Consider the following 144,179-nt stretch of genomic DNA (forward strand, 5'->3'; position numbering starts at 1 on the left):
TTTCACATTATGGGATGATTGTAATCACACCATAAAAAACATAATAATGAACTGCAACACTGTTGCAAATAAGTTGACAGCTAATACTGTGAACTACACTACAAGATTAACAACACTAATCAGCCCTTTAAAATAAGGAACAGTTACAGTAAAAATTTACATTATTTGGAAATGAAGCCAAAAGTAGCAACTGACTGCCAGCACAAGCCACAGAATTAGACTGATCGTAACGGTAGGCGGTGGTTTATCAGCAGTTTCCTCAGTATTTGTGCTAAGAGGCCACTCAGAGATGATACTGATGTTTAGATTTCCTGGAGCAGAGGCTGCCAACAAATGTTAAGCTCAGTCTGTTTGTTGAAGCCTTTAAAGTCTGTAAAATGTGTGACTTATATAAGAGTCTTGCTATTTGTCTCTCAGGGATGTTTTAACAAAATGTTGGTCATTTATTTTCCAGAACAGCAAATTGTTCGTCTGTCACTTTGGTAATCTAGTACAGTGCCTCGCATTCATTTATTTCAATTTGGTGATAAATTCTAAGAATCACTACTGAAACCTTATTTTCCAAACATTTTGGGGCTTCCAGGGAACCATTATTAACTTTATTTAGGTATATAATTATGTTATTCTTTGACTTTATATTTTTAGACTTGAATATTGCACACACTAATCTTAGATGTTAGGATTATGGTATCTAACATTACCTTGGCCTCCAGTAACACTGTGAGGAACCTTGGAGTCATTTTTGACCAGGATATGTCCTTCAACGCACATATTAAACAATTATGTAAGACTGCGTTCTTCCATTTGCGCAACATCTCTAAAGTTAGAAATATCCTGTCTCAGAGTGACGCTGAAAAACTAGTTCATGCATTTATTACTTCCAGGCTGGACGACTGTAATTCATTATTATCAGGAAGTCCTAAAAACTCACTGAAAAGACTTCAGCTAATCCAAAATGCTGCAGCAAGAGTCCTGACAGGGACTAGAAAGAGAGAGCAGATTTCTCCTGTTTTGGCTTCCTGTTAAATCCAGAATTCAAAATCCTGCTCCTCACATACAAGGTCTTAAATAATCAGGCCCCATCTTATCTTAATGACCTTGTAGTACCATATCACCCTATTAGAGCACTTCGCTCTCGCTCTGCAGGCCTACTTGTTGTTCCTAGAGTATTTAAAAGTAGAATGGGAGGCAGAGCCTTCAGTTTTCAGGCCCCTCTTCTGTGGAACCAGCTTCCAGTTTGGATTCAGGAGACAGACACTATCTCTACTTTTAAGATTAGGCTTAAAACTTTCCTTTTTGCTAAAGCATATAGTTAGGGCTGGACCAGGTGACCCTGAATCCTCCCTTAGTTATGCTGCAATAGATGTAGGCTGCCGAGTTGAGTTTTTCCTTTCCAGTCACCTTTCTCACTCACTATGTATTAACAGACCTCTCTGTATTGAATCATATCTGTTATTAATCTCTGTCTCTCTTCCACAGCATGTCTTTTATCCTGTCTTCCTTCTCTCACTCCAACCAATCACAGCAGATGGCCCCGCCCCTCCCTGAGCCTGGTTCTGCCGGAGGTTTCTTCCTGTTAAAAGGGAGTTTTTCCTTCCCACTGTCGCCAAAGTGCTGCTCATAGGGGGTCATATGATTGTTGGGTTTTTCTCTGTGTGTATTATTGTAGGGTCGACCTTACAATGTAAAGCGCCTTGAGGTGACTGTTGGCGCTATGTAAATAAAGCTGAATTGAATTAAATTGAATTGAACTAATCACTACCAAATTTATACATCTTTTGATCATTGACAAGTAAAAGTCTCTTTTCGTACCAGGAAAGGCAGCTGGTATGCAATTCCTAATCCTGGGACCAGGAGGAAGCAGTACAGTGAGCAGCTGGGAATGCCGCTGGCCCAACACTGGGCAACAATGGCAAAGTTACAACATACAGTGAGTAATAATAAAAGAAACATGCAAGCATGCATATGGAAAAGATATAAATCTTATAAAGTTTGTATCTGTCTTGTGTGAAACTTGTATGAAAAGCATACAAGAGGTAAAACAGATATAAGATCCCTTGAAAAATCATATAAATGAAACTTGCATGTTTTGGATACTTATATAAAACTAAAACAATATATGAAAGTGATGAGAAAGTGGCCACTTCATGAGTAAATCATATAAGCCTTCTATGATTCACTATATGAAGTAGGCCACATCTGATGCAAGTCTTTTATAAGTTTTTTCTATTTCTTTTCCATGTGGGTACGGTGTGACAACATGTGTATCTTGGGATATTCTTGTGGCCCATTGTGCTATGTTGACACCCAACACGGCCAACGTGGGTGCTACAGTAAGAACAGGCAGTAGTTAACCGGCAACGACTGGAGGCCCTGCAGGCTCAGTCCAAGTGCCACATGCACACAGATATTGGAAAACTTACTGTGCTGGTTTGATCCCGCAGCTGGCCTGGTGTTTCATCCTTGCTTCCCATTGCTCCGACGATCACGCTGCATAAAATGAAACGGATGATCCCTAGTCATTTGTGGACATGTTTGAAGCCACGGCAGAAGCCTGTAAGTGGGCGACGTGGGACTGTGCCATGCACCTGCTGCTCCTGTTGTTAAGAGAACGCCAGACGGTGGCGTTTGGCGGTGATTAAAGGGAGCTTTAAAGATGTCCAGCCCTTTGCCAACATAGCAACCTGGTGGCTGTAGCCAGGGACAGCCACGTTGGATGTTGGATTTACTTAAGTAAACTAGGTGGAAGGCCAAACTTTACTCACTGGGAAGGTTGTCACGGAAGAATCAACATGCTAACATCAGCAGTACAACAAGGGCGGGCTGGTTACTACCATAGGTTCATCCCAAACTTCACAGCTGACCAGCTCCCTGACTGGCCTCAAATGACAACATGATGTGTGGTCAGACCTGAAGCTTAAATTTAAGAGGAGCGAAAGTGGTTACAAAACTTTGTCATGTATAAATAAACTCTAGGGCTGCACAATTAAGAGTATTTTAATCTTTGAACATGAATTTATTTTTTCACAATTAAAAGAGAATCATAAAGCAATATTTAAAATACTTGCTCCGCCCATTAAAACAAAAAGCAAAAGGAAATCACCGCCTGCATTTGCCAATCACAGCTTTCCCTGCACTGCACAGCTTGAGGCTTCCTGGACAGCTTAAACTACACTGAGAGACAGATACACAACAAAATTCAAATGTCTGGCACAGCAGAAGGTGAAGAGCTTGACCTTCGGAGCACATCATCCTTCCCTGCTGCAGAATACTTAGATATAAAAGTAAGCCTCTGTGGTGTATCCACCGTATCGATCCAGCTTACAAAGATGATCTGAAGCCATCAGCACAGTTGCTTTCCATGTGGCCAAAGAAATGTTCAATAAACACAGTAAGTAATGAATGTTTTGGAAAAATGGTGACAATACCTACACTTTATGCAAAAACAACACTGATGAAGTTGTATTCACATATATCTCACAAGTACAATAAATGATGTGAAATACTTTTGACCCCTAAGCTTAAAGGCTGATTGCCGTCACCCCACTGGGCAGGCCGGTGAGCAGCCTGGAATAGTCTAATCAGGTGAGTTTCAATCCTGGTGACCTTGATCTTAATGTCAAGAAGTCCGATTTTCTGACTATGTTGTGAATGCAACTACTGGAAAACAATGTGATGTAGGATTTTCAAAATAATACTGCAGGTGCATCTAATAAAAATCTCAGGCAAGGTTGAATCTCAGTGACCTCAACCTCAAGGTCAGAGGTCAAGGTTTCTGAAAATCTTGTGAATGCAGTAACTCAAGTCGGAAGCTCGCCGACCTCTGACCTTGTGAATACGATAACTTGAGAAAGTGCAGTTACATTGTAACCTTGGTTCTCTGATTGAGGCGCTATCTCTCCACTCCTTTAGTCAGGGCATGTCGGTACTTCTTTAACTCACTCCAGCTTGCCCGGCCACGCCCCACAGGAAGTCACTGCAATGTGCAATGTGTCTTCGAGCGACCTTAAAGGTGGAGAGAGCTCAGTGTCTCACTCTGAGAACCAAGGTTACAATGTAACCGTTTTGAGGGAAAGCCATTCCAAATCATCATCCTTAAGAGGCTCAACGGGAGGATGCTGAAGGGATCAGTCCAAGTCTGGTGCTGTCTGTCCTGACAGTGATGTAATAGCCTCTCAGTCTTCACAGATACTGTTGGAGCACAGCTCTCAGCTCCAACAAATTTATGTGCTGAGTTGCACAGTGGCCACGTCAACAGCCGTTGACCCTCCAGCCCTCATGGCCCCAACTGATGGAGGACAGGTCTGTGAGGACCAGCTGACGGTTAATCGCTGGTCCCACTGCATGACCCTGCTTTAACCCTCTGGGGTCAATGGATGCACCAGGTCTTTCAAATCACATCCCCAGTTTAAGATCACATAGCAACAAGAACCAACCACAAGAAGTCTCCATTTCAACCTGTGTTAAAAGTGAGGACTTCAAACATCTGACCAGGTTTTAGAATGTGTTGATAGGTCACGTTAAACTAGAGTTATCATCATCAACTTTATTTATAAAGCACTTTAAAACAACCACAGCTGACACAAAGTGCTGTACATTTGAACTGTAAAATAAAATTACATGAGATATAAATAAAAACCAAATAAAAGAAGAGTGAAATCATTAATTAAATAACTACTTCAATTAAAAGAGAAACTAAGTCTCACTGAGGTTAAAAGCCAAGGAATAAAAGTGGGTTTTAAGATGTGATTTAAAAGTGGACAGTGAAGGGGCCTCTCTAACGTGCACGGGCAAATTATTCAATAATTTTGGAGCCACAATAGAGAAGGCCCCGCCCCCTCTGAGCTTCCTCCTGGATCTCGGTACCTCCAGGAGCAGCTGGTCAGCTGACCTGAGAGGCCGACAGGGTGTGTGGGGATGAAGAAGCTCAGAGAGGTAAGGCGGGGCAAGACTGTGGAGGCATTTAAAAACAAACATAAGAATTTTAAAATGAACTCTAAAAGACACAGGCAGCCAGTGCAGAGAGGCGAGCACGGGGGTTATATGCTCTCTTTTTCGAGCTCCTGTTAGGAGTCGTGCAGCCGCATTTTGAACCAGCTGCAGACGTGAGAGCAACGACTGACTGACCCCCACATGAAGTGCGTTACAGTCGTCCAGGCGGGAAGAAACAAAAGCATGGATCACTGTTTCAAGATGCTGCCTCGAAAGAAAAGATTTTATGTTATGATCATGTCAAAGAAATGCCTTTTTTTTCCTGAATGCTATTGTCATGTTTACCATAGGAGGAAATGGAAAAAACTTTTCTAAGGACAGCGCTTGATAAAAAAACAAAACAAAAAACAAGAAAAACCACCCTTTCTTATTGGTGGAAAAATGTACCATGTCGACCAATCAAAAAATGATATAGCAACATATGGCTTTTGAATAGGAAGACGGAGTAATCATTACTGTAATGATACTAACCAAAGTCTGATGAAGTGCATGTGTGCTTGAAATGCACCTGCTCTGTGCTGCACTCTGCAAGCATGTGTTTGTATTTCTGTTGTTTTTTAAAGATACTACCGATATTAATTTCTCCCCACATTCTCCACATTTCATGCCACAAACTTTTTTCCTAAAAGAAAAAACAATAATCTGCAAGGAGACTCTTCCAGTTTTTAGTTTTACTACTAACAAGCTCGACAGTTTGTCTGTGGTTACAGAAAACCAGATGAGTTTGTATGTGATCTGGAACTGAGCCACTCTTCTCGTGTATGTTTGAGAACGCTGGTGTATGTTGACAGGACACGCCCACTTTGTGTGTATTAAGAGGAGAAAAGCAGAAGCTGAAACATTGTTGCTACACTATCAGTCAGTCAGCAGAACAGGCCGGCAGTGTGTTTCTGCTCTCAACGATCCTTCTCACCTCTTCAGTCAGATTCTCTGCAACAGCTTGACATGATGCTCGAGCATGAGGAGTTCACCAAAGCAGGCAAGAAAGCCGGCTTGCAGATTTGGAGGATTGAGAATATGGAGTTGGTCCCTGTGCCCGACAACTTACATGGGAGCTTCTACACTGGGGATGCTTATGTGATTCTCTACACTGTCAAAAAGAAAGAGAGCTCGTTTTACCATCTGCACTACTGGCTGGGTAAGTGACTGAAGCTCTGGACCGAATTCATGGTGTCAGTTTATTGTTCCACTCAGAATGAGGGAAATGAGTTATAATTGGATGTAATAAGCTATCATTGGAAGAAGTCCTATTTCAGAGTCCTCCAGGGTAACAGATAAATCTCAAATTAAATTCCAAGGAACCACTCAAGAGCTTCTTAGAAGTTACCAACGGCAGGATGTGACACGATCTTTATAACAGCCGTGAAGTTGATTCTGCTCTATTCCTTCAGAAATCACAAAGTCATTCAAAATCATACAATATTGCTTTATATACAGGTCAGACATATGTTTTAACATCGTTTTTGCTCTGACCAGCTGATTTTGTTTAGATTTTTTTTTTATTCACAACATAAACAATAATTTTTGTTACTTTTCATTTTTCATCTTTAATTTTAATAACTTTTGTGTTTTCTTATCATGTGCAACAGGTTAAAGAACCCTTCTTAATTTTTATTCAAACAAATGTCTTATGTAAGTAAGTAAGTAAAGTAAGTAAACTTTATTTATTAAGCGCTTTTCACAGACAGACAATCACAAAGCGCTGTACACAAATATTAAAATAAACAATAAAATCAATAAACATTATATACAATGTAAAAGATCAAATGTAAATAATGTAAAAAATATAAAATATGTAGATCAACAAAAGGTTTGTTTGAACAGAAGAGTTTTTAACTGTTTTTTAAAAGAATCCACAGAGTCAAGCAAACGTAATTGTAGTGGTAAACTGTTCCACAGCCTTGGTGCAACAGACTGAAAGGCTCCGCCCCCTTTTGTCTTCAGTCATGTACGGGGAACAACTAAGAGACTCTGAGTCTGTGAGCGCTTGGTAGAGCGAGTTAGTAGTCTGGCTGCTGTGTTTTGTATAGCTTGGAGGCGAGAAAGAGATGATTTATCCAAGCTAGTAAACAGGGAATTACAGTAATCTAAGCGTGATGACACAAATGCATGAATGAGTTTTTCCAATTCAGCTGAGGAAACCATATGTCGCAGTTTAGAGATGTTTCTTAAATGATAGAAACAGGAACGAGACAAAGATTTTACATGAGAGTCAAGGCCCAGAGAAGAGTCAAATATTACACCAAGATTTCGAATATTTGACTTGACAGATGGACAGAAAGAGGCAAGAACCTGACTGATTTTAGAATGTAGCTCAGGAGGAGCTATGATCATGGTCTCGGTCTTGTTAGTATTTAGAACGAGGTAGTTGCTTGAAAGCCAATCAGAAACCTGGGTTAAGCACTGGACTAGAGTGGACAGCCTATCCAGCTGATGAGGCTTAAAGGACACATGGAGCAGAATGTCATCAGCATAAAAATGATAAGACAGGTCGCTAAAAGATTGAATGATACCAGCTAAAGGAAGCATATAAAAAGAAAATAGTAATGGACCTAAAACTGAGCCCTGTGTCATGTCTAGTTGGTGATCTAACTGCGTTGCTGTATTAGGAAGCTGTGCAGCAAAAGCATTTACAGAGAAAATCATTTTCCTCACAGCTTTCTGAATGATCCACATTCAGCTATAACACAAACTTCACTCTACACTGTTCCAGAAAATAGTCATGTCAAAGTATCTTACTGTATATTTTACAGTTTTGTCTTTCTAGAATATCATGAAATTTACATAAGTAGACTGTGATTTTACATGTTTTTTACATGTTATTTACTTGTTTTTTTAAATATATATTTTTGTACATATGCATATTCAGATTGTAAAAATACATTCAGAAATGTATCATAATTTCACAAATATCTGTCTGTTATGTGAGAGAATGATCTGTTAAATTCAAATGTAATACTATGGAAAAGAAATATATAAAATGATCAAAAATTAATGAGAATAATCAATAATTAATAAGTATTTGAATTATAATTTTGCTGAAAATTTCATGTCATCTAGGTCTGATTCAATAATTCAGAGGTAACAAGTGAAAATATAATTAATAGGAATAAAAACTAAAAAAAAAACATATAAAACATTGCACGGTCACGCTGTGCTAATTATATATTTTAAAAAAATAAATGTAGAGGTAGGAATTGCAATTAATATAAATCTCAAAGAATTCACAACATTCCTGAACAGAAATAGGCCTCTGCACCTGGGGTGAGGGTGTGGCCATGAAAACAATGTGACATCCCATTGGATGTTGGGACACATAATAACACGACGTTAAGCATCGGCCAATGAATGTGAACTAACAACCACAAGGTCGCGGGTATGGCTGCACTGTAGGAAAACATCCTAATATAAAAGTATTTTACTGCATTTTACAGTTTTGTTCTTCTAGAACATCATTAAAGTTACGTAAATAGACTGATTTCACGTTTCAAATGTAAATGAACGTTAACTCACTGTAATGTAATAAAACATAATTGTCATGATTATTAAATGTATCTCTCTGTACTTATGCATATTTAGATACAGATTCACAAATGTATCATGATCTCACAAATATCTGTCCGTTATTTGAAAGATTGAACTGTTGAATTCAAATGTAATGCTACGGAAAAGTATATAACAAGATTCCTATAAGCTTGTGTAACATCACATAAGTATTATTATCATTGCTATTTAGGGCGATCGTGGCTCAAGAGTTGGGAGTTATAATCAGAAGGTTGCTGGTTCGAGCCCCGGCTCGGACGCTCTCGGTCGTTGTGTCTGTGGTCAAGACTCTTCACCTACTGGTGATGGCCAGAGGGGCCGATGGTGCAATATGGCAGCTTCGCCTCTGTCCCAGGGCATGCAATCCATTATTATTTAAACCAGCTGTTAACTGTATATTTCTGTACATTTACGTATTATGATTCATATTGCCACATCCATTGACCTTGTTTATAGGTAATTTCATTGTGGCTGTAACTCAGGTGGTAGAGCAGGTCATCTACTGATCGGACGGTTGGTGATTCGATCCCTGGCTTCCCCAGTCTGCATGCCAAATATCCTTGGACAAGATACTAACCCGAAATTGCTCTCCGATGCATCGGAGTATGAATGTGTGTGAATGTTACTTAGAAAGCACTTAGAAAAATGTGCTTGTGTGAATGCGTGAATGTACAAGTTGTGTACAGCGCTTTGAGTGCTCAGAAAGAGTAGAAAAGCGCTATATAAGAACCAGTCCATTTACCATTGTTTGATCACGTTAAAATGTTCCTAATTTAATGGCTAAAAGCACTTGTAAAATTAGTGCAACAAACTGCATTGTCATTACTGGAAATAACCGTATTTTTATGAGGAAGTTATTTTCTGTTATTTTACGGTAGTATTTTGGCCCCAGCTGCTGGAATATTACTGTTTTTTAAGATGTTTTTTTAACAGTGTATCTAAATGCTTGAACTTTATAAAAATATTGTAGTGTCCTATCAGAACACCTGCCAACAATGCTGTCTTTGTCAGGTTTGTCATATAGACCATCCCCTGCTCTGCTCCTCCTCCTCCTGCAGTTTACTTCACTGTTGGGACTAATTCATGAAAAGTGCTGCGTATTAAATATACACATGAGTACTACAGTATATATAGTATCTGTCATCATAAATTGGTATCATCATAAACCCACTTAATGGATTGCACTCGCATATGATGCTGGTCTGACTGCTTCTGGACCAAGCAGAAGCTTATTGTTAGTTTTTGTTGTTTGTTGTTTTTGTTGTTCATTTTCAAGGACGCTTTGTTGGCTACGTGACTCAATAGCTCAGTGAGTGAAATGTTGTAAAATCACAATGAGAAGGTGCTGCAAAGTCACCAACTCCATCAAGCTTGATTTGCATGGTTAAAAAAATATTGCAACAGTAAAATATGAAGTTTGTTGTTAATTTGCTGTGGATACATGACTAAGGTACCAGTTTGCTTTCTTCAGCAACATGTCACCACTACTTCACCTCAGGAAAGTTTAGCCAGAAAATCGGTCCTCGCTTGTTCCATACAATCACTACACATCATGCTAACAATAAGTGTGTGTATGAAGCTTGATATACTTTAATGCTGTGTGCCATAAAGTTTCCAAAACCTGAATAAGGTTTAACCACACCTCATTATTCACACCTGGCGTTACCTGATCCCCCTGATAATCACACATTTACTGACAACAGCTGATTATCTTTTTAACATTGAGCTGTGGCGTTGCTCTTACTGCTTTTATTTATTTGCAGCAGAGAAGAAGAAAAGCCTAAAACACTCTTGGTTTTGACTTGTCATTCTGCGCCACAGAAGTTATCAGTAGCAGCATGTCATAGATGTCATAAGAAATCTGTAATGGGTGTAACAAACAGTACATGAGTTCACACTTCAACACTAAGTTTTGGTGCCGTATCTCTTCGTGCCTCCTTTTGTGTCTTTTGCACACTTCACTTGCAACAACTTTGCAAAAAGTAGGCATCGCACAAAAGCGTGTGTTGAGCTCGCTAACCCACACCAACCTACAGTTTTTGATTGGAACCATTTTAACAACAATTCAAAATGTGAAAGTAGTACCAAATGTGTACTGAGTGACTCTACTCTACTCTACTCTACTCTACTCTCAACATTCTGTCTGGTGCTTGTCCATTAAGAACAATGGATTTAAACCTACAAAACTATATAGTAGTTTTCTTTTTTCTATGCTGATATGTAGATGAGCTGTGTGTATGTTTGGCAGCATGTCAACATGACTGGACTTGCTTGAGTATATATATATATATATATATATATATATATATATATATATATATACATATATACATATATATATATATATATATATATATATGTATATATTTGGAATACTCAGGGTGTTTATAACAGTGAGGGATATTTGTGTGCTTTGATTTTCTGATTGAATAAAACATAAAAATCAAGTGATCAACATTAATTGTGCTTCGGGGTTCACTTCACCCAATTTTCACTGTTTCCTAAAAAGTTCCATTTAAACAAAGTTGTTATATCTAGATGGCACTAAATGCTGCTCAGGTTTTCTAAGCGTCTTTTTTGTGACTTTAAGAAAACAAACAAGCTGAACAAACATTCACACACACATTGGCACTGTGATGGGTGAGTCAGAGAGCAGCGTGAGTTAATATAACGCCCAAGCATAGTTAGTGGGACAAGACTGGAGCAGCCAGTCAACAGTAGATAACCTGCTCTGCCTCTTTAGCTGCAGTCACCCCTTTTTTCTGTTATGTAAAGGCCAAACCAAAATCAGACTGACTGCTATTTTTCAATAAATTGTTCTTGTACAATTATCACAATGCTAGTAGTAGTTTTACCACTATTGTGTTAAGACTTCTGTTTACGCTCTACAAGTAATTCTTCCTCTAACGGTTCCATGTTATTTTCTAGCACTGGGCTAACAGCATTATTCTTTTGACTTTGTCAAAGAGAAAAGCTACTGGATATTTCTTTGTGTTTAAGTTTGTATTGGTAGTGTGCAGCTTTAACCAGCAACTTGTCATGCTTGTCTCATTCTGACGGTTCACTCTTTGTTGACATTTCCTTCTTATGTTGATTCAGCTGCTGTCTCAGCTTTGTCTGGGATGTTTCTTTTCTATCCGGGCAAAAATGATTAGGGAGAAACTTAAGCCAGTAAAAATCATATCAGCATCAGTCTGGAGAGAACGTCAGCATTATTCATAACTTCACCAAGTTCATAATGTCAACATGAAGTCTCCCTAACCCACCAGGGGCAGATAGCAGTTAGTTTGGGGGCTTGTCCGTTGAGACAAGGACCCGAGTTGCAGGGTGAGAGTCCATTTATTTATAATATCAACAACAATAAATCACACTCTTGTGATACTTTGACTTTTTAGTCACTGTATCTCTAGCTCAGTTTATTCACTCCAACACTGCTCTTTTCCTCCTATCCCAGTTTACCACTAAAATAGAGAGCGTGTGATTAAATAATCAGTCCCAGCTGCCCCGCGAGTCTCCAGGGCACTGCCTGCTGAACCCACTGCACCACCGCTCCTCTGCATCGGCGCCTCAGAGGTCACATACCTCCACCATTTGAACGACGCCAGGGAGCCACTCGGCCAAGTCTACTCCCCTCTATGTGAGCAGGAGAGGAAATCAGCCACCACCTCGAACTTAAATGGCTGGAGGGCGAGATGCCACTGGGTGATCTAGGCATTGGCATCTTTCAGTGGAGCCATTATGCATGGTCTGAACAGACAGTTTCTGCCTGATGTACACAACAGAGCCATCGACCCCCCCTTACCTGCTAGGACAAAACAGTGATGTGTTCAAAACGTCCTTATGCAGAATAAAAGGAAAGGAAAATTAGGTGTGTGGAGCAGGCGTTCCCCACAGAGAGCCTCTTTTACTGGGTCAGACGGTGGAGTGGCCAACATTGAGGTGATAAGTCAGTGATAAGTCATCATGTGACCATCAATTGTTATCACAAAGGGTGATAACAATTAGAGTGTCGTCACAAGACTGTTAGTGGAAAATCTTCCAATCTTCCAGTTGCTGAAGCCAGCAGAGTCTCCTGTGAAGCTGCTCTAGCAATTATTGCATCTGGCACTTGGTCTGAGCCACCACCACTTAGTCCCTGTGCATCACGGTGAGCTCCACCACCATCTGGGCCAGCAGCTGGTCTGGCAGGACCCGAAGCACAAACAGGCAGAGTTGCAGGATGAGTGTCCAGTTATGTACAATATCAAAAACCCCAGATCACACTCTTGTGAATTTCAGGATGGCCCTGATTGCATCGCGTTGGCAGGCATTTAGGTTCACACGTTTTAACAAACAACAATGTGTTTTTCAGGTAACTGTCAAGAGTTGAATCACCATGTAAGAAAGGTTTCAACTGTTTTCATTTTACCATAATGGTGATGCGTATCAGGCCCTTCAGGTAGCCGTGATTCAGTAACAATGTGGAGACCTATGCTGACAGAACCATCATCTTCCCAGGATCTGCAGTGGGAAGCTAATATCACCTCCCTCATCAAAACAGCACATTAAAGGACATTTTTCTTGTAGCAGCCGAAGAAATTCAAGCTGTCAGTGATGGTGCACTTCTGCTTCTTCATTACTGAAGCCATCCTCACCTCCTCCACAACAATTCGGCTGCTGCCACTGCCGAAGACAATGGCAGAACACAGCACATCACCTGCTCTGCTCACAAGTTGATTGGTAGCAATGTGCTTTCAAAACCTAAATGTCTCCCTGGCCCCGGGGCAGGCACAAGAGATCACCGTTGACACCATCCACCCCAGAAATAAACTTTTTGAGTCACTCCATGCCTGATGGACCAGATGGAGGCAGGAGGCTCTGGTCCATCCGGAATAACACCCAATGACATTCGGCAGTTTACTTCAACATACTTAACTTTGCTTAACTACTTTCTCACTGTCTTTATTTATTATCGACAGGAAAAGAGTGCAGCCAGGATGAGAGCACTGCTGCAGCCATCTTTACCGTGCAGTTGGATGATTACTTGGGTGGAAAGCCAGTCCAGTACCGAGAACTACAGGGGGTTGAGTCAACTGCCTTCACCAGCTACTTCAAAGGAGGGCTCACTTACAAAGTATGTTCATTCATGAGCTCTGCTGAACATGCTGATCTTTTAATTACAATTCTAGATGTCTAAAGCTCCCGAACCACAAGTGCCAACGCCATCATTGCATTCAGTTCATGGAGGAACAGGATTTAAACTATCATCTTGCAGGAAGACTGTTCTCTGCTGTGCCCACAGTAGAAAAACAAATATTCTCAAACAGAATTAAACATATAATAGTGTAACTTTAGTGGTTCAGTCGTTGTCCATGACCTGTTAATCATGTGAGGCGTCACATGAGCCATGGTGGGGAAAAGGGTGTACGTCAAAACCACTGTGAGACCCCACCCCATCATGTGGCCCATTGAAGTCACCTAAGGGCATGTATGAGTGGGCATTGAAGCCCCTGGCTCTCAAGACTGTGTGGGTGGTGGCTGATGGTGTTGTCAGCCACTATCTCTGTACAGTGAAGGTTTTTGACTTTTTCCTTTTTAAACCATCTGTTTTCTTAGTCCGAGATGTGGCATCCTCAAAAGAGTGTCGTTTGTGCTTTGAGTGCATTTAAAGGACACTTCAACCCTCACTTACACCTTGCCTTAGGTAACCAAAGTAGTATACAACTTATACCATGCATACCATTTAGAAATTGTCACTAGCTGGCTTTTGCCATTTAAAGTTTATTGTTATTGTAGGCTCAAAAATATGACTTTACAGACCACTTGAATTTTTTTGTCCTTTATCAACTAGCCAGATATTTTTTTACGTTGACTTTATACCATAACATCGTACTCTGCAAACCCTGCTACGTTATATTTGGGAACAGTGACTGGAAAGAAAGAGCAGGAGAGAGTAAGAAAGAGAAGTGACAGTGCAGTGTGAACAGAGAAGGTCGACAGCATGATATGTTCTCTGTCCACAGACAGGAGGTGTGGCCTCAGGTTTCAACCATGTGGTCACCAATGATCTTACAGCACAGAGACTTCTACATGTCAAGGGTCGGCGTGTTGTCAGAGCCACCCAAGTCCCCTTCAGTTGGTCCAGCTTCAACAGTGGAGACTGCTTCATCGTTGACCTTGGTGATGTAAGGACAAACGGTTATATACTATACTGCCAAAGGTATTTCATTATCACTCATTGTACCTCATAGTACTGTCACCCCATCAGAGCACTTTGTTCTAAAACTGCTGGTTGACTTGTAATTCCTAGTGTGTCTAAAAACAGAACGGGAGCCTTCAGCTTCCAGGCCCCACTTCTGTAGAACGAGCACCCAAATCTGGATTTGGGACAAAGCCACCCTCTCTACCTTTAAGTATTAAAAAAATGGGTTTTTTGTTTTAAAAAAAGGGTCAATTTCAGGAGCTCAGGACGTTGTATTATGGTACAGGATGCCACTTATGCAACAAGTCCCGTCATGAAATTTCTTCACTACTAGATATTCCCAAGTTAGCTATTAGTGGTGTACTGACCCACAAAGTGGAAGGCCACCCAAAGTCATAGAGCTGGGTCAGCCACATTCAAGCGTTACATCACAAAGAGCAGCGAAGATATGTTCTCTGGATCGATGAATCCCATTTCTCAATCTGGTAATCTCACTGGCAAGTCTGGGTTTGGCATTCCCAGGAACATGGGACTGACTGCATTTTGCCAAATGCAGGAAGGCTGATGGTGTAATTAGAGGGGAGACTGTGAGCCAAGCCTTTCTCGTCCAACATCAGTATTTGACCTCACAAATGTGCTTCTGGATGAATGGTCAAAAATATAAAAACACTCTTAAAACCTGTGGAGCTATATTAAACCCTAAAGATAAAGAATGGGATGTTACTCAAGTTCACATGCGTGTGAAGGCAGATATAGTATATGTAGACACTATGTATCTGCAGGGAGAGTGTAAATTAAATAGGGCCCAAAGCCGAGCTTGTATTGCCTTGTCTAACTGTTGTTGTGTCAGCAGAAGATCTACCAGTGGTGTGGATCCAAGTGTAACAAGTATGAGCGACTGAAGGCAACACAAGTGGGCAGGGGTATCCGTGACAACGAGAGGAATGCTCGTGCAGAAGTGATAGTCGTGGAAGAAGGAAGTGAGCCATCAAAGTTAACAGATGTAAGTCCTATTTTATGGGTGTTGAGTTATTTTGCATTTGGGTTTCCTGTTCTAAACATATACACTACCAGTCCAAAGTCTGGACACACCTTCTCATTCAATGTTTTGGTTTGTTTTTTATTATTTTAACTGCTTTGTACATTGTAGATACATACTGAAGACTACTTTGTTTGTTTATAATTCACAGTTTGATGATTTAAAGTCTCACACAACCTGTCGAAAGGGGAGGGGGGCTGCTTCCAGATAGAGCACATTTCAATCATAATGTTGTAAATCCAAGCCCATCATGGATTCATGATTTGAATCCTGGGTTGTGTGAAATCTCAGAAATACACCTTAGACAAAGTGAATCTGTGAACTAAGGTGTAGGTCTGTTAGGTTATGTTGTGGTGATCCTCGGGTTGGGGGATCTGTGTTCATACTGGAGTGCAAAATTAAAACCAATGGAAGATGGACAAGAAAAGTTCAAAGCCATCAGGTCCTCAGTTTAGAAAAAAGAGAAAAGAAGAGGAGAAACGAGCAAAAGATACAGATGTGTGTGTGTGTGTGTGTGTGTTTCTCTGGCAAAATTCAGTATGGTTCCGACAACAGTTTTATGTTAATGTATAATCCTTAATATGTTTTATGTGAGTGTGTGTGTGTGTGTGGGGGGGGGGGGGGGGGGGCAGAGGGAGTGTTTGCCCAGGGCGCCAAACAGGCTAGGACCGCCACTGTACATGTACATGTTCTATATACACTATATGTCCATATAGAGTATACCACTACCTGGTAGTGGTATACTCTATATGTCCATATAGAGTATACCACTACCAGGTAGTATACATAGGTAGTGGTATACGCTACCTGTCAAAAGTTTGGACACAACTTCTCATTTAATGGTTTCTCTTTATTTTCATGACCATTTGAGTGCATGGACCTCATTGGGCTGTTTCCCAACAAGCTGAGCAAGGAGATCAGCTTTAGCTTTTCTTAGAGGAGCTAAAGAAAGCTAAAGACAACGAACAGCTTCTCAGCCAGTGACCCAGAATCCGTTTGGGGAGGCCTGCAGCACATCACCAAATACAGGAGTCCCTCCCCTGGTTGCTCATGACCTTAACACCTTCTACTGCAGATTTTAAAGACAACCCCCCAAAAATCCCATCTGCTCACCCTCAACTCACACCTACACAAAAAGACTACCTGCAGTCTCAACCCCCCCACACACCCCCGCCCTCTGACTCCAAGTGTAGACGTGGGCCTACACTTGCAGAGACAGAAGACCAGAAAGGCTCCAGGACCTGACGACATGTCCCCCTTGAGCCTCCTGCTTCAAACACTCCACCAAAGACGTCCACCATCACAGGGCTAAATGAAGGCCTGAGGCCCTGACGTGATTATGGATAACTGTCTGGTCCCACCCTTTTCGATAGCTAATAATAATATAATAATTATAATAATAATATATAATAATTTGCACTTCTAATTTCTTCATTTTTGTGTGAAGTACAGTTAGCCCCCTATTTTGTTGGACAGAGCTAGGTTTTTTTTGGCGGGGGGGGGGGGGGGGGGCTCTCTATTAGCAGTGGACTTGAAATCAAACAACAAATATATGTTTGAACTGTAGACTAAACACCTGATGCTGGCAGATATTTGTGTTTCACTCGTTTTTTGTGTGTTGCTTCAGAAAACAGTTGATAAATCTACATATAAATACAATAAAACATTCACTAGTTTTTTCACATGTGCATTCAATTCATGTTTTCAACTCATTTTTATTTCTTTTATGTTTGTTTATAGTTTGCTATATTTATGCTTTGGTTGAATTGTTTATTTTTGGATTTACTGGAAGCATTAATTGTTTCACTTCTTCTTTTTTTTTTTTGCTTTTTTCAGGTTCTTGGAGACAAGCCACCGCTGTCAGAGGGAGGTGATGATGATGACACAGAGGCAGACATGTCTAACAGAAAGATGGCTAAACTATATATGGTACAGTATTAACATCAACAAACACAAAAAAATCGACAAAGATCTTTGTTGTCTAATAGTTAGAATGTTTCTCCAAACACTATCATAACTCTGAATCCTGCTACTGTGAAAAGGAAAGATCAGGACAAACACGCAGCTCAATCATTGCACCAGTTCTTTTATTTATGTATGTTACTGGGTCATTTACTTAGTAACTTCAAAGACATTTGCTGATAGCTGATGATACACAGCTGTACTTTTAGCCTCAACAACATCACCTGAACGCCTAATTGCTATTAAAACTGTTCTTGTGTTTAGTCCTGAGAACTTCTCTAGGGAGGTCATTCATCTAATCAGCCTCCTCTCCAGCAATAGATCATCTATTAAGAACCCAGGAATCATCTGATTATCATCTAAATTTTGATTTTCACATCTCTACGCTCATCCAGTCTTGTTTTCTTGATCTAAGGATCCTCTTTAAAAATTGTATTCGTATAAAGCTTTACATGGCCAGGCTCTTGCCTATTTAGCAGAAGGATTCAGACTTGATGACATTAGTCAGCCTTTCCCTTTATCTCCTCTTACAGAGCATCCAGAAAGTATTCACAGTGCTTTTCTTCTTCCACATTTTTTCATGTTACACCCTCATTAAATTGTTTTTCACCAAAATTCAACAGTCAATACCCCATAATGACAAAGGAAAAACATTTCTTTGAAATCCTTTAAATGTATTAAAAATAAAAAAAACAAAACTATAACATGTACCTAATATGGTGCTACAAGCACACCTCCTGTCTTTCTCATCTTTCTCCATCTCTGAGTGAAGTTAGTTCTATTTCTTTTCTCCCCCTGTGAAATACAGCAGCTGGACCTTCTTTATAACTATAAAGTTAAAATTCTCTAACTCTGAATCCTGCTACTGTTGCTGATGCTACACAGCAGATACAGCAGCTGGACCTTTAGCTGCAACACCCTGTGAGGCAAACTGCACACAAACAGTTTGTGCTTGTTGAGCTGATAGAAACATTATATTTGAAATTAAAAAAGTATCACTCCCTTTATGCTTGCTTGTCTCTAAATCTAGCTAGATGCTGAAGTGTCCCAACCGCAACTTATGGACACCTGCAGTCGCTCTGGTGTGCAAAAAAAAACCCAAACAAAACAACAAGACGGCCACTTCCTCGCCTGACTTTGACACACAGTTTTGCATTTTTCACTTCTTTTTGTACAACGGTCCCTGGTGGTTAATATGCAAACACCACTGCCTTAATGAGTTACTGTTACTGTCGAATCAGTTTGATGGCCCGCAATGACATGAAATAATAACTCCCCTCAAATCCCTTAAACCAGAAATAACGTTTTGAAAATGTACGAAGTAGAAAAATACAGAGATTTGCTTAAAGATGTAGGGAGTAAAAGTAAAAAGCTGTCAGAATAATAACTACTCAAGTAAAGTACAGATACCAGAAAATTCTACTAGTACAGTAACAGAGTATTTGTACTCCACCTCTGCATCATTCACACATTTTTACATTCATATAAGAACTTTTTCTGTTTGTTTTCTATCTAACATTTGCACAAATTCTTAAATGAAGTCAAGAACCACCATGTAACTTTTTATTGTTATTATTATTATTATTATTATTATTATTATTATTACCAGGTGTCTGATGCATCAGGATCCATGACAGTGACTGTTGTGAAGGAAGAAAACCCCTTCCTGCAGAGTGACCTACTGTCAGATGAATGCTTCATCCTGGATCACGGCAAAAACAAAATGATATTTGTATGGAAAGGTGCTCAAACAGTGTTAGCTAAGAGATTTTGGGACCTGCTTTGAATGGCTTGTTATAAGTGAAATAAGCTACCCAGTTTCATATCAGCATTGATTTCGTCTATTTTTTTCCTGCAGGACATAATGCTAATCCTAATGAAAGAAAAGAGGCCATGAAAACAGCTGAGAACTTCATCAAGCAGATGGGCTACCCAGCAAACACACAGGTTTACTTTCAGTTTCACTTCATGGAAACTGGACTTTTTTTCATATTATTCATTGAAAGTTTCCTGTAAGTAAAAGTACAGGACTATTGGAAAACTGTCCTGTATTGGAAATGGAAATAGTTCCAGTGATGTTCCTCCTGATGGTCCTGCAGATTCAGGTGCTTCCAGAAGGAGGAGAGACTCCCATGTTCAAGCAGTTCTTCCTGGACTGGAAGGAGAGAGATCAGAGCGAGGGTTTTGGGAAGGTGTTCACCACTGAGAAGGTTGCCAAGATTCAGCAAGTTGAGTTTGATGCCTCAAAACTTCATGAGTCCCACCACATGGCAGCTCAGTATAACATGGTGGATGATGGGAGTGGAGAAACACAGGTGAATGAACTGTACTGTATGTCTGTGTATGTTCTCAGTCATCGACAGTGTTGGTCAAGTTACTTGAAAAAAGTAATCAGTAACTAATTACTGATTACTCCCCCAAAAAAGTAATCCTGTTACTTTACTAATTACTTATTTTCAAAAGTAATTAATTACTTAGTTACTTAGTTACTTTTTAACAACGCGATTTACAACCTGAATAGGTGATAAAGTGATAGATCTTTCAGCCCAATTCTACTTTTTCTACATAATCATCATACAAAATGTAATCAAATGGAAAAGTCTCTTTTTAAAACTTGTTTTATTCGTTTTAATCTTTTAACTTTATGCATCAAGCAAAAAAAATTAATTATCTGCAACATTCTCTGGCTGGAAGAAATTAGTTTAACATTTAAACCTATTTTCTGCACATTCCAGCACATAAAATAATTTTTTTTTTGTGTTTACACTCAGTCTTTCAAATAGATGCAAGTAAAACACAGCAGAAAATAAATAAAGTCAAAGACTAGCGGTCCTGTTGCTCTATTTTCACCTGTAAAGCAGGAGTGGGGTAGGCGGAGGTTTACCCTGGTGCAGGTGTGCAGCGGTCAGTGGAAGAATCCGCGAGTTTCTCTGTGAGTTTCCCATTACGTCGTAGCTACTCGGTGCTTGCTCGGAAGTTTAGGGGTTTTTTCCGCTGTAAAAAGAAGTTTTCTTCCCACGCACAACGGACACTAATGTTTTTGTCACTTTTTATGGAATCAAACTCAAAGTAAGGTCAGTACTTCCAGGCTTTAAACGCTGCACGCTCATACTCTCTCTGCACTCGATATATGATCCATTGTTGATCTGCACACAGCTGTTGTCACGAACGTCGCACTCGCTTACGTCACTGTCATGAGACATTCTCGCAAAAAATCACGGTTTTAGTAACGCAGTAACGCAGCGTTCCTACGGGAAAGTAACGGTAATCTAATTACCTTTTTTGCAACAGTAATCCCTTACTTTACTCGTTACTTGAAAAAAGTAATCGGATTACAGTAACGCATTACAAGTAACGCGTTACTGCCCATCTCTGGTCATCGAGGTCATGGTCATCTTTTTAAAGTTTCTTGAAGAAAAGAAAGAAAGAAAGAGTGATCCTTACCTTTAAGTGCAGATGTACAGGTGACTCTGGTTCTGTCGCTCACTCACATCTTGTGTATTTGATCTCGATAGGGTGAGGCAAGGTCTCACAGTGATTTCACCCGAAACCTCTGCTGATAATGACCCACACCCTTTCCACACCTTGGCTCGTGCGATGATACACATAATCAATAGTTGGTCAACGACCCTCTTAAGGCACAACTCCCACTAGGGTTTAAATACCTGAGACTCTCCACCGTTTGGTTTTAGAACTGAAGAAGCTTCTCGGAGGAGATTTGAAACATCTTCAAGAAACTGAAACAAGTCCTGTCTCTTTCTCTCCGAGCTCCTTAGAACTCTAAATGTAGTGTCCCTGTGAAACTATGCTGGTGCTTCACTTGTTACCTTTATCATTTTCTCTTTAGAGTTCACCATCTTTGGGGTAATGTGGTTAATCCAACAGTTGTTGTTTTTTCCTGTTTTACCAGGAATACTGTGGAGACACAGTAACAATTTCCCCCAAAAAATAAACAATAAATAAAAAAAATAAATTCTTCATTTCTGTGTTGTGGAAAAGAAAATTCAGTTCAATTCAGTTTTATTCATATAGCACCAAACAACAATTGCCTCAAGGCACTAAGACACATACACACTTTACTACTAAACATATTCACTCGTCCATCTAAACCGTTGAATTCAGCTTTCATGGCCACAGGTGTGTGAAATCAAGTACCTCAGCATGCATCAGAATCCTGGTTCATTTGTGCTTAAAGACTACTCCAGATTTTTATTGAGAATTATGCAGTTTAATGTCTCATTGCACTCTGAAATGAAAGTACAGTACCAATAAGCAATTGGAATCAAATAAATCATGGAATCAGTTTATAGACCAAAGTGTATTCTAACCTTTGACTCATCAGAGTAGCCATCTTTGCAGATATAACAGCTGAACACAGCCGTGGCTTCTGGCTACAACAGAAATCAAATCTTCTCCCACATCTGTAGCAGAAGTTCCCATAAACTTGGACCTTGTAGCTGCTTTGCTTTCACTCTTCTGTCCAGTTCATCCCAAACCAGCTTGATGGGGTTTAAGTCTGGAGACTGTGCTGGACCTCCGTGTTTTCACACTCACCATCTTGTTCTTTGTTCCTGAGGTGGTTCTGGCACAGCTTGGATTTATGTTTGGGGTCATTATCCTGCTGTAGGATGAAGCCCTGACCAACTAGGTGCATACCCGAGGGTCCTGCATGGATGCTGTGGTAGCTGTTTTGGTTCAGGCTGCCTCTCACTCTGGTCAAGTCACCGATCCAGCAAACAGCCCTAGACCATCACTTCCTCCTCCATGTTTGACAGTTGATGCCACACACTGTGGACCCGTCCTTTCACCTACTCGACGGCCTACAAAGATCCTGCGTGATGAATCGAAGATTTCAAACTTTGATCCATCGGTCCATAATATCTTCTTCCAGTCTTCAGTAGCCCAGTCGTGGTGTTTCATGGCCCAGACGAGCCTCTTTGTCTTATTCTGCCATGTTAGGGATGGCTTTCTTGCTGCAACTCATCCTGTCAAACCTGCAGTTTGCTGCAGCTTCTGAGCCTTTTGATGGTGAAGGAAACTGGACTCACTGACACCTTGACTTTCTCTGTAGGACAGACCTACATTTATAAGTGATGGTCTGTCTCTCTTCCAATGTTAATTGCCTTTTTCTCGCTATTTTTGTAGCAACACACTACTTTCTGCAGTACTGTTCGACTGATGCTCACGAGGGTATGATACCACAGTGTGCTCCAACACTGCTTTCATGCAGACAGAGCAGGTTGGAAGTAATCCAGAGAAGTTGGAACAATTGGCAGCACCAGCTTTCAAAGCTTGATCAAACTGCATTTCTGCAGAACAGCTTTAAACTGTTGGCCCATGTTGTGTTCCCTGAAAAACCTTTTAATGTAATTCTGAAATGTACTTTTCTTTCAGTTTTGGGCAACCTTACCTTTTATTTTAACCTCTGGCAGTTCACCACTTACCTTTGTACCATTTCAAACTATTCATTGGACGTGAACGACATGAATCACAATAAATAACTGGAAAAATTGGGGCTTTCTAAAACCTTTGAGCAGTATTGTAAATAAAATTAAATGACACTGAAAATTGACAAGCAGCTGCTGGGCAGCCAACTAGTTAACAAGGAGACGAAGACAGCAGTTGTGGTAGATGTGACAATCATCAGAAAGAAGGAGAAAACAAAACAGAAGTACGAGGGGCTTTAGGTGCTTCAGATTGTGGCTCTGAAACTGTTGTTGCTCTTTGAGCCTCAGTGAACTTTAGTTGGAGACCTCCATGTACTATAAGGAGCTTTCATGTGTTGACATTGGTGGCATTGATGTCCTTGTGTGGCCAGTTATTATTCCACCTGAGTATGTGTATGTGTTGATAGCATGGGTCTTATTCTTATCATTGAGATAATAATAATAATTGGATTGGATTTATATAGCGCTTTTCAAGGCACCCAAAGCGCCACACACTGGTGGCCACTATTCATTCACTCTCACATTCACACACTGGTGGAGGCAGCTACAGTTGTAGCCACAGCTGCCCTGGGGCAGACTGACAGAAGCGAGGCTGCCATATCTCGCCATCGGCCCCTCTGGCTAACACCAGTAGGCAGTAGGTGTAGGCGGTCTTGCCCAAGGACACAACAACCAGGACAGAGAGCCCGGGGATCGAACCGGCGACCTTCCGGTTACAGATGCGCCCGTGAGATGGCTTCTCACTCATCTTAGCTTCTAAATTGGTGCACTCGAGTGAGATCTTTGAGGTCTGCGGACCAAATGCTAGTTTGGTCCGCTAGTTGTCCCTAGGTCTCGATTAACACACAGAGCAGATCGGACTTTTGCTGTGACCGCTCCGAAACTGTGGACTAAACTGCCTTTAGATATCAGATTCTTTTAAAACTCGTCTAAAGACCCATTTTTACTCCTTGGCTTTTAAGGCCAGTCAGGTCTGTCATTATTTTATTATTTTATTATCCTTAATTTTACTTTCTTTTTAAATTGTATCTGATTATTCTGTTGTACAGCACTTTGGTCAACAGAGTGCTATATAAGTCAAATTAACTTGATTTGATTCTGGAGCTATTTGGCTGTAGGTGACATGATTCATGTTGGCACATGACGCTAGGAACACAGCTTTGAGGGAAGATGAGTTGACCTGTTGCAACAGCAAATCAGTTTTTGTTGAAAATTATTATGGTATTACTAGAGAAATAACTATTCTTATTTTTCTCATTTTATAGATCTGGAGGGTGGAGAGCAGCGGTACGGTCCCTGCTGATCCTAAGAACTATGGTCAGTTCTACGGTGGAGACTGCTACATCATCCTGTACACTTACAGGACGGGGCAGATAATCTACACCTGGTATGAGTTCAGAAACTGAGCTACTTTGCATCCAATACTCTGATTCTCACCACCAAATGTCCGGTCACTGCTGATGCTGGTAAACAGTGGTGCACCCCCAGGACTAGTCGACCTTTAGGGCACACTCCAAATGGTCACTGGCCCTTTTGACACCATTTCCCTGCTTTCAGAAAATATGAAGGGGGGGTGGAGTCTCATTGTTATCTTTGTATTTAACACTGAAGCAGCTGAAACTGAGCAGCCCGTCTAACACGATAAAGCTTGTGGTTAAGGTTAGGGAGCGTCGTCCTATTGGATTCCATCCACAATCTGGCGTGTATCACAGGGACGTGGAAGGTTACCTTTCGCATTCCTATGGAGCGCCTCGGGACGTGGCGGTATGTTACGCGTCGGGAATGAGAACAGTCTCTGTATGCTATTCTCATTACCAAGCAAGATGAAAGGACAAAGAATCCAAAATTGAATTCCAACATCATTAGTGAACCAAGGGAATAAAACATCTTCAGGAAAGTGATGATGAAATCAATCGATGGAATAAAATCTGGGGGAGCATATTTTGGAGGGAGACATTAAAATACCAGTCTGCCCCCTCAAGTTGAATCTGTTCATCTGGGCGTAGCGTTCAGTCACTCATTCAAGTGTCTTCTTTGGTCTTAGGTGATTGCAGGTTTCCCCGACCATAGAAACAGTACATTTGCATTATGAAAAAAAAACATTTCTCCCACTGAAAACGCTACGTCCAGGTGAACAGAATCAACTTTTTGGGATTTCCATACTTGGATGATTGAGCATGCAAAAATTGTGAGACAAGGGTATCTCAACAGTTTGTACACTGACTGGACCTTTTAGAAGGTTTGCAGTATTACAAAGAGGATTTACAAGGTACAAGTAAGGGATTACTGTATCAACAAAAACTGAAACGGGAGAATTAAGGGAAGTCCTGAGTTATGCCTACAAGAAGAATACTACAAGAATGATTTGTAAAACAGATCAGGCTGATGGATCAAAATATAATGAATAAAGGATTCATGCAGGGTGATGCAGGAAGGTGGGAAAAATAACTCAACACTGGCATGTTGCAAAAGGACAGGTGTTCAGTGTTAAGTGAGGACACCTCATCCAGAAGGTCAAAGAAGTGGAGAACGTTTGGTTGGGAAAAAATGTTCATTTTATTTTGCATATCAGAAAACATTTTTCAAGCTATTGGAGCCATGTCGGCGGTTCCAAGGCTTGGAGAATGTTCTTTTGAAATATGAGATTATCCATGTGATTTCTGTCTTTTTAATCAGAATGCAGGTTTTTTATTGTTTTTCTTAAAAAGGAGAGTGTATGTAAATATTGTTAGTAGACTTTTAAAAAATTACACAAACCTGGTATTCAATTCAATTCAATTTTATTTATACAGCGCCAAAACCCAACAACAGTTACCTTTTGGTGCTTTATATTGTAAGGTAGATCCTACAATAATACATACAGAGAAAAACCCAACAATCATATGACCCCCTATGAGCAGCACTTTGGTGACAGTGGGAAGGAAAAACTCCCTTTTAACAGGAAGAAACCTCCAGCAGAACCAGGCTCAGGGAGGGGCGGGTCCATCTGCTGTGATTGGTTGGGGTGAGAGAAGGAAGACAGGATAAAGACATGCTGTGGAAGAGAGACAGAGATTAATAACAGATACGATTCAATACAGAGAGGTCTGTTAATACATAGTGAGTGAGAAAGGTGACTGGAAAGGAAAAACTCAATGCATCATGGGAATCCCCCGGCAGCCTACATCTATTGCAGCATAACTAAGGGAGGATTCAGGGTCACCTGGTCCAGCCCTAACTATATGCTTTAGCAAAAAGGAAAGTTTGAAGCCTAATCTTAAAAGTAGAGATAGTGTCTGTCTCCTGAATCCAAACTGGAAGCTTTTAAATACTCTAGGAACAACAAGTAGGCCTGCAGAGCGAGAGCGAAGTGCTCTAATAGGGTGATATGGTACTACAAGGTCATTAAGATAAGATGGGGCCTGATTATTGTCACGGTCCTGGGTCGGTGACTCAGTTATTTTTGGTTTTTGTACTTTTACTTTTGATTTTATTATGAATTATGACTGTTTGTGTTTTGGTTTCTGTCCTAGTATTTCTGGCTCCCTAGTTTTGTAGAACTTCCTGAGTTCTAGTTTTTAGGCTTTGTTATTTGGTTTGGTGTTAATTCTGTGCTCCTCTGTTCTGTGTCGGCCCTGCCTGTGTGTCCCCTCCAGTGTAGTCAGGTCTCTGTGTAGAGCCCACGTCTCTGAGTCGCTGTCTTTGTGTGTGTTTTGAGTTTCCTGTTTTACTTTGAAGGTTCGTGTCTGATGTCAGCGTGTTCAGTTTTACTTGCCTCCTGTCTCGTTAGCCCTGATCTCTCCCAGCGTCATCCTGTCTGGTCTCCCAGTGTCTTTCTGCATCTCCCTGTTCTCCGTTTCATGTTTGGTTTTTACTTGTTTTCCCAGTTTAGGTTTTCTCAGCTCTCGTCTTTGTTGTATGTTCACTCACCATGAATAAAGCTCCTTCACATCAGCAGTGCCTGCATCTTGGGTCCTTTAATAATTCCACACGGTTTGCTCTGCTAACCATGACAGTTATTTAAGATCTTGTATGTGAGGAGCAGGATTTTGAATTCAATTCTGGATTAAACAGGGCTCAGATTTTAAATTCAAATGACTATTCCTAAGCGTGGATGATAATGCATCATCCATAATACAGAATCTTTATTACAAAATGAGCTGAGGAAGCTCCCATCACAGAACACCCTGTGGACAGCTAAGACTGCTAATACAGTGAATCACAGCTACATGAGCTGCGTGTGTTTGTTTATTTGTTTGGTAGTTTTTTCTGATTATTTTCACTTTTTTCACATTTTACTAAATCAAAGTGGGAGAACGGACTGAGTGAACCAAAGTAAAAAGTTATTTGATGCATTTTTATTTTAAGAATATAGACTGGTTCACTTTCTAGATTTACTGTAACTTGACTAACTGAACGTTGATCACTGTTACTGTCCCCTGCAGGCAGGGAGCCAGCTGCTCTGTGGATGAGCTGACTGCCTCCGCGTTCCTGACTGTAGAGCTGGATCGTTCACTGGGAGGGAATGCGGTTCAGGTACAAATAAATATGAGAAGCACTTGTACTGATTGCTTTGTTAATTGTTCTAAAAGTACTGTGCAAAATCTTGAGCCACTCCTCATTTCTTTATATTTTGCTAGAAAATAGGAAGTTGGTGCAGTGATTCATTGAAACATGCTCAGAGTGCACACTATGTACCTGACAGGAGCTCACGTAATGGCCCTTCTTTTATTCAATTCAATTCAATTCAATTTTATTTATATAGCGCCAAATCACAACAAAAGTCGCCTCAAGGCGCTTCATAGATACAGAGAAAAACCCAACAATCATATGACCCCCTATGAGCAGCACTTTGGCGACAGTGGGAAGGAAAAACTCCCTTTTAACAGGAAGAAACCTCCGGCAGAACCAGGCTCAGGGAGGGGCGGGGCCATCTGCTGTGATTGGTTGGGGTGAGAGAAGGAAGACAGGATAAAGACATGCTGTGGAAGAGAGACAGAGATTAATAACAGATATGATTCAATACAGAGAGGTCTGTTAACACATAGTGAGTGAGAAAGGTGACTGGAAAGGAAAAACTCAATGCATCATGGGAATCCCCCGGCAGCCTACGTCTATTGCAGCATAACTAAGGGAGGATTCAGGGTCACCTGGTCCAGCCCTAACTATATGCTTTAGCAAAAAGGAAAGTTTGAAGCCTAATCCTTTATGCACACTTGTGGAAAGCTTGTTGAAAGCCTTCCCAGAAGAGCTGGCTGGGTCATATTAAACCCACTGGATTAAAAAATCACTCAATTTGATATTCGTGTGATGGCAGACGAGCAAATACTGACACTATAGTGTAGATCATTCCTAATGGAATCAGGTCCATAATCAGCAATGGATCACAGATGTGATACCAAAGGAGCAGGAAGCCAGGCAAGCTCCGCCCCTGAAGCACATAAGCAGACCTACACGTGCACACACACGGGCGAGTCGACCAGAAACACTTTAAATTGTCCTGTGAAAAATAATTGTCTTGAACTTTCTTTAACTGGTGCGTTAAAAACCAGTTTGCTTCATATTTCAGGTCAGAGTGCCTCAGGGTAAAGAACCCCCACATCTGCTCAGTCTTTTTAAATCTAAACCCCTCGTTGTGTATAAGAGCGGCACGTCGCGCCTGGGCAGTCATCCTCCTCCACCTCCTACGCGACTCTTCCAAGTCAGACGGAACCTGGGCACCATCACCAGGATTGCTGAGGTAAGCATTTCCTGCTCGTCGTTAGTAATGATGTGTTTATGCAAAGATGCTGAACTTCTTGTCTGTTTCAGGTTGATGCCAGTGCCGCCAGCCTAAACTCTAATGATGCCTTCGTTCTGAGGAGCCCTGATGGGCAGGGGTTTCTGTGGATAGGCAAAGGGGCCAGTGAGGAAGAGGAACAAGGAGCTGAGTACATGAGCAACGAGCTGAACTGCAGCTGCAAACGCATCACTGAAGGACAAGAACCAGGTCACGATCAACACTTGGCATACATATACCAAATGTGTGTGTCCATATGATACGCACACGCAGACACAAGCTCGCATAGGTCTGCATGTTGTCACACAGCATAGACGTTGTCGCTAGCAGCAGCAGGTCGAATCTATAAGCCGGGATTCTCACTAATGTGGTAATTCAATATTCCAGCCACGAGAGGCTCTGAGCTGCTGCCTTTAGTAGTGTCCAGAAGCAGCGATGAGCAACAGGTGAGTGATTAGCGGCAGGTGAGTATGTCAGAGGCAGGAGCCCGAGGTGAGCTCCGCCCCGGCCAAGTGATGCAGGAGCAGGAGCTAAAACACATGTAGTCTTGCAGGGCTGGCCGGGCAGACTCAGGGACCACAACAGACATAAAGTTTTATTTTGAACACTTGTTGCAAAAAGGAAAATCTCCATTCAAAAGAAACTAAATACAAATATGATAGAAAGTGAAGATTTTTACCAGCGCTCATGTCTCCGTTTGCAACATGAGGTCATGTTTTTACAACCAACCTTCCAGTTAGTGTCCAACTTATTGATTTGGTTCACCATCTCACAGTAGTCGTAGTTTGTTTGTCAGCTGTTGGTAAGTTTGATCAGTTCATCAGCTGTGGGTACCCCCCCCCCCCCCCACTGTATTTGGAAGTGTTTGTGCGTGCATGGCAGTCTGTCTACAAACACGATCGCTCAAAATGTTTAGAGCGGTAGAAGATTGGGGTAATGTTAACAATTCATTACATCTGGCTTACATCCACCAAGATCTTCAAGGTTAACTTCACAATTTATTGATTGAAAATTGACAACAAAGCCTTATAACTTGAAAACAGCTGTTTGATTGGTCTTAGGCTGAGATCACACAACACACTGTGAGATTCTCAGTGCCAGAGACGCAGCATTGGGCTGTTAGATCAGAGCACTGTGATGCAGCACACAGGTGTGCTGTGTAAGATTATCTAGATTATCTAGTTCCACCTGATTAATACTCCAAGCAATCAGCATGAGTAACTGGCAGAACAGTTACATTCTCTTCCACTAGAGGGCAGTGCATCTACCTGCTCTAATTAAATGGGTTGCAAACTGCCAGTAAAACAGAAGAAGAAGAAGGAATTTCATAATAATCATGCTGTGAGTGAGAGAACGCAGTGTTTAACAGCAATAGATGAATATTTGAAAAGAAAAAGTCGTCAGTCTGACCTGGTCCTGGAGAAAACTCTGATGAAGGCCCAGCATGAGTAGGGGACAGAAGAAAGCAGAAAGGTTATACTGGGGACAAGCCGAGTTAATTCCACTACACCTGGTGCGCAGGGGAAAGGATCAATATGCTTTTTGTGACGTTTTTGTCTGGTGGTGCGCCGTGTGATTTTTCTAATGTGAGATATGTACCGTGGCTCCACAAGATTGGGAAACACTGGATGACACCCAAAGTTAAACTAGTTAATCTTCTATTTGCATGTTTTTAAAAACTCCCAAAAGGCAACTGGAAGCTCAGATTATCTGTGTCAGCAATAATATCTCAGAGGGCAAATCTGTAAACTGAGAATAAAACAAACAAGAGCACTGAGACGGAAACACCTTTTCTCAGGAATCCCCAAAATGCACCAGATTATCCTGAAAACTGTTAATAACGTGTCATTCTACTGTTTACACTGTCTCACGGTCTCACCATCATCGCTACATTTGAACATTTCCAGCAAAAAGAACTGGTTAAAAGCAAGGACCATGAATTAAAAAGCACATCATGAATGAACTGTTTCCCAATGAAATCAACCATGACTGAATAGAGCTCATTGGAATCAAACATATTATTAAAAAGCACATGTAGATACAGCATGTTATCAGTTGGATTTACCCAAAGGTAGCACAAAACTCTTGGATAGAATCAGAACAAGCAGACGGTAACGGTAAACTTTCAGAACGTCCCTTGATTACAGCTTTAATTAAATGCCACTGCTGCTTAAAAAACCCATTCATCTTCTCCACCTCGCCAGCCTGATGAAAAACCCTCGAAGTCACAAACTCAGAACCCAGCAGGTTTTCTCCAAACGCACAACTCAGACTTTCAGGTCAACAGAGCAAGTCTTTGCTTTACAGCATGGGCGCAAGAAGGAATCACACACCTCCTTTAAGATAATAAACTCATGTCAGATACTAATTTGTTTCAAAGCTTTGGACAAGACAAGAAAAAACTGTTCTCTCAAAATTATATATATAACTCAACATCTGTACTCATCCCCGAGTGGGACAAAGACCTTCCACTATCTTTGAAACCTGATTTTTGGACAAATTCTCAATGACAAAAAACCAAAAACATCCTTCACAGAAACCATATCACACAACACATGTTGAACAAAATGGTTTTATGGGTGTTACGCCCTGTGTAGGGGTACAGGAACGTAGCATATGTTAAAAGTGACCCCGCCCTGGTCTCCGAAACCATACCACAGGCGATTTAGATGTGAAACTGGTTTATTGTGCCTAAACTGCAGCGTGACTCCGGGGTGAACAAAGGCCAAAATAACAAACAAAACCAGTCCAGGAGGTGCTACCTGAACCCTACGTGATAAAAAGAACAAACCAAAGACAAATGCTACCCCTGACTGAATAAACAGGAGAAAATAAGAAGGCAGCTCACCCTTCGGCTTCAGTGACTGTTTACACCTGACTCTAAACTACACACTATATACAGAAGCTCAACAATCCTCAGGAACACACACGAGTAACACAGGGTTGGAGGCCAAGGATGGGTCTGCTGCTGTCAGGTGCTGCCCAGGGACGACTGACTGTGGCTCAAGTGGCAGAGCAGATCAGCAGATCAGCTACTGATTGGAAGGTCGGTGGTTCGATCCTTGGCTTCCCCAGTCTACATGTCAGATATCGGCAATACTAACCCCAAGTTGCCCTCCGATGTAGATTAGTTTGCACTTGTGTTTAGAAGTGCTTGTACGAGTGGGTGTGAATGAGGCATGTTGTATAGAGCGCTTTGAGAACTCCGGGAGAGTAGAAAAGCGCTACATCAGTCCATTTACCATGATCAGGGGACCAATCAGCAGCCGTCAGCTTCTCCAATCAGGGACCTGCAGAGACTCTTAAAGACACAGACAGGCGGAACAAAGAACAGCCACCCGGACACATTATGGCGAGTAACAATGGGTTTCTCTGATTCTGGGATTTGTACTCAGTGTACTCAAAACACCACAGACACTCCTTTAGTCAACTAGCTCTGTCCTGCAGCTCTGGTCCAAGCGTACTAAATAGATGAACGTGTGAACTCACTGGACTACTCCTCCCCTGCAGCTGAGCCACAAACCAACCCCACTGCCACATACACTCCCACTTAGGCTGGGGAGCCGTCTTACCTGCTGGGAGAAAACGGCCCTCAGCTCGAAGCTTTAGGATGAAGGTGAGGGTAAAGTTAGAGGTGTCTTGCAGGGGACCAGAGCTCCCTCCCAGGTTGCAGACCGCTGCCCTATATGAACGTTTGAATGGCTTCATACTTATACTTGAATGTGATTATACGAGCTTTTGTCTTGCAGCTAATTTCTGGGCTGAATTAGGAGGGAAGAAGGAGTACCAGACATCAGAGAGGCTGGAGAGTCCGTCTATGACTCATCCTCCTCGACTCTTTGGATGTTCCAACAAGACCGGCAGGTTCACAGTAAGTTTCTGACATCTGTCATTTTCCCCTCATAGGAATCTATTTGTTACTTTTCTTTCCAGCATATTATTTATTCTGTTTTTATTGTATTAGTTTATAATAATAATAATAATAATAATAATAATGGATTGCATTTATATAACAGAACCACGGTCGCCCCCAAAATATGTGCTTAACAAATTTATTAGACCACTCATCATAAAAATGAGAAAACAAAAACCTGAATTTCTATTATTTATCAGACTAATGACGTTTTGTTTTGTTTTGTTTGTATTCATTTTGCCACAGTTTCCCACAGATGGAACAAACTAAGTTGGAGGGACAGTTTTCTTTGCTTACCAATCATTCTTAGCTGGAGGCTCACATTTGAACCATTTATGGGTCATGATTAGCGCCTCTGTGCTGTCACTTGTGTTAAATAGGCCCTTGACAGCATAAGACCCACATCATGTCGAGCTGCTTCACCAGTAATGATGTGCTGTTATATTTTCCAGTAGACAATCAGCACATTTGGTGTAGTGCATTTAAACAAACTGTAAGATATCATTAAACACTCCTCTAAATAATAAATGCAGCCTTTCTAACACAGGTTACAGTTATTCACAGCACTTCAGTTACCTGTTACATTCCCCAGGTGGTCAGGTGGGACAGTTGTGCTGTAACACAGTCCCGTGTCATTAAAACTACATTCTGAGCTTCTAATATTCAGCTTTTGTCACGTTGTGCTAAACACTGATCATTGAAAAGTAGCTGAGTTTACAGTTTTTTCTGATGGCTTGAGCACATTTTTTGGAACTATTGGCTATTTTTGCAAAACTCTTCACCCAATCAGCAAAACATTGTAGTTTTCTTGTAAAAGCGAATAACCCTGCTTAACTCGCCACACCTTTGTAAAAATGGTATTTTTGTATCCAACAGTTAACACAAGCCATCACATTAATAAGCGCACAATGCACCAACTACACACTGATGGTATGAATAAAAAACACATCTGGCTTTTGCTTTCTCTGTGCACAAGGTAGGCTATGTCAGTTTGAGGTCATACTTCTGTCATAGATCTGTAAACATGGAGGGATCCAAACTTCAAGTCCTGGTGTTTATTCACACACATCAAAACAAACACAAGTGTTTATTTCCAAGTATAGGATTATTTGCAATCGCCATATTGACTATATGGGTTTCTTGGTCTGCAGTGAACAGGCTTCCTCTGCCCCAGCATCTGCTCGTCTAGCAACTCTGTAAAGTAACAATTTCAGTATTTTTACATCTATGGTATTGTTGTGTTCCTCATTAGCATACGGCAGTGCTACAGATCTTAGTGCAAAGTGACTGTACTCACTGTACTAACAGTACTCACCGATTCTCATTTCAAATTGTCCTTATGATGTTTGCTACAGTGTAGCGGCTGAAGTTAGGCTGAACCCGTCGGCCAGCTTCCCTCAGGGTCACTCCACGGTTGAATACATGGTCCACTATTGTAGCTCTGATGTCATCAGCAATTCTATGTCTTACTATTCTTACCCTTCCTCTCCCCCCTCCTCGTCCTCCTCTTGCTCCTCCTTGTCCTTGTCGTCCTCTTCTTCCTACTTCTTCACCTCCATGTCCTCTTCCTCGGCCTCCTCTACGTCTCACTCTTCCTGCTCCCTCCATTGTTCTCCACACACAGAGCTGACCTGTATTACAGTTTTTTACAGCCGCTAGGACACATTTCTCAATACTTAGGTCACTTTTGCAAAACTCTTCACACAATTCTCCTAACTGACCTTCAGCTTGGCAAAGCAGTTCATTTCACATTCAAAATGCACTACAACTACCAAAACACTTTATTCAGGTCTCAAATAAACTCATTCTTCCAGAACACTAGCAAAGGTTGACAGCCGACAAACACACTTTGTCACCCACAAAACAATGACCTAAAAAACACTAACAACATGTAGCATTACAGTGTTTTCTTGTGTAAAACAAGGACACATCTCTGTTTATAATTTCAATATATGTTACTGGAATGAATCAGACATCATGCAGAATTCGTTAATATTTGTTTATGTATTTTTATTTTTTTGCACTAAGTAATCCCAAAATACAAGAATTTGTATCCACACCATCCACTGATACACATACAATAGTAATGCTAATCTACTCGGTCTTCTCCATTTGGCCACAGGTTCTCATCCACATCACATCTTATGTCATGTAGGGCAACACACCTGGGAAAGACTAGAGTAACACCTGTGTAGATGTTCATCTACAATGAGAATCAGCTGTGGCTGGTTAAACTGCATTTTTAGATTTAAAATATGTTTCAATAAAATATTGCTGTTGAATTTTGCTGTCTTATTCAGTTTTGCATTATGTTATTGTTTTGACCATAAGTTTAACAGTTTTGAAAACAGTATGTAAGTACATGCAAAATGTCCTGTACGTACAAAGATTTTTGGCAGTTGTTGTGTCTGAGTGAGAAAATAATTCATGAAATTTGAGAGATGTAGTCATTGAATGCATTTTGTGCCAAAACAATGATAACTGATCCTCAGTTTAGCCCACATAGACTTCTGTTGTGCTCACTGTGTGAGGAGTTTTGCAAAAGTGACCTAAGTATTGAGAAATGTGTCCTAGCGTCTGTAAAAAACTGTATAGAGCTTGGGCTGATTGCAAAGTGAACTAATTATCTAAAAAAGTTTTCACATGTGACAGTGTGCCAGACAGTTGGCAAAATAGTGTAAATAATGGCCTTAAATGTGTATAGTTTTGCTAGGAGTGCGTTGATCATTTGGAAATTGAGTGTAAAGCAGTGAGTTGTGTTTACAGTGCTGTGCAGTGGATTGTAGCTACAGGTTTGCAAAGTGTGTTACAAAATGGCAAACTGAGTGCAAAGCAGTGTTTGTGCTTTTAGCTTTGCAAACTCAGTGAGTGGTTTTGCTATAAGTATTAATAGTTTTAGAAATTGTGCTGTAAGAATCACAGTTAGTGTTTAAGCATTCAGAAAAAACTGTAAATGTTATTGTGTGCAGATTGAAGAGGTTCCAGGAGATTTCACACAGGATGACTTAGCTGAAGATGACGTGATGCTGCTGGATGTCTGGGACCAGGTACTGAACTGTAGAACACGACAGACGTCTTAGGACGAAGTGAACAACCCCTCACACACTCTTCTGTTGTAGGTGTTCGTCTGGATTGGAAAGGATGCAAACGAGGTGGAGAGAGCTGAATCTCTCAAATCTGGTGAGTAATATAGTAATATTCAAAGATCTTTGAATAATAAAGAGACTATTTAAACCTGTTCTGAAATACAATAGCTAACAGCTAATGAACCCTTAATTATAGTTTTTTTTTTAGATTTTTATCTACAAAATTCATCCTACAACAAACTTTTGTTTGAGTTTCCTGCCTGTGACTCACTGTCTCCTCTGCAGCCAAACAGTACATTGAGACTGACCCCGGGGGGCGTGACAAGCTGACCCCTGTGGTGGTGGTGAAACAAGGCCATGAACCTCCCAACTTCACAGGCTGGTTCCTGGCCTGGGACCCTTCCTACTGGGACTCGATCACCAGGAGCGTGAAGTCTCTGAATGTTTAAAACATTCACATGATAAATCAACAGAACACAGAAATATTATCATCTTTATAATCAGCACAATTTAAATACATATCCACATGTGTGCTGTCAGTGGCAGATTTCTTCCCTAAAGTTTGAAAACAACAAGCCTCTAAAGGATGCTGCATCCTTTAGAGGCTTGTTGTAGAGGCAGCAGTCTGTATTAAAATCCTTTAATGAGAACAGTCCTGTGTTCACTGCGCGATACGCTGCTTTCTCATACCTGCTGAAACAACTCAGCTTTGATAGTAATCAGTAATTAAAGCTTTTTATGGCGTGCATTATGTTACGAGTGTTTATGAAGACTTGGCCAGCTGAGGGTTTCAAATGAAGCGATGCTAGCTCTGCTCATCCCTGTTAGTGCTCTTATTGCAGCATATTGGATTAACTGAAGGCTGCTGTGTCATCTTCTAGTTCAGCAGTCCAGGGCATTTTTCTGTGGAAGGATGTTCCTGATTTTGACAATATTGTGCAGCTGAAATAAAGCATGTAAACTTCAGAGCTATATAATAAAAGTAGATAATCAAATGTTGGAAGTTCCTGCATTCTGTTCTCCTTTGGTCTGTTTTAACACATCCTGATGCATCATCATCTGGACACTGGAAAGTTTTCTTTGCCATTTGTTTTTGTATCAGTCCTTCTGAATCCATTAAACTTACAAAAACAGCAGTTTTAAAAAAATGCAAATGCATTGCTCTGAATATGTGTTGGCTGCTCTGTGCTTGCAGGATGTGTACTGGGTAGCTTTATATTTACTGTGTGAATGAGAGTCATTCATTTCCTGTGAATTGTTGCCACTTCTTACAACAGTTGAAACAAAAGAGTGTCAGACTCAGTGTGTTTAGTCTTCTAGTTTCTCCATCCATGTATGCAAGTGTGCCAGTCATAGTCTGAATGATACAATTCCACCAGCAGAGGGTGAACACGAGGCCTGGTGTAGATGTTTGTATGCCCCCAGATGAATTTTACATTTCCAAGCATCAACTTTACCTATAATAATATAATTAAAATGTGTAATAAACAATATTTGGCCACGACTTTCATATTGATCCAAAAGCACGTGCAATCTCAACCTCATCCACAGAGCAGAGTTGCTCAGTCAATTCATTATGAGCTGGAGACAGTATGATAAAAATTAAAATAAGCAATGTAGTAGTTTCTTTGTTTTTTAAATTGTATAGTGGGAGTCAGCACTGCTGCTTCACAGCAAGAAGGTCCTACTGCACGAATCCACCATCAGTCTGGGTCCTTGCTGTGTGGAGTTTCCATGTTTTCACCCGGGGCCGGGTGACGTCTCTCCGGATACTCCCGCTTCCTCCCACAATCCAAAGACATGCGGTTAGAAGTGTTTATTCGTAATTGCCCAGAGGTGTGAATGTGTCTGCCTCTCTGCGTCCAGCCCTGCAGCAGACCGGCGACCTGTCCATGTGTATCCCAACTATAATGTCTTTTTTTAAACCCTTCAACATAATTTAGGCCACTGTGTGTGGAATATAACCTGAAAAACTGACCTTCTTCCAAATAAATAAATAAATAAATACCTAAAGAAACCTTTCCACCGAGATGTGCTCTTTGATAACGGGCTTAATTGCACAGGTTTGAGTGTAACCACGAAGTGAGTCGCTAAATAAATAAATATATAAATAAATGACTTTAAATTAACAGTGTTACATAATTTTGGAAAAATTGAGGTTCATGATAATTAGACTATAAAGTGCATGGAATGGATCCCGAGTAACTCTGAAATAGTGTAAACATTTAATATCACTAATATAAATTACTATTACAAGTATTACTGTAATCCTGTTTTGACGAGTTTTCCCGTGGTGGGCGTACAACACGAGGGGAATCGTGTAAATAGGCCACTGACGCTGAACTCTCAGCTCTTGTATGGTTATAAGATTTTACACGAGGATGATGCATTAAAGCTATATAATTTCCTATTTCAAACCCTTCCAAACAACAGCACCCTTTGTATCGGTACGTTTAATGAGCCTTTCCCTTTTACGTGATTTGCTTCGAAGCCTGTGGAAGTCAGCCAAACCAAATATGCCGACTATGCTTTTATTTTGAAAAGCGGAAGCGGAAATAGTGGTGTTTATTCTAGTGGTCTTAGCGCCGCTGCGGAATGGAGAGGTAGTAGTAGTTGTAGGCGTCTGAGGAGGTGAAGGCGGTGGGTTAGCGAACCTGTGGACGCGCTGCCAGCGGTGATGGGTTAACATCGTTTGTCGAGGTACGTTTCTTACGCTGCCGTGACAGATCCACTCTTCTGTAGAAAACAGCGATAACAGCCGGGAAATCTTATCTAACCCCAGAGACAGCTCAAATTAATTTCCCCTCAATGAAGCAAATTACGTTGATGTCCGCCCGCTTTGCCATGTAACGATAACCTAACGCTGCTTTATATGTAAACGTGCATAAAAGGCCCAAAGCGCTAAGTCTGCTTTTTCCAACACTTGTTGGCTTTGCAAGCGAGTCAGGTCTGTAACACAGGACCCACGGCTCTGCACGCCAGACTCCATTTGGATATGTCACAAACTGACGCCGCTCCTCGGATAACAAGCTAAAGGTATTCACAGTGTTTGATATAAATAGAGATGTTTCATCTTTATTTGCCATATATTTCAGTTCGGGCTAACTCTTAATGCTAGCTTTTAATGAAACGCTTACTTAGTGGCGCATCACTCATCACCGTGTCCGTGTCTACCTCGGTGAGCAGGGCGGGAGCGGCCGCTGCAAACCGGCCGTAAACTCATAAAAACGCAGTTTTCTTATCGTCGGAAACGTTTTCATCAGCGACCTCGGGGGGGGCAATTCTTCAGCACATGTCGATTCGTTAGTAACGTAAGATTTATTTTAATTTATAGATTAGAAACGGACCTTTCAGCATAAAGAAGTCGGTTGCCAAGCAACACATTTTTAAAGCAACATGTCAGTCGCTCAGTTGTTAAAAAACCCCCACAAAGGCCGGTTTTGATCTGTCCATGGGGGTGACGGATGGATCTCTTGCCCCCGTTGTTTACCGAGTCACACGTTGAAGTGCGCCCTGCTGTTTTATTCCGAGCTCAGTGTGAGGATAATGTGAGGGTGTGTGGTTTATTCACTTCCTGTGTGTTTGTGTCCTTGTAAAGTAACAGTGCTGTGTGTTTGCTTGCCTTGACTCGTGCATTTCTCTTCTACATTCTAGCTTTTGCTGCAGTTCTTTCACAACAACATCAACTTCGGGAATATTTAGTGGCAACTTCCTTTGGTCTGTGTGCCAAGATGGGAAACGGACTGTCGGATCACCGCTCGCTGCTCCCCCGCCTCCCCTGCTTTCAGGCTCTCCACATTGTCATTCTAGGACTGGACTGTGCAGGCAAGACCACCGTGCTGTATCGCCTGCGTTTCAATGAGTTCGTGAACACCGTCCCGACCAAGGGCTTCAACACAGAGAAGATCAAAGTGTCTCTCGGAGGCAGCCGTCGGACCGCGTCTTTCCACTTCTGGGACGTAGGCGGCCAGGAGAAGCTGCGGCCTCTGTGGCGCTCGTACACACGCTGCGCCGATGGCATTGTGTTTGTGGTGGACTCGGTGGATGCCGAGCGCATCGAGGAAGCCAAGGCAGAGTTGCACAAAATCACACGGCTGGCAGAGAACCAGGGCGTGCCGGTCCTGGTGGTGGCGAACAAACAGGACCTGCGCAATTCTCTTAGTTTGCCTGAGATGGAGAGCATGTTGTCGCTAGGTGAGCTCAACACCGCCACACCCTGGCACCTCCAGCCTGCTTGTGCCATTATCGGCGAGGGGCTGCAGGAGGGACTGGAGAAGCTGCATGCCATGATCGTGAAGAGGAGAAAGGTGCTGCGGCAGCAAAAGAGGAAGAGATGATGTGCTAGTAGAGGGACTACAAACTATGAGCAGAATCTAGAGCTGCACGAGTACAGCTGAATACAACACTGGGTTTAGCTGGAACAAGACACAGTGTGGGTATCCATTCTGTCAGTTTTGTCTGGGTCTGTTCCTTCAACTGAAGTGGCTTAAAGTTAGCCAGTTAGCCAGTGCTCCCACTGAGGCCCGTGCAATGGATTGTGAATGCAGTCGTTCTAAAGTTAGTGCAGCAATACGCCGAACTCTCAAAGAAGGACAAAAAGCTTTTGTTGTGTTTATTTGTTGAAACATACGCTGTACCAACTTAAAACAATCAAATAAGTCTCGATCGTGTATATTCCACCAAAGCTCTGAAAGTTGATAATGACTCACTAAGTACAGAATCACTACTGACTCCTCGAAACAGCCTCACGTGTCACAATCGGTTGAATAGAAGCTATTTGTCAAGCGTGCGCCTGTGTTCCTGCTGACACGTCTCGATGACACGACGAGTACAGCTACACTAATTGATCTTCATCATCTGGTTACTGTTTAAACATAACAGTGATCGGTTTCTTCACTCGACAGCCGTGTCAAAAGACCAAAATGTGACTCACACGAGTTGTTTTCTTAGCACGAGGCTGCTTTTCAATCAACTGCACCAAAAAAGGGCTTTATATACTCTCTGCTATTAGTTTATATGACAACATGTAGTCAATAATTGACGATCGCTTCAGTGCTCAAATATTTAAAGCTAACAACTGTAACTACTGTCCTAAAAAACCACAGTGAGAAGTCCGAGTCACACTTGGAGGAAGATGACAATCAGCGTTATACTTTTTGATATGCAAGTGTCGTCTGCGTTGCTGCTAAGATGTTAGTTTTCAGGTCACCAGCCACATTTCTTCATTTATTAAGTTCTTCAGGGTCGCGTCTCCTTTTGTTGCAGAACATAGACTGGTCCCACGTGCTTTACTTGCATTGTTGTAACGTCTAAGGCCGTCCTGTGATTACTGTGTCAGTGCTGCTAACATTGGATAAAAACTGTGATGTTAAACGTCGTCTGAGAATTTATTTTCATGTTCAGTGAGTAGTGATTGTTTCTTTGTTTTTTTACTTCCTGTCATGTTTGGAATTTTTGTTGTAAGGCATTAATAACACACTTTTAAAAAGTACTTTTTTGGACATCAGTTAACACGATCAGAGTGGAAGCGTCGGAGCGTTTGGGTGTATGTATGCAGTGAGATAAAAGGCTGAGCAGTTACTGATTACGTTAAGGATTCGCACCCACCGGCTTTTGCACGTCGCAGCACTATGAGCTTGTTCGCTTATTCAAAGGTAGCCCAACGAGGCTTTACAAGTTTACAATTTGGTAACTTTGTTACCAAAAAAGAAGCAAACTCGTGTCATTGGTTCCAGCTGCACCACATGTGCTGTTGAAGGTAAACGTGTTATCGTGTGTCCTTGTGTGTAAGCAAATGGGTTGTGTAGCACCAAACTACAGCACTGCATCCAGAGTCGGGATGACCGTGATGGACAATTATTTGCTATAAAACGACTTTGATTCCACTTCTTCAAAGGAAGAATTGTACATCATGTGTTCAGTGATACTAATAAAAGTGCATAAATCTGTTGGTTAAACAGGGCCGATAAAAAGAGTTTTCTCCCTTCCTAATTTTTATTTTTTTGGCATGTTTGTCATACAAATCTAACACACAAAGATGCTCCAAGTAAATACAAAATGTAGCGTTAAGGGATTATTTAATTTATTGAGGCTGGTGGACTTACGTGCTTTTATTTGTTACTAAGGGAAAAGCTACCAAAACCTAATAACTGGTTGTGGCAGCTTTGAGAGCAGGAAGTGCGATCAAGCATTTGAAATAATGTAATGAGTCTTTGAAACTACTGTGAAGGAGTTTTGGCCCACTGGTCTTTACAGACGTTTCCAGTTGAGCCAGTTTGAGGATTGTCGAGCATGAACTGCTTTTCATGGTCCTTCCAGAGCATCTGGATCAGCTTTAAGGTCGAACTTTGACAAGGACATTTCAAAACATCCAAAACCTTAATGTTGGTTTTCTTTGTACCATTTTGAGGTGGACTCGTTGGTTCGTCTTGGGTCACCGTCCTGCTGAATAACCCGAGTGCGCTTAAGCTTCAGGGCATGAACTGAGCTGGATTTTCTTGTAGAACAAACTTCATGGTTCCATCAATGACAGTATGTTGGTCAGGTCCTGAAACAGCAAAGCAGCCCTCGATCATCACACCACCACATCTGACTTTTAACTGTGTCACCCACTCCTTTGTGGAGAATGGCTTTCACCATGGTCCAATGAAGTCCCAAAGACTCTACTTCAATCAATCAATCAATCAACATGCTGTCTTTTGCTTTATGGGATCTTTTAGCTGCTTCACTTTATCAGACTTTGTGATTTCTTGGTTCGTCAGGTCTGAGTGGAGCTTTTCAAAAACTTACTTTTTGCACACAGGGTTCAGATAGCTCTTTGGATATCTTTGCCTAATATTATGAGTATAATATATGTAAGTGTGACAAATATGTAAAATAAACAAGAAGTCAGGAAGGGGGCAAATACTTTTAAATAAAAGTAAAATAGAAAGTTTCTCTCATGATCATCTGAAAGTGTTTTTATCTGAACTACGTGCTGGATGAACACAAAATTGGCCATTTAGTAATCGTTAGTTGGCAGTTTGCAGAAAGGGTCGTGCTATCTCTTCACTCGGTGCTGAGCGGTTGGTTGGGTGGGGTCTTGTCGGCAGGCAGCCAGACTCTTCTCAGGAAACCGAAGCAAGGAAGGGAGCGGTTCCTCTTACGTTATCACCGTATCCTGTTCTCAGCTCTGGAAACTGCAGTTTACACCGTTCACAGTTGGAGCTGACTGGGAATCAGATTAGAAGTCCACACAGCGTTCAGACGTCCCACCTCAACCCTGCACCCCTCTCTGCTGCTGAGTATACACCCGAACATGTTTTTAAAGTCTTTTTTCTCAGCTCTTTAAAAGACTGGAGGAATGGCTATGAAATATATGCTGCTACTGTGCTGCTGCTGTGTGTTCTGCTAATCTGACCCCTGAGTTAGCTCAAACTCACATTAGCTGAGCTAAAGTGATTCAAAACACTAATGGTTTGTATACAGTTGGACCAGTATGCCCTCAGTAACAGTCCAGTGTCCTCAGCAGGCAGCTGACTGGAGTAGATACAAGTAGAAAAGTGGTGGAGTCTCAACCTCATTGTGACCTCATGTCTAAACACATAGAACCTGATAGAGAAGCTGCAGCCAACAGTGTGTCTTCACTAATCCATCATTAATGAAACTCCAGCACTGCTATGATTATGTAGAAAAAAATGACACCTAAAAGCCGTCAGTAGTGTTTTACTGCCGGCGGTCACCCTCCAGCCAAAGGGAAACGGCAGTCTTGACCTGGCACGCCGCTCTACTGTGTGTAATGGAAAATACAGAGGGGTGCTGGGCAGATACTGCTGTGGAGGAAGGAAACTGCAGATGCATGAATGACAGCCGACTGTGTTTAAAGTGGACATGACATTTACAGCCTGGAGGCTCTAAGACACTCACAGACGTAACGCTGTGAAGCTGGAGAAGCATTTAGAACATGTTTAGCGCCACCATGTGCCAGAAGAACAACATGACATCATATGTGTCTTATATACCCAAAGATTATGGTATTAATGCACTAATGCAGTCACTCTTCACGTAGATTTAAGTTTACACGGCCCACCATGGATCACAAGAGTTTTAAAAGCTCGTCTATTCTCCTAGTTTCTGTTCTCTTCGGTCAGCAGTGGGTTTGCCTCAGACTCGATCATAAACGCCATTTTTGCCCAGTTTCTGTCATATTGTGAAATCATAAACTGGCCTTAACTGAGGCGAGTGAGGCCGGGAGTTCTTTAGCTGATGTTCAGCGTCCGTTTGTGAGCTCCCAGATAAGTCATCAGTACTCTCTTCGAGGAACTTTGGCAGGTTTAACAATGTTTCCTGTTTCCTCTATTTGTCGATTATGGCTTTAGCTATGATTTTGCTCCACTGCCAGTGTGTTCGGGATCACTGGCATGCTGAGTAATAAAGCTGTTTCCAATCAAATGGTTCCAGATGGTACTGCGTGATATCTGACAGCTGCAAACCCAACACGTTTGCTGAAGTGTAGTAGAACAAAGAACACACACCAAGAATACTTATTCAGTGTTTTCAACAAGTAATCTTAATAAAGAAGACTGCTGCTACCTCAAAGCACTTGTGTACTGTTGGTCCTGCGTGCTGCACAACATTCAGTATATAGTATTTACTGTCATTTACACCAGCGGTCTCCAACCTTTTTTGCGCCACGGACCGGTTTATGCCCGACAATATTTTCACGGACCGGCCTTTAAGGTGTCGCGGATAAATACAACAAAATAAAACTACAGAAAAAAAGAAGATTTATTCATAACACACGTGAAAAGACCCAGGAAAACCGAGTAAACGATAAAAACGATAACAAAATAACGCTGAAAACCGATAAAAACCCTGAAAACTATACATTTCACACCTGAGCCTCAACTCTCGCGGCCCGGTACCAAACGACTCACGGACCGGTCCGAGGCCTGGGGGTTGGAGACCGCTGATTTACACTTAGCTAGATTAATGCAATGGTGCTGTGTTTATTATGTTGCTCTCTTTTCTTGCTTGTTTTCTCTTTTCTTTCTCTCAACAGGTGATCCAGGACATTTGTGCCCTCTCTCACTGTCCCTCTTCCTTCTGTTTTTCTTTTCCTTCATCTTTCTTCCTCCCTTTCCTATCCTCCAGCCATGTCTGTCCTGTCTGTAGCCGTGATGATCCACTTGGTAAAGTGAATCCATTGGGTATTTTTGTGGGCCTTCAGACATCACGGCTAAAGAACCAAATGAGACAAAAAAATAAGACTGCATTTTTTTGACTGCAATTACACCAGTAACAAATACTTTTTCCTATTCTTAGAATCAATCAACAGACAAGTTCGACTTATTACCGGTGATCCAGAACAATCTCTTCCAATGTTGCAACAGGTCAGACACCCCAAATTCTTGAAGGACCCTGTCTTCGGGACTTGGTCAAATGCCTTCTCCAAGTCCACAAAACAGATGTAGACTGGAGGGTCAAACTGTCACCACACTCGAATATAGAATAAAGAGCTGGTCCGGTGATCTGCAACCAAGATCAACATCACACTGATGCAACTGAATCAGAGATTCAACCATCGCCGAGTGGATTCTCACGAAATCAAAGGATCAGTGAGGAAATGTGAAAACCAGAACTCTGAATTTAACTTCCTGTCATCCAAGTCGTATGTTCAGCATTACTTACTATGGTGATTTAACCAGGTAAAAAAAGAGCCACTTTTGTGACGCACAAAACTGACTTGTCCCATTTTTCATGTCCCAAGCTGCCTCCAGCTCAGCTCAGCAACAGTGAAGCAAGTGGGGCAGATTCATTTCACTCTGTGGCTCACACACTTACAGCCTTACTGCTCAGGCAGAGGAAATGGTTTTCTAGACAGCATAAAGGTTGTTTTCAGTTCAACTTCACAGTGTTGCTACTTCAACCATATATTCCAACATCACACAAAGAAAATGTGCTCCATCATTCTAACTACACAGCTCACCACTAACACGTGAGCTTTCATGCTGCCTTCTTTCCTCCCACAGTAACCAGCTTCCTGGTTTGAATCAGGCCTGTACAGGAATGGCACGTTAGACTGGATATTCAGTGCCAGTAACTGTTTTACTAGTCCAGCCCACTTGAAGTCACACAGAGATATGTCCCATTAAATGAGAGGTTTGACTCCCCCTGTCCTCGACTGCTGACCCACAAGGCAGGATATTGTCCACAGGGTCATAAATCTCCCTCGGTGTCGGCTGCTCTGGCTCCAGACAGTCGACTGTGGCTGCTGGTGTCTGAATGTCTGAGAACAGAATCACCAAGTACCAGTTTGACTCCCAGCAGGTGTCGCAGAGCAGAGACAGACATGTTGGTGGTGAACGGGAGAATAGTCTAAAACTATGCTGATTATTATAAAGGAATATCTGCACCTTTTGTTGGGCCAGCAGTTTGATTACTTATTGTGTCAATTAATATCTGCACTATTTACATCACGATTGCGAGACATCACGATTATTTAGGTAATAGGATATAGTGCATATAATGCTGTGGGCTCTCTGAAGGAAAAAGTGACCTATTAGAGGAAGTTTGACTCCCAGATATAACTCAGCTGCATCCTTAAAGCTAATAACGCCCTCAAAGCCTTTAGTTAAGCCAGAGTTCTGCAGTGAGCATGGACTACAAATCCATATTGTCCCATATTAGCAAACAGAGGCAAAACTTGATTAAAAATTTCTAGCCTTTAAAGACACGTTTAATAAAACACTTAAAAATGTCTTTTGAGCGACTTAGTAACTAAACCTGACAGCTGGGATCGGCTCCAGCGCCCCCTGAACAGGACAAGCAGAAGCGAATGGATGGATGGATTTAGTAACTATTGCACATAGAACATAACCTAAGCACAATAAGCACCACAGGCCACAGCGGAGGTAGGGGGCGAGGGTTGGGTCGTGCTAAAATAGTCTATCGTGCTAAAATAGAAACTAAATGTGAGCTACTTATATTTCTGGTATTTATATTGATGCTTTACTACTTAGCCTTTTCCATAGGCTAAGAAATCTAATATTGTTCAGCATGAATACACATTTTATATATGCTGCTCAAATTTAGCCTGATGAATCAGAGGCCCTGTTGGTGGTCAGTGGGGCTCTGGCAGTGCTCATCCTGTTCCTCCTTGCACAAAAGAGCACATACTGCTGTTTAAATACCTTAGGACATATTCAATTCAATTTTATTTATATAGCGCCAAATCACAACAAAAGTCGCCTCAAGGCGCTTCAATTCTAAGGTATTTGATAATAATGCAATCCATTATTATTTGAACGCCCGGGGCTGCTGAGCTGGAACATCATTAAATCTGCGATGGGAGATTTAATGATGTTCCAGCTGCGGTGTCTTAATGTGTCAGGTTACAAAAGCAGAGGTGCACGATCTAGACCAGCCAACTGCCAAGTCTGTCTTTATAGATCACACTTGCTGCTGATCAGGTAATCAAGTGCATTTTGTTAGCAGCACATGGCTGTTACTCTTAAATCTCATGTAAGCCATTAAAGCTGTACTTCAGCATGTATGTGGTTGCACAGAGTCGTGTGGAAACTTTATTTTTCATGACAGAGCTGTTTCTCAGTGAGGTCACCTGTTTCCTGCATCATCGCTGTGTAACCTCTTTGCCAGTTATCACAAACACATGATCGCACTTCTTGCTGCCAAGAAAGCCCAACCAGTGATTCAGTTTAAGAACTGACTTTATCCAATAAGGTTTGGAGCTTTTATTCTCCAATAAAATCATCATTTAAAATCTGCATTTTGTATTTACTGCAGTTATTTTTGTATTAAACTTAGTTTGATCATCTGAAACAAGCATAACTGTGGAAAACCCCAAGAAATCAGAAAGGGGCAAATAATTTTTTAATGCACCAAATTGCAAAAAGGTAAAAAGCAGTTTTCATTCAATATAATTACACAGCAACTTTAAAACCATCCATTGTTTTTTTAATAAAGCTTGTAGCGTACATTGTTAAACAGCCAAGTTTACCAAATCAGTGTAAAAGGACGGAACAAGAGAAAACTAGAGATAACGATGCATGGAGACCATTTTCATTTATCAACATTTACTTTTAAAAAAGTGCTTTTATTGAAAATGTTATTTATTTGCAGGTCACTGGACTATTTTATTTACTCTGCATCGTCTAACAGGTACCTAAGAGGTAAACATGCACTCTGTAGTTCGCTGTTACACCTGAGACTCATTAACATGTAAATAAAATGACATCATTTGAAAAAGGCGGCTGCTGATGCGACCCCCAGCCTCCTGGTACATACACGGGGGGCATCAATTTTAAAATCATCAAGTTACTGTCACCTCGACGTCGCTGCGATTCAAACTACACTAGTAATACGATCGTATAAACTCCTACGTCACCGAGTTACTGTGTTCATATGCATGTCCAAACTGTCACCTTGGGGAAAAAGTTACACCCCCCCCCCCTCAATTTGTTTGTGTAGAGGAGCCGTGTGTTATATCTGACAGAACCTTTACATTTGGTTAAGCACTGCTGCATCACACTGATGTCTGGGTTCAAACAGCAGCTGACATGTTCTACCTGTGCCTGCTTCTCTCCCACAGACGTGCACAGGAGGTTAGGACAGACAGCTGGGACACGGGTCAGCATGCTGGTTATGCAGACTCAGGCTTCAGATCGGCTGCCCAGTTATCTCCATTGAACATAATACGTTTTTGGGGGAGGGGTTTATAAAGCATGGACACATATACACACACTCACGTATATATTTAGAGACAGAGGAATGTGAACACCACGCACATTCAAGTTTCAACACTGAAACCAAATGTTTTAAAGCCATGCAGCACGTGCATATTAAATATTAGCATTAACGTAAACGTGGCAACATCAGCCGAAGCACATCAAACAGGCTAATGCATCAGATATATAAAACCCAACACCCACGTAAACGCAGAAAAACCTGTCCTAGCATGTGTCGGATGTTTATTTCCCCTCCTGTGATCAATGATCCTACTCAAACATCCAGCTGGTATCTTAGTGTATTGCACTTAGTAAGCCATGCAGCATCAGCAGTCCAAAGAAAACAAAGGCGTTAGTTGGGCAGCGGTCTGTTCCAGGCATCTGGCTGCCACATCCGCAGGTCCACCAGGATCTGGTTCAGCTTCTTCATCCACAGGTTTCTCTCCTCCTTGGTGTCAGCACTCAGCCAATTTCTGCACAGGAAACAAGCAGAGTGTTGACTGTCATCAAGCCACTCGTCAGGAGTAGGTACCTGTCCATATGGTGGAGACTTACCTGGTGACACACATGGTGTTCTGGCACTGGCTGACGAGCGTTTCTCTGTCATCATCTCTCCGTGGTCTGACGGTGATGAGCTCCAACGTGTTGGGCCGGGCACAGAACTCTCTGCTGGCTGGTTCCACTGCCTTACTGGTACAGTTGGACAGGTTGATGCGACCAATGGGATTCTAAGAGATGCAGAACAACCCTGTTCAGTCAGAGGTCTTTACACATTTTATTCTTAAGGCTTTAAACTTTGGCTCCGTCTATTTAATGAATTTCAGTTGTTACTGCAGGTTTAGAGCAGTCACATATTAGCAGCAGTCATTGTTTGCAGCACGTGAATGTAGAGTAACAGACAAACTTGCTTGCGTGGCTCGTAGCATTGTTACTAGGGATGCACCGATACTGGTATCGGGGCCGATACTGTAAAATGTGTGTGTACTCATACTCGTAAAAGTTAACCGATACCATGAACCGATACTAACTTATTTCATTAATCAGAGGGTGGCTGGTCATTTCTGTTGTAGTTTTTTTAGATTGGCCACTAGGGGGCCAATTATTTATTATTTATTTTATAATAATTATTTTGTTTGTTTGTTTACAATATGGATACTCTGCAATAATTTAAAAGTTTATTTTATTCTCAAACCTAATTTGTATTTATTTAATTCCAAACAGAAGTGTTTATTTATTATTCTGAAAGCTCGAGACAGTGCCAATAGTTCAGTGATATTTTGTTAAATTACAATGTGGAGACTCTGCAATAATTTAACAGAAGTGCTTATTTTTCACTTGAAATGTTTTTGTGGTCATTTTTATTAAGATTTTATTTTTTATCGGCAAAGAATAAAATAAAACCGGTCTTCCAATTCATTGCATGTGTGTGTGTGTGTGTGTGTGTGTGTGTGTGTGTGTGTGTGGTAGAAGTATCGTTTTTTGTACTCTGTATCGGCAAGTACTCAGATCCAAGTATTGGTATCGTTGCATCCCTAGTTGTTACCTTTCTCTTTTCATCGTCTGGGTAAGTCCAGTAGGAGATGCAGTATCCTGACAGGACGCACCATCGTCTGTGCCAAGCTCCAAACCCACTAACATCTTCAAACATTGTCTGTGGTAAGAAAAAACAAAGACAGATGATTAGACTTCAAGAATAGTTGTAGCAGCACATTAAGGCCAGTATCAGCCTCATGAGCCATACTCACCAGAAAGCCCCTTTCCTCCACCTTTGAGCCCACTTCACAGTGCAGCTTAAGGTAGATGTGGCCCTCCAAAGGGCACAAGAATGGCACCTGTGACCCAGAGCAGTCAGAGTGAATAACACTTCATACAGTACTGTGCAAAAGTCATGAGCCGCTGCATATTTATTTATATACTACTAGAAAAATAAGAAATGACAATCATTTGATGTGTGTGTGTGTGTGTGTGTGTGTGTGTGTGTATATGTGTGTGTGTGTGTATATGTGTGTGTGTGTGTGTGTGTGTGTGTGTGTGTGTGTGTGTGTGATGGTTAATACTTAATCACATACATAGGCTGACATGATTACTGAGTTTACAGATGCATGAGGATGTAACAGTGTGAATGGAGACAGATATACGTGAATATGAACTCAGGGCTTTCTTACCTTCTCCAAAGCAAACTGGGTCTTCCCAATTGAAGCCAGGGTGAGCTTGTATGCTCCAATCAGAGCAAAGTTACTGGTGCGAACCGCATTGGGGCCTCCAGGACTGGCCACAACTACAACAACATACATCATGCTTAATAATGACAAGTGACACAGGGGGGGAAGTACTGAACACGTGAAAAAAGGAAGGTGCAAAAAGGCAGCTGTGAGTAATTAGAAACCTGCTACTGGGTGCAAATTCATATCAGCTGGTTCCTATAAAAAGGTGCCTCATTACTGACATCTAGTGAGAATTTCATCTCAAAAGAATCTTTAGAAATATATTTACTTAAAAAAATTGGTGATGTGTACCCACTCTGGCTCCATCCGTCTCATTTGTTTTTTTTCAGACATACATTATAGCGAAACATCTGCATTTTGGTTTTGCTCAGATACAACTTTCCAAACAAAAGCTGTCACACTGACTAAAGACGTCACCTGGAAGATAGGGGTGGGGGAAAAAATGGATACTGTGTAGCATGGTGATATTTTGTTTGCTAATAATGTATCGATACAGAAACAGCAGAAATCGATACTTTGTTACAAAAAGGGTTTTTTTCTGAGCAAGAATCCTGACATTCCTTCACTGTCCAAATGTGTTTAACTTGTTTTTGGCAGCAATAAACATGACAGTTTACTTATTTTAATTTAAGACATGTTTTATTTTAATTAAGTTTAAAACTTTTTTATTTAATGTAAAATTATATTTTGTTTTAATTTACTTTCAAATTCTTCAGTTGCTGAAGGGGCTGCATAGTTTTCATAAACTGCATAGTTCAGAATAGCTATAATTGTACCAGATGGTTGATTCAGTTAAGTTGGACTAGACTGTAATACAAACCGTTCAGTTTGTCAACAATCAAACTGAAATGAGAGAAAGACTGAGTGTGAGACTTTGATATTAGAGAAAATGAATATTGATAAAGTTTACCTTTATGTACAGAATCTGAATATCGCAAAATATTTTAAAAAAATTGCAATAATATCGTATCGTGCGTTAAGTATTGTGATAATATCGTATCGTGGGATGTATGGTGATTCCCACCTCTACTGGAAGAGTATTGAAACGTTTCTCCTGTTTAAAATGGAACAACTCAAATGAACAGAGAACAGATCACTGACTCATCAAATACATTTATTTGACCTAATAAAGCTTAAATATTGAGACCATCACTCTGCATCTTTTACACTTTGTTACATAACAGTCTTCACAGCACAGTTTGTATAAACCTTAGTGTCACATACCTGGTGTCTGTGTCGTCTTCTGCAGGAGAAGAATAAATTAATTAACATGTGGAAAAAAGGAGCTTTTTTCTCATTTTTCCTTTAAAATTTTAGTTTTTAAATACTCACAGTGATGGTGAGGAACTTCTTTGGAGTGATCGCCTAGGAAGATGAAGAAAAAACATAGTAAAGTGAGAACACACACACACTAACAGCACATCCCAACAGCAAACAAAAGTAAAATAAAACAGGAATTACTTTCGACTTGTTGGTTTTCTTCTTCTTGTCGCTGCAGATTTCCCGTTTCTGCACCTGAAAGCAAACAGCACTGTGCACCATCAGTAACACTGCAGAAACTTATAGAGGACCATGAACAGACGGCGTCACAGAAACACAGCGTTGCAGAACGAGGACACGTACCAGACAGTATACTTCTACACTGATGTCAAAGCCGCTGTCGACGTCAGATCTGAAATAAACGAGTAAATAAATTGATTGTGTTTAGTGTTTAATGACAGAGGCGACGTGCTGACATGATGAGAGGACCACAGCAGTGCCTACACTAACTGCTTCTGTCTTAGTCTGACTCACATGGTGAACTTGGTGGGGAAGGTGAGGGTGTCGCCACTCAGGCCACGGTGCGTCGTGGCTAAAGGCGTGGCCACAATGTTCTCTGGTCCCGCCCTGATCATGATGAAAAATGAATGTTTGGTAGACTCTGAAATAATGGAAACAGCATGACAACATTAGTGTGAAATTGTTGATTTCACTCTGTGAAGATTCTCAAATCTCACAAGTTTAATAAAAGCACTCGTTCAGATGTGGTCTAATGGAGAACATGGAGACCTGCAGTGTTATGGATCGTGTACCTGGTTTATTGGCAGTGGAACAGACAAAGTCTGCCTTGAGAGGCAGGCGTAGCTCCTGCAGGGTGATGCAGCCTTTGGAGGCCGTCGGCTGCAGGGCTGCGGGCCCCTCTTTCCTTCCTCCTGGACTTCCTCTCAGCTGGTCCAGCTCCACCTTCAGTGCTTCTCTCTTTTCGCCTGAGGCCGTCAAACGTAAACAAAGTCATGTCTTTGGGGCCAAAGCACGTCCCTCATTAACCCTCTAAACATGTGGAACGTCGACACAGGGCAGGTCTGTGCAATGCTTTCACATTTTATACAGGAAACTAAATCTTAGCACTATGTAAAGTGTATTTTTATTTGTGTTCCTTTACTCAACAACCTTGAACTAAGGAAACATTGCTTACTTGCCACCAGCAGCAGCCTCTCCGCCTCAGCCTCCACCTGTGAGCCTTTCCCGTGTTCTTCGTCGGTGCAGCAGTTGAGTGCCTGGCTGGCTTGATAGATAACCGTCTGCTGCAGGTTGATTTCATTTGTCAGAATCTACACAAAAGGTAGATTGTTGTGTGAGATCCGACTGTAGTTTATTACCAGTTGAAACCCTACATGGTACAAGTTTAACGTAAACCTTTATCTTCTGTTTGACGCTGAACAGGCTGGATGCTCGGGGCTCCTCGGCTCTCTTAGAAACGTCTTCTCTTCTCACAATAACCTGCTTCACGCTGGGCCTCTCGGTGTTCTTCACCCTGGTTGACCTGTACGCGTCGATGCTTGCACGCAGCAACAAACGCTCAGTGAGACGGTGAAAGCAGACGAAGCATCTCAGCGCTGCGCGGAGGAAACACTTACCTGTAGGGAAGCTTGTGGTCCTCACACGAGACACTTGCAGCATCTCCGTCGGAGGAGGTCTGGAAGCTTTCGGCTTTGGCGACGTCGTCTGGAGGCGTGCTCTTCATAATGAACGAGTTGGCTGGAGTGGACGTCTGCACGAGTCATGGAGAAAATATTATCACCGAGCAATAACAGCTGCGTTTCCATGGACTCGTCGTGCTTACCATCATTCTCTTTTCTGGACTGTTCACCACAGCGGCCACGGTCTCTGCCAGTGGAGTGAGGAGGGACATCGAGGAGATGTTTAAAGCATCTTCCTCATCGCAGCTGTGATCTTCACTCTGCTCTAGATCTCCAAACAGCTCGTTGATGACGGTAGAATTGATGGACTGATCTTCTCTTTTCTCCTCTGGGGTCTCTTCAGTCAACGTATCTGTAGTGTGAACAGCCACTTTCAGGGGGCTGGAGGTCGACACTGGAGGGGAGCTCATCAGCTGACGACCTGCTGTTTATTTAAACCCATGTTAGAAACCTTGAAACTGTCATCAGGAGTTTTGTTTTGTTGTGTAGAGCTGTACCAACACTCTAAACTCAAAAGTTAAACTGGATCACTGCTGAGGGTCAAACAGAACCTGGTGACATTTGGAGGTGTGTGCAATCACTCAAACACACAGCAGTCAATGCACTGTGACTAAAAACAACATGCCAACACCAGATAACTGATAGCTTCACTGTACCAGCAGTCCGAGTACTCGGTCTCTGTTTGGGGCTGTCATGCAATACCTGAAGGAGCGCGCTCGCCGCGTGCGTCAGATGTCTTATATGGTGCAGGGAGTTCATCCGGTGGCTCAGATGACATCACTTCTCTCTCAACAGGCTTTACGACCTCGTCCTGAAAAGTACATCATTTGAAAAATCCAACGGGGTAAATGCTGGGAGACTTTGGTCGTGTCCAAATTCATGGGCTGCATCCTCCTGAGGACCCGGCCTTCGCGGTCTACGTGGGCAGGGTCCTCAGAAGGTCGGGTAGGCCGGAAGTAAACGGCTGTGAAATGTGACGGTCTGCGTTCAGATCTGCGTCACCGCTGTCTCGGTGGAGTTTAATAAACTCAGCCGTCTCACACTTCTGTTTAATCAGTTTTCTGTTTGACGTTTATTCAGCTGTGTGAAAACCACTCGGGGGATTAATAAAGTTTTATTTTATCTAATCTAATCTAATCTAATAACTTTAATCTCAGCCAAACCGATTTACTCACGAACAAACAAAACACTGAAAAAAGCCCAACAATAACATTTTTAGGTTGTCTAAGTGACTTATATATTACGTTTAACCTGAGTATCAAAAGTCTGCGGTGATGTGAAAATGATGTGCCGGGAGTTGTGCCGTTCTCGGCGGCTTCAGTAACCCTCGAGCTCCCGGCGAGCTATCGAGCTGGTGGGTAACAGACGTCTCCGAAAACATCGAAGCACTTTTGCAAATATGCGATATCTTGATAAACCGAGCAGATATTTGATGTTTACACAGCTACTTTCTCACCTGAAAATATGTTAAAAGTTTATTTTGTGACCCAGAAAGATTAGTAAGAGTAATTTTAAAACTTAGTAGCGGCCGCCATTGTTGGAAACTGGAGTTTGGCTGGGCCGCGCTATGAATTCTGGGATACGGTAGGCCACGAAGGACACACGCGACCATCCTTCAAATTCGGGGAAAAGGAGGACGCATTTGTCGGCTGCATTCGGAGGAGTCTACGAATTTGGACAGCCTTCGGCGCGTCGCTGTGACGTAATCGGTCTACAAATGCGTCCTCAGGAGGAAGCAGCCCATGAATTTGGACACGACCTTTATTTACTCTGTGTGTGCCTGATGCTTCCTGTCCAACCTTAGCGTCCGCTCCTCCTTCTTTGTCCTTCCACATTTTGCTGCTCTGCTGGAAGCGACTGCAGATTTGAGCCAGCTCGCTCTCACGCTCCTGAAACAAGCTTGTTATTAGCACGTGCCATTCTGCTGTTCGGATGAGGGCGAAAAACATGACTGCAGCACCAAGAATGACATCAACCTACCAGTTTCTGTCTCATAGTGATGTCAGCGGTGCTTGTGTTTGTAGCCTGGGCAGCTCTGAGTCTCTCCTGTACCGACCTGGTGTTTGGACTCACGGAGGCAGCGCTGCTCTGTGCGCCGCCTCGAGCAGGTGAGCTCTGGTTGATGCGCTCCCGCAAAGATTTCACTCCTATTTGAAAAGGTAAAAATCACTCTTTCAACCCTGATGTGAGCAGACAATTAAAGGACAATGTAGGACGGTGCCCCTGGTACACGAGTGAATAGAAGCGGCTGATGTGCTAAGAAACTGGCCATATCAAAACATGCAGAGACTAACACTGAGCAACTTTCATCAGTCCAACTCACCAAAAGCTGCTGTAGTGACCTTTTCCCTGGAGACTGGAAGGTCGGATGAGCTGGGCTTGGCACAAAGCTCCGGCTTCTGTGGGCTGCAGGAGACATTTGGGCCTTTGGACAGGGCCTGATGTTTTTGGGGGCTTTGAAGCGCCGACATGGAGGAGCTGGCCTTCTGCTGACTAGATAAGAGGGCCGGTTCCTCAACCGAGGTCTTCTGATGAATAGAGGAAACTGTAGCGCCCTGGTTGGAGCACTTCTGAGGACTGGATACCGAGTCGGCGTTTTGAAGGCTTGGAGAAAACGCAGCCTGCTGAAAAAAAAAACAGATGGAAAGTTTATTTATACAGATTAGGATGGATTTCCCAGGAAACCTCGCAGGAAAAACTAAAATTTGAATAGTGAAGCGATTATGCAGAAGATAAAAATAATACCTGTTTGGAGATGCCCGTGCACTTGCTCCTCACGGTTGAACTGGTCACCGAAACGCTGGGTTTAGTGCAGGAAGCCGCAGCATCTCTAACTGTGAATCTGGGACTCGACGAAGTAGCGAGCGGCTCCTTTGCTTTCTCTTTGGGGGTTTTAGCATGGCTGACATCATCCTCCCAGGAACCAATGGTTGCAGCCAGGTTGGCCAGTCTGCCTCTCCTCCCAAGGGAAGTTTCTGAGGAGACAGAGGGACTGGCAGCTGGTCGGGCATCAAACGGTCTCTTTATCGTGGATACAGGAATACAGTCTGAAGGTACAGCACAAGCATCTGAAAAGGGAGAAACAATTTCACTTTTACACGTTTATTCACACGTAAAAAGCGAAGACGTTATCTGGAATTTCAGGATTAGAGCTCATCTGAATCCTTCTTGGTGTCATGAACTGTAACCTCACTCAAACTTATTTTTGGTTAAAAGAATCAGTGCGTGTTATATCGTTCTACATTACATATATGAGAGATTTCTTTAAAATAAACAGCATCAGAAAACATTTCAACCTCCTGTTGTCTGCTTGTAGACGTGGGAATCACCAGACAACACAATACACAGTCACTAAAACCTGCCATAAGACGACTCACTACCATCAGTCTGACACGCAGCACGAGCTGTTTGTGAAACTACAGCAACTGTGAGAAATGATCAAAAATCCCACATCTGTGACTTTCTACATAGTAGGGGTGGGGAAAAATCGATACTGTGTAGCATGGTGATATTTTGTTTGCTAATAATGTATCGATACAGGGACAGCAGAAATCGATACATTGTTACAAAAAGTTTTTTTTCTGAGCAAGAATCCTGACATTCCTTCACTGTCCAAATGTGTTTAACTTGTTTATGGCAGCAATAAACATGACAGTTTACTTATTTTAATTTAAGACATGTTTTATTTTAATTAAGTTTAAAACTTTTTTATTTAATGTAAAATTATATTTTGTTTTAATTTACTTTCAAATTCTTCAGTTGCTGAAGGGGCTGCATAGTTTTCATAAACTGCATAGTTCAGAATAGCTATAATTGTACCAGATGGTTGTTCAGTTAAGTTGGACTAGACTGTAATACAAACCGTTCAGTTTGTCAACAATCAAACTGAAATGAGAGAAAGACTGAGTGTGAGACTTTGATATTAGAGAAAATGAATATTGATAAAGTTTACCTTTATGTACAGAATCTGAATATCGCAAAATATTTTTAAAAATTGCAATAATATCGTATCGTGGGATGTTTGGTGATTCCCACCTCTACTACATAGACAGAAATTCACATTTAACTTTAACATTTGCACTCAGCACCTTCCTGCTCCATAAGAAAATAACCAGAAAACAACCAGCTGGCAGCAGTTCAGTCCCCTGAGTTGTCACCGACTTGTTCAGATTATTGATAAAACTGCTGACTGACTGTCAGGCGACCCGTGCAGTCACCTTTGCTGTGGACAAGCACTTAGTCACCACAAGCTACAGACTGTGGAACAAAACACTCAGTCAGCTGGATTCAAACATGGATTTTTTAGCTTTGTTTTTGTAGATGTGAGGAGGCTGCTGTGCTTTTCTGTCTCGTGGCTGAGCTGTTTGCTTGATCTGACTTAGGAACAAGCTTCAACCTCAGTGTCTCCAGAGTTTGATGTTTTTTTGGTTGAGCCGATTTCATGTAGATTCCCTCAGCTGTTGTTATCTCAGGATGGTGCTCGTTTGTCTCAGACTCATTTTTATTTATTTCTGATCATGTTGCCCCGCCCCCTCCTGAAGTCCTGTTAATAACTTCCTGTAAATTTAAACTCGTTTTATGTAAATTAAAGAGCAGGAAACTGTTACCGTCAGTGTTCCAGCACTTCCTCTGCTCTGCCAGGTGTTTTAAGCGTGATTTCATGCCGGCAGCAGATGGAGCTGGATCCTCTTTGTTACTCTGAGCTGGATTGGCGGCTCCTATCTGTGCTTCTGTTCTGCTCGGAGGAACAAGAGCAGTGCAGACGGCCACCTTGTCGGGTTCTGGGCGTTCTGCTTTCAGCTGCACTGCCTGAGACTGCAGAACAGGCTTTCCTGAAGTCTTCTCCGAGGAGGAGGAGACGGGCCGGATGCTGGCTGGACCCACCGGGGGCTTTTTGTCTGTGGGAGGATCTGAGAGGGGAGGAGCTTGTGGCATCACCGGCTCCTGGTTCTCTTCATCAGCTGCAGGTTGGACATTTTCTCCAGAGCACTTGCGCTTCGAGGGAGACGGCTTTGTGGACGTCTGAGGCGCTGAACACAATAAAGAGATTTAAGCAAACAAGACAGCTGCAGCTCAGAGGTTAAAGTGCCAAAACACTAAAGGGGCTCCTACCTTTATCAATAAGAGACTCGCTGATCACAACGTTTGTGTCAGTCAGTGGCTCTCGAGGTCTTTTCACCACCTGTCTGTTCGCTGCGTTGCTTCTTTCTGCGAGTTTCTTCTGGAGGTTCTCTCTGCGAGCTCGAGTTCGCTCCAACAGTTTCTAGTTTGGTAGAGTTGGGTTGTTAATAAACATCAGCTCTGTAGTGTTCAACTGCTTTAGTGAAACAGAGTCAAGCTACATTACAAACTAAAGCCAGGTGCACAAAGGATGCTGCTCCCAGATACAGTTTCTGTATCAAAGATCATTTACACGTGTTTACACCTCATATAAATGGTTTAATAGTCTCCTATAGCTTTGGGCTCTCACTGTTCTCTTTGACTACTATTACAAATAAATACAAGCATGCCATTAAGTAAAGTCTGGGAGCAGGCAGAGCTCTATGTTGCTCATTTCACCTGCACACAAACTGTAAATAAATACTGTTTATTTATGTTAAAAACGCCACTGAGCACGTTTAACACGCGCTTTTACAGCAATCATACAAATAAGTGTGTGCAAAACTCAAACTATCACTTTCACACTGGAAGCTGGGATTCCCCTCACTGTCAGATTCTGTTTCTTAGTCAGAGCTGATAACTCCTGAAACATGTGAACGCATCCAAAGAAACACGAAGTAACCAAAGATAATAAGAATGTGTTTCTTTCCCTCGTGTTTCTAACACTGCGTTTACATTTCTCCTGTTTGTTATTTCATTCTGCTGTCTTACTATTTATATTTTAATTGCTGCATATTTATGCACCCATAATCTCGTTGTCCATGAACAACTCCACTAAAGGCCTAATTCTATTCTATTCTATTCTGCTGTGCCAACACATACGACACCCTACATCAGCTCTGCAGGCGCTGACGAAAAGCATTGCTGAAGAATGACGCACGCCTCCTGTACGCCTGCGGTTTAATAATGACATCAGACATGATTCATTTCGGTTAGTTAGCTGGCAACACCGACATGAGTGAAAATAACAGAAAAGAAAGAAACAAGTCCGACTGCTGGACACAGCCACGGACACTCCGCGAGTTTAATGACTGGGGCGTTGTTTAAGGAGCGCTTAAATATAACGATCATTCAGGAGCGAAATACTTGTTAACTTGTTCCAGCCACGTACATACTGACATTAAAATGAGACACTTTTTCGTGGCTCATGTAGTCGTTTTGACCAAAGAAACACGTGACATGTTTTCTTCAGCCGTGTTAAAAATGTCAACGTCTAAAGCTAATAACAAACAAGCTAATCGCCGTGCTGTCTGAGCGCTACCATTATAACACTTGGTTTTTACGTTAGCTGTGCACTATCCAGTCACTTTAACGCAGCTTCTTCCGTTGTTGGCTGATTAGTGAAGTTTTTCTGTGACTCACCTCAGTAAACGGATCCATTCTGGTTACTTTCTAACAACTCGACTGCAGTTTGAAGTAAAACTACTACAACTGCGTGTACAGAGAACTACGCGACTCCAGCTTCTCTCTTTGTACCAAACAGCTTCTGTTCAAATTTGAATTTCGGCGCTGTCACTACTGCGCAGACTCCACATCGTCAACGGATCACTGAGAGCCAATCAAAATCACCGAGAGGGGTCGTGACCGGTGTTGTGCCAAAGAATGACTTCCGGTGTTTCTGTGTGTTTTATGTTTGCTCAGATGACAAAATAATCTGCAGTCAACAGGGTTTACGAAGGTGTTACATATAAAATAAAGAAATGGCCTGTTTTTACGACTCAGCGTTATTTTACATACTGTGTTCTACATTATATTTGATTCAGCCCTTTTTGACCACTTAAAATATTCTGAAATTATCGTTATGTTAATTTTTGTTTTTGCTATTTTTGCTGCCCTCTTGGTCCGATCTCTTTTGGAAAAGAAATATTTTCATGTCAATGAGTTGAATGTAAATATATACATTCATTAATAACATAAAAGTTGCTTTGCAAAAAAAAAACGGATTGCAGTTTCTACCTTGTGACAAAAATATTGTTTCTGGCTTTAAACATTTGTAATTTACGATCGTTTAAATGTCGCCAATCAAAATTTTGGAAAATGTCGGAAATTGCTTTTTTGGCAGGAATTACAATCCTGTCTAAGTTTTCGCAAGAGGAAAAAACAAAAACATAATTCATGCCAAGTTCCCGGTACTACAGAGTCATGCATTCTCGTATCATGTATCACCAGCTTCGTTGTTGGATTCAAAATAGTGATGGGTCGTTCGCGAACGAAATGGCTCTTAGAGCCGGGTCTTTGAAGTGAACGACGCGAGCCGGCTCCTTATTGGGAGCCGTGAGGTTTTTTTTTTTTCTTTCTCTCACCCTCTCTCTCGCCCTTTTTTCCGCTAAACTCCGCATGCGCGGCCTGTACTTTGCGCTGGGCAGAGGGGGGAGGGGCGTTAGTTACACTCGCAGTAGCACAGGAACAGAGCCAGAGAGAAAGAGAGCGAGGGACAACACATTAGAAAGGTATAGTAATCATCCACTATTTTCAGTTGCAGATGATAAAGGATTCAGAAATCATGCAGGCCCATATGACAGAGAATGTGCATCTTCTTTTTGTTTTAATATTTTAATTTATATTTAATTGTGTTGTGGTTTGCAGTGTTTTGTGTTGTTTCACGTTAAATTTGTTTAAAAGGAAAAAGCTAAAAATTTAAATAGTTAAAAGTTTAAAATGTAAATAGTTGTTTTTTGTATTATATGATTTATTTATTACATTTTATGTGGAGTGAATAAATAAAGTATACTTATGGTGGCCCTTAGAAACAAAGCACGTACAAACTCCAAAACACGTACAAACTCCTAAGCGTGTACAAACTCTAAAATGCGTAAAAACTCCAAAACACGTAAAAACTCAGAAGCACGTACAAACTCCAAAACACGTAAAAACTCAGAAGCACGTACAAAAGACAACAGAAGTGCTCCAGGATGCAGGGCGCAGTGTTGAGCTTTTGTTACCTAGTGGCTACACAAGCCAGGAAGTATCAACAACCAGATTTGGTTGGTACTAACAGGTAAATGAACTTTTTTTTTTTAATTACTTGAATAAATATGAGTGCTTGTCTATAAATACACAAACAATACACACATGCTTTCAATTGTGTAATTTAAGTGATCTGGGTAGCTCTGTTTTGGAAGTTCAGTAAACGCTAGAAATGTGTTTTGGAGTTTGTGCGTGCTTTTTTGGAGTTTGTATATACTTTAGAGTTTGTACGTGCTTTGTCTCTAGGGGCCATATATAAACATATATAAATAAAACCACTTTTTTTACATTAGTAATTCCTTTTCTGCATAATTTTATATTATTGTTAATGATTAAATAATTAAAGCAACAAAACAACCTGAAGAGCCGGTTCGGAGCCGAAAGAGCCGGCTCTTTTTAGTGAGCCGAGCCGAAAGAGCCGGATCTATAAAAAGAGCCGGAAATCCCATCACTAATTCAAAACCCGCTGCAGCACATTCATGGGCGGAGCCTGCTCAGTGCTTTGGCTGTGGCCAGGGCTGGACTGAGACATAAAATGGGCATTTTGACTAGAGACCGGCCCACCAGGTATTTATAGGAAAAGCCATAAAGCCTTTGAATGAAAACAAACGCTGCAGTGACAGTGATGTTCAGTCTTGTTGGCATATATGTATGATTTCTATACATTTTCCATAAGATAAAAACTTCGGTTGTAAGCTTCAGATAATTATTTATTAAAAGTGAGACATTTTAAATGAAAATAAGAAACAAAAGTATTTCTTTGTGCCCCCCTCTCCCTGTTAATGCCCTACCTGCCCCCCTGGCAAAACTTTGCTAGACCCGCCCCTGCACAGTTAGCAGCTGTCAGCTACTTAGAAAAGGATCCTGGTGTTATTTGTCTCTCAGAAACAGTTCATAACTTCAACTCATCCATGTGACCTAAAAGGTAAACCTGTTTCTCCATCACCTGTTCAGCTCTGATGATTCAGTAAGGACGTCTCCTGGTTTCATCTGCATGTTTCCCTCTCACCACATATCCAAACCGACATCATGACCAGCAGCTTTACAGCTGTGGCTCCAGCAAACATCAGCCGATACTAGAAATTAATATTAAATAAATTCTAACAACAGCTGATCAAGCTTAAACGTGCTGCTGTTGTTTAGCGCGACATCCGCTGGTTTCCTGTTTCTGGCGCAAAGTGGGCGACTAACTAACCTTATGAATAAAATAAAGTTCACTATCAGTAACATCATAGCACCCACCCAGCTGTATAGAAACTCCGTCATGCTAGCTAGTACGCAGTTATTGTAACTGACTGTAAAAAGTCAGCACAACGAAAATAAACTGCACCTAAACTTGGTTTATATCTGACCCAGATAGACTGCAGGTCATAACTTCTTACCTGAAGTTCAGTTCACCTGACACTCGGACCGGCGGCCGCCTCGGGTCTCTCCTCCTGCCTCCACTTTCCCTCGTTTTTTAGTTTTAGTTTTTGAAAAAGTTAGACAGAGTGTAAATGTGAAAAACAAAATGCAGCATTAGACCCTGATTCGGGCGGTGAGGTGACTGGCGCTGTTACCTGCAGAAAAAGGCCTCTGGTTGGTCAGCTGGAACCTTTTTGTGGAGCTGTGGAGTCAGCTAGGACCAAACTTGTGACCCAAAGCTGAATAACGAACCATAGATGGTCTGCATTTCCCCAGTCTGGTACATAATGTGCTCATCACATCCAGTGATTGTGATGTTATTGTAAGTTAGTTACTAGCGTGCCTGCTCTTTCACATCTGCCTTTCCATCAGCATTTCTTGATCTTCTCCTGTTGGACTGAGAGCAGACAGGGCACCACCTCGCTACCATCCTGTGGTGCAAACTGGGATTATATAAAAGCCTGGTGCATACAAATAAGATGATTCAATGCAATCTAAAAAGCCACCATAATAAATCAATTCAAATCAACTTATTTATATAGCACTTCTCACAGGATAAAGACCACAAAGTGCTTCACAGTAATATAAAAACAGAAATACATAAAATACATTAATAATCAAACATACAGCACATAGTATAGTTTTGGACATCAAGTTGTTTATTTGTACAGAACCTTTAATTTACCTTTTGGAGCCGTGTGAGGTCAACAGACTTTGACTGGGTGTTACTCTTCAGTCGGGTAACCAGCAACATGAAGCTTCCAGTTTGTTTGGCTGTGTCTGCAGTGACTGATCTACAGAACACCAACAGTCATGAAACTGGAGATGTAGGATCTTACAGGGGGACTCGTGTGAAGGATCTCTATTATTTTGGACATATTTTAATCTTGATTATTTAACAATGTTCTGAGGTTCAACACTTTGGATTCAGTCAACTTGTGTTTCTGGGTTTTTTAAACAAGAAAAAAATGTAATGATATTGAGATATAAAATTAAAGAAATAAATGTTAAAAATAGACATAGAGGAGGATATATGACATGGAGTTATGTTGGGTTTAAACGTCACACCCATTTCCATCACAGGTCCCTGTGATGGAGACCAGAGGTTGTTCCAGGGTTTATGGAGGATTGTTATTTTAAAAGCTAGATTAAAAGGAACACTTTTATGATTTGGGAATTATTTATTAAGTTTAGTGAGTTTGACATTTTTTTGTAGTGACAGCTTCTGGGAGATGAAGAAACACAGGGGGGATTTAAACAACATCAAAACCTCGGTGAGTGTATCAACCTGTAGAAATCCACAGTCCCTGAGCGCAGCGAGCCACGCCCGTTATCGGTGCGTGTATTGCTTTAAGAAACATTACGTGACGTATACAGCAGCAGTGTCCTATCACCGTGCGCTGCCCATTTTCCCCGCTCCGGTTTCCACTTTTGCGCAGTTGTAATTTGAGTTACGTCCCAATGCTTTGCTCATGGACTCATTTCAATTAAATTCAATTTTATTTATATAGCGCCAAATCACAACAAATGTCGCCTCAAGGCGCTTCATAGATACAGAGAAAAACCCAACAATCATATGACCCCCTATGAGCAGCACTTTGGCGACAGTGGGAAGGAAAAACTCCCTTTTAACAGGAAGAAACCTCTGGCAGAACCAGGCTCAGGGAGGGGCGGGGCCATCTGCTGTGATTGGTTGGAGGTGAGAGAAGGAAGACAGGATAAAGACATGCTGTGGAAGAGAGACAGAGGTTAATAACAGATATGATTCAATGCAGAGAGGTCTGTTAATACATAGTGAGTGAGAAAGGTGACTGGAAAGGAAAAACTCAATGCATCATGGGAATCCCCCGGCAGCCTACATCTATTGCATTACATCTCATTTCTTTATGTTCACATGAATGAACATGATTTTATCTGCAGACATGTGTGTAAACCTCACACACAAGTGCAATCACTCCCACTGGGACAAGCACTTCTGATTCCTTAACAAAACATTTTTATTTTACGCTTTTCACTTATACTTCATTACAAAATATTCTTCTTTCCAAGCTCCTTAGACCATCACCAAACAGATATATTAGATATACTGTATTAGTCAACCATATTCATCCTGTTATAACCAAATTAATTGGAATACATACACTTCAGCTTGTATTTCATCAGTTGGTTATAATCAGGATCATTTGTCACAGATTTGCTCTCCTGGTATCAGAATCATGGCACAAATTCTTTCTCCGGGTTGCCTGCAGTAACTTTTTTAATCCAGCAGCTCTCACTATTGAGCAGCACATTAATCACTTCATGAGGAGTCATCCAACCATCACCAGCGTCATCTCTGCTGTCGTGGGATCACGTGACTGCTTAGAGTCCATTTCTGATCTGATTGCTGTGCAAAGTGCTTTAAGGTAAGGTCAATAAGGTCAGTAAGACTTGAAAACAGCTCATGTGGTAAAATATGCCCCACTTTGTCTTCTGTGTTACAGGGCAAAAAGTGGGGGGAGTGGGTTCAGGGGGCAGTGCCAGAGGAGGCTGACTAATGCAGTTAGGGATCATCAGATCATGTTTGAGCAGCACACAGGGAGGGAGAGAGGAGCAGAGAGAGAACAGCTGTGCACCAAAACAGAAAGATCCAGGTGAGCCGGTCGGCATGTCCGTGCACATAAACAGTGCTTTTAAAACCCCGTGTGCGCCTCGTGCTGAGCAGTATAACACAAGTGTGTTACTTGGCTGTTTAATTTCAAAAGCAGCATTGTGAAGCTGGTTAACGACCAGTTTTAAGGGCAGCAGCAAAGCCCTGTGATGTCACTGTGCCTGGCAACGTTATTGCAGAGAAGCATGGCAGTTCACATGCACACGAGCTTCACTTATATAATTAAGCACACGGCTTTCATGAGCTCAGCAGCTGAGATTGAATCTTACTCTCCAGTGAACTATAACAGATGAAGGACAGCAGCGCCTGTAAGAGTCCGGGTCATTCAGGTGGTGCTCAAACTGCATCAAGAAGAGTTCGTACAGACTTGATCATCTATCAATTCATTTTTATTTCTATACATATATAAAATGTTTGGCACATTTCTTTTAAAATACATCATATTTTTGTCTAAACATTTGTTATGGCTTGAATATTTCTCATTTACGATTTTTCACTGATAACCTGAAACCCAAAAGGCAATCGTGGCACTTGTTCACATTCGGTAGGAAACTGCGCCACAGCAAAGCGAGATAAAGCAGGATCCTGATAGGTTAAAACCTTTGTGTCGTTCAGTTCTGTCTTTGCTGCAGCTGATGTCACCGCTCATGTTTGGGCACAATGTCCCCCCTGTCCACCGCTGCCATACCGGGTCTGCTAAGCTCCTTAGGAGGTAGGTCTGCATAAAATTCTGCAAACACAGGGCAGTGATCGGAGGCCACGCCGCCCCATGACCAGTTATCTGGGATCCAGGGGTTAGTTAAGCCTTCCCGAACTACCGTGCAGTGGCCTGTGAGAACAAAGGACACAAGAACAGTCAGGAGACACTTAGAGCTTCATGCAACACAAATAATGCACCAAACTTTGATCTGATAGTAGCTTCTATGAAACTAGGATCACATTCATCATACAGTTAAAGTAACCATGTATCCTCTACTTTACACATAGTTTAAAATACATTTTTATTTTGTAATTATTTTTATTTTGAGACTCAACTTAAACTTTGATTGAGTGACTTCTAGTCTAACTCAGGTGCAAGTGTGGCCTCAACGTGCTTTTAACTAGGCTCAGACTTGTCTTGGCACACTTGATAAGTTGATGATTTGACACTCAGATTAGACCAAACCTAGACTTGAAGACCTGGTTTGACTTGTCATAACTGGAAGCCAAAGTCTAAATTGGTTTGCTGAACTCCAGAGCACACTTATGTAAAGGACCTGAGAGCTGACTTAACATTTAGTTTGTGTTCGGCAGAAAACCTGTTTTTAACCAGACGTGAAACTAAAGTCAGCCTCGTTTTAAGACTGTTAATGAAAAACCTGACTTTACTTGTTTTATATGACTAGTTTATAAACCGCTATACATTTAATTGTTAGTTGCTTGTGTGACTTTTGTTTCTTTCTTTTCAATTCTTCCTCTTAAAAGGGTTTTTTCCTCCCCACTGTTCACAGAGGCTCATCCGATTGTTGGGATTTTTCAGTGTTTTGTAGGGTCTTAAACGTACAATATGAAGAACTAAACTGAGCACCTGTGGAAAAGCAACGCTCGACTTCTGTGATGACTCTGTGTAGAGCCTACAGTGTAGCCTATGTGGCTGACACTGTAGCTCCTGTGTGGGCTGTGTTGGACGTGTGGTTACATTTGTGCACATTGTTGCACAACACTTTCAAAGGGTTTGCAACAGCGTAGATTTAACACAGTTTATTTCTATTGTAAGTTTGGCAGTTTGTTGCTCTGGTTCAGCTGTGCCAAAACACGCAGTGCTAACTAATAACACAAGAACTACATGTAAAACTATGCAGGCGTAAGTTAGCATGTTATATGTTCCTGATAGTTAGAAACAAAGACTAAACAAGTACGGCTTGTTTGGAAGAGTCGCCAAGAGAAATCCTCATCTTTCTAAAACACACCTCATAGAAATCGCAGCTGTGCATAATGAAAACCCTGAGTGGGCTAAAATACAAGGTTCAAAGTTCTTTATTTGCCATTCGTGCATAAACCAGCCGTCACACTGGAACGCTTGTGCAGAGCTGTCAGTCATAGTTCGCATGTTAGAAAGAGACAGAAATAAACAAGTCAGAAAAATCAAAGTTGGTTTTACAAGCTGCTGAATCATGGAGGTGTGCTCGGCTTATTCACTTATATACACTTATGTTAAAAAATCAAATAAATGACAGAGAGTCAACGTGGACACTTATCTGTAAAACTTCATATCAGTGTATCCAGACTATTTAACCTGGATTCTTCTATCATGCCACACCTGAGGATCAGACGGGAACTCTCTGATTGTTCTTTAACTCTGCAGCATCTCCATCTCCCATTTAAAAAATTACATTATGAAAAAAAAAAAAATTTTTCACCATTTTAATATAATAACTTTCAAATATTCATGAACCCTTTCATGCATGAGTTATGACAACTTTTTTTAAAAGTATTTTTATTCATCTTTAGGCATGAAAAAATGTTTTTTTTTAACGTTCTTTTCAAGGATTTCTTTTCCTTTAAACATGTCCAGTTAGGTGGACAACTGGCTATTTCTAGGCCTTTCTGAGCACCGGTGTGGTTGTGGCATCGTCTCAAAGCACCTTGAGGGAACTGTTGTGATTTGGCGCCAGAAAAATACAATGAATTGAATTTAAAAGCATCTTTCGTCCATCCACTCAGACCTCAGAAGAGTTGTAAGTTATCAAACTTACAACTATCATCTAATCTCTTCACCAACTGTGGAAACATCACACTGGTCTTCAAACATCTTGGTTTCTGTTTCTATGCAATACTTACTTTCAGGTGAAAAGAGGACCAACAGTCTAACAACAGGATGGTAACATTTTTTCATTTTAGCTCAGATAATAAACTAAAAGATTTCTATATTTCAGGCTTGATATCAGGAATGTGACAGTTGTCGCCTCTTTCCTGAAGACATCTGTGCACGGAGGCTCGTGATTTGCTAAGACCAGCCTCAGCCAAGTTCCTAAAATCAACTTTTGCTTTTTGCTTATACAGATGTTTTTAATTTAAAATAAATTTAAAATAAAGCCGAAGAAATCATATCAAGTCTAACCTGATTCAATTACAAAAAAAATTCCATGATATTCTAATTTCCTGAGATGCACTTGTAATGTAAACTTAGCCGACTTTTTCCCTGAATTAATGAAACACGAATAAAACTGAGCTGAACTAAATAACTTGAGATGTGATGACTGCTGAATGAATTCACAGATAATTTTCCTTAATATGAACCCTGACCTTATCAAGACAACCTACGAGAACGTTTTAATCTTAATCTGTCCAAACACAACTGTGCATGTACCTGAATATATCTTCTGCAGAGAACGGCTGAGCCAGATGTTGTCCAAGCAGCGGGTGCCCTGTGGTGAGCAGGTGGCGATGTTGGTGAACTGGGTGGATGGTATCAGGGCGCAGAACTTCTCCTTTCTCAGTGCGTCCAGCTCTGAGCTCTGAGGAGAGCAACCAAAATTGCCCAACACTAGTAGATCCTTTTCACCTGCAAAGAAAGAAACGGAAAACAGGACAAGACGTCAAAAATGACGTCAAACTTTTGCGGACACATGCGGTCTCGACTGGTCCGACCTGGCAGACTCACCTTTTAGTGTTCCCTGGATGCTGGGAGGGAGGCGCTGACACTTGGCTTCATCAGAGTTTTGGTTTTTGCCACCGGACTGCTCTGGTGAAGCAGAGGCTTGCATATGGACATTCACCACCGTCAGCTCAAATGAACCGATCTAAGAGAAAAAGTCAATTTTTTGACCACTTAAAATTTTATCCTGCCAAGTAAAAAGAAGAACAGCTGATCAAACCCTCACACGTGCAATAAGACTGCGATATGTGCAATTCTTATACAATTCTTCTTCTGACGAAGTTGTATATAGCATTTGTATTTCTATTTTATTCTATTGTATATATTATTCTATTCTATTTTATTGTATATAGTATTTTATTTTATTTTATTGCATTCCAGTGTTTTTCTAATTTCTGCTACATAACTTTGCACTTTTGCTGTAACAAAACAAATTTCCCACCTGTGGGACTAATAAAGGTCATCTTATTTATTTAAAACCAAAGAAATATGCAGCAGTGCATCAGCCATGTGTTAGTTCTGGAGGTTTACGAAAGTATTCAGATCCTAAACAATTACAAATGGATATTATCTGATTGTTGTTCTCTTCATCGTTCCAGGGTCTCTCTGAGACAGCTGTTGGTGGGTTTGGTGCCATAGAAATAAAATTAATTGAATTGTTTTTATAACCAAACACACATGAATTCAATGACAATAAATGATAGCCTTACTAAAAAGTGAGCCACATAGAGTGGATGGTGTACATGACTCCCATTTCCATTGACAGGAGACTCCAAGACGACGGCATCCTTCAGATCAACTCCTGATGAGCTGTCCCACAAAAAGCCGGAGTAGCTCACTCCCTGTGAACATGTATTAGTGTTAGATACATGTTCAAAGGTTTATTTAATTAATATAAACTTTCAAGTCAATCTTCTTACTCTACTTATGATCTAGTAAATCACAGCTATTCATGTCAGTTACATAAACATTTGACCTCGTGTAGTTTACTGATGCTGATTCTCAGAGTGTAAGCATGAAGGTAATCAGCTGCTGTAATAGAGCTGGAGGGTCACTGCTATTTTTACAAAAGATCATTTCATATTTATTCTGCATGAAAGATCAGTCTGTGCAGCAGCACTGCTTTAGTTTTACTGCAGTGCATCTGCAACAGTTCCTGATAATAAAAGAAACTGTAGTGGTTAAAAAAATGTTAAGAAATGTTAAAAACTCTCGACAGGTAAATTATTCAAATCGATTTCTGGGAACTGAAAACTGAACTGATTGATCTTTGGCAAAGTTTAGACTTTGATTTATTTTTGTGGATACAATTTAAAGTGTCGTTGTAACAGCTGCCAGTGGGAAACCCACCTTGCTGGAATGTCCGGTGGGTTTTTCCGACACAACGCTTTTCCACAGCCCTCGTGGCCATTTCCACTTCTGTAAACTGGCAAGTGTTCCTTGATTTAACTCTGCACAGAACTGCAACACATAAAGACGGGTTTGCCTGTTATTGTATTACGAACTAAAAAGCAAATTAACATTTTGTAAAACTGGAGCAGCCAGAGATTGAACCACCAGCCTTCGGATTAGAGATGATCTGCTGTACCTCCTGAGCTACAGCCAACCCAAATTATTATCTAATAGATAATTATTTAAATACCAACATGGCAAACAGGAAATGCACACACAAAAAACATTTTAAAAGTATTAAGTATCATCTTCTACCAATCTGCTTCGATATAAATTAAAAGGACCCAGATGGCAGGACTTGAAATTTAAAAATGAAATTAATATTTCAGATTTGAATATGAGCATTTTATATTATTTTCTCAAAGTAAGACATATGGATATCCGGACATTCAATTTAAAGTCAACTTATACTTAGGGATGGGTACCGGTATCCGGTGCCATGATGGCACCGGTTCTGACATAAACGTAGTAACCAGACCGAAAAGCAGAGCACATTTCGGTGCTTTATTTTTCCTGAGCTGTGATACACTTTAGATTCTAGCCAATCATTTTACGTTTCCGAGGATAGTAGGCGGGTCCAGGTACGTACGTTCTTTTAGAGCAGAGCTACAGATTAAAAATGCCCAAGGCGAAGCGGTCAAAGTCTGACTGTACTTCACAGCAAAAGATGCAAACTCAGCAGCTGCAACAAGTGCTTTAAGCTGATACTGTGATACTGTCAAAGGAGGTAACACCTCAAATCTGATGAAACACCTGGCGACGCATAGCGTTTTTTAAAAAGCAGAGAAATGCGCCGTATTTGATAGCTTGCTGCGAGACCTCACACCGAGCACATCTACTGCGGGTGTGGTGCCTGTTATCGACCCGGAGTTAGCAACATCCCCCAAAAACCCGAAGAGGAGAGTCCTGGCCCCTAGCCCTGCCAGTGTAGCAGAAATGATGAGGATGATGATGCAGCAGCAGCCGTTCTTCTCTGCGTGAGTAGCTTCATGTTGTTCGTGTGTAATTTACGTTGAGTAGGCTAACCACGTTATTACATTAATGCATGTAAGGTGAACTAGCAAACATCATCATAGCTACATGCGGCTGTCTTCTTGTTTGATGGCAGATACTCCCTTCACCCTGGACAAAAAGGCTAAAATGACCAAAGAAAAAGTGGGAAACAGTTAAACATGAGAGGTTTTTGGACAAAGTTTGTGTTTTTTTCCATTGTTTAAGCACTGCTTCCAGCCAAGAGTGATACCATATATGCCCTATAGCTGCAGAAAAGGCTAACATTGTTATCTTTTTACAAAAAAACAGCTGAACATGAGAGGTTTTTGGACCAATTTTGTGTTCTCCATTCTTTAAGCACCGGTTTGAGCACCGTTTAAGCACCGGCACCGTTTCAAAAGTACCGGTTTGGCACCGGTATCGGATAAAACCTAAACGATACCCATCCCTACTTATACTTAGTACTTGAGCAGCAGTTAATAGCAAACAATATGAAATCTTATTTTAAACCACTCAAACAGGCGCAGAGTTATTAAAGCAAATTCAGTTGAATTATATATAAACTATCAGTTAAAAGTTTGGACACACGTTCACATTTCATGTTTTTTAATGACTATTTAGATTCTCACTGAAGGCATCAAAACTATGAATGAACACAGATGGAATTATGTAGTAAATAAAAAAGTGAAATAATTCAAAACACGTTTTATATTTCAGATCCTTCCTAACAGCCCCTTTGTTCTGTATTCTCTCCATGAGCTTCATGAGGTCGTCACCTGAAATGGTTTCCAACAGTCTTGAAGGAGTCCAGAGATGCTGAGCTCTTGTTGGTCCTCCATCTCATCCCAAACCATCTCCACTGGGTTTAGGTCAGGTGACTGTGGAGGCCGGACCATCAGGTGCAGCCCTCCATCTCTCCTTCTTGGTCACAGAGCCCTCACAGCCTGGAGGTGTGTTTGAGGTCATTGTCCTGTTGAAGAATAAATGATGGGATGTGGCTGCAGGATGCTGTGGTGGCCATGCTGCTTCAGTCTGCCTTCAATTTTGAATAAATCCCCAACAGTGTCACCAGCAAAGCCCCCCCACACCATCACACCTCCTCCTCCAGGCTTCACAGTGGGAACCTTGCATGTAGAGACCATCGTTCACCATCGCACAAACACACAATAGGTGGAACCAAAGATCTCAGCTGTGGACTCATCAGACCAAAGCACAGATGGTCTAATCTCCACTCCTCGTGTTTCTTGGTCCAAACAAATCTCTGCTTGTTGCTTTTCCTCAGTCGTGTTTCTCAGCAGCTGTTTGACCATAAAGGCCTGATTCACACAGTCTCCTCTGAACATGTAGAGATGTGTCTGCTACTGGAGCTGTGTGGCATCTATCTGGGCTCTAATCTGAGGCTGGTGACTCGGATGAATGTATCCTCAGCAGCAGAGGGACTCCTGCTCTTCCTTTCCTGGGGCGTCCTCATGTCAGACAGTTTCATCGTAGTCTTGATGTTTTTGCGACTGCACTTGGGGACAAAGCTTTAGCAATGTTGCAGACTGACTGACCTTCAGTCCTTACAGTAATGATGGGCTGTTGTTTCTCTTAGCTGATTGGTTCTCGCCATAATATGATTTCTATCAGTTGTCAAACAGAGCTGTGAGCTGTGCACCAACCTGACTGCTGCACAACACAACTGATGGATGGTGGGCAGCTATTCAAAGGCTGTTTTCTTGTATTTGCGTCAGTGTTGATGGTATGATGAAAGGTGATGTTGTCCACATAAGTTAACATGTAAAAAACTTTTTTTTAAAGTACATGTATAAAAGAAAGTTCAAAAATCTTTTTTTATGCCTAAAGATGAATAAAAATCCTGATTGTTGTCATAATTCATGCATGAGAGGGCGAGAAATCCCACAAATGAACCCTGACAGGCTCACCTGTGAAGTGAAACATGTCAGGTGACTACATCATGAAGCTTATTGAGAGTAGGGCGAAGGTTTGCAGCGCTGTCAACAAAGCAAGATTTGTCAGATTCGTCAAAGCATTACTTTGACAAATCTACAATATAAGACATATTTAGAGTTATTCATCATTTTTTTCTTTGCTACATAATTCCACATATCTTTCTTCATATATTTGATGTCTTCAGTTTGTATCTATGATGTAGAAAGTAGGAAAAATAAAGAAAAACCATTAAATAAGAGGTTGTGTCCAAACTATACACTGGTAGTGTATAGTGCCAAGTCACAAAAATCGCCTCAAGGTGCTTTATAGTTTAAGGAAAAAGATCCCGCAGCAAAAACCTCAAACGACTCCCTTTAGCAAGCACTTGGCAACAGTGAGAAGGAAGAACTCCCAATTAGCAAGAGGAAGCCAGAACCAGGCTCAGGGAGTGGCAGCTGGTTGAGGTGATGGGAGGGAGCCAGAGATTAATAATAACAAATGATGAAATGCAGAGTGAGCACATAGAGAGTGAAATATGTGAGTAAAGAAGCAACAACCAGTGCATCATGGGAAGCCCCCCAGGCCTTCTGTAGAGTAGCTAGGGGAGGAGTCATTGCTGGATCGCTGGAGTTCAACTACACGTCTTATCAAATAGGAACGTTTGAAGCCTAATCCTAAAAGCAGAGACGTTTTCTGTCTCCCAAATCCAAACTGGGAGCTGGTTCCAAAGACCAGGAACCTGAAAGCTGAAGGCTCTGCTTCTACTTTTAAATATCCTCTGTTGGAAAGCCACATTCAAACTTGCATAATAACCAGAAGCTCCTTTTATCACCACAACCTCCCATGGCATTCAAGCCCTTGTGATGTGTGTCGATCTGTTATATAGAAGGTTTTGGTACAGGATGGAGTTTCAGTTAAAGCGCGAGTTACGACGTAGATTTCCTGAAGAAGTATAATTTACACGTAAGCCAGTATCCCCAGAGTGAAGTGCTCTATTGGAGTGACACGGTGCTACGAAGTCTCTTAGATAAAATGGAGTCTGATTATTCATGACAGGATTAGTTAATTTATTCATTTTTAAATGAAGTGCCAATTCACCTCAGTGGTCATAAGGTACTATAAGATCTTTAAGAAACTTTAGATAAGTGGAAGAAAATGGCTATAATTTATTGATTTGTTATTCAAAATCGTTATTATTTAACCCTTTAAGACCGACCATAGAACCAAGTCCGCCAGAGCTTATATTATATTTTTACATGCTGTGGAGCCATTTTTGGGAGCATTTCAAGTTGCTATACATCAATACAACCATTACAGCCTAAATTTTAATAATATGTCTGCATTAAGTGCATAGTAATTACATAAATTGCAAAAAAGTGCAATAAACTACAAAAAAATTGAAAATCGTTTTTGTTTTTTTAACATATATTTCTAGTTAGAGAAATTTAAGAGGCTTATCCCTCAAAACTGTAAATGCAAAAAAGTTGCACAAAATAGTTTCCCACCACAGGAAATTTATTTTGAGTGTCTTCATAGTTTTATTTTTGAAATACACCAATTTTTATATACTGCAGGGAAAAACGAAAATAAATATTATAATGCAAATTTGCAAAAAAACAGCATCAAAATAAACTATTTCCAGCAGTGCAATATGAGTCCTAAGGATCCCAGAAACGACACAGAAAGTCATAAAGTCAAAGATAACTTTTAAAAACACCAGTATAGGCTCATGAGGCCCTGATGGTAAAAAACTACATTTCCACGAAAATGACATCACTTCCGGTTTCGGGCAGGTCATGGCGGACATGCGATAGTTCGCGCTGATGGATGTAGGAAGTGTTACAAACAGCTGATCGGATCGGCAAAGCGTGTTTCTGGAATATTATGTTTTTGTTGCTGCAAGTGCTTTTTATGCAGTTTTTACAAAGCTATATGTGGAAGGAAACTGTGACCGAGGACAAGCTGATGGCATAAGATGTAAGTACAACTCCTCCGGTTTCATATGCAAAAAAAATTATTGCGCTACCTTACGTGGTTGCAGAGCTACCGGGATTTAAAAGTAATTGCGCAAAACGGAGCGTGCTGCTCTGACCGGTTTTAAAGGGTTAAAGTCGTTCATGTGTGTCACGTGACTACATTCTGATTGATACCCGGCACAATGTGCCAGACTTTTCATAACAATTTATTAATTATTCAGATGTTAATCTGTTATATTTTAATAACACATGAGCATCTTCTGTAGTAACGCTGTAGTAATCAGGGTGGAAAATAAGTATTTGGTCACCTCAAACAAGGAAAATCCCTGGCTCTCACAGACCTGTAACGTCTTCTGTAAGAAGCTTTTCTGTCCCCCACTCGTTACCTGTATGAATGGCACCTGTTTGACCTCATCATCTCTATAAAAGACACCTGTCCACAGCCTCAACCAGTCAGACTCCAAACTCCGCCATGGCCAAGACCAAAGAGCTTTCGAAGGACACCAGGAAAAGAATTGTAGACCTGCACCAGACTGGGAAGAGTGAATCTACAATAGGCAAGCAGCTTGGTGTGAAAAAATCAACTGTGGGAGCAATCATCAGAAAATGGAAGACATACAAGACCACTGATAATCTCCCTCGATCTGGGGCTCCACGCAAGATCTCATCCCGTGGGGTCAAAATGATCATGAGAACGGTGAGCAAAGATCCCAGAACCACACGGGGGGACCTGGTGAATGACCTGCAGAGAGCTGGGACCAAAGTAACAAAGGTCACCATCAGTAACACACTACAACGGCAGGGAATCAAATCCCGCAGTGCCAGACGTGTTCCGCTGCTGAAGCCAGTGCATGTCCAGGCCCGTCTGAAGTTTGCCAGAGAGCACATGGATGATACAGCAGAGGATTGGGAGAAAGTCATGTGGTCAGATGAAACCAAAGTAGAACTTTTTGGTATAAACTCAACTCGTCGTGTTTGGAGGAAGAAGAATACTGAGTTGCATCCCAAGAACACCATACCTACTGTGAAGCATGGGGGTGGAAACATCATGCTATGGGGCTGTTTTTCTGCCAAGGGGACAGGACGACTGATCCGTGTTAAGGACAGAATGAATGGGGCCAAGTATCGTGAGATTTTGAGCCAAAACCTCCTTCCATCAGTGAGAACTTTGAAGATGAAACGAGGCTGGGTCTTCCAACATGACAATGATCCAAAACACACCGCCCGGGCAACAAAGGAGTGGCTCCGTAAGAAGCATTTGAAAGTCCTGGAGTGGCCTAGCCAGTCTCCAGACCTCAACCCCATAGAAAATCTGTGGCGGGAGTTGAAAGTCCGTGTTGCTCGGCGACAGCCCCAAAACATCACTGCTCTTGAGAAGATCTGCATGGAGGAATGGGCCAAAATACCAGCTACTGTGTGTGCAAACCTGGTAAAGACCTATAGTAAACGTTTGACCTCTGTTATTGCCAACAAAGGTTATGTTACAAAGTATTGAGTTGTATTTTTGTTATTGACCAAATACTTATTTTCCACCCTGATTTACGAATAAATTCTTTACAAATCCTACCATGTGAATTCATGGATTTTTTTTTCACATTCTGTCTCTCACAGTTGAAGTGTACCTCTGGTGCAAATTACTGACCTCTGTCATCATTTTAAGTGGGGGAACTTGCACAATCGGTGGCTGACTAAATACTTTTTTGCCCCACTGTAGTTAAACTTAACATTAGTTTATTATTTTAAAGTTTTTTTCTTCCTTTTCTATTTGGAGTTTAATGTGTAATATTGTCAGCTGTGACAAAAGAACAAAAACACAAGCCAAATGTACACAGAGCGGACCAAGCCAACAGACTCCTTCCAAGACAGGAGTGGAAACAGTTTCCATCGGGACAATGAGCCTAAGTCAGATGACAAAGCAAACCGTCTCCAACAATGAATTAGATCCCAGACAAGCCCTCACTTGTTACAAGTTGGCCCATAGCCAGTGACAAAGGGGGGGACGAGACAGGATGTGTTGCTAATCATTATGTTATTCACTAAAAGGAAATATGACAAATATAAGTTACGAGTAGGGCTGCCACAAACGATTATTTTGATAGTCAACTAGTCACCGATTATTTTTGCAATTAGTCGACTAATCAGATCATCATCCATTGGACGTAAAAGTACAGCTTATTGCACCAGCAGCATCTGCTCTTATATAACTATCATTAGCTTACAGCTTGAAGTGTTTCAGGTATGTGCTAACTAAAAATAAAGACAAGATGATAGTTTATTAAATTTTAATGAAATTTGCAGATTGTTTCGGTGAAGTTTAATAAACTCCTTGCTATCTAAAATATAACAGGACACCGGAGTAAATTCTCGAGCATCTCACACTTCTGATAATCAGCTGTCTGCTTGATGTTTATTCAGCTGTGTAAAAACTATAACTTTAATCTCAGCCTAACAGATTTACTCAGGAACAAATAAAATACTAAAAAAAGCCAAACAATAACATTTTTAAGTTATCTAAGTGACTTATATATCATGTTTAACCTGAGTAGCGAAAGACAGCGGTGGGTTTGAAAACGATTTGCCGGGAGTCCGGTGTTCTCACGGCTCTAGTTAGCCTAGCCCCCGGTTAGCTATCGAGCTAGTGGGTAACAGACGTCTCCGAAAACGTCGGAGCGCTTTTGAAAATATGTGGTGTCTTGATAAACTGAGCAGATATTTGAGGTTTACACAGCTACATTCTCGCCTGAAAATATGTTAAAAGTTTAATTTGTGACCCAGAAAGAATAATAAGAGTAATATTAAAACTAACTAGCTGCCGCCATTGTTGGAAACTGAGCTGGGCTGCGCTATGAATTCTGGGACACAGCTTCTTCTTCTTCTTCTTCGGGGTTTAACGGCAGCTGGCATCCTTGTACATGCAGTGCTGCCATCTTCTGTTTCAGTCCGTTATTACACTCTTAAATCCTACTACTTATTCCTGCGTCTTTTGTGATCTTACAAAGCTTCAAACGACGCGTCGAATATTAAATCAGTCGTCGACGATTTTGATAGTCGACGTAATTGTGACTAGTCGACTAATCGTGGCAGCCCTAGTTACGAGAAATCAGTAATGACATGAATAAATGAATGAATGAATGAATGAAATGTGCGCTAATGTTGGCAGCAGTGTGACGGAAAAAATAAACTAAAATTTGAGGGTGTCAGTCCTGGGAGCGAGAGCACAAGAGTATTTTTAACTCAGGCGTACTTAAACCACATGGAAGGCCCTACATGGCTGTAACCCAATCAACTTAACGACCCTCCCCATCACTGAACCTCTGCAGAGTATACACAAAGACAAGCTGCTGTCACATTTCTGATTCCTGCTGCCCGTGCATTTACAATAGAAGTTGGGATAAGTGCAATTCATGTTCCACTTTACCTTATCAATAGCCTCGTGCTCCAGCAGGTCTTGCACTGCCAGTAACTTGATACTGTAATAAGAGAGAGAATGCATTTTTTAAAAATGTACCTTTACACGTACATACATATCCATTATTTACCCAAATCCTCTTAAAATAAATAATTAGTTGAAAAACCTGATAGAGAGGCATGATAATGAAACCCACTGACAACAAAAGGACACTTTGGGCATTCCTCCTGTCATTACTACATGGTTTTACTGTGGTCTGAAAAAGTGATTGCCCCCTAAGTGTTTGTGTTAACTGGCAGTGAGTGTGTCACAGCGCTGTGGACGAATTTTGGCGCACTGATCTTTCCAGAAATGGTGTAATTCAGCCACACTGGAGGGTTTTCAAGCGGGAGCTGCACTTTTAAGGTCATGCCACAGCATCTCAGTCACGTTCATGTCAGGACTTTGACTGGGCCACTCCAAAGTCTTCATTTTGTTTTCGTAAGCCACTCACAGGTGGACTTGCTGGACTTTGGATCATTGTCCTGCTAAAGAACCCAACTGCACTTCAGCTTCAGGTCACAATAGATGGACAGACATTGTTTTGGTAGAATTCATGGTTCCATTTACCACAGAAAGTCAGGAAAACAGCCCCAGACTATCACTCTACCACCACCGCCATATTTTACTGTTGGTATGATGCTCCATTTCGAAAATGTTGTCCTACTTTCACACCAGATGTAATGTGACATTTCCAAACAGTTCAACGTTCGTCTCATCAGTCCACAGAGTGTTTTCCCAAAAGTCTTGGAGATCATCACAATGTTTTCTGGCAAAACTGGGATCAGCCTTTATGTTCCTTTTGCTCAGCAGTGCTTTTCGTCTTGGAACTCGCCATGTAGGCCATTGTTGCCCAGCCTCTTTCTTATGGTGGAGTCATGAACACTGACCTTATCTGACACGACTGAGGCCTGCAGCTCATTGGATGTTGATCTAGGATCTTTTGTGACCTCCTGGGGTAATTTTGGTCAGACACTCTTTGGAAGGTTCACTAGCTTCCATGTTTTCGATTTCATTTGTGGATAATGGCTCACGAGACTAATAAACACCCTCATTTTGAAACTGCATTTTGTGTTTACTTCTTATCTTTGCCTAATATTTAGGTTTATTTGATGACCTTGAAACATTTACGTGTGACAAACATACACAAAAAAAAAGAAAAAAAAGAAATCAGGAAGGGTGCAAAGACTTTTTCACACCACTGTATGTGGTAAATGGTAAATGGACTGGTTCTTATATAGCGCTTTTCTACTCTGTCCGAGCACTAGGGATGGGTACCAGTATCCGGTGCCATGATGGCACCGGTTCTGTCATAAACGGTAGTAACCAGACCGAAAAGCAGCGCACATTTCGGTGCTTTATTTTTCCTGAGCTGTGATACACTTTAGATTCTAGCCAATCATTTTACGTTTCCAAGGATAGTAGGCGGGCCCAGGTACGTACGTTCTTTTAGAGCAAAGCTACAGATTAAAAATGTCCAAGGCGAAGTGGTCAAAGTCTGGCTGTACTTCACAGCAAAAGATGCAAACTCAGCAGCTGCAACAAGTGCTTTAAGCTGATACTGTGATACTGTCAAAGGAGGTAACACCTCAAATCTGATGAAACACCTGGCGACGCATAGCGTTTCTTTAAAAGACGAGAAATGCGCCGTATTTGATAGCTTGCTGCGAGACCTCACACCGAGCACATCTACTGCACATCTACTACCACGTTATTACATTAATGCATGTAAGGTAAACTAGCAAACATCATCATAGCTACATGCGGCTGTCTTCTTGTTTGATGGCAGATACTCCCTTCACCCTGGACAAAAAGGCTAAAATGACCAAAGAAAAAGTGGAAAACAGTTAAACATGAGAGGTTTTTAGACAAAGTTTGTGTTTTTTTCCATTGTTTAAGCACTGCTTCCAGCCAAGAGTGATACCATATATGCCCCATAGCTGCAGAAAAGGCTAACATTGTTATCTTTTTACAAAAAAACAGCTGAACATGAGAGGTTTTTGGACCAATTTTGTGTTCTCCATTCTTTAAGCACCGGTTTGGGCACCGTTTAAGCACCGGCACCGTTTCAAAAGTACCGGTTTGGTACTGGTATCGGATAAAACCTAAACGATACCCATCCCTACCGAGCACTCAAAGCGCTTTATACAGCTAATTCATTCACCCATTCACACAAGCACTTCTAAGCTTAAGTGCTGAGTATCTAACATTCATACACATTCACACTCCGATGGACGCATCGGAGAGCAACATGGGGTTAGTATCTTGCCCACCGACCTTCTGGTTAGTGGCTGATCCGCTCTGCCACCTGAGCTACAGCCACCAGTATATAATACTGGGTGGACCACGTTCATTTTTTCAGGTTACTTTGAAACTCAACCGTACTGGTTAGAGTTAATCATCAGAACACCCATTTTGTATTTGTAAATTAAAATTTATAAACTTACAATGTTTGGGAAAAATAAATTTTATCAGAACATTGAAAAATTACAATTATTACTAGCTATGAAGTAATGTGACGGATGACTGTTTTATAGAAATCTTCTAACATTAATGGAACTTTTAGCCTTAATTAAAAGTTCTGAGCATTTCATTTCTTCTTTCTACCCTCGCACTGCACCTGCACAGCATTTATGACTTACTGGTACCCAGCAAAGCTGAGATCACAGTTTTTCTAGGAGATGGTCATCGTTATGGTTGATCGGCATAGTAAACACACAGCAAACTTAGGCCAAATTTAAAGTTTCTTTTAACAAACTGGCAGACAGCTGAGAAAATAAGACTCTTTATAGACACACTTTGGACTGTGCCAACACTGCATGAAGGACGGGCCTTTACAGCCCAATAAATGTTGAACTGTTTACTTTTCAAATGACTTCCCAGATCAACAGTCAGCATAATAAAGTGCTATACATTTCTAACAGGCACTTTTACTCTGAAGATGAGCTGCTTTGCATTTTGCAACACAGGTGAGACTCTCAACATTACAGCTGCTGGCTGCTTCCTGTCAGCTGATCCTCACTGAAACCAGGGATGCACAAGCATCATAAGTAATGCAGTCAGTCAGGAGTCAGAATTGAGTTACAACATGTCACATGACATGGCACAATTCAGCCATGATCAGAGCGCCACGTTGATTCAGTTACACAGGATTCATGTCAGACAGAAAGAACGAGCAGAGTTCTTCTCCTTTAAAGATGGCGACCGATTCTTATCAGTCATTTGACAACTGTGGGTAACGTGGAGAAGTGTGTGCAACAGCTGGTATCTGCTCAAATGTTTCCAGACATTTCTGCAACAACTAGTGATGTTTTCAAAGAATCAACATAAACTGTGACTGTTATAAGATTTTCTGCACGCTGTCAATACAAACCAACACAAAAGGAAGAAAAGCTGCACTGAAGCTACCGTCTCAGCCATTTGTACTTGTGCTACTATAAATAAACATCACAGCTGTTTCTTCAGCGCTCTCATGCTCAGTGTGCCAATTCCATTTATCCATCCACGACTACACACCAGTAGTTCCAGTTTCCACCCTCCTTTACTGGCAGTGGTCTAAATGTGGCCCTTCAAAGGATTAAGGGTACTAGCAGTGTTGGGGAGTAACGGAATACATGTACCGCCGTTACGTATTTAAAATACAAAATATGAGTAACTGTATTCCGTTACAGTTACCGTTTAAAAAGGTGGTATTTAGAATACAGTTACTTTGTTGAAATAAATGGATTACACGGCAGTACTTCCCTGTTTCATATTGTGGCGGGTCAGGACTGTTTGGGTTTTGTTTGACAGCTACGTTCTGTTGTTTGAGGCGGCAGCCTTACGGTTGCCATGGTTACAGGGTGACGCTCCCTCTCTGCGTGTTTCCTGGGTGAGAGAGCGCCTGTTGTTGTTGTTGTGCTAAGCTAACAGGCAGAATGCTACAGGTATAGCTCTAAAGAATGTAGCATCATGGGCAGTGTAGTCCATGCTGCAGGGAGAATGGACTGCCATACACGTTATGTGTCTGTGAGCGAGGGAGGGAGAAAAAGGAAAAGTACGAGCTGTCATCGAGCAGAAACGGGAGCTGGAAGCATGTAAATATAATAATAACCACTGCAGCCAAGAAGAGTGCCTGACGAGCCCAGTTGTAAGTAAGCTATTAAGACTCGACTGTACACCGTGTTCGTGTTTTCCTCCAAAAACAATAAGTTCTGTTGGAGCAGCCTTTCAACGCCTCTCTCTGTCTCTGCTAGCAAAGTTGACCCAGACAACAAAGTAAAGCTAGTTTTTGGCTACGAGCCGACACAGAACCCACCGTATTAGCCAGAGGTCCCTTTACTACGGTTCGGAGCCGCGGACCTTCAGTAACAGTAATAAATCACAGCAATAGTACATTCATGTAGTTGTAAACAGCATGATAATATATTAAGTAATCCAAAGTATTCAGAATACGTTACTCTCATTGAGTAACGTAACAGAATACATTACAGAATACATGTTGGGGCATGTAATCTGTAATCTGTAATGGAATACATTTTAAAAGTAACCTTCCCAACACTGGGTATGAAGTAGCTGAGGTCCTTATAAGCATCCCCAGCAGGTCTTCTAGAGAACTCCACCTGCCTGGGTGAGGATGAAATGCACCACCAGCCCATCCACATTTTTACATCGACTTCACTTGTTTTATTAAAAAAACAAAAACAACAACAACAACAAAACAAAAAAAGAAAAGGAAAAAATAATAATTCTATGTGTGATTGCCAATTTGAAGCTAGACTCAACAAACAGCCAGATGCATTTGAGACAGCGATCTGAAAGCTCCTGGCTAAACAGTCTTTGTAGGACGATGACAATAACAACACCCATCTGCATCAACTGAAGACTAAAAATAAACACTGAATAATGTGCAAATCTGGTTCCACACTTCTGGACTCTACTGATCACATGCATATATGACACTGCAGTCTTACAGTCTTCATGCAACAGCTCCCTAAAACTCTGCCTGTAGTCAGTCTGTCCTCAGACCACCCAGAATAAAAGCTGCTTGAGCTCCTGTGTTGCCACAACAGGTTGCTCAGATTGTTTTGATTTGTTACACCGGACGTCCTTCCTGATGATTCGTGTTTACTCCTGGGAATTACATTTTGCTCAGGTGTAAACTTCTACATTATGCAGCTACAACCAAAGCACCAAGAATAATAAACACCAGCAAAAACCTCAATGACTAAATGAATGGAAATATTTCAATAGCACCAAAGAGCAAAAACAACTAAATATAACAACGACTCACTGTTAGTAAATTAGTATTTAACAGCTGATCAAAATATTGATTTCTTTTGTCTTTGGCAGGAAGTCCGTGTTTAAAAGAATCAGCACCTCAACGTCGTACGAACGGTCAGAATCTTTAACACGGGTCGAGGAACGGTCGCAGTCTTTCGTGCTCGCGTATCAACCACAGATCTGGACAGAGTTACTCATTAGAAAGCTTTAGATGTTCTCAGACCATCACTGAACAACACAAGACGTTTAGTTAAATGTTGTTTGTTGCACAGAGGTTTTTTGAAAGCTCAGTTCAGATAAAATTATTAAAATCCTGACTCTTGAAAACAAAAGCAATGTTTTTAATTCATTATTAAGTTAAATTTGCGTCTCTGAAAAGGCAAATAAACCCTCGTGCTCCCTGTTTTCTCCTGATTCAGGACACATGGCATAAAATCAGAGCGTCTCATGATTTAAACTCCAGCTGCGTAGTTATGTGTGGAGGTTCATGTTCCTCTTGTGCCTGCGGGGCTTTCAATGGTTCTCCAGGTTCTACTCAATTAGACTAATTGGTGTTTGATCCTGTTAATGAACCTCTGCAGGGCTCAGTCTATATAACCCTGAATACTGGAAATGAAACACACACACATCAGGGAGACGCAGACACACACGACACACAGATGACAATAGAGGGATCAAACCACCTGATTGGTTAATGACCGACGCTACTTCCTGAGCAACAGCTGCCCCAAACTAATTATGGCTATTTTTTAACTTGTACTGTTTTACTTGTGTTCTTTGTTTGTTATCATGCTTTTCATTACTCTTTTAGCTGTAAAGCTTTGATCAGTGGCTGTTGTTTTAAAAAGTTTTAAAAAGCTGTTTTTTTACTCGTTGTTTGCTCGTTATAAATAACCAGTAAAAAAAAAAAACAACCACATTTTGCTGGACTCCGTTTCACTTTTCCAGCACCTGCATGTTTTGCTCTGCCACACTGGCCCACCTGAGCCACTGAACAGCTGGGTGTTGATGGGATTATGGGCAGAAACTTTGTCCACAGATCCTGTTTTCAGAATAAACAGCCTGCAGTCGCACAGACAATACCTCCTTCCTCCCCTGCAGGTCTGATCGCTCTGAGAGCATGCAACGCTCCTGCTGCTTAAGATCCTGATCCTCCCATTTCCACTGCAAGGATTCAAACCCCCACAGTCTGAGCTGCCTATTAGCCGTCTCATCAGGACAACACTGGTGACTGTAAGCCACGACTCTATGGTCAAGTCTATAGAGGTAGACAAAATTAGTTTACAGCAAGAAAAATACACATGAGCATGAGAGTAAATGTGTCATAAAGACTCGTCAGTGTCACTCTGACAGCAGCAACCACTGATAATGTCAAACAGGACTTCATATTAGCTGCTTCAATGCAGACACGATGAAGCATCAGTGGCTGCGTCCTTTAGGCGTCACATTTGAGGGCTGATTAAGTCACAACCAGGAGACGAAGGCGGTCCACATGGGCTCGTCCAAAAGCAACCCACATGCTTTCTTTTCCCCAGATTTACAGGATGCACCAGCTCCACCCTGTCCCAATATTCAGTGCACATCAGTGACTGAAGGATATTTGGGGGGGAAATAGGAGCCGGTCCAAGAAACTGGTCCAGTTTCCAGGTATAAACTAATAAACGTAAGTACTGAGCTTTTATCTCACTCAAATGTCCAAAATACAAAAATAACGAAAAATCTTTCAACATTAAATTTCGACATTTTAATTCAGTCCCATATGCTGTGGATGGTTAGTTAGTTAGTTAGTTAGGTAGGTTAGTTAGGTAGGTAGGTTAGTTAGTTAGTTAGTTAGTTAGGTAGGTTAGTTAGTTGGGTTAGTTAGTTAGGTTACTTAGGTAGGTTAGTTAGTTAGTTAGTTAGTTGGTTAGTTAGTTAGGTTACTTAGGTAGGTTAGTTAGTTAGTTAGTTAGTTGGTTAGTTAGTTAGGTTACTTAGGTAGGTTAGTTAGTTAGTTAGTTAGTTGGGTTAGTTAGGTTACTTAGGTAGGTTAGTTAGTTAGTTAGTTAGTTAGTTAGTTAGTTGGGTTAGTTAGGTAGGTTAGTTAGTTGGGTTACTTAGGTAGGTTAGTTAGTTAGTTAGTTAGTTGGGTTAGTTAGTTGGGTTAGTTAGTTAGTTGGGTTAGTTAGGTAGGTAGGTTAGTTGGGTTAGTTAGTTAGTTAGTTGGGTTAGTTAGTTAGTTAGTTGGGTTAGTTAGTTGGGTTAGTTAGTTGGGTTAGCTGGCTAACAAAGCTGGGCCTGTTTGGCAGTGAGAAGCCGGGGAAAGAAGAATTCAACAGTAAGAAACATTAACAGCACATTATCAGCCTGCATGCTTTGATCCATGTGAACCTTGCTATTAGGAGCTGAAGTCAGCTCTTTTCACTTCCCTATAGTCAGGACGACTGCAGCCAGCTGATTCTAGCTCCACGTCCCTGATTGGCTGTTTTGGCCGAGAGCAGTTTGTGCAAACTCTGGTGAAAAAAAATAGAGTTCATTGAACTGTAGTAGCTGTCTGCTTTTGCCTGGAGGAAAGTCATGAAGTGTGTAAACTTAGACTGGGTCTTATGATTACTAACACAGCAGTTTATCACTGTGCAAACATACTGAGTCTCCTCCTGCTGCTGCTCCTGCTCCTCACTAACAAGGATCACAACACCATTGCTGACTTTAGGCTGTACTTGACACAGTTTGCTCTGGAAACCACGGTGAAGCTCTATAGATGGCTTAAAGAACTTTTTTTGTAATATTAAAAAAATTAAACACCTTACCAAACTTTAGCTTCTCATTTCTCCACGAGAGAACAAAAGAAAGAGCCACTGAGGAGATTTAAACCCTGATGCCTGATTTGCGTTGCTGCTGCTCTCATTTTTCACAGCCACTCATGGTCTTCACAGGTATATACACCCAAAGGTTTTCCACAGAGTCTTATGTTTTCACTGTATGCAGACCGACCAAATCAGCACCTCCAGGTCTTTGGCCGTGGTCCTCAGACGGAGAAGGTTGTAGTGGCCACTCTGGGTCAGGGAGAAGATGGGAGGAGGCCCGGGGCAGACACAGGACACGCTGGAGAGATTATATCTGTCAGCTGGACTGGGAACGCATCGGGATTCCCCTGGATAAGCTGGAGGAGGTGGCTGGGCAGAGGGAGGTCTGGTTGCTTACTTAGGCTGCTGCCTCAACGATCCAGCCCAAGATCAGCCAAACAAAATGCATGGATGGATTTTTATTTTAGTTCGTTTTCTGCTTAAAAGAACATTTTCACTGGTGGAATATGAACCACGGTCCACTGTGGTCTGACAGGGAATCTGACAATGTGTCCCCCTGCAACACACAACTGGCTTGACCTCAATCACGAAGCCCTGATGATGTTTTTCGCCTGCTGTCTCGGGGTCAAATTTTCATAGATTTTGTGTGATACATTTTCCCTTTCACATGCATCTGATGGCTTTATAAAAAAGATGCATGATACGAGTTTTATTCTGGACATAAAACCAGATTTAACGCTACAAAAAAACTCATCAGGTCACGATCAAGTTTGGTCTGTTAAATCCCAGAGTTGTGCTTTTGTAACATCAGGTGATGACTCTGAACAATGTTCTCTTATTTTCTTTCTGCAGCAGTTTTAATGACGTTTCCACATTTTTGAACCCATAACAGACAAATAACACGAAGCAAAGAGCTACTTTGGTTTTGTTTTTCTGAAGTCTGAAATATGCACAACATCAGACAAACACGTCTCTATAAGGAAACCTGAAACAAAGAGTCATTATTCCTGCACGACTGTCATTCAAATCAAATCATTATTTAGGTTTTTGCACAAGAAAACTTAGGCCTGGGTGCAGTAATGTTGGGGGGGGGGGGGGGGGGGTTTAGTCCTGTTAAGGCTCCCGTTCAGGATTGAAAGAGTCATGAATCTGAAAATATGATGAGGTCACAGCATAATTAAACCTCAGAGAGCTCCAGCTGACTGCAGCAGTGAGTGGCTGTAGGTCTCCTTTGGTGTGTGGACGCACAGCTGACATAATGACGATCAGCACACGTGCAGCTGGCTGACTGCACACTGTGCGCATTTAGTGTGATGGGAAAAGAAACTCGAGTTGTTTTGTTTGTTATCTTACAAACTTTCATTCATTAAGACTGTTATTGTGATTTCGCGCGATATAAATAAAAGTGATTTAATAAAGCGACTTATTCAGTTTGGGGGTTTCATGTAGCTTTAAAATGTTTTGCCGGATCCGTGGGCAGATGAGCGTTCCTCATCTGCCCACGCTTCAGTAACCACGCGGCCTCCAGGTGTGATGAGTGTGTGCAGGTACTCACTCGTTCTCGAGCAGGGTCATGCACACCACCTCCCTGACCCCCGGGTTGTTAGCCTTGTCGCACGAGCAGCCCTGCAGGCTCCAGGTGGCCACGCGCACTACGGACTTCCCGTCCCGGAGCCCCAGCGGGCGATCCACCTTCGGCCGCACAGACACGATCTGGGTCGGGCCTCCAGGTGGGAGGTCCAAGTCGTCGCTGCCCAGACTAAAGGAAGAGGGGCTCGGGTGACACTTGGTGGTTCCGGGGAGCCCCGCGTTCGTGTTGGTGGACGGTGCCCGGGAGCGCTCCACGAAAACTTGGAACCGGATCTTGTCGAGCAGCGAGCTGTTGATGTGCTTCACCTTCACCAGGTCCTCGATGCTTTTAAACGGGCCGTGCTCCGCGCGATACGAAACCACGTTCTTTGCGATCGTTTCCGTGATTCCTCGAATGCTCATGAGCTGCGCCGGGGTGGCGGTGTTGATGTTCATGCCGGTGTAGAGCTGAGAGTCCAAGTCTTTGCGCAGTGACGACGGAGAGTGTTGGGAAGAACTGGTCCTGCTGGAAACGCAGATTTCCAGTTTGATCACCTCCAGCTTGGTGGCCCCGACCCCGCTTACCAGCGCCAGGTCCTCCACCTTTTTAAAGCCACCGATACAGTCCCGGTACTGCACGATATTCCGCGCAACTGTGCGATTAACTCCCGGCAGAGTCATGAGCTCCTCCTCGGTGGCGATGTTAATGTTCAGCCGCTCTTGATTCACCAGAATGTGGCTGAAGTTGCAGGCGGCGCTGAATTTGCGCTTGCCGCAGCTGAAATCAGTGGGGTCTTTGGGGATGGAGCGGTGGCAACCCAGACTCCCACCCATGGCTAGGATCGGTGCAGTGGACAGGCAGAGGCCCGCGCCGGAGAGTACGTTGTGAAACACGGCGGTTACACGGCAGCGTTCATTGAAGATAATATTGGACATACGCACCACCCGAGCTGCGCTCAGCCCTGGTTCATGCCGCACACAGCAGTCCTCAGTCACAAGCGGCAGATCAGAGCAGGCAAACTTTGCCCCACGGTATTGCGCAGTGTGACCGCCCACGGGTCAGCCTCCACCTCACTCGCCTTTGGTCACATCAATACAAATCGTTGCTGGAGAAATCTGTCAAGTGCCCAGCTCCACACCGGCGCACACCGGAGTACTTGTCAGACTTCAAAATAAAAGCAGCCATCAGCGTCACTGGTTCACACACAAACACACAGTGTAGGAATAACCAACAGACACATTAACGCGGGTTAATAATGATTTTATTTCACATTTAACAATTTATATTTACTCATCTTATGCATCAAAGTAATCAGATTACCCGTTGTTCATTTACACATCGTTATTCATGTAATACTGTGGGTGAGATTTGGTCTAATCAGGATTTAGCCCGAAACTATTTACTTGTAGTTTTACTTTTACACTGTGTAACTTACGTTAATCGTTTCTTTAAAAAAAACAACAAAAACATATGACTACCTCAGCTATGTTATCATAACACTCATTACATTTAGAAATATTGTTTTGCAGTTTGAAGCCGGGAGGTTTTTCCTGGCGTTTGACGTTTATTTTGAAATGTCTGGTTTGTCGTTTCAGCCGTTAACAGTAGGGGGCGTGTCTTTCTATGTGATATCTAAACGTTTTCTGTCACTGAGGAAGAGGATCTGATAATATACAATCATGTAAATTGTTTTAAGGGCTGCAGCCAAACGTAGATTTGGTTTTCTTTAGGATTAATCATTTATTTTTCCGGCGAGCTCAGAAATGTTGCTGCTGCAGCTCAGTGCAGGAATTTTTCTTGACTTCATAATTGTATTAGTTTTAAGTTATTCCGAAGCGAAATGAATATTAAATGCTGTTTTATACAAAAAGACTCTGAGAGGTGTGATATGACGTTTTCAAGATAATTTGTGTCACAATATTATTATTTTAACCTCCTGAGCTAATTTATGCTGGATACTTCAAGCTGTTTGTCACATGTCCAGTGCTCCGCTCATGGGTTTCTCTCTCTCTTGTTCTCCTTAGAAAAACAAACCTCCAAAATGTGACCAAATCATTAGTTTTTGAAGTTATTGGTGAGGCAACACTGCAACACCCCTCTGTGTGTAGGACTTAATAATCATCATAATAATAGTAATGGTAGGATTCTGTAGTGTCTGTTATGCTTGTTGTGGCATGTATCGCCTCCAGCGCTGCACAGAGATGCAATCAGCTCAGTGGTGAAACAACAGTTATTATATTTTCTGCCTACTTGTTAAACTGAAATATCCCCAAAGCTCTCCCCATTCAAGTGATTGAATGGACTCGGTCCAACTTCTGAACTAACAGAGCGGGAAAAGAAGAGGAACATTTGTCATCTTCATAATTATTGTCAGTGTTTCTTCACTTTTCTACTTGTGCAGCTTTCCATTTGTCTCTTCTCCAGCACAGCGCTCCTGTCAGGTCATCCTGCTCAAACACACGAGGCATTATTAGGTGATGGAGATCTGCTGTGTTGGTCAGCCTCCCCTAACACCACACTCTGAACTTCCTTCTCCTCCCCTGCTGCTGAGCTGCAAACCACACCCCACCGCAGAGAGGAAGGACACTTTAGTGCCCAATGTTTTTTCATCAATGACTTTTGGAACCAGGCGGCACGGTGGTCAGCACTGTTGCCGCACAGCAAGAAGGTCCTGAGTTCAATTCCAACATCAGGCCCCCCCGGGGTCTTTCTGTGTGGAGTTTGCATGTTCTCCCCGTGTTTGCGTGGGTTCCCTCCGGGTACTCCGGCTTCCTCCCACCGTCCAAAGACATGCAGCTTGTGGGGATAGGTTAATTGGAAAATCCAAATTGCCACTAGGTGTGAATGTGAGTGTGAATGGTTGTCTGTCCCTGTGTGTTGGCCCTGCGACAGACTGGCGACCTGTCCAGGATGTACCCCGCCTCTCGCCCTATGACAGCTGGGATAGGCTCCAGCGCCCCCCGCGACCCTGAAAAGGAGAAGCGGAAGCGAATGAATGGATGGATGGATGGATGGATGGATGGACTTGTGCCAGGACTCACATTTATTTATTCGCTTAATCCCTCTGATATGACATTTGCTCCTGATATGAGACATTGCATTTACCTGACAGTTGATGAGCCCTAAGTTATAGTTTGTTTCATAAATGTAAGAAACCTTACAGTGACAGGACACAGCAGGTACGTTCATGATTAGGTGGATACGACAACATAACAGTGAGAAGTCAACATGTTTGTGTTGTGGGCGTCTGTTAAAAACTATCAACACTTCTCACAGCAGCTTTACTGACATGAGAACTTTAATGTGCGGCTGATGCTTCACATCAGAATCTTTACAATAAAAACTCCACATAATACAAAGTGTATTAAAAAGAAGATATTTATTCAAATGTATAAAAACATCTTGTAAATAAGCTGATTTGAATTCATTCAAACACATTATAACATGTTTGGTGTTTGGAGCTGTGGTCGAGCACAGAGCGCTTCTGTCACGACTGACTGTGTGTTTGCCAACATCGTCCAAACTGACTGTCTGGTCAGTTTATTGGGAGATGTCCTCCCGTCTGCCAGCCACAGGACCACACACACAGACAGAGATCATCACTACAGAGAATCTTTGGATTATATATGAACGGTCAAATAAAATTCATCACAGTTGTTTTAATTATGATTTGCCAATGCTACGATACCGCTCTAGTTCAAACTGTTTATTCACTAAATAAACAGAACAAAAATAGTTTAAAGATTTTTTTCAAATAAAGAGGATTTCATGATCTGCAGTTTATGATGCAGGTTAAATAAAAGAGGTGCTACATCAAAAACAAATCAGTGTGTCCAGAAATTATGGATACAGATCCCAAAACGTTGATTCTGTTCATCTGGACGTAGCGTTTTCAGTTTTCAGTGGGAGAAACATGCCTTAAGTCAGACCTTCCCAAAGTGTGGGGCCCGCCCCCGAGGGGGGGCGCGGTATGAAAAGGGGGGGGGGGGAGAAAAAACAAAACGCTTGGACACTGCTAGCACAGGGCGCCCACAGAAACGCAAAGCAGGAGATGAAGCATCGCTGAATATGTTTCCAAACCAACTTCATTCTAAGCCAAAGACTAGAAAATATGGTGAAGCAAATCTTCCCTTTGGCTTCACCTGCACAAGTACCGAGGTAGGTCTTCCTGCAGGATTGGTTTTCCCTTCATCAGGAGCAGCGCTGGGCTGTTCAAATCCCGGACAAACAGTATCCCACAGCTGTTTGTGTTTTTAAACCCATTTTACACAGAGAGACATTTTTTGAAAAATGCATTGATAACAATGTTGAATATTATTACACATACAGTAAAATAATGACACCGTGACGCCTCTGCCTTTGTAAATGGAGGGACAGTAACTGCGTGTAAAACCTGCAGACAGTCAGATTAACAGTATTTTGTCTCTATCATTCTGCTATTCATCTCATGTAAACAATAACGTGGCCACAGCGTGACGTGAAAAAAGGCACAAACCTTTGACGTTGAGTGACGAACTCTGTATTCCTCGTCCACACATAAACGCACAAACAGAGATTTAAAAAGTCTCAGTTTTCGGTGATTCGAAACGCCGTTTACGTGGACGAAACAGCTGCGTGTTCAAAAATACTCGTGTAGGTGCGGACGTAGCATAAAAGAGTTAGTAGTTTATTTTCTTACTTCCTGTAATTTATTGCAGATTACTTGTATTTGCTTAATTGTTTACTAAATGTTTGAGGTGTGAAATAAACAACAATGGAGCAAAATATGTGTGTGTGGTTGGAGGAAACAAAGGGGGCCCAGAAAAAAAAGTTTGGGAACCACTACCTCAGTGATCCTTTGGTTATGAATTTTCAAACAAAGTATAGTCGATTAAAGCATCTCTGTCCTGAGACCAGCTGGAACTCAGAAAGGTTTTAATCTGATGTAGTTTACTGAAAACTCGCAGCACCTCCAACAGCAGCAAATGAATCAAGTCTGTTGTCTCTAAACATCCAAACATCCATAAAATATTCAGTTTTATTAACAAGGAAATAAACAAACCAAAAGCAGGAGCCGCTCACACAGGGAGGGGTAAACGTGCATCTCACAAATGTCATGGTCGCCTTTCCCCACAGACACAGACCGACTGTTAAACCTGTGAAAGCTGATTGAAGGAAAGATTTACCCTCCAAGATAAACAGTTAATTTTGCTGCTACAGTCTACAAACAAAGCAAGACCAAAGTCACACATCATAAAACAATGAAAAGCACACGAGTCTGTTATTATCCATCGTCCTAAGTAGACGTATAAGAGCCCAAAGACTAAAATAACATGTTCAAATTCAGCCATCATGACTTTTCACACATGATCATCAGAATTAAGAGTTAAATATTTAATGAAATCCTTTTAAAGGTGACATTGAGCTCAGAGCTTCACTGTTGCCTTTAAACGTTTACATCCACACATGTGGGGACAAAAAAACCTTTTTGAATATAAATATGATGGAGCGAGCAGCAAAGGAAACTTAGGCAAAGAAGATTTTTTATTTAACACAAAGAGGGGTAAAACACACAAACCTAACTGAAGCTAACATAATGAAGTCCACAGAGTCCAGCTTTTGTTTGAACAAGTCAGTAAGAAAGACAAACTCAAGGCTTCATACAGTCGATAAATCACTCAAATGTCTCTTTGGAAAACTGTCGTGTGAACACATCTGGAGAGATTGACTAGTGTCACGGTCTGGCTGGCAGACTGTGGGGATATGGGGGAATGAGGACCCACAACGCATGGTTCTGCAATGCAAACAGTGCACTTTATTTACAGTGAAGGCTGTAAACACAATGACTCCCCGTTGCTCCCTTGAATCCTGTGTGCTCGTGCTCCCCGCTGTTGTGTTCTCGCACACCCTGTGCGTGCTGCCGTTCTGGTCCACTCTTCCTCCTGGGGGGGAAACCACAAAAACAGCCATCAACACCAACCCTGGCGGGCATACACGAACTGCACCGTCGTACACTGACACACTAACTTGGGATGACAACTCAATGATCCCGTGCCAGTGGGAGCTCCAACACTCTCCTAAGTAGCTCCCCCGACGAGCCCTGATCACCAACAGGTGTGGGGCAGGAACTTCAGGTGTGGCCAGTCCTCCTGCAGGGCCACACCCATCAGGCCTGCATGTGGCTGTCCTCCAGCCACACACGTACACACCCACACCCTGCCTATACATATGAGTGGAACATAGAAGCATAGTGCAGAAAAACACACATCCCCAAATAATAACAATAATAATAATAACAACAACAACCACAGTCAAAACTGCTCACGGACCCCCGAGTCCTCCAGAGCCAGGTCCGTGACAATTAGACACTATTTTAGGTCTGATCAGTAAATTGTTTTAAAAGAAGTTTGTTTCTTCATTGAACGTAGATTCATTGCTGGGATGTTACTGGTTAGCAGTACACAGGAAATTAACCAGTACAAGCTGTTTTCCAGCAATGCAGTTACTGTAAAATAAGCTTCAGCTGACAGTCAGAATATGATTTGAATTGAGACACATCGACAGAAAGTGTGTTTATACTGAAGGCAGGCCGACGACCATCCAAATTATTCCTTTATGTTAAGTTGGAAGCTGCTCAAGAACTCCAGGACCCCCTGGGAAGTCGGGATTTTTAGCAGGAATGAATTATATATTCATTTATAACTAGTCCTGCCATAAGAAACAGCATTCAAACACCAGACAACCAGCTGGTTAGCTTCACGCTGTTTGAAGAGGCCGTGTAATATTAACAGGGTGATCTTTCATCTGGTCTCTACTTCTATGAGTCATTTATGTGCTGGTCAGCACACCGACTCTTGCGTCTGGCATAAACGATCTGATCTGCTATCATCTTCCTTTATTTTGCCCATAGAGCTGCAGGCAGGAGGACCGATTGGATTGACTCGTGCTCTATTAAACTGAGGGGATGTTCAGCACAGATGCTGTGCCCAGCCTGTGGTGTCCTTGCTCAGGGTATCATGTTAGGTTGAGCATCAGTAGCCAAGCGCTTCACCTCATCCTTCATCTCCCACTGTTTGATCCTCTGAGCAAAACAGTCGTCCGTGTGAGTCTGTGGAAAATTCCACAGTTAACAAGACGCCATTCGAGGTGTCCTTCTCTGTGATGTGCTGGCATGTTGCCACACTAAATAACTACATGATGTCACATCCTATTCCTTAGGCTCATGGCTACCTGTCCCACTGTCCTCTGTGCTTACTGGTTTATGCACGTCCAACTGTCCACTCAGGACACTCAGGCTCTTGTGTGTCTTTGTGTGGTCCCGAAACCACACGAAGACACAGTTACAGTCAACCGTCACCTGCCCAGCGTACTCCACCAACTCTCACCAGCAGATAACACACTTCTCCCCCGATGCCAGGATGTTACTACATAAACAGGGGAGACATTAAATAGATGTTCCACACACTTCCTGTAGCACTGCCCCCCCTCGTTCTCCCACAGCTGAGCCACAGACCACACTCCATCCCAACTACAGCAAATCCATGTGCACAATGTCATTAGAACAGTCGACTATAATGACTTAACAAACTTAACAAACTTCACTTTGTTTTTCCTTTTTGTATTGAACAAATACAGATACGATTAATTCTGGATTCAGACGAGCAAAACATCATCAATACTCTGTCGTCACAAAGCACCGTTTCCATTTGGAATAACTTTTTAAATATGATTTATACACATAAGTGTTAGTCAGAAGTCATAATAATCTCCAATGACTTATTATTCATCATTTAGAGTAATATTACTATAATTATAAATCATAAGTTGTGAATTATTCTAACTTTATCACAAAAATTATGAAGGTGAGTGTTATTAACCCTCTGTGGTCCACGGACACACCGCACCTCCAAATCACACGACTGATTGAAGCTGACACAGCAACAAGCTGCAGCCGCGCTGAGTCTTCAAAGTTCGGACTTCAAAGTTTACACCAGCTTTTAAATTTAAATCCAGAGTTATGATAAAAATATATATAAGCTTCCTTTTTTCTAAATACTGTCGCCGCGTGTGTGTTTTGCTGTTGTTGTTTTAAGCGTTTTCTAAGGACTGCAAAAACGCACCTCTTTCCTATTGGTGGAAAAATGCACCATGTCAACCAATTTAAAAAAAATCAACACGTGGGGTTTGGTTGTTTTGGGAGAGAGACAGAGCGAGCGAGCGAGAGAGTTTTTAGATGTGGGAGATTTGTGACGTTTAGTGTGGAGTGTATAGTTAGTGTGTTGTGTAGTCGTTGCTTTGTTTTGTGTGTCACTGAGGGCACTAATGAATGTCACAAAGGCACAGTGCAGCGTAAACACTGTCACTAAGTAGAAAACCAGCGGAGTGATACTCCTGTTGTCAGGCCTGCAGGTTTGTCCCTGTTCTTCTGTCTTTTGGTGGAAAAACATTTTTTACTGGCACACATTTGTGACGCCTGATTGTTCTCTCGTTTTAGTTTTAGTCATATTTTGAAAAGGTTGTACAAAATAAAAGAAAACGACAGGTGTATTGGCTGCATTTTAGATAAATAGTTCTATGTGTTTACAAAATCCAATCCAATTTTATTTATAAAGCACTTTAAAATACCCAGCACAGGAACAAAGTGCTGTACAGAAAATAAGTTAAAACAACAGAATAACAGAAAACAGCAAAATAAATAAGTAAAACACATAAAACATCAAATGAAAACAGCCCTATATTAAAACAAAAACAAGATAAAACAGCATCGAATCACCTAAAAACAACTGAAATAAAAAATAAAAAACCAACATCTCACGTGGTGTCAAAGGTCAGGGTAAAGAGGTGGGTTTTCAAGAGTGACTTAAAAACAGGTAAAGAAGTGGCCTGTCTGATCTCTAAAGGAAGCTCGTTCCATAGTTTTGGAGCTGTGCAATTTATGTACAATTTATGTTTGCACTTCAAGTTATAAAAATAATTTAATCAACATGTCTGTGTTTTTTTTACAGTAAAAAAAATACTACTAGGATTTTAAGTTTTTTTGCATGATTTCAGATCAGTAATATTAATGCAGTATGTCAGTGAAAAAACATCTGAATTCAGACACGTGAGGTTGAGCTGAAAAGATACCAAACAAGGCAGGAAAAAAATAAAATGAAACAATTTGAGGGTGAAATACAAGTAAACTCAAAAGGAGTCAAAAATGAGCCGTTATGTTTCAGACCTCAGAGTCCAACAAATCATGAAAAATTAGGTTTAAATGTTTGTTCATGACAGTGCAGATTTCTGACATTTTGTGTAATTGAAGCTGTAACAATGTGATTGTTTTCTAACAAAAAACAGTGAAACTTAAGTTAGACTTGTGTTCGTAAATGAACCGTCCCATGTTGTGTAGCTTTCTGGATTTTATACTTATTGGGCCACATATTAATTTATTATACAGGCTATACAGGACATAACATCAAAACTCATGTTTTATGTAACTAAAGTGTGTAATTATTTGGGCTACAGACAATAATTAAGTTATAGATTATATTTATATGAAAAACGTGGATACTTACTGCATTTGAATCATTTTAACCACATGTAACCACCTGCATATGTGTATGAAAAAAGGCTTTGATTTCTTTGCCACCCTAAGAAAGTTTCTCTAGATGCTTCCCTGCTAATAGATGCACTGATGACTTTTTTAAATAGAGCAACAAACTATTTTTCCAGGCTAAATTAAGATCTTCTAAATCAGTGAGATGTCATTTCAGGCTGAATGTCATACGTCTGAACAAGAAGCAGAATGTGTTTAAAGTGGTCGGTGGGTTCTTTTACACTTTTGAGAAAAGCTAATTGAGTCTAATAAGAGATTAAATGTCATGTTGAGGCTGTCATTTCATTATCGGCTGGGATGTTAAAAACAATAATTAGTTGATCTGAGCACTAAATCAGATAAACATCTGAAAGATCACAGGGACTTTAAATAAGAGCCAGTTGGATGATGTATAAGAAATAAATCTGTTAGAGTGGACGAGGTCAAGCATCAGGCTTTCAAATAAATGAAGAGCCTTGAAATGAAGATTGCTGCCGTTGCTGATAAGGTTTCTTAAAGGGACGCAGGCCAGGTTTTCCTTAGGCAAAAGACAGTGTGTTTATTTACAGTGAACAAAACACCAAGTGAATATACAATGTGCAGGGGAAAAGAGGGGTCCGGGTCTCCAGGGTCCGTGGGGAAACAGGTGCTCCACACTTACTGTACAAAATCCAACTCCTCTCCACTGCCGCTCCTCTTGTAGTCCACAAAAAGGTCCGATTAGAGGAACAGTCACAAAACTCACGGATGCAGATTCAGATTTGCAGATTGAGTGACGCTGATAGCTCAACGATCCAGCGAAGACCAGTGTAGATCTGCCATCTTAAATAGTGTTGCAATCAGCTGTGATCGGTGACCGGTGTGGTGATGAGAGCAGGTGTGGGGGCCAGCAGCGGGAGCCCGCAATGAGCTTCGCCGCGGCAAAAGGGAGAGAGCCAGAGGGGGAGAGGGGGGAGGGAGAGAGCGAAAACAAAAACAAACATGTTGCCTAACAGAGAGTCGACCAGCGAGGCTCGGGGACCATGACAGTTGCCCCCTTTTTGGCCGACCCTGTTGCCTACCACAGTTACACCTTCTGGCCTTGTGACAGAACGACCAGGCCAAAATCAATCACAGGAAGCCCCCCACCCTGAATTATTAAAGTTATGGCAGGGAGTTCACTGTTGATTTTTGCAAGGTAGCCACCGAGTCTGGCTGGCTGGATGACACCTTATAGGGAGTTTTTTCTTCAAGCACCAAATGACGAAATGAAGAACCACTTAGCGTCATGTGATTAACCCAAGTCATTTTAAGGTTTAGTTTTCCTATAAGAACTATAAATCCCATCAGTCACCTTCTTCGCTATTTCCAATTTTCACTTTGATTCTTCCCTCTTCATTTGCAATATCAGAATATCTTTATTCTCATTGTAACGAGGACAACGAAATTAAGTGCAGTTCCTGTGGTGTCAAGAGAAAACGTTTAAATGTAATTACAAAAAAATAAAATAAAAAAGAAGTAGAACACAGTCGTTCAGTATAATAAATAAAACCTTATTGCACAGGATGCCGTCCATTGCACTGTACCTGTCAGGTTGAATTGGAGGTGATTTCGTGTAATTCAATGCCCTAAAAGCTCCGGGGTAGAAACTGATATTCAGTCTATTTGTCTATTTGTTCTGATGCAGGAGGAACAGATGATGAGCAGAGTGTGAGGAGCCTTTGATGATGTTTCCTGCTTTCCTGAGACAGCGAGACTAAGCAGTTCGTCCAGAGAGGCTAAAGACCAGCAGGTTTCCTCTGCACTGATGTGCAGCTGGAAAACCACACACAGAGGCAGAAGCACAGGATGCTCTCGACAGAACATCGATAGAAGGACACCAGCAGCTTTTGTTATTTCTCCTGAGGATGCTCAGGAAATAAAGTTTCTGCCAAGCCTTCTTTGGTCATGTCCACACTAATTTATGTTTTTGGTCAAGGAAAACTGAGCTTTTTGAAAATGCTCTTCAAAGTGGACACATTTGTTGCAGTGTGGATCGTGAAAATGGAGGCTTTCGAAAACGATGGCGCGTTTTAGTCATATGATGCAGTCATGACGGCGCTGCACAGCAGTTGTTTTGTTTTTTCCCATTTTTCACAGCTCTATTAAAGATTAATATCAGTTTGCTCCACAACGCTTTTCTTCAGAGAAGACCAAATGTTAATTTTGGCGTATTTGTTTTGGTCTCCCAGTCTATATTTTCACTCACCTTTGCAACTTTGTCCTCTTCTCACAGCAACAACTGCACCTCATAGTCAGTCCGTTTGAAAAACTCTGTGCTTTTCCTCAACATTTCAAAGAGCCGGAAAGTAAATAAATGGCAGACTGAAATGTCACAGGTCAAATTGTTTTTCACGCATGCACAGTACAGGAATGTAAGCGTTTTCAGTCTTTCAGTGTGGATGAACAAGTCTTCAGAAATTATTGAAAACAATAGTATGGACATGCATTTTTAGATGAAAACGCCGTTTTCAAATTTATCCAGATTAATGTAGATGTAGCCGTTTCCAGCTCCACTGTGTTCACACCCCAGCGGGGTCCGAGGAGCCGCACCAGCCGTCTTCTGTTCCTACTGGAGGGTCCGAGGGCCCTGTCCAGCAGTCTGTCTCTGCTGGAGGGTCCGGAGAGCAGCTAGACCCATCTTTGGTCTCCGCTGGAGATCCTGAGGGGTCGCCTCAGCCATCTGTCCCCGCTGGAGGGTCCAAGGACAGGTTCCACCCATCTGTCTCTATTGAAGGCTCCAAGGAGCCCGCCCAGCCATCAGTTCCACAATCAGTGCCACCTTCTTCAACCACCGCAGTGCAACTGTGAGCTGCCCATGAGTCTCCCATCCATGTTCGGTTCAGCCTGCACATAAACGTACAGCTCCACACCAGGACACACTGGTGTGGACCAGGCCACACTGGTCCACAGTTTCCAGGCCATCGGCTGGGCACCTTAGCTGTCATGGGCGCCTTCAGAACTGTCTTTCCACCGCTGCTTTCCGTGCGGTCAGCCTCTGAATCTGCCTCGCTCTGCTCTGTGACGGACTGTCCCCTGAGTTCCAGTGTTTACTACTCTGGTTTGGACCACTTCATGAGCTCCAGTGCTCCTGGTGGACTTTTCTTTTTGTTCTGGACTAAGTCCATCCATCCTGGCCCCCCACTTTACTCCACTTTACTCAGCCCAGCAACTATTTTCCTGGTCCCCCAAGGCCAACGCTGCCTTTGCTAATCTCAAGGAACTTTTGCTCCCATTGGCTAACCCCTGCTGAGTGAAATAACAATGTCCAGGACTGCGAGCTACTTGGGAGGAGTGGTGGTACTGGTTCGAGGAGGCCTCACAACCCGTTGTCATAAACACTTAACATATCTCAGAACTGCAATACTCAGTACCTGCCAAGCTTGCTGGTCCTTGTCTTTTGGTTGTTTCAGTTTCACCATTTCCTATTGTCCAGGCTCTCTTGCCAATTCTCTGCTAACAACGATCCATTGGAGCCTGAGAACATCCTTTTCTCCAAATTCACAGTGGGGTCCCCAACAAAGGAGGACTACATGATGAGCCTGACCCTGGTACCAGCCCCTCAACTGGAACTATGTTGCAACTGCAACCTGCTCCAGAGTCATTCACTGGGCTCACTCAGCCAGGTTCAGATATCACCCTGGGGTGAGTAGGACCACCATGTCCCTCTACTGCTGTTTCTGATGGGGGTCAGTAGAAAGGGGTGTGAGAGACTATGTGGCAGCAGTTCAATCTGTGTCCAGAATAAAAGTAACCCAGAGTGCCCATCTGGTCTGCTACAAACCTTGTCAACACTACATAGACTATGTTCACATATATCCCTAGTCTTTGGTTGTTTTGCTGTTGGTAATGGGTAACATTCTTTCAGTAGTTGACAGGTTTTCCAAGTCCACTCACTTTATTCCCCTAGAGAAATTGTCCAATGCCGTGGAGAACGCTAAACTCTTAATCAATCGTGTTTTCAAGCTGCCATTGCTACAGAAAGAGAGTCTGATTGGAGTCCCCGATTCATCTCTCAAGTATGGAAAACTTTCTGCACAGCTCTTAGAGCCAAAGCATGTCTCAGCTCGAGTTTTCATTCACAAACCAATGGTCAAACAGAAAGGCTAGTGTGTATACAGCAACCGTGTGCGGAAGAAGAGTGTCAATAAAATATGCTGAGAAGCATTCAAATGTGGACCTGCTGTGGATCTATTACAAGCACGAACTGGAGACGGCTCTCCGTTGTGTCACCTCCCTGAACCCATCTTCCTGGTCTACACAGCTCTCCTGGATCAAACGCACACAAAACTCTCTCACCTTCTCCGCTACAGTCTTGTCTTCCTTTGAGGCATCTATAGGCTACCTGCCTTCACGCTTCCCATCAAGACTAACCTCACCGTGCCCCCCTACTCCCAACCGCCCGCCTGGCTCATCAACCTATGCATCTACCCTGCCCTTCTACATTGTTTCTTCTGGTGCATTGTTGAAGTGATACACTGTATGTGGCAAGGAAAAGCAGCAGTCCACTGGTTTTATCATGTTGCTGTTTGTAAAGTGAAATAAGGGGCATGTTGTCATGGTCCTGGGTGTTTCCCAGTGTTTTCTGTTTAACCCTGGAGAACCAATGGGGTCAGATCCGACCCCATTGGTTTACTAGGGAAACCATGGGGTCAAATTTGACCCCATGGGTTAAGTTCAGCTCATTCTCTTGTGTTGCCAAGAACTGGCTGCTTTAAAGACAGTAACTCTCTCCAAGGATCTACTTCGCCTGAGTCACCGCCGCTGCCTTCCACCCGGCCGGCCTCCAGATTTACTTCATCTGTGTTGCCGCCACGGCTTTTCCCCTCGGCTCCTGTGCTACCGACCTCCCGGCCTGCAGAACCGTATGGACTTCTTTGCTGTCAGCCCCCAGGCCGACCCCCTGAACTGTGTTTGGACTGTATTTGTGAGCTCCAGTGTTTTCTGTGGACTTGTTCCTCCATGCTGTTCTCCCTGCTGGTCATTTTCCATGTTACCTCCACTTTTCCTTCCCCTCAGTGCCTGTGTTTTGGGTCCTTATTAAACTCCACACGGCTTGCCCCGCTGGCTGCGACACATGTGCCTCTCCTTGTAAATACAGAGTCATCCACCCCACATCATCAGCACTCCATCAAAAGTGCCTTGAAGACTGTTCAATTTGTACCACCAAAGGTTCATGCAGATTTTAAAGATGCTGTCATGGTCCTGGGTCATGTAACCCAGTATTCTGAGTTTCTTGATGTTTTTGTTATTCCTTTCAGTCTAGTTTCATTTCAGTTTATCTAGTTACATTCTGTCATGCCTCGGTTACAGTTTTACTTCATGATTTATCGAGCTCCCCATTTGTCTCATCCCTGTGTTAAGTCTTCGTGTGTTTATCTGTCATGTTTCATGTCCAAGTTTTCTTTGTTTGTCTAGTTCGAGTCACGTCTGGGTCTCGTTATGTTTCCCGTTTTATTTTGAAGGATCCTTGTGTTTTTTGTTTATTGTATTTAGCTTCACGTCCCCTGTCCTGTCATTATGTTAATTGTTGTCAGCTGTTTTCATGTGATTCCGCTTCCCCTGATCATTCCTTATGTGTACTTAATCCGTGTGTTTCTGCTCAGTCGGGATCAGATCGTCTGTTATCCTCACCTCATCTTTTCATAGTTTCCGTTATTGTGTCACTGTTTCATAGCCTGCCTCATTACTCTGTGTTCATAGTTTCTTCATAGTTCTTTCACAGAGTGTCGTAGTCTTTTTAGGTTACACAGTGTTCTTGGTCTCCTTAGTTTTCCCAGTTTCAGTGTTCTCTAGTGTTTTTGTCATGCCATCAGCCACAATAAAGGCTGATAAAATAAATTATTTTTGGAAACCTAGTTCTGTCTCCACCGTGTCTGCATCTGGGTCTGCCTCTTCTTCACACCGGCGCACCCCGCCGTGACAGATGCAGTGTTTGGCCAATTCGAAAAAAAATTCACATTGAAAACCAACAGATTCCTTCTGTTTCATGTGAACAGTTGCATTATTATACTGAAGAAATTTGACTCTTGTAAAGATGGGAAAAATCCTAACATGATATCTACATTACCTCAAGGCCTCTGGTAGAGAAGCTGAGCTTGAAGGATACAGTACCTATCCATCTATCCATCTCTGTGTGTGAATCAGAAAAACAATACATTATTAATCTTGAAAGGAAATTATGTGGTTACAGTGAACAGTAACAGACTGAACTCACTTAAATAATATAGTATATTACAAAGCTACAAAATATAAGCAATAGCTCTAACATATGCAAATAACTCAATTATAAATATTCAGAATATTACAGAGATTAAATATATATGATTCAAATTTTACTGTAAACTGTAAAAACTTCAAACTTTGTTATTTGTTATTTTCACTATACCGGATGGACAAAAGAGTGTAACTGTTGCTTTCACACATGATTTTAAAAAAGAAGAATTATCCAATTCATGCAAATAATACAATCTTATAATAAATCCACAAACAGATTTGAAAATTATGACCAGTGCATTCATTTAATATCAAAACCCTTCTATTGCCATCATTGATCATAAAAAAAATTATCTGGGTTACCTCTTATCAGAATCAGAATCAGAAGAGAATCAGAGAGAGCGCAGTACCGAGGCTGCCATCCGCGGCGCCATCTTGGATCCTGGATCTTGGATCCTATGCAAATTATAATTTAATCAGAATCATTCATTATTGTAGTGCTACCCACTACACTAATGTGGTTAATGTGGGTAGCACATTAATTAGTGGAAAGTCCACAAAGTCCAGCAAAGGTCACTTAGTCAGTTCTAGCTGGAGATGCACATCACCTTTGGGGTTATGTCTGGAAGGGCGTTGGAATAAAACTGCCAATCAAACATGCAGAGTTACCTGCTGTGGTGACAAGAGTGCAGCCAAAAGTAGCTACAGGCTAAACTACACCAAAGTGTAGTTTAGCCATCAGGGGGTCCTTTTGTCCCTCTGTGGGGGGAAACTCCCACTAGGTTTATATCTGGGACTCTCCACCATTTGACCTTAGAACTGAAGAAGCCTCTCGGATGAGAGGTGAAACGTCTTCAAGCAACTTAAAGAAGTCCAGACGCTTTTCTTTGCAAGCTCCTTAGACTACGATGACCTGGATGACTGAGAACCTTCACAGACATACACCAAAGTCACTGATTCATGTCTGTCTCTTCTGCTTTAGCTGAATCACAACACTGTCAAAAGTCAAAGAAGTAAAACCTTTATTTTGAAAGCAACATTACAAAGGTGATTGATATAGCAAGAGAAGGAATGCACTATAGATGAACAGATAGTGTCAAAAACCATCTTGCCATTCCAAGTAATAGTTTAAAAAAAGTAGCTAAGATTAAAGGCAACACTGAAACAACCGCCTCACTGCACTGACATTGTTAGTTATTCTGATCTGGGTAGTTTGCAGGTCAGACCAACGCTCCAGAGCCATTCCATTGGGAAAAGCAAGGAAGTTAAAACTACCAATCGTGGCTCAAGAGTTGGGAGTTCGCCTTGTAATCGGAAGGTTGCCGGTTCGAGCCCCAGCTCTGACAGTCTCGTTGTTGTGTCCTTGGGCGAGAAACTTCACCCGTTGCCTACTGGTGGTGGTCAGAGGGCCCGGTGGCGCCAGTGTCCGGCAGCCTCGCCTCTGTCAGTGCGCCCCAGGGTGGCTGTGGCTACAATGTAGCTGCCATCACCAGTGTGTGGATGACTGGATGTGTAAAGCGCTAGGCCATTTACCAAAGTAAAGTGATCACTCTTTCACCTCAGACAACACTGTCAAAAAGCTTCTGGCCTGTCAGTCAACATGTGCATCAATCCTTTACATTACTGCCATCTTGTGGCCACAGTCAGATATTGTTGCTGAAAGCTGCACTTCTTTTAATCTCATAGAAAACTGCAGCTCTCTGCGTTTTGAGGACATGTCCGTCTCTTGTTTGGCTGGAGCTGGGCAACCTGAGATGCCTACTGCTTTCTTCTGGTGATCTGTGAAGGGGCTTTGCGTATAAACTAGCCTTTGACAATAAACTGATGAGAGAGTAGTGGGAGGCAACTCTTTTTATTAATTTAGCAATGAAAGCTGCAACCATGACGGGAGTGGACGGCAGCTGTGACGTCTAATAAAACAGACAGGCTCAGCAGCCCTTTCACATTAGTAATTAATACTAGTATTAGTATTAGTTTCATGTGGGTTGAGATGTGTTTTATTCCTTGTTGTGTGCATATTATATGCAAGGAATAGTTCTCAACTAATAATAAATCATTTGTGTTAATACAGTAGATATTTACTTAACTATAGTTGTGATACTTTTTCACGACCTGCATGGACCCTGACAATGTGTTCCTCGAGCTCCTAGTTATTACTGAGTAAATGGGTGCGTTGTCCTACTTGAGGAAGGTTGTATGGAAGAGGATTAGGGCCACAGGGAAAAAGTGGGCAGGTCTTTTTTTTCTTCTTTTCCAGAATCCTGAGGAAAAAGTCAGAATTTTTTCCTCTCAGAATTCCGAGATTAAAGTCAGAATTCCGAGATTAAAGTCAGAATTCCGAGATTAAAGTCAGAATTCTGAGATTAAAGTCAGAATTCTGAGATTAAAGTCAGAATTCTGACTTTTGCCCACTTTTTTTTTCTTTCGGTGGCCCTAATCCTCTTCCGTAAGGTTTCCATGGAGGATTACAACAGTGTTTAGTTGAGTGTTCATGTTAAGGCGATATCTACATGATGCTGAGACCTGAAGGTTTCCGAGGAAAAACGAGGAATGAGATTATCAATGTTTTTCACTTTAACTGTTTAATGCTGTGGCTGATGTGTGTATTTTACCGTTGTAGGTAGTTATGCACAAATGTACTGCACATGAAGATGTGACCAAAGTTATTTCCACTCAAAAAAATGACATTTTTAAGCCATTGATATTGACAAAATCATCCAGTCAAGGATGGTAAAATGATTTTCCTGATCTTGTCAGTGTGACATAGGCTTGTGCTGAAAATGCTTCAGAATTTTCAGAATATAGGTATGTGTAAAGTGCTTTGAGTAGTTGATAATACTAGATAAGTGCTATACAAAATCATTTTATTTAGCATGTATATTATTCCATGTTCTGCAAGTCCTAAAGGCATGAGGGCAGCGTCCCCTGACCAGCCTACCACTATAAGCCTGCTACTACTGCCCACAAAGACCCGCTCTGCAGCGCAGTAGTTGGGATAGAAGTAATGACGTTTCCTATGATTGAACCATCCAATGCTGTCCGAGCTACATTTGTCCTCCCTTGGGTCTTTGTCATGCATGTAAGGACAGAATACCCGTTAGGAAACGGGTGTAACAAGAAGTCACTAAAATTCTCCTCGGAAAATGTAGCTGTTGTTTTTGGTCGTTCAGACGTCGTTGGGTAAAAATAATTTGGAGCACCATAAATGATCCGGTTTAGTTCAGTGAATACAACCAAACACTGTTTTTTTCGTCTCGTTTGAGGTAACATGGCTCTCCATATAGACACAGACAACAACACTACTACCATCCAATCAAGTCGCACTCTGTCTCCGCCGCGGAAATAAACGACCAATCAGCTGCCTGTCTGGGTCTTCTGTGGAAACGAACAGCCATTCATTGCGCTGTCTGGACTTCACGGAGAGAGCGTCTGACCAATTAGCGGGCTGTCTGGATGCACCGAAAGGGTGAGTGTCTACCGAGGCCCAATCAGCTTCTCAGTGCTGCCTGCCGGTGCCGGGGACTGGTGGTGAGGGGCTGCTGCAACGCGTCAGGACCGGACCGTGAACCCGGAGACGCTACACACTGAGGCGAAAGGAGATACAGGTGAGTCCGAGGATGTGTACGGGGCCTGGTTCTGGTCAGGGATGTTTTGAAACGGCAACTGTGGATTTGACGTCGCAGCCGGACGGTTATTGTGTCGTTTTCCTGTTAGCGGATACGCTGATACGCTGATACGCTGTCAGACAATGGAGCGCCTTTGCTTCGCTATTTATTGATGCATGCTGACATGTTGGCGACCAGCAATGCCGCCTGCAACTGTTACTTTACATTTAAAGGCCTCTAGTCGCAACACAAACACTTATGGATCTTTTTTTTTTTTTTATCGTGTGTGGCTTTTTTGTTTTGATAAGCGCCGAGCTGCTAACGGACGTGTTGTAATTACATTCTGATGGAAACGTTGGTCGGAGTGCCTCCAATCCGTTTCATTGTTTCATCCAGAGTCTCTAGGGGTTAACTCAGACTCGATAAAGAAACACGGTCTTTCAGGTACTGGTGAAAGCTTCTTGAGAGAACAGTGGAATGAGACGAGGTCGTGAGACGGTTTTATTGAAGCAAGGCTATATAAAGTGGCGGATTAAAAGGCGCTAGGAGGAGGCCGGGGTGCTGATGGCTCTCAGCAATTAGGAAGAAAAATTCGAAATGCATCAGCCATTTACGTAGAGACTCAACTGACTCCATATGCACCTAAATGGCTGCCTGGCGCCTGTCAGCATTACCAACATTTTACTGTAAGGGCAAGGCTTTACTCGGGCCAGACGGTTGATTGTTTCCTGATCGGCGGATTAACGGAGGTGGATGTCGAGATGACGTTAGACACCAAACTGGAATCAATATTTAATGTGTGCTGCTATTATTCTTTGGTGCACACAAGCTCATTTCAGACAAATTGGTGCCTCTTCAGCCTCTCTGCTGCTGCTGCTTGCTCGGGATTTCAGGCAGTCACATGCTGATATTTACATTGACTTCTTTCAGTTGCGTTACATAGGATGATACAGTACAGTTATCTTTGAGGTGAAATGAAGACTATATCTGTGCCTTCCTCTCTTATAAGAGGTTTGTCAACAGGAGCTAGCTATTTTAACTTCCATCTTCATACAGGATTCACTGTACAACACAGGAAAACTGTGGGAATAAAAGATCTACCATTGTTTTGTCACTTTTCTCTTCTTTATGACTAATTAGTGACAGTGTGGCATCAAAGCAACGCCCAAGCCTTTGAATTTTAGGGTAAACGTTTCCAGACCTAAAACATTCAGCCTTCCACACACTTGGTGATTGTGGGCTTGTATGAATGAAAGGTCCCTGCTGTTGAGTAGTAGTGTAATCTCAGCTGTGGAGTTTTTTACTCGTCCTTTTTCTTGAATCTCCTGGCAGCCATAGCAGGATACACATCCTCGCTGCCACAGTGGAAGCTTTTTACATTTCTGTAGTAGTGTACCTCCTGGATTTTTAGAAAGGTGTGACAGTGTGGAAGAAGTAAACAAAAACAATGTGATGGTTTGTAAGAAATGTCTTAACTAAAAATGGAACAAAGAAAGCTTTTGAAATGTCGAAACTAAGAAATGTTGCACATTTTAAATTTGATGCCAACCTTGCGGTGAAAGTCGAGGACGGTGGTTTAAAAAATAGTAGATGTGCTTAAAGTGAGTGGTGCTTAAAAAAACTTGGTTATTGTGTTTAATTGAAATAAAGTGAGCATTTATCCAGCCTATAAAGGATTATATATGAGACAGAAACCATTCAATTTCCTTTTCATACCTCTTTAAGAAGTTATGATCAAAAAGAAACTTGAGCTATTCCAATAAGATAGACTTGTTTTTTCCCAGGTAAGTAACTGTTTTACAAATACCGTCAGCGTTGGAGTCAGAAGGCTGAGCTGAAGACCAGCAGGTTTAAAGCTCCTTTGTTTCAGCTGAAAAGAAGGAAACATGAGCTCTGTAAGAATACATTAACATTGCTTAAATAACAGTTTGTCCAGACACTTAACAATACTTTGGTGCTGATGAGTCTGGAAGTGGTAGTAGTTTAATAAAAGGCTGTGATACATGTCTCAGACATGGCTGTTCAGAATAATATCCTGACTTTGGAAGGTTACAGGTATGTTTCTGAACATTTATTTACATGCGGTTTTCCATGCTTCCCAGTGGCGTCTATGGTGTGATGAGGTTAATAAATTTTTTGATCTGTTCTTGAAAACCTTGGACTGTAATATTAAAGAATGTCCAAGTATATTCTTGGAAATTTCTTATTATGATCTGTGACCAGTGGTGGAAATTAGCACCCGCCACTGGCCAAATGCGGGTACGTTTATGAAGTTGTGGTAAATTTGAACAATGCAGAAGCCAGCATGGTGGATTGAAGTTTGAACAGAAAAAACGACGTTTAATTTGCAGTCCTGACCTGTCGTGGGCACCAATGCGGATGTGTTGCTGCTAGTCTGCTCTAAATGCAGTTACGCGACCCGAGCAGGTACTAAAATGCGTCGTCGACAGATTGGCTGGTCGGTAGCGTCACTTGACGAGTCACGAGCACGTCTTGTTCACGAAAGTTAAAGCTGCCATCTTTGAAACCAGGCAATGAGGGAAATGGCTCCAAACAAACAACGCCGTGGTTGATGAAAAGCCACAGACGGAGCAGCAGGTATATCGTCGCCTCGACGTTGCGGGATGCTCAAACACATCGCAATGGTGACAACCACGCAGGTTTGGTAGTACTGGTTTATAATGGAACACCAGTCGATCCGTGGCGAGTCGATCCGAGGAGGTACTAATGGAAAAGGGGCTTTGAAAGAGGAGGGAAAATTCGAGCAGTTTAGCAATGTGGTGTTACGTTTGTGGAGCTAAGCAGGTGGCAGAAACAAAAACACTCCTCGAGGTGTTACGATGGGACATTAAACGGCAGTTTTTTAACGAAAAATGCAAAAGACGTGACAACGGTGAGGTACGCGACTGGTTCACTTTTAATCAGAGCAGCCAATCAATGTTTTGTTCCAACTGTCGGCAGCACACGCCTTCCAGCAGCAAGACTGATCGCTTTATTGTTAGCACCAAATACTCTGAATTAGAGGCCATCAGGGACCTCGGATTGTCTAAAGGCCATAAGGAGGTGAAATGCATCGTTCAAATGTTACACACAAAAGAAAAATGATGGCTGGTGAAAAGTTTGAGCGGCCGAAACAAAAAGTGGAGAAAATCTTTAATTTCCACTCGTCTGTGACAACAGTCGGATATTTAAAAAAAAAAAAAAATTCATATTTTTCCATCTCTCTCTAATCAATTATGGATGTTGTACAAACAATCTCCCTGGAGGAGGAAACACCTGTTCCCACAGAGAAAGGTTTTACTTTTTTACAGCTTGACGATGCACACGGCTGTCCATATAGTCAGTATACTCGATAGATGTGGAATATGCTCGTGTTCTTCAGAGGGAATGGCTGATGGGAGGGCTCAAACTTAAAAACAAGAAGGTTTCCAAAGAACTGTTGCAGTGGTGGCCCTGTGTGCAGTGTGGGAATCCCTATGCTCCCACACTAATCTGTCATTGACACGCCCATAGAGAAAGACCTGCTCGCAGATCGGTGCCTCCAGCTCATCTGCAGCGACTGCCCCGGGCTACACTGCAAAAAGTGAGAGCGGGATGTGACCAGAAACAAAACCTGAGCGGTTGTAAAGACATATTGGGGACGTATGGCTGTGCACAAGGAAGACAACAGCATAAACGTTTGGTTCGGTGATGTTTTTCATTCGTCATGTACATCACTGTACAAAGTTTGTGGATGCAGTCACTCGGGAATCTGTCAACGTATGATTTTTAATTTGATACGAGATGTGCGTCTACTAGAAATTTCAGATGAGTTTCAGTGTCACAAGTCAAGTGTTGTGAAAATCTTGTGTGTGACTCTTATGAAGGAAATCACATTGGACATTCAAAGTCAGACCAAAGCGCATGTACTAAAAATCTTAGATCAATGGTCACAATCAAGCTTAGAGGTCAAGTTTTTCTAAAAATCCTTTTTTTAAAAAACAAAAACATAAGATTTAAAAAAAAAAATCATACCATACGTTACACTATTAAAAATCTCAGACAAGTTTGAATCCCGATGACTTTGTCGTCAAGGTCAGAGGTCAATTTTCTGAAAATCACCTGGGATTTTCAGATTTATGCTACAGGTGCATCTGCTTGGTGCCAGAGGGGTACTTGTATATGACCAAGCATGAAAGGTGCAACATTTCCACTGTATGTCAGCGAGGTAGAAACCAGCACTACCTCGGGTATCGTGTGTTTTAGGGTCGCAGCTATCGGTTATTCTAACAATCGAGTATTCTGTTGAATATTCCACTGATTAATCGAGTAATTTTAATTAAATTAAAAAGTAAAGATAAAAAAATTCAAATAAATAAAGCTATATATGTGATCTAAACTAAGGCATAAAAAAGTATCTTTGCTTTGTCTTCTTGGAGGCTTTCTGATGTTAATGGGGATAAAGAGTTCTGTTTTATTTCCTGATTCGGTGTGTGTTCATGTTTGGTTGGTTAATGCTTAACCCTAAACCAAGACATGATGGTGGAGATGGTAATTAATATTAATAATAATGTTAATATGAGTGATGGATAAGATCCCTCGTCCTGCAGGCATTGTGTACTGTAGCGTGGTCCTGTTGAAAATCCCAGTCGTTACAGTGAGTCGTGGGCCTTCAGTCATGAGGGATGCTCTCTGCAACATCTGGACGCCCCTGAACCTCAGCCGTCCCACCTCAGCAGCGATGGCGTGCTGCTTATGCAGTTCAACAACCCGACCACATTCAAAAAGGAAAGTTTGTTTGCTTTTGCCATCAGAACGTCGTGACAGTGTGACTACCTGACACAAAATGAGAATGAATCCACATTTTTGCACAGAGTTGGCCTTTCAAAGGCATGTGCTGCTAATGTTTAGATCAGATAACTCTTTATTATCATACCTAGTACAATAATACAGCAAAATTGGAAACAGTCCCGCATCAGCACTATGTACAACACAGCAGCTCAACTTAATAAAGAAAAATAAATAAATAACTGAAACTTCCTGTTTCAGTTTAAGTGCTGTCGGCCTTGAGCTGTAATTTAAACATCGTATCAGGCTACATTTAAAACAACCTCTGGATGCTTACTGCAGATGTTTTGTTGTGTAAAGCAGACGGTGGTGGACGAGCACCCACACAGTTGGTTGGTCAGGTGGTTTGATGAAGGACTCCCACTGGCCTTTTCCTGGCTCCATGTTCAACTACAACAGCATCGTATTCGCTTTGTTATCATCGTTTATGTTTTAAAATGCGGGCGGCGTGGGCGTAACTTTGTCAGACTCTTTATTCACACGCTGCTCCTCAATACGTTTCTATTCCAGGTCTGTTAGTTATAAATGCAGGTGAAGCACTCGCGTGACGACCGTGCGCCACCGAGCCGTGGATTAAAAGAAACGTCCAAGCAAAGAGTTTGTGTCGAGGATTTTTTATAATCAGATTACTCGATGAATCAGCCTTATTATGTTTTCAGTGTAATGCATGGTGCAAAGTGCTGCACCTTTAAGCAATATTTAACACTCCATTAACAAGGATAATAACTAACAGTCTTATAACTCTTAAAATACGTATAAAATTATAATATGCATTAAGAATTTGTCCGTTTTCTCTATAGTCACAAAAACAGACGTAGCAGGGTGGACAGAGGAGCAGTAGGACAGGATGTACCACGGCTGAAAGCTTGCCCCGCCCTGTAAATATATGAAACCCACCAGGATGCAGATTTAATATTATTTCACGGCTACACCCGTGTAACTTTTGGGTTTTGTGCCAAGAGCGAACTTTTAAATAAAATAGACATTTTTATGAGAAGTTAACGTTTTCCTGGTTTCACATTGGTTTTTACAATTTCACTGATTTAATTTAATGTATCCTTTTTTTTTTACTTAATAAAAGTCTCATGTCAACTTCAATTTCTGTACAAAGTGCTTGCTCATTTTAATAAAGTCAACAGCTTGAGAACTCTTGGTATATAAAGCATACCATCATTTTCTTTTTAAATAAAACCATGGCAGTTTATTCTGTTTCAAAATAAAATCATTTAAATGATTTTTTTAAAAAGCTTTTCTTTGCCACCTTTGTCATGGAAAGAGTCCCTGCAGGGCATTTTTGGGACAAGTGTCCACAAAACCCTGACGGTAACAGGGATGATGTTTTCTCAGCCATTTCTACTCATGTGATGCACAACCGGCTAACACATGCAGACAAAAATCATTTTTATAAATAAATAAACGTAGCAGAGTGGACATGTTATGTTTTTCCACATTAATGAACCATGAAGAAAAAGGTTGATCAGTGTGTGATGTTTACTGAACCTGGTACAGGGCTCGCAAAATTTCAAAATCTCTGGTAGCCATTTGAGCCGGCACAATTCAGTTTTTGGTAGCCCAAAATATATTTAAGTAGCCCGAATACAAAAGAGAATTTTTTTTTGTTTTTGTTTCCGTTACAATATTGTAACGGAAACAAAAACTAATCAAAAAATTGTCAAAATACAAATCACAACAACTGTATAAAAATGACAATCATCAACTCAAATACTTGGTTCTAATTGAACAGAAATTTCTGTGAACTTGTAAGAACTGTGTAGGACATGAATCAGTCTGTGTCAGATCCTGAATTTGAAATGAAGCCCGACTGGAAAAATTGCTAGCCCTGGGACGTCGGGCTAGCGATTTTGCGAGCCCTGTGGTCGATGATTTCACTCCAGAAAAAGTTAAACTTACTGTAATTTATGTGACTAGAGGAGAAGTGAGAGGACTTGTTAGATTTCCTAAACAGTACTGGGGGACGGGCAATCTGGGAACACAACTTGTGTAAAAAAAGCTGTAGCACATCTGTGGGAACCCCAACACATGCACCATTAACACGGCGTTTCTTTATTCACCACCAAATTTGCACTTTCCAATGATTTGCACTATGTTGTCCAGTCAGCTCGAGCTCACTGCTACACCTTCACAGCTGGCAGCACTCGACTCCTGCTGCACACACCTTGATCCCAGCGTGCTACTGTGTGAAATCAGAGAGACATAATTATATGTTTGCTGGCATATGTGCCAGCCAGTTCCCCCTGGCACTACCATTGAACACACCACCCGTTCCCTGTAATTGAGCCATAAACCACAAACCACACCCTGCGACCACATACCTCCATTCTGTGGCCTAGCCTGCTCCTTCCCCCATGAACAAGACAGGAAATTGGCCAAAGCCGTCTGCGCCCCTGGCCTACAGATTCTTGTATTTCAATGGGTTTAAGGAGCGATACCAGTGATTGATCCAGGCATGGCCTCTTTTTTGTGATGGAGAGTAGGAAAGGATGAGCAGTCTGGTCGCACACTTTGATAGCTTTTGTCTCGAGTAACCCACTGGTGGGGTCGACCCCCTTTACCTGCAGGGACAAAACAGGCCTCATGCTCGAGGCATCAGTCTGCAGAACAAAAACAGGAGTGTGAAGCAGGGGTTCCCCACAGAGCCTGTTTCACTCAGGCAGACACTGAACACAGCTCTGAGCTAGTAAACAACCACATGTAAAAGCCAGCGTACCTTTTGTTTGGTCTTAGTACTCTAGATACTGATAACGAGATAGCAGATACCTCCCTCCGTCCAAACACCCACTTCTCCGTGTTGGCCACGAGCTCTGCCGCCATCAGAGATTTCAGCCAGATGTCAGTGCGAATGATGAAATCGTGTAAAGGCATTGGAAAGTGATGGAGCTCTGAACAAGCTGACAGGAAGGGTGACGAATTGGTAAAACCATGCAGAGTGGAGAGCACCATCTTTTCCGTCTGGAGACGAGGGAATCTGCCGGTAGTCTGGTTAAGTCCAGTGAAAAAGTGAGCTGTCAATGTGAGCAGCCAGTTACCTCTGAACCATTCGCCTTTTGTGTTCAGGTAACCTGCAGAGCCGCGAACGCACCATCAGACATGGGCGAGTTTCTAAGTGGTGCAGTGTAACCACGGTAACTTCTGACCCCACTTCCGCCAGTCCCTTTATTGTGGCGGGAATGAACCCCGTATAAGTTCCGGGTCAATCAGCCGCATCTTCCCTGCTTCCTCTGGCTGCTGTTGTCCCTGTGGTTGGCGTACTTGTCAGATATTGACAAATTTTCCACTGCATACTAGTTGACAGCGTGCAGTAACCCGGCCGATTCATTCATCTTTACACCACCTCACAATCGACTCACCGGTGAGTTATTTGTTTGGTTTGTTTGGTCGCAATCAATGTAAATGCGGAGCCGCGGTCGCACATCCTAAAACGCCGGTAAGCTAATTCTAGGCTAGCGACAGTAAGTGCAATTACTAGTTTTATTTATTGAATATTGTTGTTTTTGTTTATTCTACTATGGCCGAATGTTGAATTAACGTATCTAGAATCGAACGAGTGATTTGATTTCTGTAGTTTTGTCCGTTTTGGATGTTTTTTGTTACTTTTCTGATGAAATGCCAAAACGGCCTATGAGATTTTGCATTGAGTTAAATTCCATTTAGATTATTGAATGTTGTGGTGGGACTGGGCGGAGGGGAACATCCTCAAAGTGAATGCAGCAAAATCAGATTTCTGGGCTTGTGTTATCACGGTAGAGTGAGGTGGCAATGAATTTGGCATTTCTAGCCATAGCTAATGTCTTCTTCAGTCTCCTCACCACCTCTCTGTGCTTTCAGCAGGTTGAGGTGGTGTATCTGCGTGGCTCCACCCCTCATCCTTTCATAATCAGCATAGCTTACTCAGTAGCCCTCGCCACTTGGTGAGTAACTTTGAGCTGGATGAGTAACATCAGTGCTTCCTCTCTGTGTGTCTAGCACCTTATGGTCGTGGGCCTGTTCATCGCAGTCTGAGGTCCAGAGTGCTTTGAAGCAGGTTATCATCAAGGATGTCTCTACATCGCTGCATTCGTCTTTCTTTCAACTCTGAAATATCCCTGCGGCAGGATGCTGCCACAACCATGCTTCGCTGTAGGGATGGTACTGGCCAGGAGCGCTTTACTGGTTTCAGCGCTACCTTCAGACCAAAGAGTTAAACCTTTGTTTTAGCCGACTAGACAGTTTTGTTTCTCGTGGTCTGAGAGCTTTTAGGTGCCTTTTGGCAAACTCCCGGCAGCTGTTTACTGGGGAGTAGCTTCCGTCTGGCCACTCTACCACACAGTGGTGCAGAAATGGTTGTCTTTCCTCTACAGAGCGATGCTGGAGCTCTGGCAGAGTGAGCCTTGGGTTCTCAGTCACCTTCCTAATGTTTGTTATGCTTTGGTTGGTTGTTCACATCTTAAGTTTTAAAATCAGGTGCGTTGTCCCGCGGCCACCACAGCTAGGTTGAGGACACAAACGTATGATTGTGTTGGTTTTTACCACCATTTTGATGGTATTCTAGTGCAGGCGATCAGAGATCTACAGACACATGAAAACTTGAGACTTTGTGGAAGAAAACACAAAACAAAAACCTCTCAGCCAAGTCTTTGCTTCCAGTTTTGAGTTGTCTCTCTGTATCAGCGTGTATGAGGCTTTATTGTCCTTCAGGAGAATAATGTGATGATATGGTTACATAAACAGGTATGTGTGTGCCTTTCCAAATCACGTCCAATCAACTGAATCTGTCACAGGATGACTTCAATCAAGTTGTTGAAACATGTGACAGAAAGTCAGTAGGATGCACCTGCACTTCAATTTTGAGTGTCATGGCAACGCCGTATGTTATATTTGAGTTTATTATTTTGTAATAAATTAGCGAGGATTTCAAGCAAACTCCTTTTCACTGTTTTCACTTTGCCACTGTGTGTGGAATTTAAAGTGAAAAATGAATTTGATCCATTTTGGAATAAGGCTGTAGCATGACAAGTGGAACAAGTGTCGTGCTGTTAGGACGCACTGTACTTTAAGCAGTGTAGTACGTTTATTTTAGCCTGTGCAACAGAAAGATATGAGACCAACTAGATGAGCGATTAACGGGTTTGGTGAAATGAACTGTTTGAGGCATAAAGAATCGTATATTCAGAAGAGAGTGAAGCAAACTGAAGAGAATTCTAAAGATGCTTGAAATCTATTGTGAAATCGACAGTTTCACTACTGTTAGAATATACTGTCATGAAAAATCTGAATGTTTCAAAAAATAATTATGGGAAAGTGAAGGTTACTACAAAGAAATCTTTCTAATTATAAAATATTGATTCCTCCTGTTTCACTTATTTATGTTCTGGAATCGATTGTCATATTAAAATATTAGTAATTTCTGTAGGTTATCATTAACAAGAACACTGTGTTACTGGCAGCGTGTAAACGATTGGTAGGATCTACTTGTTCTTCCGCCTGTCACAGTGATGTGTGAAATACGGCTGCAGACATGCATCGCGGCTCGTGTCCTCGCTCGTTTTGTTGACGATAACGGCTGATCGTAGACGGAGCCAGGACGCGGTGTGCGATGCATGTGGCAAGAACACAAACCTCGTCAAACACAAACAAAAGTAAATCATAACACACAATATGATGAGGAGGAGGAGGAGAGGAACAGTTGCTGCTACGGCGACACAGAGTCCTTTGGTGCTGCAGGCGCTGTCCAGGAACTGAGAGACGATGTGGAGCTGTTACGTGTAGCGCTGCTGCTGAATTTTGGAAAGCGACTCGTAGCTAGGTTTACATTTTTGTGTCAATGTTTAAACAACTGGAATTCCCTGCATGCTTAAAACTGCAGAATCCCATTTGTTCAAATCTACGTTAATAAAACGCGTTGCAGTAAATAGCTGTATGAGTTTAACTTGGAGTAATATGTGTGTCAGTTCAGTTGGTAAGGCTGCTGAGTAGATCAGTTAAAGTGGATTATTTGAATGATTAGGCTTTAATGAGACGACGTCCATGCAGCACACTGCAGTGTAATATCTACGCATACATCACCAAGCTCGTTGAGAGAAGGCCAAGGTTTCACTGTCAACAAAGCAAAGGGAGGCTACTTTGAAGAAACAAAAATATCAAACAATTTTTTGTTTACCACATAACTCCGTATGTGTTCGTTCATAGATTTGATGCCTTTAGTGAAGATGTACGATGTAAATAGTCATGGAAATAAAGAAAAATGAGAAGATGGGTCCAAACTTTTACCGGGTAGTGTACGCTGCTTTAGATTTCCAAGCGCATTAACTTTTTATACAAAGTATCAGATCAATATCGTCAATAGTAGCCTGAATTTTTCTTTGTATCAGGTCGGAATAGAAATCAGTGGCATCGCACATCGATACTTTGTAACAACTTTAATTAGAACCTGTTACAAGATGTCTTTTTTTGTTTATATGTAGGAAGTTTTTTTTACAAAAAAAAGTGAGTTAGCGCAGATCGCAGGGCTGCACGTGTCAATGCTGTCACTACCCGATCCGTCCCGGAAACCCGATCGGTACCCCGCATGCGCGAAAGGTGTCTACTTCCGGTCAAAGCGTTTACGATAGTTACAGGTCAGAGTATCTGTTAAGATGTTAAGAATAACAAGTATCTCTTAAAATGTTTCTGATAATGAAACATTTAATATAATGTAGACAAAAACAAAAAAATAAAAAGACAGTGACAGATCAGAACTCCCGATCCTTACTGCACATGTGCAGGGGTTTTCTTCTTCTTCTGTTCGTTTAATGGCAGTGTACTCCCCAGTGTCCGAGGATACCGCCACCTGCTGACTGAGCGAATGAACCCTATTGTAAACTGAATTAGCGTCATTACAAACGTGTGTTACATTTGATTTAGTGACAGTCGAGTGTGTTTATGCTTGTCTGTGTGGAGAGGATTGTTGGAATAGTGATGATGATGTCCGCTATCACTGTCAATTGTCAGTAAACACTTAATCTGGCTGCTGAATCTTCACGTGATATATTACAAAGTCTGTATTAAGTCTGTAATTAGGCGCCATTCTTCTTATTTTACGGCGCTATTGTTCAATCGGGGAACGCTTTCTGTTGAGGAGAAAAGCAGAAATTTGTTGCGGATACGGATTATCCATTGTCTAAATGTCCCGGTAGTCAAAAAGGAGGCAGAGCTGTTGAGAAATGCTAGGAGCTAACTGGGCGCTAACCGTGTCATTCAAATATATTGAATGTCGCAATGCTGGCAAAGAGAGGAAGTGACGTAAGATTTGCGTACGGATCAGGTTTCCGGTACGGATCGGGTAGTGACAAATGCGTTAACGAGCTAACCGCGCTAACATGTTGACGCCGGGCAGCCCCGCACACGGGGCAATCTGCGGTAACTCGCTAAGATTGGCTGAGATTTGCCGCGTTAATGCGGTTATGGCGTTAACGTCATTTTAACGAGATTAACGCCGACGGCACAATTTTTTTTTAAAATTATTTGTCATTTATCTTATTTCATGGAAAATAAAGGAACATACCAACAGTGGATGATGGGATACAAGTGCAGATGGTGTTTCTGTGCGACATAATGAAATCCCAAAAAGTTGATTCTGTTCGTCTGGACGCGGCGTTTTCAGAGAAATGTTTCGTCATCATCCAAGTGACGTCTTCAGAAACTTAGATTGTGATGCTTCATTAATACTTACCATAGCATGTAGTACAGCCTCTTCTTTTGCCTTCTATATAACATTTGTTTTGTGGATAAAATAGCAAAATATTTTATAGGAAATATCAAAATTATCGAAATATAAAAGTTTGAGAAAATGAAAATTCTGTCAAAGTAAAGCACGAGGTTACCAGGGCAGATTCAAATGAATGAAGTTTGAACTTTGGCCAAAAAGTATTTTTGTGTGTGTTTCAGGAGCAGTCCTGTTTCCAAATAATTAATTTCGAGTTTAGCTAACCTGCACAGTCCTATGGGGTGGTTAGAGTACTAGGTTTTCAAACCTGATGTCTGATACCTGCTATGCTTAGAAAATGCTCAAAACTTTCAGTATCATGGGATGCAAAAACCCCAGTACATAAGAATCTCTCAGGTGGTGCCAAAAAACGCCGACACACTGTTAGGTTGTCTGAGGTGGGCTGTCGTGTGACTTGGTGTCGTAGTGTCATCGTTGATGAGGTACAGTTGCTTAATTACTGTTTCTGTCTAGTTGCAAGTGAACCTTTTGCAGCCTCATTGTAGGACTTTTTAAAAGTTTTCAGAGCGAGTGCAGAGCCATCTTGTGCGAGTGCAGACATCACCAGGTTGGCTGGCAGCTACTAATAGACTTAACTTACTAACATCCATCAGCATGTCCGCAGAGCTACAAACCCTTTGTGTTACGCTCTCCTTCACTTTCATTTGGACTCACTTATAGTATGAACTAATCCACTCAGTGAGACAATGTGGGTAAACATAAAAATTTCCACAGCAGCTGCAAACAGAATTTCTAAACCAAAATAAGGTGATAAGGTCTCTTACTCAGAGACTCCTGTTGTTTTGTTGTTTTGTTGGTCCCAGGCGCACACTTCCTCTGCCGAAATAGTTTGATGAAAGTGCTCAACATAATTCGAAGGTAGATTATTCTAAACTCAGATACTGAATGTCACAAATTCATTTTTCAACATGGGGCAGACGTGTCTGTGTGCAGCCATGGACCTGATGCTCCCGTAACCGTTGTGTTGGGTTTATACACTTTTTCTAGTCAAGCTGTCTTGTAATTTATTTAGTATTCTGTGATAATTACTCAGGCCTCTTGGAGACATCCCAAAGCTCTCCTTTGGAAGTTTGCTCTTTTGTTCCTCCTAGCTGCCTTTTGAAGGTCACTCCATGACTGATAGGGAGACAATGTAACACTATGTCTTCTTTTACTGCATTGACAATATATTTGGTGTCATCGTTTTGCTGAAAAACGACACGGCTACCAGTCAGGTTCTTTCCACGTGGTTTTGCACTGTTGATCAAAATCTGATATGACTTTTCTGCATTAATATATCATTAATTTTGACAAGATCCCCACCACAACTGGCTGAAATGACTCAAACCGTGACGGCCTCCACTGACTTTTACAAATGTTGACCTCTTCTGTAATATTTGAACCAAAAATTAAAAATGTGGATTTGTCTCTTTATAAAACCTGCTACCACTGATTTCTGGCTGAGTTTCTGTGTAATCTGGTGTACCTCTGTCCTATTTGCTTTGCTTAAGAATGACTTCTTGAAAGCCACCCTTCACTGAAATGAAACTATTTTGGGTTAAGTTTGGCGAACAGATGGATAAACTGAAGGGTCAGATACGTGTCGTGGGTCCTGTGTCAAGTCTTTTCTTCCCTGTTTCTTGAGGACATGACTTTCAGACACTGTTCATCTGTAGATAGGCCTGCCACTTCTTCTGACCTCCATGGCAGATGGCCGCCCCTCCCTGGAGGTTCTGCTGGAGGTTTCTTCCTGTTTAGAGGGAGTTTTTCCTTCCCGCTGTCACCAAAGTGCTTGCTCATAGTGGGTCACTGAAATTATCCACTAATATGATGTTATTTTATGCCTCTTAAAGTTCCGCTGTTTTTGGGTTGGCTCAAATGTTTTGTCAGGCACCATATATACTGTATTGCCAAAAGTATTCACTCATCTACCTTCACGTGCACATCAACTTCGAAGCTGATGTGCATGTGAAGCTATAACAGTGTCGACTCTTCTGTGAAGGTTTCCCACGAGGTTTAGGAGTGTGCTAGTCACTCTTCCAGAACTGAGGTCAAACGGTGAAGGCCTGCTCTAATTCATCCCACAGCTGTGCTGTTGGGTTGAGGTCAGGTCATTGTGCAAAAAAGTTCTTCCACACCGGACTTGCTCATCATGTCTTTATGGACCTTGCTTTGTACACTGGTGCACAGCCATGCTGGAACAGGAAGTGGCCATCCCTAAACTGTTCGCACAACGTTGGTTGCATAAAATTGTCCAAAGATTAAGAGTTTCTTTAAGTGGCGACAACATGATCCCCACTCCTGCAAACTTTACACCTCGCTCAATGGAGGCAGACGAGTACCATCCTCCTGACAACCACCAGAACCAGAGTCCAGTGCTGGCGTGCTTTACACCACTGCATCTGATGCTTGTATTGTACTTGGAGTTGTAAGACTTGGATGTAGCTGCCCAGTCATGAAGCTCTCACTGTTCTTAAGCTAATTTGAAGACCACATGAAGTCTGCAGAAAGTTGGCGACCTCTGCACACTATGCACCTCAACATCTGCTGATCCCACTCTGTGATTTATTTTTTGTAGCCTACCACTGTGTGTGCAAGTTGCTGTCGTTCCCAATCACTTCCACTTTGTTATAATGCAGCTAACAGTTAACTAGACGTGTTGCACAAGTGTACGCTGCACCCTGAGCTGCAGAGAGTGACCCGCTCTTTCAGAAATGTGTTTGGAGAAGCAGCCTTTGTGCCCACGTGCTTGGTTTTATACACCTGTGTCCATGGATGGGATTGGAACACCTGAATTCAATGATTTTTATGGGTGAGGTGAATACGCTCGGCAATATAGTGCACATAGTTAAAGTCCATGACTTCATGTATATATGCTGACAATGAGCAGATTTTGAGCAAACAGGAATTTTCATCTTTCTTTTTCTCTGTGAAAACAACTAAAGGCTGATAAGATATCGTTACATTTGAGATGCAGAAACCTTTTAGAGGGGAAAGCATGCAGATTGCATCATGGGAAACAAGACTGCAGTAATTGCAATTCAAAAATCCTCGTTGCATTCAAATGTTTTTTAGCGTGTCAAACATAAGTTTCCTGGGCTGAGAAGTAATTTCATATAACATCTTTATTTGTGACGTGGATGAATCTGCAAACGTTGACATCAGTGGTCACTAACTGTCTGACCTGCTGATTCTGATTCTAGTGTTTCTACTGAGACTATAATGGAAATCTGTAGATGTGCAGAAAGTTTCTAAAGCGTATATGAGTTTGGAGATGTGCACGCACACGTTGCTGGTGGTGTTGATGCTTTTCATTTAAATCTGCTCCAGATGTGATCAGTCACCAGCATCTAGCAGCGGTTATGTCTGAAGCACACAAGTGTTACATGAAAGTGAAATGTGTGGAGGTTAGCATGTCGTGCAGATCTGCTGAGTGTTCAGTGTGGGTGTGTTTGTGTTGATGCCACATTCAGCCTCATTTTAAGATGTCTGTACTTTGACTAAACGTCTCCTGTTCCTGCAGTTTTCTTTCTGTTTCTCTGTTTTTCGTCCTCTGGCTTGTGGAAGAGCGTATGCCCCACCCTCTGGTCTAAAGCAGTCAGTCTTTTCTTATCAAAGAGGAGCTTTTCTTCATTCAGCTCTCAAAATGCAGTGGCTGCCCTAACACTCCAACAACGCCCACACCCACCCGCCTGCTCCTCCTGCTCACCTCCCACCGCGTTGTTTTTCTTTTTCTTTTTGGATGCACGCTCGCGTGTCATTCTGTCTGTAAATACATTCAGATAAAATGTCGTATGGGTGCAGAGCGGGGTCATGGTAACCACCAGTTTAAAAATGATCTCAGAGACCTGTGCAGTGAGGCGTGGGGTCCCTCAGGGCTCCGTACTTGGACCGTTGCTGTTTTCTTTGTACCTGCTGCCTCTTGGTGTTCTTTTACGTTCTTTTAATGTAACCTTTCATTGTTACGCTGATGACCTGCAGCTTTATGTTCCTTTAACCATTGGAAATTGTGCTGAAGTCTCTAAACTACAATCTTGTCTATTTGCAATTAACGGCTGGTTATCGGATCATTTCTTGCTCCTAAATCCTGATAAGACAGAGTTGATGGTCATTGGGCCACACAAATTTCAGCACTTGTCCCAAAATGTCATCTTGAGAATTGATGACAGTGCCATAAATTGCAGGAACAAGGTAAAAAACTTGGGCGTGTGGTTCAACATGGTGCTCTCTTTCGAGTCTCGTGTAAAAGAGATAACAAAGACCGCCCCTTATCATTTGAGGAACATCAGCCAGAATCAGACACGTTTTGTCAAGCGACCCTGCAGAGGTTCTTGTCCGTGCATTTGTGTCCTCACATATTGATTATTGCAATGCTCTTCTTTCTGGGCTACCAAAGAAAAGTTTCAGAGGTCTACAGATGGTGAAAAATGCAGCTGCTCGCATTTTAACAAGAACTGGGAAATGTGAGCACATTACCCTGTACTGAGATCTCTTCACTGGCTACCTTGTCAGGTTCGAGCAGATTTTAAGGTCCTGCTGCTCACCTACAAGGCTTTAAACGGACTGGCACCTTCATACCTCTCCGACCTTTTACACCTTTATGTTCCACCCCGTGCTCTCCGATCTCAGGACTCTGACCTTCTAAAGGTTCCTAGAGCCAGAACAAAGACTATTGGAGAGCTTTTTCCCGTTTCTGTGGAACAACCTCCCTCAAGATATTCGGCAGGCTGCTCTGTGGAGGTTTTTAAAACTAAGCTGAAGACACATTTGTTCACCTTATCTTTACTGTTTTTAACTTGTATTGTGTCTTTTACCTGTATCACTTTTATTTATTTATCTTTTTAGTTTCAAATAGTTGTACAGCACTTTGTTTGAAAGCGCTTTATAAATAAAGTTATTATTATCATCCAAGAGCATTTGCTATATCGAGGTCATCGAGGGCTTCAAAGCCAACGTAAAGAGTTATTGGTTATATTTAGGCACTCTGATCCTTACAGGTGTGGTGTGTACTGTCAACATACAGAGTACCTTATAAAGGTTTTAAATACGCTATATTTAACTAGCTTCACTGTCAGTAGATTAAGGTCATATAGAGCTATTTAAAACTGTTTGTTTGTTGTTAAATTGCCATTACTTGTCCTGACAACACATCAGTCTATACACAATAGTATGTAGGGATTTTAAATAACAAGTTCGCACTTCTGACCTCTCCTCCAAGGTCAAATAAGGTCAAACTTTCAGAAAAATGTTTTTATCTTTAAAACTATGATTAAAATTAGACTGCCTTTGTTTGTTTTGGCAACATTTAAGAAATGATAATGGTTAAATTCAAATAATTGTCTGGATCCAACTATCATGTCACCTTTGACCTCTGAGCTCACTATTACACATATATAATCATCATATCTGACTTTGTTTGACTGCAAAATTTGTGTTATCCCATGCAAGATGGCGGCACGTAGGCACCCAGCAGCCAGGAGCTCACAGTTTCACAGAGCATGTTTCTGTGTGAATGATTGAGGGTAAACTTAGCTAAACTTTAGTGTCTGTGTGTGATCAGACTGGTGCATGAACGGTAGCATCACACTCACACACTGGAAGCTCTGACTGTGCTGTGCAGAGAGCTCACAGTGATCATCGCTGCAGTGTACGTACCACCTGATGCTAATGTTAGCATGGCGTTCTCCCAGCTGTACACCGTGATAAACAAACAGTGCAGGTCTGTCCTGAGGGAATCTGTATTGTCGCTGGGGACGTCATCCAGGCTGGTGTTACGTCTGTACAGGAGTATATGTTGCCTCATCAGGAGACGAGACTGTACAGCAAGGAGGTTAAAAACTGTCAGCATGGTGGTGTGAACACAAGCTGAACACAAGTCCAACAAAGACATCCTTAGGATCCTTTTTACCACAGCACCATCGAGGGTGTCCTCAGCTACTGCATCATGGTTGGTGGCAGCTGCAGATCATCGGCTTTGACCATCTCTGAAGGACTTAACTAGCAAACAGTGTCCCAGAAAACTTGTCTCACCTGTTCAGCCTCATGCCCCCTGACAGGAAGTTCAATTCAATTCAATTCAATTCAATTTTATCTATATAGCACCAAATCACAACAAAAGTTGTGATTTGGTGCTATATAGATACAGAGAAAAACCCAACAATCATATGAGCAGCACTTTGGCGACAGTGGGAAGGAAAAACTCCCTTTTAACAGGAAGAAACCTCCAGCAGAACCAGGCTCAGGGAGGGGCGGGGCCATCTGCTGTGATTGGTTGGGGTGAGAGAAGGAAGACAGGATAAAGACATGCTGTGGAAGAGAGACAGAGGTTAATAACAGATATGATTCAATACAGAGAGGTCTGTTAACACATAGTGAGTGAGAAAGGTGACTGGAAAGGAAAAACTCAATGCATCATGGGAATCCCCCGGCAGCCTACGTCTATTGCAGCATAACTAAGGGAGGATTCAGGGTCACCTGGTCCAGCCCTAACTATATGCTTTAGCAAAAAGGAAAGTTTGAAGCCTAATCTTGAAAGTAGAGATAGTGTCTGTCTCCTGAATCCAAACTGGAAGCTGGTTACAGGTACAGGTGTTTAATAAGTAGGACAGCCAGGCAGAGAAATGGCTGACCGCTAAGCCCAGTGAATCGACCTACTGAGCTTCACCCCCCCCCCCACCTGCAGTCACAACGCTGCCAAATGTAATGTTACATGATGGTACAGAACACTAGAATAACATGGTACAATGTTCAATATGACTCACACTCTGTGGCTGCTGCTACCCACCAACAAGTGCATGTTTTTAGTAGAGCAGTGTTTTTCATCTATTTATACTTTTCTATTAGCTATTTTTGTTGTATTTGCTCATTTTTCTGTGAAATGAATCATGATGAATGGATGAATGTACAGCTGGTCTGCTCACTGTACGAGGTCAAGTTGTTCATGTCCAGGTGTTTACAGAACAGCCTTATTATCCAGATCTGCTCCTTCCTGTTCACAGACTAAATGAAAGCTGTCCCCTTAAAAGTAAACACGGCCCAGAGAGAGAACTTTGGTCACTGGGTTGTTTGTTGTTTTGGGTTTTTTGCCACCTTGCTGTGACATTGTTGCCACTAACTGCTACATAATAAAAGATCATTTTGAACCCTGAGCTTACAGCCCAGCTCAGCTGTGGTCGAAGTCATTTCTCTTTCAGAGATTTTGACTTTTCAAAATAAATGTGGATGAATGGGCCTTTTTTTAGATGCTAAAATTGTATGTATATTTTCAAAAAGCACCGATAATGAGGGGTATTGTGTTGTAGGCTACTTCCATTGCAAACATGAATCATAAGGGTTAAGTGCACAGGGAAGTCGAGCTGATGCCATCAAGTATGGTGCTGTGTCACTGAGCTGTGCTCAGAGGTCCAGACTGCTGAGTTTACTAAGTCAGAACTAGCAGGTAATTACAGACTCGGCCTGAGAGGTTGGCGACACATGAACCCATCAAAGAATGACAGAAACAGTGCAGTAATGACCTGCTTTTAAACATGTATTAAATCAATTATTTCAGTTTTAATTTATTAATGGCACATTAGTTAAAGTAAAAATCAATATAATCAATATAAAAATGAGAAAAAGACACAATAGCACAGCAGAGTAGATGACAACATTTGGGTTAGCAAGACAGCAACCCTCTGGATATTAAATCCTGTATAATTAATCTTTAATAATATGTTTGTCTGTCATTTTAAATGTTTTCACAATATGTTTAGAATATGATATCTAACAAATCTGTTAAATTCAGTGTTGCTCTGGTGAATCTCCCAGTACATCTTCCTTCATAGGGCTCTATAATATTGATTGTGCGGCTGGGATGATGTGTTGACATGATAAATGGACTCGTATGTAGTGGTCACTTTGTTCACAATACCACCAACAAACTGCTGTAACCAGGGCTGTTTGATATGATAATATAAGAACATCTATCGTTTGTTTCATGGTGTCGCAAAATAAACAGTTTACGGCTGTTTTTCGTGGTTTTGATGGTCAGTGTAGCAGCAGTTCTCTCTCTTATATTTAAAATAACCACTACGGACGGACAAGGGCCTGTTTTTACGAGTTGATGTCAGTAACAACGACGGTAAACCCAGCGTGTGCCTCCGCCGTCTGCTTGTTTGTTTTCCACATGAACCTTTCACAATAAAGCTGAAGATCCTGTTGAAATTTTTCAAAATAAGCTAAAATGATGACAAACCGAAGGACCAGTCCAAACAAATCGAGGAGCTTGTTCCTAAACGCGGGGCTGCCTCTGTAGCATGGACACGGGTTGGTTATGAAAACGGACACGGACCAGATAAAACTCTGCAAATTATGGTGCAAACGGCCCCCACCTCAGACTCAAACACAACAAACCTCTACAACCACCGACACAAGAATCACGCCAAAGAGTGTGGAGAGAGTTTACTGATGAGAAGAAAAGAAGAGCCGCCAGGTGCTCCAAATACACCTTAGACTCAAACGTTAGAACAGGCTTTTCCCCGCAGCACGCCGCGTAATAAATACTCACAAAGAAAATGGCGGCCATTACAACTCCTATCTAAATATATATAGTTTCATGTATCAGTCAAAACACTCGCCTCCAGCTACACGACGCCCAGCTGGAAACACTTCATACCAGTCGAGCTGCCCGAGATTCACAGAATTTACAGAAAAGTAGCATGTTTGTGATTTATATGGTTGTCGGGACGATAAATGTCTTATCAGGTTATGAGATTTTGGTCATATCACACAGCCCCAGCTTTAACGTTTCATTATAGAGTGAAATGAAATTGTGTTTCTGTGACAGGCTGTGAGGAACAGTGTCTGAAGACGTCATTTAAGACTGAATCTTTGAAGTTTATCCCTGAATGATTCATAGGTTGGTGTTCAGTGGTTGGACAAACACAACATTTCTCTGAAAACTGGTGAAAAAGCACTGGGGGTGTACGGGGGCACAGTAGAGCTGCACTGAAACAGGGGAATCCACCTAGGGCTGCTCAATTAATCGAATTTTAATCTCGATTACGATCTGGGCCGATTATTAGCCCCTCCCTCGTGCTTTACTCTCGCGCTGCTCCGTGCGGCAAATCGAGCGCACCTCTCTGCATTTCGAACACGTGTCACAACAATTAAGAGCAGCGGTCCTTTTTTTTTTCTTTTTTTTTTTTTTGCGCCACGGACCGGTTTATGCCCGACTATATTTTCACAGACCGGCCTTTAAGGTGTCGCGGATAAATACAACAAAATAAAACTAGTACCGGTACCAAAAAAAAGAAAATTTATTCATAACACACGTGAAAAGACCCAGGAAAACAGAGTTAACGATAAAAACGATAACAAAATAACGCTGAAAACCGATAAAAACCCTGAAAACTATACATTTCACACCCGAGCCTCAACTCACGCGGCCCGGTACCAAACGACTCACGAACCGGTACCGGTCCGAGGCCCGGGGGTTGGGGACCGCTGATTAAGAGGAGCCGAGGGAAGCTCGGAAAGCTCAGCAGAAGTTATTTGGAGAGGAGAGTGACTGCTGTTGGTTGAAAAGAGGTAAAAAACTTGAGTGGTGTGGAAACATTATGGGTTCAGTCAGACGTGGATCAAGTAGACACAGTGTGTAAACTTTGCTACAGTGTCGTAGCTGCACCACAGAGCAACACTGCAAAGTTCACTAAACATAGATGTTTACATTTATTTTTATATTGCAAACATTTGCACTGTTATATATTATTTTTTGATCTTTAGTCATTACTCAACACATTGTTATTGTTAAATAAATATCGTCAAATAATCGAGATCTCAATTTCAGTGAAAATAATCCTGATTATCATTTTTGCCATAATCGAGCAGCCCTAACTCCACCTGTAAGCTGGATCTTGTGGAGGAGATGGTGTTTGAGTCAAGTCTGCCCTGTCCCCTCTGTCAGGTTTGTCCGGAGCTGGCAGAGGGTTTGTCCTCAGGTGACATGATATTCTGTACTCAGAGAGCGTATGAGTGGTGCTACACGCTCTAAGAACCTTTTTAAATGTAGCCTCGTGGACAGTGTTAAACCTGTACAGGGCTCCGTGGTCTAAATGTCCTATTTAACCTCCTCGGACCTGCGTCCACATATGTGGACGTCACATTTTGGGTTATTTAGACCAAAATACTCAATTTTGCTCTACAAGGGCCTGATATGCACTTATGAGGACATTATGCTGCCACTGTTCTATCGAAATATTAGACGAACATCCTCATATGTGGCTCTCAGAAACAAAAATCTGGTAATTCTTTGTTTTTACATTCATCAGGTCCCAATATGCACAAATATGAAAGAGAAATGAATGAATGAAGGGTTCGGGTCTTATTTCAGTCATGAAAGGATCACTGCAGGTAAATACTGATTTAATCACAGTGTAGTCATTTACTGTTTTGTGAGTAACGTGTATATTTGTGCAAATAACACAAAAAAGGTCATAAATACAGTTAGGTTAGGAAAATGTATGAACTGTATGACCTATATTTATGCTTTAACCTGTAAGTATGTGACACTTCATAGTTGTTGACGTGATCGGGGAGTGGGCAGGATCTGCAGGTGTGTGTGGGTTCCTGGTTACTGGATGAGTGATTGCAGTAGTTTGACTCGGCGTCACGCGCTGCTATCAGATGGATCCTCAGTACTCATTCACTCTGCTCCGCTCTTTGTTTCCTACTGCACACTCCCCCCTGCTTAGTGTCTTGGCACTGTTGCCCCCCCCCCCCCCCCCCCAAAAAAAAAGAAAAAAAAAAGAAACACCCCCGTAATACCACCCGCACACAAACAGAACATGGGGGTTGGGGTTTGCATGTTGTTGCATACCCCCACCCCTCAGGCAACAGCAGAACAGGAATTGATTAGTGGTATGTCTTAAAAATAGATGACTGGTTGTCATAGCAACCCCCACAATGAGCTGTTGTCTCATTTAATAAAGAGCAGTCTGTGCATAAGGTGTGAGTCGCCTTACGCGCTGTGCGTCCACAGACAGCAGGTGAAGGCGTGCGCGATTGTTGTCGTATTTTACTCGCGATCGATTATTCAGGAACAAAGCATCAGCATTCTCCTCGCAAGTCCACGTCTGAATCTTTATCCCACAACCATCGAGTCCTTAGCTGCTCCCCACTACCAATTGCAACTCTGTTGCTATGGGCGGTGTTCTGATCGGCCTCATTAGTATCAAAAAGTAGCCACATGCAAATTTTGGTCATATTCCCAGCAACCCTGTCATCAGCATCTTCACACAGCCAACTGTGTGCGTGTGTGTGTGTGTGTGTGTGTGCGCGCGCGCGTGCGTGTGTGTGTGCGTGTGTGTGTGTGCGCATTGCTGCTTTAGTGTGTCTGCTGGACCGATGAGCTAGGCTCCTTCCTCCTGAAATCACAGGAAGGTTTTATTGTTTTCTGCACATCTCTGTTTTCTAGCACACGAGCTGAAGAAGCCAGATGGTAGCTGACTCTGGTGCTTTCCTGAAGGATGGTTGATATGATTAGCAACAAGGCGTTTCCACCATACAGCAGCAATGACGTTACTGTGGATGGGACACAAGCCACTCGGGACATTTTGTTTTATTAAGGTCCAACATCAGTGGAAGAGAGGCGCTTGTGCTCCAGGTCGTTAGCATCGTCAGTCAGTCTATTTCTGCACCAGTTTGTCAATGAGACGCAGAGACAAGAAGAAGAATATCTCATTTTTTAATGTTTTAGGAGAAACTTTAACAAGTTTTAATATTCTTGACTTTTGCTCAGTGTGTTTTGTCAAAATTGTCCTTATTCTGGTTGAGAATGATTAAGCTGTGGGAGCAAAAATAAACCGACCAACTGGTGATGGCTAACCAAGCTGACAGACTAGTGGTGGGAAAGTATAGGAAGAAGTGATACCAAGCTGTGTTTGCTATACCGAGTTACAGCAGCACGAGGAGCTAAGAGAGGAGATGGGTGCTGCCTTCACCTGCGCTGGTCCAACCGTGACAGTTTATTTGCTGGTCAACTATCAGTGCTATGATAACAACATGGAGGCAACTGGAAACAATTCAGCCACAAAGTAGCAGACTGTGAAACCACACGTAGTCACAGTAGTCAGGTTATTGATCGTCTTGTCTTTTAGTCAATAGGTGGAGCTGTAAGCAGTCTGGCTTTCATTGTGTGCGTTTGGATGGCAGCTGTCTGAAACACCTGTTTCTTCTTCTGCTGATTTGTTGATAAAATGCACGAATAACAAACCAGCAGCAGAACATCGTGAGGGGAGTGGTCCCACTTCTTCTGCAGCTGAATTCGGTGCAGAGATGTTCCCATTTGCATATTTTTGTGACATCTGAGAAACAGATCAGAATAATAACGGTCAAAATAAGAACAGGATGGTAGCTGCATCGTTAGCATCGAGTAACAGAAAGTGGAATAAGCCATAGCAGCAGAAGCACAATACACACAGCTACAGCACATCATCACAAATGTTCACCTGACTTGTAAAGTCCAGAAAAGTCCGAGTACATTCTGTGATTCTGTTGCACTAACATTATTATGTTTGTGTCATGTGCTGTGCATACTTAAAGGTGTCCTATAAGCTTCAGTGTCTGCAGATATGCTGTGGTCCGCTTGGCTCTAAGCAGCATAGATTTTGGGAGTGCGAGGCTCCGAGCAGACGTTTGCATGCCTGAGTGTGACCAACTGCAGTGCACCTACTACGTATGAATTAGAGATGGCACGATACCACTTTTTTATGTCCGATACCGATACTGATATCATAAATGTGGATATCTGCCGATACCGATATGAATCCGATATAGTGTTTTTTTTAATCAATAAAACTGTTTTTTTAATATCTTGCTGCTTTTTGTATAAGTTCATACTCAAGTTAAAAAACAACAACACTAAAGCTATTCTGTTATACCTGTAAGTTTAAAAAAAAAACACACACACTGCACCCAAAATATTTCATAGATCAGCAAAACTGATCAATCTAATAAACTTAAACCTGCACCATCCTCCCTATTCTGGTGTTTTAAAGAGTACTTAGCAGAAATATTAAGCAACCTAACTAACAGGGTTGCAAACTCCCAGCAAAAGAAAATAGGGAACCACCCTCTTCCTCATGATGCTTAATCGATGTAATCAACTTTAATTTGATGCAGTGTGAAAAAAAATTCACAGAAATAAATTATTTTTCAAGAATAATTAAATAGATTCAACATCTTTCTTCAACAGAATTGCACAGATGGTATCTTCCCAAAGGAAAAAGTAGTATAGCTTACTAGGGTATATTAGACTTAACAGTTACTATATACAGTAAAAGAAATACAGAAAAGCTGATCAGCTGATCATTGATCAGTTTCATGATTGAAGTAGCAGCAAGAAGAGGCAGTCGCTCCATATATCTGTTGTTAAGCTTAACGCTGGAATGCTTTACAGACATTCAGAGATGAACTTACACACTTGCTTTACTTCTCTCTGGGAAAACTTCCTCGGAGATGAAATGTTTGCTAGCAGGCTACAAACACACACAGCTGCTCTATCACGTGACCACACTGCTCAGACGTGTTACGGTTATGAGCCGAGTTACTCCGTGTCGCAAGTTTTGTGAGGTGCTTTTTTAATATTTAATGGATCGGATTACATTTTTTATTTCTCTCTGATATCCGATCCAGTAATTTAGGTCAGTATCAGACCAATACCGATACGTAATATCAGATCGGTCCATCTCTAGTATGAATACAGGAAGACTTTAACAGGCACGGCTGCTCGTCTGCAGCCAAATCAGAGGTTGGATTTGGACTTGAGGTGCTAATAGTTTAGCATAACAACTTCCATATTTACAGTTGGATGAAACAAATCAAATCAGTAAGTGAAGCGATTGGATGTCAGGCCTGACGCATCAGACTCGCATCCACCGCCGAGTGAAACCATCAGTTTGAACACTTTCCCACAGAAACAGGACAGAGTGGACAAAAATGGATTTTCACGATGAACGTCGAGCAGCGGATTCGACCGCGCGCTCGCTTTATTACGATTACACCCAAACACTGTTAATCTGGCGCCACATCGACAGGACAGGACATCAAGGTTATCTCTGCCACGGATTTCCAACAGCGCCGTCAGTGAGGAAGACTACGGGTTTAATTGTGAGGGGAATGTTTTAGTAGCAGCCTCTGATTGACAGCTCTTTGAATAAACGTGTGTGTGTTTTGGGGGATGGGAGGTGGAATTACAAGTTGGCGTCATTTCAGGAGAGAGCTGCTGTCTCTGCCTGTAGCCCTGCACACACACACACACACACACACACATAAAGAGAAACCCTCTCTGTGTCTTGGTTCCCGTCCCTCCTCACGTGCACACACACTGTTGGCTGGCGTAACGTGAACAAACGAAGCGCTCGGCTTTGGCGGCATCGACGGGGCCCCTGAAATTAAGCTTGTGTTTATTTTTGCAGTGAAAGAGGAGGGAGAGGAAAAGATGAGCGTTTGAGGAGTTGGGGGAGGGTAGAGGAGAAGGGAGGAGTGTTTCTTTGTGGTACTGTACTGCTGGAGTAGGAGGCAGGATTACAAAACTCTGCCCTCTATCGGAATGCTGAGCTGCATGTGCGTCTGTGTGCACGCCGTCTATCTGCTGGTGCGAACGGGAAGCATTCCTTGGAGCGCCACAGTTTTCCAGTGTGACAGATGTTTAGTGTTTTATCCTGCCGGGGTTAGGAGAGGTGTGATTGTACATCTATTCTTCTCCATTATCGGCCTGGCAGTGTGTTGGAAGGGTGTGGTGGATGAAGCGAAGGGAAAGTGTTTGTTTGTTTATTTCTTTGTCTGGGGGGCACTGCTGACTGTAACAGTCATTATATTATGTAAAGCCTGGCAGCAGTAACCAGGGGGAGGGGAAGTCTAAGTGCGAGAGCGCTGGGTGCCAGTTACTGACGTGCGGAGCGAGGCAAACCGTGATTGGCTTCTCGGCGCAGATCTCTGGCTCATTAAACGCGGCGAGGCGGCCGGATCGGCGGAGGGGTTACACGAGCCGCTCGTGTTTGTGCTCCAGCAAATGGAGGCGACGACTCCGCCGCTGCGTCGCAAATTAATTAGAGGAAGAAGTGGCGGGCAGAGCCGTGTTGTGGGAGCAGTGAGACTCCTCCCTGTGCTGAGGAGGCAGCTGTAGATGTAGATGTGAGGGTGATGACACGAGGGAGGAGGAGCAGATTAGAGCGGTGAAAAGACAGCGTGAGGGCACGCCACGGTGACGCCAGCAGGTACAGGCTGCCAACAGGAAGTGACCAAGTCAAGCAGTGCGTGTGTGTGTGTGAGTGTGTGAGTGTGTGTGTGTGTGTGAGTGTGTGTGTGTGTGTGTGTGTGTGTGTGTGTGTGCGTGTCTGTGTGTGTGTGAGTGTGTGTGTGTGTGTGTGCGTGTCTGTGTGTGTGTGTGAGTGTGCGTGCGTGTGTGTGTGTGTGTGTGTGTGTCTGTGTGTGTGTGTGAGTGTGCGTGCGTGTGTGTGTGTGTGTGTGTGTGTGTGTGTGAGTGTGCGTGCGTGTGTGTGTGTGTGTCTGTGTGTGTGTGTGTGGTAATCGGAGCAGTGACCTCCAGACTGGGCGATTAGCGTCCAGGAGGTCAGAGGTCAGGGGTCAGCTCTCAGAGCTGAAGGATTGTAGTTTCATTCTTTGTGTTCATGTTGATGATTCACGGCTTCATACATGAGACTTGCTCAGTTCTCCACCACGCTGGACGTTGTTCACCCATAGCTGCTGGGGAAAATGTGCATTTCCTTACTGGTTGGCTGTGGTTCTTGGAGGTTGCTGGTTTTCACTCGGAGTCTAAGATCTCCAAGTGAAAACCGTATGTTTCTCTACAGTCACTACAGAGCTACTGTAAAAAGTGCAGCACAACCAGACATGGAGACCTTCAGAGTCAAAGTTGTGCCTCGGCGCTGTCTGGCCTCCACTTTCCTCTCAGCTTTGCCGACATGCAGACGTCGTTCATGCTTTAAACTATTCTATAGTTACCCAGAGGAGACGATCAAGGAAACATGTTGTGTTTAATCTGAATCCTCCGTCTGAAGGAGTTTGCTGTCAGGTTCCCACCTGCTCCTCATTACACACTGGTTTGTGTGTTTTGTCACGCTAACAGTGGAACTTAGCAGGGACAGGTTTGCCTTTAAACCGGTCTATGGTCTGGTGGGGTTGTGTTTGTTGCTCTTTGCTTATTCTTATCGATTTATTTATTTCTTTATTTTTTCCAGTCTACACAAAAACAGTATTCATCATCGAGCGCCATGCAAAGCTGTGTTCGCTGTGTTTACATCTGCGTTACATTATCTGGATTAGGAAACGTGTAGAAATATACAAATGTGATCATGTTAATACCAGATTAAAAGCAGATTCGAGCTCGGATCGCTGGGATAACTTGGAGTTGTTCCGCGTGGTTTCAGAGGAACGTGGATTAACTTTGCTGGGAGGAGAGAACATCTGGAGTAAGGGTTGGGAAGGATCGGAGGCTCCAGAGTCGTTCAGCTGTTGCACCCAGTGTGGTGGATGACTGTACTCATGCTTTAGGTTACACAGAGGAGTGTGTTTGTGGTGGCTCTGCTAACCTGTCTGCCCTCTTGTTTCTAGGATGGAGCAGATGTCTGAGGAGGCGCTGAGGCTGAACCTACTTAAGCGAGGCCTTGAGTCAACCAGTGAGCGAGAAGAGGCGTTGGCCAAGCGCCTCAAAATGGAAGGTCACGAGGCCATGGAGCGCCTGAAGATGCTGGCGCTTCTTAAACGCAAGGACTTAGCTGACCTAGCAGCCCTGGATGTTGCAGGGAGCTTGGGAGATGGAAAAGGCCCCGGAGCCAGCAGCCTGCATCATCAGAGCCTAATGGGCGCCGCTTATGAGGAGAAGTTAAATGGGAGTCTGAGGCTGGGAAGCCACAGTAGCCCCGTCGGACCAAGTAAGAATGGGAAGGAGAACATCCTGGATGAGCCGGTCGACATGAGCGCTGGGAGGAGGTGGTGAGAATAAACATTTTAAACAGTAAAGAGCAGGAATGCGTGTTTGTTTACCTGAATCCAGGCATCGTTTATTTGATTATGTGAAGGAAAATATCGGTTCAGCTTAGCAGCTAGTTTTACTCTGCAGAAGTAACCAGCGGGTGAAACCTCGGCTGTCAATGAAAGTCTTCACTTTTGTCCTCGTTGACACATTTTTGGTCACCAAACTGCAAGAACTGTCCACAGCACACTGTGGCTTTTACATGAGTACAGAGGGACCAACTTACTCCACAGGTTCAGTGAGAAATCTGTGGAATAGTCCACAGTGTTTGGTGCCAGCTCGGCCCTACAGAGCAGGGCTTATATGTACACTGTGTGCAAGGTGGTAGCAACGGTTTCAACCACACGGAAAGTAACGAAAACTCTAAACGGCACAAAGTAACACAGGTGTAGCAAAGGTGTGGTTAGTTTTACAGTAATGACAAATGCACATGCAGCAGGGTCAGCTGTAAACATCAGTCAGTATATATAACATGGAACAATGACAGGAGGGCACCACTAGCCTACATGTAATCTAGTGTTGCTATACAGAATATTCAATCTTCTTTGATAAATGTGTGACAGTGTACATGACTGTTTCTGCCCCTCAAACCTTTGTGTCTGGAGCTGCTGAAAGATTTGCTTTTAAGTTTAAGAACATGGACGTTAGAAACGGCCCAGTTTCTCTGTTATTCTGCTTTTAACCAACGAGCACGACTAAAGATTCACAACCTGTAAACTACGGCTGCACGATGTTGCATAAAATGAGAATCACGATTCTCTCACGATTTTCTTTTCCAGTATAAATATTTATTGCACTTATTAACTGCACATCAACTTCGTAACAGTTGAGACTGAACATAAAAACAATAAATAAACATAAAAACAACAAATGTCTCCACACTGCGTGTATAGAGCAGGTAGTGCAACAATAGAAAAATAGTTGCGGGACGGCGCTGTGTAGCGTTTGTCTAGGGTGTTGATCATTTTCCTAAATCCCTCGTTTTGCACAGTGTTGATGGAGCCATATCTTTGGTCAGGTGATAAGTAACAGCCTCCGTAATTTCTTTGTGCCTGCGGGAGTTCGACGGGTATAGGGAAGCGCTGTATAAGGTTCCTGTTATTGATGTTTGGGTGGTTGACCGGGACAGATTTTCTCCTGTCACTCTCTCGTCATCCCTGACGTGCTCTCCGTTGCTAATTTTAGCAGCCAGCTTCTGTATCACGTGGTATAAGGCTCCGCCCTCGTCATTTGTTGAGCAGGAAGAGTGAGCGCTTGTTTTCATGCAGATTACGTCCCGGATCAAAATGCGGTACAATCGTCGTCTTTTTTTTTTCTTTTTTTAAATCGTTGTCATTTGGAAATGAGATCGCACATAAGTATGAATCGAGATCGCGATTTTCTAACGATTAATCGTGCAGCCCTACTGTAAACTGACTTCCATTGAACCTACCAGGAAAACCAGCAGAACAGATGTCAAGCGACCCCACGCAGTTTAGTGAAGCTGTCGGATCCTGTGATGATGAAGTACGACTTTAAATGCTGCACTTTGTGTTTGATCTTTTTTTCTTACCAGTGATGCTGATCATGACAGACGAACTCCGTCACCGGATGTCATCATCCTGTCAGACAACGAGGCTTCCAGTCCCAGAACGACACCTCGGCCCGAGGAGCGCGTGCACAAGGCTAACCTGGACATGTTCAAGGTAACAGGCCGTCACAGCGCTGCTGACAAGGGTGAAGAAATAGACTGAATACGCTCTACAAGTCCTTTAACGCTGGTGCATAAATCCAGTGTAGAGGTCGCTCAGATATTTCAGGATGCTACACTTAATGAGACCTGGCTTCACACCCTTAAAACCCTGCAGCTAGCTTAACCCTTTAAAACCGATCAGAGCAGCACGCTCTGTTTTGCGTAACTATTTTTAAATCCCGGTAGCTCTGCAACCACGTGAGCTAGCACAATAATTTTTTTTGCATATGAAACCGGAGGAGTTGTACTTACATCTTATGCAATCAGCTTGTCCTCGGTCACAGTTTCCTTCCACATATAGCTTTGCAAAAACTGCATAAAAAGCACTTGCAGGAACAAAAACATAATATTCCAGAAACACGCTTTGCCGATCCGATCAGCTGTTTGTAACACTTCCTACATCCATCAGCACAAACTATCGCATGTCTGCCATGACCTGCCCGAAACCGGAAGTGACTTTTTTACCATCAGGGCCTCATGAGCCTATACTGGTGTTTTTAAAAGTTATCTTTGACTTTATGACTTTCTGTGTGGTTTCTGGGATGCTTAGGACTCATATTGCACTGCTGGAAATAGTTTATTTTGATGCATATGCTGCTTTTTTGCAAATTTGCATTATAATATTTATTTTCATTTTTCCTGCAGTGTATAAAAATTGGTGTATTTCAAAAATAAAACTATGAAGACACTCAAAATAAATTTCCTGTGGTGGGAAACTATTTTGTGCAACTTTTTTGTATTTACAGTTTTGAGGGATAAGCCTCTTAAATTTCTCTAACTAGAAATATATGTTAAAAAAACAAAAACGATTTTCAATTTTTTTGTAGTTTATTGCACTTTTTTGCAATTTATGTAATTACTATGCACTTAATGCAGACATATTATTAAAATCTGGGCTGTAATGGTTGTATTGATGTATAGCAACTTGAAATGCTCCCAAAAATGGCTCCACAGCATGTAAACATATAATATAAGCTCTGGCGGACTTGGTTCTATGGTAGGTCTTAAAGAGTTAAGCCCTGCGGTCGGGGCGAGCGATGGTAGCAGGGCCACTGTTAGCTCACCCAGCAGATTGTCCTGAGCAGCAGGGAAACAGGCCGGGCGGGTGACGTGAGGAGGAAGCGTAGTCCTGAACTGAAGCTGCCGATACACCAACAACCAGGAAGTGATACCAGGAAGTCCTGATGGAAGCTTTTCTTTTTCACAGCAGCTATTAACACAACCAATCATTCGTACATGTACAATGACAATAAAAGGCAATTCTGTTCTCTTAAGGAGGTGATGGACTTGTGTGGGAGTAGAGATTGGGTAGCTTCTCTGTGCGGTGTTGTCACAAGGTTTTCAACACAGGACCAGTGGAGGAGTCACTTTCCAAAAGACATCTGCTGTAATGAAACGAGTCTAATCTCATCCTGTATGTCAGAAGATCCAGAGTGTGATCAAAGTGGTGGATGGACTGTAATGAGTCTGATTATAGATGCAAAGCAGAGGACGTCATTGTCAGCAGCTGTTTTAGCCGAGCAGAGTAATCAGAGTAAACGCAGGTGGCCCATTCTACTTTACGGCGCAGAGACGTGGACGATGCTCAAACACGACCTGAGCAAGCTCGAAGTTTTCCAAATGCGTTGCCTTAGATGCGTTCTCGCCGTTTCCCTTCGCGACCGTCATTCGGTTTTAAATTGCTGCTTTTGACTTTGCACAAAAGAATATTTCAGCCCAACGTGTCCTGTTTACTCTGCAGTCGCATCCTGTGTCGATGCAGAAACGCGACGCGCTGTTCAAACTGCAGCTTCTGTGCAGGTTTAGTCTGGTTTGTACAGACTGGCTGTTGAGTTCAACGAGCTCAAAGTCGCCTCTGGTCTTATGTGCGGATATAGTGTGCCTTTCTAATGTTGTGTGCTCGTTTGTACCAGGGGAAGACGGGAGAGGAGAGGCAGCAGATGATCAAGGCTCTAAGAGAAGAGCTTCGTCTGGAGGAGGCTCGCCTCGTGCTGCTGAAGAAGCTCAGGCAGAGTCAAATGCAGAAGGAGAACGTGGTCCAGAAGGTGAGTGCTGCTGATAACACACTCTCACACAAGGCCACTGCTGGAGCTCTGCTGCTCTTTGCATGTGTCCGTGGTGCCTTCGCCATGGTTATTGGTGCCAAATCAGTGTTTCCTCAAGGAGGCTTCAGTGTCTTATTTAATCACAGCAGCAGTTTGTTAATATTTCAATAATTTAACAAATATATTCATAGACTGATCCTAACATAATAATAATAATAGTTTATATCTGGAGAGCATATATATATATATATAGACAGTGGATAGTGCAGGATCAGTATTGAAACATGTTTGTACCCCTGAGCTGCAGACGGGACTGTAATATTGTTCTGAATCAGGGCTCCCAAAGCCGTGGCTCGGGGGCCACTCGCAGCCCCCTGCTCGCTGCCCCGTACGTGGACCTGCAGACATAAAATGCAGTTTGACTGTTGAAGGGACGATTTTGTTTGTTGTTGAGTGAAATGTTGAAAAGTTCTTCAAACTCCACATCAGTCCAGCTGTGAGGTCTTTACACCGGCTGTCCGTCAGAGGATCGACTATAAAGCTCTGAATGGTTTAGGACCAAAATACATCAGTGACCTCCTGACCCAGTATGAACCTTCCAGATCCCTCAGGTCATCTGGATCCGGTCTTTTATCAGCTCCCAGAGTCAGAACCAAACACGGAGAAGCCGCATTCAGCTTTTATGCTCCTTATATCTGGAACAAACTCCCAGAAAGCCTCAGATCAGCTGAAACACTCAGTTTATTTAAATCCAGGTTGAAGACTCACCTGTTCTCAGCTGCATTTGAATAAAACACCAAATCCACACTTGTAAGCTTAAATTTCAAAACTTACATTTTAACTACTGATTCAATCTGTTTTGATTTTATCTACTGCTGGTTTGTTTGTTTTAATCAATTTTAAATCCTGCTTTTTATTTGTTTTTGTTTCTAATGTCTCTGTAAAGCACTTTGAATCACCTTGTTGTTGAATTGTTCTATACAAATAAACTTGCCTTCAAACGATTGAATATGAAGGCGACACAAACATGACGGGTGTGTTAGTTCACTGACAGACTCACAAACTAATGCGCACACTTATGTCTGCACTTTTGTTAAATACGAACAAAAATACGAACAAAAAGATTTGTCTTGTTGTTTTTAAACAAAACGACATTTTAGGAGAGATTTGTGGGCGTTTCCTTGTTTGTTTTTGTTTGCCCTCGCATGAGACAACAGTGCAGCAGTGTCTCGTTTAGTTTGAGAGCGCTGCTCTAAATCATATGCAGTAAACATTTATAAAGAAAGCACCAGAACATCAGTCTGAGACGTTCCCGTCCTGGTTCATCGTTGCTCTCCTGCAGGTCCCAGTGGTCCAGAATGCTGCGTCATCTGTGCAGCCTCCTCCCATCCACAGCTCTCCTGTCCTGGGGAAGCTACCTGTGAGGCCAGGTCTACACAACCCTGAGCCCCAGAACCTCCGCACTGCACAGGTGTGTGTGTGTGTGTGTGTGTGTGTGTGAGTGTGTGATTGTTGCACCTTAAACCAGCCGTGCTGACTTTAAATGACGTCTTTGACTCACAAAGAAAGAACAAGAACTACAGAAGTCACTCAGAGTCTATCATGTAAACCAGCTCCAACCTTTTTTGCGCCACGGACCGGTTTATGCCCGACAATATTTTCATGGACCGACCTTTAAGGTGTCGCGGATAAATACAACAAAATAAAACTAGTACCGGTACTGAAAAAAAGAAGATTTATTCATAACACACATGAAAAGACCCAGGAAAACCGAGTAAACGATAAAAACGATAACAAAATAACGCTGAAAACCGATAAAAACCCTGAAAACTATACATTTCACACCTGAGCCTCAACTCTTGCGGCCCGGTACCAAACGACTCACGGACCGGTACCGGTCCGAGGCCCGGGGGTTGGAGACCGCTGCTGTAAACGAACCTTCGACGTTTTGGCTGTAAGAAAGGGTCATGTGACCATGTAGGACCGTGATGGAGTCTGAAATGTCTCCTTTTTATCACATTTGAAACTTCACCACATGTGGAGTACTCACAGAGATGGCTCTGCACGCTGAGCTCCCACCTTTTGTTGATGTCTTTAGCAAAATGTCAGTTTTCTCTGAGACTGAATCCACGTCTCTGCTGTGGGACAGCGTGGACATGCTATCAGATTTAGCCTTGTAGTGACTCCAGGTTATCTGATTTACTGAGATGATTCATCGCCTCGTTGGTGGCTGCACCACTCACTGTAGAGGAATGTTCTTACCAAGTACGGTCTTGTTTTCATCTTTTAGCCAATGATACGTACCCGTTTGTAAAAAGCTTTCAGTTTAGAGACTCAAA

General features: G+C 42.2%; 5 protein-coding genes and 2 long non-coding RNA genes across 15 annotated transcripts in view; 3 read left to right on the plus strand and 4 right to left on the minus strand.

The window, feature by feature from the left end:
• Positions 1-5,818: 5,818 nt before the first annotated feature.
• On the plus strand, positions 5,819-36,430 carry scin (scinderin). Its single transcript, XM_085147792.1, has 16 exons — positions 5,819-6,130; positions 13,494-13,648; positions 14,538-14,699; positions 15,570-15,719; positions 17,592-17,684; positions 19,327-19,459; positions 19,576-19,664; positions 19,817-20,032; positions 24,430-24,551; positions 27,589-27,679; positions 28,713-28,883; positions 28,955-29,132; positions 32,672-32,793; positions 35,805-35,882; positions 35,955-36,015; positions 36,207-36,430. The coding sequence occupies exons 1-16, from the start codon at positions 5,938-5,940 to the stop codon at positions 36,368-36,370; spliced, it is 2,178 nt and encodes a 725-aa protein (XP_085003918.1). The 5' UTR covers positions 5,819-5,937; the 3' UTR covers positions 36,371-36,430.
• On the minus strand, positions 35,774-36,309 carry LOC146493835 (uncharacterized). Its single transcript, XR_014871824.1, has 2 exons — positions 36,193-36,309; positions 35,774-35,962 (listed from the first exon to the last, which is right to left on the minus strand). It is a non-coding gene; the product is annotated as an uncharacterized LOC146493835 (long non-coding RNA).
• Positions 36,431-38,490: 2,060 nt separating the features above from the next.
• Positions 38,491-40,580, plus strand: arl4ab (ADP-ribosylation factor-like 4ab). Of its 4 annotated transcripts, none has more exons than XM_085147807.1 (2): positions 38,491-38,621; positions 39,576-40,580. In XM_085147807.1, the coding sequence occupies exon 2, from the start codon at positions 39,653-39,655 to the stop codon at positions 40,256-40,258; it is 606 nt and encodes a 201-aa protein (XP_085003933.1). In that variant the 5' UTR covers positions 38,491-38,621; positions 39,576-39,652; the 3' UTR covers positions 40,259-40,580. The 4 variants fall into 4 exon arrangements, with proteins under 4 accessions (XP_085003933.1, XP_085003935.1, XP_085003932.1 ...); XM_085147809.1 differs by lacking the exon at positions 38,491-38,621 and adding an exon at positions 38,847-38,957; XM_085147806.1 differs by lacking the exon at positions 38,491-38,621 and adding an exon at positions 39,269-39,458.
• LOC146493837 (uncharacterized) lies at positions 40,023-41,452 on the minus strand. Its single transcript, XR_014871825.1, has 2 exons — positions 40,570-41,452; positions 40,023-40,473 (listed from the first exon to the last, which is right to left on the minus strand). It is a non-coding gene; the product is annotated as an uncharacterized LOC146493837 (long non-coding RNA).
• Positions 41,453-48,048: 6,596 nt separating this feature from the next.
• anln (anillin, actin binding protein) lies at positions 48,049-60,505 on the minus strand. 3 transcript variants are annotated; one of them, XM_085147789.1, is made up of 23 exons: positions 60,354-60,505; positions 58,944-59,094; positions 58,439-58,861; positions 56,577-56,899; positions 56,155-56,452; positions 55,812-55,978; positions 55,631-55,720; positions 54,534-54,642; positions 53,975-54,255; positions 53,769-53,902; positions 53,548-53,689; positions 53,327-53,462; positions 52,944-53,117; positions 52,666-52,792; positions 52,495-52,543; positions 52,333-52,386; positions 52,204-52,236; positions 52,096-52,114; positions 50,812-50,924; positions 50,392-50,478; positions 50,190-50,297; positions 49,202-49,374; positions 48,049-49,119 (listed from the first exon to the last, which is right to left on the minus strand). In XM_085147789.1, exons 1-23 carry the CDS (start codon positions 60,369-60,371, stop codon positions 48,999-49,001), a joined length of 3,330 nt encoding a protein of 1,109 aa, XP_085003915.1. In that variant the 5' UTR covers positions 60,372-60,505; the 3' UTR covers positions 48,049-48,998. The 3 variants fall into 3 exon arrangements, with proteins under 3 accessions (XP_085003915.1, XP_085003914.1, XP_085003913.1); XM_085147788.1 differs by having other exon boundaries at positions 53,975-54,252; positions 56,155-56,455; positions 60,354-60,504; XM_085147787.1 differs by having other exon boundaries at positions 56,155-56,455; positions 60,354-60,504.
• Positions 60,506-64,889: 4,384 nt separating this feature from the next.
• Positions 64,890-90,200, minus strand: eepd1 (endonuclease/exonuclease/phosphatase family domain containing 1). Its single transcript, XM_085147802.1, has 7 exons — positions 89,054-90,200; positions 79,421-79,472; positions 71,000-71,110; positions 70,360-70,491; positions 69,656-69,794; positions 69,362-69,556; positions 64,890-66,841 (listed from the first exon to the last, which is right to left on the minus strand). Exons 1-7 carry the CDS (start codon positions 90,001-90,003, stop codon positions 66,651-66,653), a joined length of 1,770 nt encoding a protein of 589 aa, XP_085003928.1. The 5' UTR covers positions 90,004-90,200; the 3' UTR covers positions 64,890-66,650.
• Positions 90,201-108,190: 17,990 nt separating this feature from the next.
• Positions 108,191-144,179, plus strand: part of gatad2b (GATA zinc finger domain containing 2B) — a 53,681-nt gene continuing 17,692 nt past the window's right edge. For 2 of the 4 annotated variants that reach the window (XR_014871820.1, XM_085147796.1), the window contains exons 1-5: positions 108,197-108,463; positions 137,643-138,023; positions 139,619-139,748; positions 141,709-141,840; positions 143,183-143,311. Coding sequence is in view for 3 of the 4 variants with exons in the window: in XM_085147796.1 (XP_085003922.1) it covers positions 137,644-138,023; positions 139,619-139,748; positions 141,709-141,840; positions 143,183-143,311 (771 nt within the window). In the remaining variant the exon portion in view is untranslated. Of the gene's footprint in view, positions 108,464-134,665; positions 136,286-137,642; positions 138,024-139,618; positions 139,749-141,708; positions 141,841-143,182; positions 143,312-144,179 lie in introns of those variants that run through there. The other 2 variants (XM_085147798.1, XM_085147797.1) reach the window with 2 other exon arrangements.

This window comes from Neolamprologus multifasciatus, chromosome 22 (genome assembly GCF_963576455.1).
Source record: "Neolamprologus multifasciatus chromosome 22, fNeoMul1.2, whole genome shotgun sequence".
Classification (NCBI taxonomy): domain Eukaryota; kingdom Metazoa; phylum Chordata; class Actinopteri; order Cichliformes; family Cichlidae; genus Neolamprologus; species Neolamprologus multifasciatus.

What these genes read in the sequence shown, in the direction of transcription:
- scin (XM_085147792.1), top strand. Translation starts at nt 5,938, where the DNA reads ATGATGCTCGAGCATGAGGAGTTCACCAAAGCAGGCAAGAAAGCCGGC. An exon ending in AGATGGCTAAACTATATATG is followed by an intron (nt 17,685 to 19,326) that starts GTACAGTATTAA and finishes TATTATTACCAG; the next exon opens with GTGTCTGATGCATCAGGATC. An exon ending in CCATCACCAGGATTGCTGAG is followed by an intron (nt 28,884 to 28,954) that starts GTAAGCATTTCC and finishes TGTCTGTTTCAG; the next exon opens with GTTGATGCCAGTGCCGCCAG.
- arl4ab (XM_085147806.1), top strand. Translation starts at nt 39,386, where the DNA reads ATGGATCTCTTGCCCCCGTTGTTTACCGAGTCACACGTTGAAGTGCGC. An exon ending in TGTTTTATTCCGAGCTCAGT is followed by an intron (nt 39,459 to 39,575) that starts GTGAGGATAATG and finishes TCTACATTCTAG; the next exon opens with CTTTTGCTGCAGTTCTTTCA.
- anln (XM_085147787.1), bottom strand. An exon ending in TCACTATGAGACAGAAACTG is followed by an intron (nt 55,721 to 55,811) that starts GTAGGTTGATGT and finishes AGCTTGTTTCAG; the next exon opens with GAGCGTGAGAGCGAGCTGGC. An exon ending in AGAAAACCAACAAGTCGAAA is followed by an intron (nt 52,237 to 52,332) that starts GTAATTCCTGTT and finishes TCATCTTCCTAG; the next exon opens with GCGATCACTCCAAAGAAGTT.
- eepd1 (XM_085147802.1), bottom strand. Translation starts at nt 90,003, where the DNA reads ATGTCCAATATTATCTTCAATGAACGCTGCCGTGTAACCGCCGTGTTT. An exon ending in CCACCGGACATTCCAGCAAG is followed by an intron (nt 70,492 to 70,999) that starts GTGGGTTTCCCA and finishes ACATGTTCACAG; the next exon opens with GGAGTGAGCTACTCCGGCTT. An exon ending in TCTGCAGAAGATATATTCAG is followed by an intron (nt 66,842 to 69,361) that starts GTACATGCACAG and finishes TTGTTCTCACAG; the next exon opens with GCCACTGCACGGTAGTTCGG.